This window comes from Bufo bufo, chromosome 1 (assembly GCF_905171765.1).
Source record: "Bufo bufo chromosome 1, aBufBuf1.1, whole genome shotgun sequence".
Taxonomy (NCBI): domain Eukaryota; kingdom Metazoa; phylum Chordata; class Amphibia; order Anura; family Bufonidae; genus Bufo; species Bufo bufo.
This window is the reverse complement of record NC_053389.1, coordinates 192,855,674-192,977,048: the sequence shown is the minus strand read 5'-3', so window position 1 is coordinate 192,977,048 and position 121,375 is coordinate 192,855,674. Positions and strand designations below refer to the sequence as shown.

General features: G+C 44.9%; 2 protein-coding genes and 1 long non-coding RNA gene across 4 annotated transcripts; 2 read left to right on the top strand and 1 right to left on the bottom strand.

The window, feature by feature from the left end:
• The first annotated feature begins 55,801 nt into the window (after positions 1-55,801).
• Positions 55,802-56,194, top strand: LOC120999181 (pleckstrin homology-like domain family A member 2). The gene has a single exon (XM_040430077.1). It carries the CDS (start codon positions 55,802-55,804, stop codon positions 56,192-56,194), a length of 393 nt encoding a protein of 130 aa, XP_040286011.1.
• Positions 56,195-81,263: 25,069 nt separating this feature from the next.
• Positions 81,264-82,941, top strand: LOC121002412. The gene is made up of 2 exons (XR_005779292.1): positions 81,264-81,713; positions 81,902-82,941. It is a non-coding gene; the product is annotated as an uncharacterized LOC121002412 (long non-coding RNA).
• Positions 82,942-99,728: 16,787 nt separating this feature from the next.
• AKT1S1 (AKT1 substrate 1) lies at positions 99,729-110,897 on the bottom strand. 2 transcript variants are annotated; one of them, XM_040433860.1, is made up of 5 exons: positions 110,829-110,897; positions 107,680-108,172; positions 102,617-102,697; positions 102,169-102,317; positions 99,729-100,128 (listed from the first exon to the last, which is right to left on the bottom strand). In XM_040433860.1, the coding sequence occupies exons 2-5, from the start codon at positions 108,152-108,154 to the stop codon at positions 99,994-99,996; spliced, it is 840 nt and encodes a 279-aa protein (XP_040289794.1). In that variant the 5' UTR covers positions 108,155-108,172; positions 110,829-110,897; the 3' UTR covers positions 99,729-99,993. The 2 variants fall into 2 exon arrangements, with proteins under 2 accessions (XP_040289794.1, XP_040289800.1); XM_040433866.1 differs by lacking the exon at positions 110,829-110,897 and adding an exon at positions 110,586-110,792.
• Between the last annotated feature and the right edge of the window lie 10,478 nt (positions 110,898-121,375).

The window sequence follows — 121,375 nt, the reverse complement described above, 5'->3', positions numbered from 1 at the left end:
CGGGACCTCTCTCCTCTGCCTGGGTGCCTGGGCCTAAATGTGTGACAGTGGCCTGTTCCAGTGGTGGGTGACGTGAAGCCTGATTCTCTGCTATGACATGAAGACAGATTCTGTGCTGACATAAGGCCAGATTCTCTGTTACGGGACCTCTCTCCTCTGCCTGGTTGCCTGGGCCTAAATGTGTGACAGTGGCCTGTTCCAGTGGTGGGTGACGTGATGCCTGATTCTCTGCTATGACATGAAGACAGATTCTGTGCTGACATAAGGCCAGATTCTCTGTTACAGGACCTCTCTCCTCTGTCTGGGTGCCGGGGCCTAAATGTGTGACAGTGGCCTGTTCCAGTGGTGGGTGACGTGAAGCCTGATTCTCTGCTATGACATGAATACAGATTCTGCGCTGACATAAGGCCAGATTCTCTGTTACGGGACCTCTCTCCTCTGCCTGGGTGCCTGGGCCTAAATGTGTGACAGTGGCCTGTTCCAGTGGTGGGTGACGTGAAGCCTAATTCTCTGCTATGACATGAAGACAGATTCTGCGCTGACATAAGGCCAGATTCTCTGTTACGGGACCTCTCTCCTCTGCCTGGGTGCCTGGGCCTAAATGTGTGACAGTGGCCTGTTCCAGTGGTGGGTGACGTGAAGCCTGATTCTCTGCTATGACATGAATACAGATTCTGCGCTGACATAAGGCCAGATTCTCTGTTACGGGACCTCTCTCCTCTGCCTGGGTGCCTGGGCCTAAATGTGTGACAGTGGCCTGTTCCAGTGGTGGGTGACGTGAAGCCTGATTCTCTGCTATGACATTAAGACAGATTCTGTGCTGACATAAGGCCAGATTCTCTGTTACGGGACCTCTCTCCTCTGCCTGGGTGCCTGGGCCTAAATGTGTGACAGTGGCCTGTTCCAGTGGTGGGTGACGTGAAGCCTGATTCTCTGCTATGACATGAATACAGATTCTGCGCTGACATAAGGCCAGATTCTCTGTTACGGGACCTCTCTCCTCTGCCTGGGTGCCTGGGCCTAAATGTGTGACAGTGGCCTGTTCCAGTGGTGGGTGACGTGAAGCCTGATTCTCTGCTATGACATTAAGACAGATTCTGTGCTGACATAAGGCCAGATTCTCTGTTACGGGACCTCTCTCCTCTGCCTGGGTGCCTGGGCCTAAATGTGTGACAGTGGCCTGTTCCAGTGGTGGGTGACGTGATGCCTGATTCTCTGCTATGACATGAAGACAGATTCTGTGCTGACATAAGGCCAGATTCTCTGTTACAGGACCTCTCTCCTCTGTCTGGGTGCCGGGGCCTAAATGTGTGACAGTGGCCTGTTCCAGTGGTGGGTGACGTGAAGCCTGATTCTCTGCTATGACATGAATACAGATTCTGCGCTGACATAAGGCCAGATTCTCTGTTACAGGACCTCTCTCCTCTGCCTGGGTGCCTGGGCCTAAATGTGTGACAGTGGCCTGTTCCAGTGGTGGGTGACGTGAAGCCTGATTCTCTGCTATGACATGAATACAGATTCTGCGCTGACATAAGGCCAGATTCTCTGTTACGGGACCTCTCTCCTCTGCCTGGGTGCCTGGGCCTAAATGTGTGACAGTGGCCTTTTCCAGTGGTGGGTGACGTGAAGCCTGATTCTCTGCTATGACATTAAGACAGATTCTGTGCTGACATAAGGCCAGATTCTCTGTTACGGGACCTCTCTCCTCTGCCTGGGTGCCTGGGCCTAAATGTGTGACAGTGGCCTGTTCCAGTGGTGGGTGACGTGATGCCTGATTCTCTGCTATGACATGAAGACAGATTCTGTGCTGACATAAGGCCAGATTCTCTGTTACAGGACCTCTCTCCTCTGTCTGGGTGCCGGGGCCTAAATGTGTGACAGTGGCCTGTTCCAGTGGTGGGTGACGTGAAGCCTGATTCTCTGCTATGACATGAATACAGATTCTGCGCTGACATAAGGCCAGATTCTCTGTTACGGGACCTCTCTCCTCTGCCTGGGTGCCTGGGCCTAAATGTGTGACAGTGGCCTGTTCCAGTGGTGGCTGACGTGAAGCCTGATTCTCTGCTATGACATGAAGACAGATTCTGCGCTGACATAAGGCCAGATTCTCTGTTACGGGACCGCTCTCCTCTGTCTGGGTGCCGGGGCCTAAATGTGTGACAGTGGCCTTTTCCAGTGGTGGGTGACGTGAAGCCTGATTCTCTGCTATGACATGAATACAGATTCTGTGCTGACATAAGGCCAGATTCTCTGTTACAGGACCTCTCTCCTCTGCCTGGGTGCCTGGGCCTAAATGTGTGACAGTGGCCTGTTCCAGTGGTGGGTGACGTGATGCCTGATTCTCTGCTATGACATGAAGACAGATTCTGTGCTGACATAAGGCCAGATTCTCTGTTACGGGACCTCTCTCCTCTGCCTGGGTGCCTGGGCCTAAATGTGTGACAGTGGCCTGTTCCAGTGGTGGGTGACGTGATGCCTGATTCTCTGCTATGACATGAAGACAGATTCTGTGCTGACATAAGGCCAGATTCTCTGTTACAGGACCTCTCTCCTCTGTCTGGGTGCCGGGGCCTAAATGTGTGACAGTGGCCTGTTCCAGTGGTGGGTGACGTGAAGCCTGATTCTCTGCTATGACATGAATACAGATTCTGCGCTGACATAAGGCCAGATTCTCTGTTACAGGACCTCTCTCCTCTGCCTGGGTGCCTGGGCCTAAATGTGTGACAGTGGCCTGTTCCAGTGGTGGGTGACGTGAAGCCTGATTCTCTGCTATGACATGAATACAGATTCTGCGCTGACATAAGGCCAGATTCTCTGTTACGGGACCTCTCTCCTCTGCCTGGGTGCCTGGGCCTAAATGTGTGACAGTGGCCTGTTCCAGTGGTGGGTGACGTGAAGCCTGATTCTCTGCTATGACATTAAGACAGATTCTGTGCTGACATAAGGCCAGATTCTCTGTTACGGGACCTCTCTCCTCTGCCTGGGTGCCTGGGCCTAAATGTGTGACAGTGGCCTGTTCCAGTGGTGGGTGATGTGATGCCTGATTCTCTGCTATGACATGAAGACAGATTCTGTGCTGACATAAGGCCAGATTCTCTGTTACAGGACCTCTCTCCTCTGTCTGGGTGCCGGGGCCTAAATGTGTGACAGTGGCCTGTTCCAGTGGTGGGTGACGTGAAGCCTGATTCTCTGCTATGACATGAATACAGATTCTGCGCTGACATAAGGCCAGATTCTCTGTTACGGGACCTCTCTCCTCTGCCTGGGTGCCTGGGCCTAAATGTGTGACAGTGGCCTGTTCCAGTGGTGGCTGACGTGAAGCCTGATTCTCTGCTATGACATGAAGACAGATTCTGCGCTGACATAAGGCCAGATTCTCTGTTACGGGACCGCTCTCCTCTGTCTGGGTGCCGGGGCCTAAATGTGTGACAGTGGCCTGTTCCAGTGGTGGGTGACGTGAAGCCTGATTCTCTGCTATGACATGAATACAGATTCTGCGCTGACATAAGGCCAGATTCTCTGTTACGGGACCTCTCTCCTCTGCCTGGGTGCCTGGGCCTAAATGTGTGACAGTGGCCTGTTCCAGTGGTGGGTGACGTGATGCCTGATTCTCTGCTATGACATGAAGACAGATTCTGCGCTGACATAAGGCCAGATTCTCTGTTACGGGACCGCTCTCCTCTGTCTGGGTGCCGGGGCCTAAATGTGTGACAGTGGCCTGTTCCAGTGGTGGGTGACGTGAAGCCTGATTCTCTGCTATGACATGAAGACTGATTCTGCGCTGACATGAAGCCAGATTCTCTGCTATGGCATGAAGAGACTGATTCTCTGCTGACATGAAGCCAGATTCTTTGCTATGGCATGAAGAGACTGATTCTCTGCTGACGTGAAGCCAGATTCTCTGCTATGGGACCTCTGTCCAATTGATATTGGTTCATTTTTATTTTTTTAATTTTTATTTTAATTCATTTCCCTATCCACGTTTGTTTGCAGGGGATTTACCTACATGTTGCTGCCTTTTGCAGCCCTCTAGCTCTTTCCTGGGCTGTTTTACAGCCTTTTTAATGCCCAAAAGTTCGGGTCCCCATTGACTTCAATGGGGTTCGGGTTCGGGACGAAGTTCGGATCGGGTTCGGATCCCGAACCCGAACATTTCCGGGAAGTTCGGCCGAACTTCTCGAACCCGAACATCCAGGTGTTCGCTCAACTCTATTTGTGAAGCCACAACACGCACAACCTTGAGGCGGATGGGCTACAACAGCAGAAGACCCCACCGGGTACCACTCATCTCCACTACAAATAGGAAAAAGAGGCTACAATTTGCACGAGCTCACCAAAATTGGACTGTTGAAGACTGGAAAAATGTTGCCTGGTCTGATGAGTCTCGATTTCTGTTGAGACATTCAAATGGTAGAGTCCGAATTTGGCGTAAACAGAATGAGAACATGTATCCATCCTCTGATGGCTACTTCCAGCAGGATAATGCACCATGTCACAAAGCTCGAATCATTTCAAATTGGTTTCTTGAACATGACAATGAGTTCACTGTACTAAAATGGCCCCCACAGTCACCAGATCTCAACCCAATAGAGCATCTTTGGGATGTGGTGGAACGGGAGCTTCGTGCCCTGGATGTGCATCCCTCAAATCTCCATCAACTGCAAGATGCTATCCTATCAATATGGGCCAACATTTCTAAAGAATGCTATCAGCACCTTGTTGAATCAATGCCACATAGAATTAAGGCAGTTCTGAAGGCAAAAGGGGGTCCAACACCGTATTAGTATGGTGTTCCTAATAATTCTTTAGGCGAGTGTAAATATATATATATATATATATATATATATAGTAGAAAAAATGGTGGCACCAATAAACAAACAATATGGTGGGTGCTATGTCCAGGAGCATAGCTCCTTACCCAATAAAATAATCCAAGAAACGGACAGCACAACCAGTAGAAACGGACAGCACAACCAGTAGAAACGGACAGCACAACCAGTAGAAACGACGCGGTGGTTTATTCTCTATGTGGTACAGTGAGGCAACGTTTTGGCTCATACACAGAGCCTTTCTCAAGCAAAGAACACAAGTGAAGTGCAAAATATAAATAGCTTAAACAATTCATAAATGTGATAATTACATAATTAAAAGGTGGAGCAAACAGTACATAATAATGTAAAAAAAATCGCCATAATACATGATAAAATCAAGTGAAAAAAAAAGAAATGTGATACATAATTACAATCTCAAATACATGATTGCAGATGAATTACTTTATCAGTGAATATTACTGCAAAAACAGATAAAATAGATAAGTGATGCCAATTAAGCACAGGTGCTATATATTATAATAATAGTGATAAGATGACAGGGGGTGAGAATAAAACATAATCATACCCATCAGGTGTATTGCGAACCACATGCGATCGGCCGCCACACTAGGCATGTGATGAATAACAATGCGCAGGCGCCAGGTTGCGTCAAGAGTGTATGACTCAATGCCGTCAGTGGAGCATGCATGCTACATGCCTCCCACTACTACGGCCATTGCGCAGTAAGTCTCAAAAGCAAAATCCCAGAGCGCATGTGGCCGTAGGAGTGGGAGGCATGTAGTGTGGCGGCCGATCGCATGTGATTCGCAATACAATTGATGGGTATGATTATGTATTGCTTGCTCCACCTTTTAATCATGTAATTATCACTTTTATGAATTGTTTGAGCTATTTATATTTTGCACTTCACTTGTGTTCTTTGCTTGAGAAAGGCTCTGTGTATGAGCCGAAACGTTGCCTCACTGTACCACATGGGTGAATAAACCACCGTGTATTTTCTATTGGTTGGGCTGTCCGTTTCTTGGAATATATATATATATATATATATACAGTACAGACCAAAAGTTTGGACACACCTTCTCATTCAAAGAGTTTTCTTTATTTTCATGATTATGAAAATTGTAGATTCACACTGAAGGCATCAAAACTATGAATTAACACATGTGGAATTATATACATAGCAAACAAGTGTGAAACAACTGAAAATATGCCATATTCTAGGTTCTTCAAAGTAGCCACCTTTTGCTTTGATTACTGTTTTGCACACTCTTGGCATTCTCTTGATGAGCTTCAAGAGGTAGTCCCCTGAAATGTTTTTCACTTCACAGGTGTGCCCTGTCAGGTTTAATAAGTGGGATTTCTCGCCTTATAAATGGGGTTGGGACCATCAGTTGCGTTGAGGAGAAGTCAGGTGGATACACAGCTGATAGTCCTATTGAATAGACTGTTAGAATTTGTATTATGGCAAGAAAAAAGCAGCTAAGTAAAGAAAAACGAGTGGCCATCATTACTTTAAGAAATGAAGATCAGTCAGTCAGCCAAAAAATTGGGAAAACTTTGAAAGTAAGGGCTATTTGACCATGAAGGAGAGTGATGGGGTGCTGCGCCAGATGACCTGGCCTCCACAGTCACCGGACCTGAACCCAATCGAGATGGTTTGGGGTGAGCTGGACCGCAGAGTGAAGGCAAAAGGGCCAACAAGTGCTAAGCATCTCTGGGAACTCCTTCAACACTGTTGAAAGACCATTTCAGGGGACTACCTCTTGAAGCTCATCAAGAGAATGCCAAGAGTGTGCAAAGCAGTAATCAAAGCAAAAGGTGGCTACTTTGAAGAACCTAGAATATGACATATTTTCAGTTGTTTCACACTTGTTTGTTATGTATATAATTCCACATGTGTTAATTCATAGTTTTGATGCCTTAATAGTCATGAAAATAAAGAAAACTCTTTGAATGAGAAGGTGTGTCCAAACTTTTGGTCTGTACTGTATATATATATATATATATATATATATATATAATTTGTGGTCAGGGCCACGGTACACAGAGTTAACTTATCGACACATACAAACCCCTGGAGTACTCAAACGGTCTGAAATGTGCCATGACCGCCTCGTCGAGAGTATACCTGAAAGAGGGCAAAGATACAGCATGATATCCAGAAAACTTTATTAACAAATCACAAAACCAAATTCTGAAAAGCACATGAAATCTCTCGTTCAGGATTGGGAATATATCTATGAAAACAAGATGAGCGCCACCGGCCTAATTTGCGTATTATGTGAGCAGGTACTTTGTTTTTGCTAGCTGCCGAAGCTGCGCCTATTCTAAAGGAATGCCTGGATATGGAGGCTGGTTCGATACCTAAACTGGTGGCCAATAGACGCACATGGGACACAAACTGAGACGTGGACAGCGGTACTGAGGGAAACGGTAACAATGGACTATCTAGACTACGGTCTGGCAGAGAAGTGGTTAACTGATGTAACACCTGAACTGGACACCAGCGGTGGGTCGTACGGAAATATCTGACGTGCGTAGGTGGACTGACCTGAGAAGTTTTGGTGACAGGTAAAACCAGAGTGTACCCTTCAGAGTCAGGAACTAGCTGTTTGACAGTGGGGAAATAACTGCTGAGTGTTGTGCATGTGAACTCCCCTGGTCTAAGGAAACCATAAAACGCTAGGTAAATGGACGCTTTAATAACCAGACTATGAAGTACTCCAAAGGGGTTCTTATCCAGCAAGTCAGACATCTGTCTGAAAACTTCTCCTGAAATAGGTAACCTACGACAGTTATCACTAACACGGCTATTTCGTAACCCTCGTAACGCGGCTTTAATCACATGCACAGAGAACAATGAACCCCTTTCGGGATGCGAAACAGAAGAAAAATGCTGAGCACCCGCTAGGTAAGATCTGACGGTACTATGACTCAGATGTACCTCCGTGTGACAGTATCCAATGAACGCGAGAATATGATTAATGAAAGGCATATTGCCCTGGGGATGTATATGCTGAAACTTAAGAAACAATTGCCACCCAGTGTTATAAGCTCTAATGGTATTGGGTGAAAGGGATTTAGCTATTAACTGGCGGGCAGTGTCCAGGTGTCTATTCAAACCAGCGTTAATTCCAAATGAGGAGGGCTCGGTGTTGGCCCAACATCTGCTTCGGTCATGACCTGTGAAAAAAGGTAGAAATGAGCCCTGGACAAGGCGTCGGCTGCAGTATTAGTCGTAGCGGCTATGTAGGAGCAGCTGAAATAGAAATTAAACTGTAGAGAAAGCCGTACTAGGCGGCGCATCAATGACATTACGTATGCCGATTTTGACTTGCCACTAATAACAATATCTGCAGTGGCGGGACTGTCGGAACTGAACATTACCATCCGGTTAGATCAGGAACTACCCCAAACATATGCTGCGGCCACTATGGGGTATAAGACACAAAAGGCCGAGGACTGAATGAAACCTGTACGTGCTGCTACTTCAACTGGCCATGTCTCCGCTAACCAATGCGTATCAAAAATAGCTGCAAAACCATTACTAGTAGCTGCTACAAAGACTACCAATGAACTCCTTGAAATCACCGGAATGAACATGGAGATACAGTTCCACTGATCCAAAAAATGTTGCCACATCACGAGGTCCGCCTCAGCTTCTCTGTCCAAATAGACTGGACTGTCCTGACAAGGGGCTGTCGCTAAGAGGGCTAACAACAGTGCAATAAAGGATCTACCTTGCGGAATTACACACATGGCAAAATTCAACATACCTAACAACGATTGTAACTCAACCTTACAAGTTACCTTACTGACGGTAAATTTGTGTATAACTTCCCTAATCCTAGATAATTTCTCTTCGGGCTAGCCTGCCCGAAGAGAAGTTATCTAGGATTAGGGAAGGCTAGCCGTCATGCTTTGCGTATCTAACGTAATACCCAAAAAAGTAAGGACCGAGGATGGTCCCTCAATCTTGTTTAGGGCTACTGGAACACCCAACTGAGCAAAGCAAGCTAACAGTTTTTGCAAGTTACTTGAGTGACCCCCTGGTGGTTCGATCAAGAGAAAGTCGTCCAAATAATGGATGACATTCTGGTAAAGACATGTATGCTCTAAGATCCAATGCAACGCTTTTGCCAGTTGATCAAACAACCAAGGACTACTCCGGGAACCAAAGGTGAGTTTGGTGGCAAAGTAATAGCTATTTCTCCATTTAATCCCATGCCATTGCCAAAGTTCGAGTTTGATCGGGAGTAATTTGAAAGCGTCCGAAATATCAGCTTTAGACAACGCTGTACCTGGACCTAACTGTAAAATGATTGCAATTGCTTGATCGATGGACGCATACTTCATACTGACCTCCTCGGCAGGAATAAGGGAGTTGAGGCTAGGGATATGCGAGCCGTGTGGAGCGGATAAATCATATATCATCCTTTCTTTTTTGCTGAATTTCCCTGTTACCACCCCTATCGGGCTAACTCTCCATCGATCAAACGGAGAAACTGAAAAGGGGCCTATAACGAAGCCTTTGTCTAACTCAATTTGTAAAAGTCTGTCTATTGAAGATGGACTTTTACCCGCGGACTGTAAGTTTTTACACTCAAAAGTAAGTTCAGGTAGGGCCACCAGGCCAGTGTGAAGCCCTGAACTAAGACCAGAAACAAGAAAATCAACAAAACATGGATCTGGATGTTTCAGTAAAAGCGACTGCAAGGAATCCACATTAATAACACTCATGTAATTTTTATCTGCCTTTAATGTACAAGTCACTTTGGGATGCGCTCTGAAACAGTTAAGACAGATATGCAGGAGCCAACATTGACCATAATTTCAATTTGCAAAATTGTAATTATTGCAAATTTGCGATCTACCCAGATACTTGACTGGACGACCGAGCTTATCCACTGAAATTACATTTCTACTGCTGTCTGATGGACCAGCTAACGGAGTAGTCGTACTAAGAGCAGCACGGGTAGCTACATTGTGACACCACTCTGATGAATGGAATATAGATTGGCATGACGAGCAGGCAGGAGCTTTAAGTCCTGCAAAATGCCTGCAGAACAATTCGGTATCTAACATTGCCCAATTGACTGAAAACTGAAATTTTGGAGGAGAACGAGCAATAGTAGTCATAAAACGCACATCCTGCATATTTGTAACTCTAAACATGTAGAGATCCAATTCCTCTCTTCTCTTGGGTCGGGTAGAGCACACAACATCCCTGAATAAGCTGAAAGCCAATACAAATTCGGGGATGGTCAATTTCCTATTCAATCTATGATCCAGACTCTTGAGAATAACAGACACATCACCACACGCAATGACTCTATTCTCAGACAAATCACGAGTGGCGATTAACAGAGACGCCAGATTCACATCCCTACCCTGCAAGATATCTTTCTTGATATTGGGAGGGATAAAATGTGCCGGAGTGACATTAGGTGAACTAGCAATACCACCAAACGTACTTGCTACAGGTACAATTGCGGTTGACACCTCTGGAGATGAGCTGGACATAGTCGTCACCCTAGACTCCACTGACTCCAACCTTGCTTGCATATTTGTTAAGGAAGTTGTGACATTATTTAACATAGCATGCAGCTGGGATAACGAAGTCTGGACCGTGACCATAGACACCTCCTCCTGATTTAACAGAGCAGGGGCCGTCACTAAAAGACGATAAAGTTCCGCCTTTCGTGCAGTAGCCGGGAAAGGAATACCCCTCCTAGTTAACTCTGATATGAGTCTTGGGATAGTCCAGTTCCGTAGTGAAGGAACGCTGCCAGATTCCGACATCCTAGAACCATTTTCTTCCACAGAAGCATCCACAATGTCAGACCCGTGAGACATAATAGCTGTAGAACAAAATACGTGTTTAATGGTATCTGGGAACAGTGACTGATACCATCACCGTACCTCTGTGACCAAATAAAACACACCCAGACTGAAACGTAATGTGAACCACACATCTAGAAGCTCCGAAAAAGACCCGTGATCAGAGAAAGTTTGTAACTAGAAGGCTTACCAATGTCGTCCGAAAAGAGACTCTGAGAAATCCAAAACAGACCAACCGAAAAAACCTGCCCACATTAAAACATATATTTTCTTACCCTGAGGAACATACTGAAACATACGAGATTGTGCATAAGCCTAATGAACGTATGACATAATACATTTATCGAAAGCACATTGATCCCTGCCAAGCTAGAAGCACAGCGGCCCGTGCCAGACATTTTAAGGAAGAATAAAACGTATAAATAAACCCTTTTTTTTATTTTTTTGCACCCCACCTCTCTCTCTTACCCACCCCCCCCCCCCCCCCCCCCCCACAGTACAAGTAGGTCATGCGGCTCTGGTACATTATAGGCCTAAAACAATTGTGCGCCTGAAATTCCCCAACAAAGCCAGCGCAGCCTGGGGCCCCCAGAGATGACCCAGGCTCATAAGCTGTACTCTGAGTTACCTTCATTCCTCCCCCCCCTCCCTCTTCCTAAACTTAGACACGGAGTCTCGCTGACTCCTGCACCCTAACGTGCCGGTCACGTGGGAATCTGAACGAGACTTCCAGACCGGCCGCTCCGGTGCAGTGATGCTCCACTTTACCATATGAGCCAACACTGCCGGCTGGACTAGGGGAACGAGGGATGTTACACACCGGCTACTTACCTCCAAGGCTGCTCACCGCCGAACGTGCACCACACCGCTACTCACAAGCACGTGACCGGAAGTACAGACGAACAGGCGAACGCTTGAAACGAAGCGCTGGCCCCCCATGGTAAGATGCCGGTTTATAAGGGCAATAGGCCCCTCCCACAAATACAGGCCAACATATTGGCCTTAAAACGTATATATATATATATATATACAGTATATATATATATATATTGTGACACAGTGAGAGGTTTGGTCTGGGAAAACAGGTATTTTCCTCCCAGCATGTGCTGCTGGGCTGATTTACAGCCAGGTGAGGTCAAATACCGGACCGGATTTTAAATGCCGGTCCAGGTTTTGGCAGCGGCAAGAATCGCAGCTCTTTCTCCAGCGAGAACTTGAGCTCCTTCTCCCTGGCTAAGAGTGGGGCGCTCTGATTGGATGCGCTCGCAGCCAGGGAGAAGATAACCACTCCCAGGGAAAATACAAGTCCACGCCTAGTATAACCGAGTCGCCTCATATGCTAAAGATACGGGGACCACAGCAGACGAACGGGGGGTTCTTTAGAGAAAATAAAAGTGCCAAGACATCAGTGGGGGCCGCACTATATAGTAGGATAATAATTAGATTAAGGATATCCAGGTGAAAGGTCCTCTTTAATCTATATATTAGATAGGCACATGGATAAAGATGGACAGATCCACAGATAATCATTTTATCACAAAAAACTAAAGGCCATGTAGAATAATGTCATTTTCACACTAGGTGGCGCTGATCTCAAGGTAACATATTTCAGGCCTTTAAAAGGAATTTCTCACCAGTTTTATGGTGTCCTAACTAAGGGCAACATAAACTATTGACAGATCTTATTAGCAAAATGCTGGGTCACTTGACCCAACCATTTTGCCAAAATGTTGTACTGAACAGCTCCAGCAAATAATGATGAGTCCCGAATATTCACGAGCTTCTAGTTTTTCCCACGTCCCCCTTCTGCTGATTCAGGTAGGTGGAAGAGCCATAAGCTCATTAATATGGGTATTGGCATGTGCTGGAGATGTTAGAAATTAAAAGTGAGGGCAGCAGAAAACTGGTGACAGATTCCCCCTAAGGCCATTTGCATGTACGGTACAGTCTGTATTCACATGAATTGTCTGAAGGTTTATGGGAAGCAACAAAATGTTTGAATTAAAAAATTTGCATAAATCTCCAGACCTACATGTCACATTTACATAATTTCTAATTTATGAAATAAGGATGATTACCAATGTCGCTAGGGTCAATGAAGATATAGGTCTCCCCCTCCCTCCCCCACACACAAAAAATAATAATACCATTTCCTACAGTGCCAGTGTCTTTTTTTTCGTATTTAACCCCTTAAGGACTCAGCCCTATTTCACCTTAAGGACTTGGCCAGTTTTTGCAAATCTGACCAGTGTCACTTTAAGTGCTGATAACTTTAAAACGCTTTGCCTTATCCAGGCCATTCTGAGATTGTTTTTTTTGTCACATATTGTACTTCATGACACTGGTAAAATGAAGTTAAAAAAATCATTTTTATTTATAAAAAAAATACCAAATTTACCAAAAATTTGTAAAGAAAATTGAAAATTTCCAAGTTTCAATTTCTCTACTTCTAGAATACATAGTAATACCTCCAAAAATAGTTATTACTTTACATTCCCCATATGTCTACTTCATGTTTGGATCATTTTGGGAATGATATTTTATTTTTTGGGGATGTTACAAGGCTTAGAAGTTTAGAAGCAAATCTTGAAATTTTTCAGAAATTTTCAAAGACCCAATTTGTAGGGACCAGTTCAGGTCTGAAGTCACTTTGCGAGGCTTACATATTAGAAACCACCCAAAAATGACCCCATTCTAGAAACTACACCCCTCAAGGTATTCAAAACTGATTTTACAAACTTTGTTAACCCTTTAGGTGTTCCACAAGAATTAATGGAAAATAGAGATACAATTTCAAAATTTTACTTTTTTGGCAGATTTTCCATTTTAATAAATTTTTTCCAGTTACAAAGCAAGGGTTAACAGCCAAACCAAACTCAATATTTATGGCCCTGATCCTGTAGTTTACAGAAACACCCCATATGTGGTCGTAAACCGCTGTACGGGCACACGGCAGGGCGCAGAAGGAAAGGAATGCCATACGATTTTTGGAAGGCAGGTTTTGCTGGACTGTTTTTTTTTTACACCAAGTCCTATTTGAAGCCCCCTTGATGCACCCCTAGAGTAGAAACTCCATAAAAGTGACCCCCATCTAAGAAACTACACTCCTCAAGGTATTCAAAACAGATTTTACAAACATCATTAACCCTTTAGGTGTTTCAAAAGAGTTATTGGCAAATGGAGATTCAATTTCAGAATTTCAATTTTTTGGCAAATTTTCCATTTTTTTCCATTTTTCCCAGTAACAAAGCAAGGGTTAACAGCCAAACCAAACTCAATATTTATGGCCCTGATTCTGTAGTTTACAGAAACACCCCATATGTGGTCGTAAACTGCTGTACGGGCACACGGCAGGGCGCAGAAGGAAAGGAATGCCATACGGTTTTTGGAAGGCAGGTTTTGCTGGACTGTTTTTTTTTTTGACACCATGTCCCATTTGAAGCCCCCCTGATGCACCCCTAGAGTAGAAACTCCAAAAAAGTGACCCCATTTTAGAAACTACGGGATAGGGTGGCAGTATTGTTGGTACTAGTTTAGGGTACATATGATTTTTGGTTGCTCTATATTACACTTTTTGTGAGGCAAGGTAACAAGAAATAGCTATTTTGGCACCGTTTTTATTTTTTGTTATTTACAACATTCATCTGACAGGTTAGATCATGTGATATTTTTATAGACCAGGTTGTCACGGATGCGGCGATATCTAATATGTATACTTTTTTTTTTATTTATGTAAGTTTTACACAATGATTTCTTTTTTGAAACAAAAAAAATCATGTTTTAGTGTTTCCATAGTCTGAGAGGCATAATTTTTTCAGTTTTGGGGCGATTACCTTGGGTAGGGTATGATTTTTGCGGGATGAGATGACGGTTTTATTGGCACTATTTTGGGGTGCGTGTGACTCTTTGATCGCTTGCTATTACACTTTTTGTGATGTAAGGTGACAAAAAATGGCTTTTTTTTACACCATTTTTATTTTTTTATGGTATTCACCTGAGGGCTTAGGTCATGTGATATTTTTATAGAGCAAGTTATTACGGACGCTGCGATACCTAATATGTATACTTTTTTATTTATTTATGTACAGTCGTGGCCAAAAGTTTTGAGAATGACACAAATATTAGTTTTCACAAAGTTTGCTGCTAAACTGCTTTTAGATCTTTGTTTCAGTTGTTTCTGTGATGGAGTGAAATATAATTACACGCACTTCATACGTTTCAAAGCCTTTTATCGACAATTACATGACATTTATGCAAAGAGTCAGTATTTGCAGTGTTGGCTCTTCTTTTTCAGGACCTCTGCAATTCGACTGGGCATGCTCTCAATCAACTTCTGGGCCAATTCCTGACTGATAGCAACCCATTCTTTCATAATCACTTTTTGGAGTTTGTCAGAATTAGTGGGTTTTTGTTTGTCCACCTGCCTCTTGAGGATTGACCACAAGTTCTCAATGGGATTAAGATCTGGTGAGTTTCCAGGCCATGGACCCAAAATGTCAACGTTTTGGTCCCCGAGCCACTTAGTTATCACTTTTGCCTTATGGCACGGTGCTCCATCATGCTGGAAAATGCATTGTTCTTCACCAAACTGTTGTTGGATTGTTGGAAGAAGTTGCTGTTGGAGGGTGTTTTGGTACCATTCTTTATTCATGGCTGTGTTTTTGGGCAAAATTGTGAGTGAGCCCACTCCCTTGGATGAGAAGCAACCCCACACATGAATGGTCTCAGGATGCTTTACTGTTGGCATGACACAGGACTGATGGTAGCGCTCACCTTTTCTTCTCCGGACAAGCCTTTTTCCAGATGCCCCAAACAATCGGAAAGAGGCTTCATCAGAGAATATGACTTTGCCCCAGTCCTCAGCAGTCCATTCACCATACTTTCTGCAGAAGATCAATCTGTCCCTGATGTTTTTTTTTGGAGAGAAGTGGCTTCTTTGCTGCCCTTCTTGACACCAGGCCATCTTCCAAAAGTCTTCGCCTCACTGTGCTTGCAGATGCGCTCACACCTGCCTTCTGCCATTCCTGAGCAAGCTCTGCACTGGTGGCACTCCGATCCCGCAGCTGAATCCTCTTTAGGAGACGATCCTGGCGCTTGCTGGACTTTCTTGGGCGCCCTGAAGCCTTCTTTCCTCTTTCCTTGAAGTTCTTGATGATCCTATAAATTGTTGATTGAGGTGCAATCTTAGTAGCCACAATAACCTTGCCTGTGAAGCCATTTTTATGCAACGCAATGATGGCTGCACGCGTTTCTTTGCAGGTCACCATAGTTAACAATGGAAGAACAATGATTTTAAGCATCACCCTCCTTTTAACATGTCAAGTCTGCCATTTTAACCCAATCAGCCTGACATAATGATCTCCAGCCTTGTGCTCATCAACATTCTCACCTGAGTTAACAAGACGATTACTGAAATGATCTCAGCAGGTCCTTTAATGACAGCAATGAAATGCAGTGGAAAGGTTTTTTTGGGATTAAGTTAATTTTCATGGCAAAGAAGGACTATGCAATTCATCTGATCACTCTTCATAACATTCTGGAGTATATGCAAATTGCTATTATAAAACCTTAAAGGGCTTCTGTCACCCCACTAAAGTGATTTTTTTTTTTTGGGCTAGTTAAATTAGTTATATTGCGATATATGAAAATATAATGGTGTTACTTACTTTGATCCAGCAGTTTCTTCCAAAAACGAAGTTTTATAATATGTAAATTCGGTCTCTACCAGCAAGTAGGGCGGCTACTTGCTGGTAGCTGCTGCAGAAAACCGCCCCCTCGTCGTGTTGATTGACAGGGCCAGCCAGGATCTCCTCCTCCGGCCGACCCTGTCGGCATTTCAAAAATCGCGCACCTGTGTTCATTCGGCGCAGGCGCTCTGAGATGAGGAGGCTCGTCTCCTCAGAACTCCCTCAGTGCGCCTGCGCCGATGACATCACCGAAATAGAAGACGTCATCGGCGCAGGCGCACTGAGGGAGTTCTGAGGAGACGAGCCTCCTCATCTCAGAGCGCCTGCGCCGAATGAACACAGGCGCGCGATTTTTGAAATGCCGACAGGGCTGGCCGGAGAAGGAGATCCCGGCTGGCCCTGTCAATCAACACGACGAGGGGGCGGTTTTCTGCAGCAGCTACCAGCAAGTAGCTGCCCTACTTGCTGGTAGAGACCGAATTTACATATTATAAAACTTCGTTTTTGGAAGAAACTGCTGGATCAAAGTAAGTAACACCATTATATTTTCATATATCGCAATATAACTAATTTAACTAGCCCAAAAAAAAAAATCACTTTAGTGGGGTGACAGAAGCCCTTTAAGCAGCAACTTTTCCAATATTTATGTAATTCTCAAACTTTTGGCCACGACTGTAAGTTTTACACAATGATTTCATTTTTTAAGCAAAAAAAAAATCATGTTTTAGTGTTTCTATAGTCTGAGAGCCATAGTTTTTTCAGTTTTTGGGTGATTTTTTGCGGGATGAGATGACGGTTTTATTGGCACTATTTTGGGGTGCATATGACTTTTTGATCGCTTGCTATAACACTTTTTGTGATGTAAGGTGACAAAAAATGGTTTATTTAGCACAGTTTTTTTTTTGTTTGTTTTTTTACGGTGTTTATCTGAGGGGTTAGATCATGTGATATTTTTATAGAGCCGGTCTATACGGACGCGGCGATACCCAATATGTATACCGTATTTATCGGCGTATAACACGCACTTTTTCCCCCTGAAAATAGGGGGCAAATCATGTATGCGCGTTATACGCCGATATTCATTGCGCTGTATGAGCCGGGAGAGAGGAGGGGCTGGAGTCCGTAACTAGGGGCGGGGCCCGGTGTAAGAGTACAGTGACTGTACTCTTACACCGGGCCCCGCCGCTCACCAAAGTATTTATAAATGTGAATCCTTATCCTGTTATTAAGCTGCCCTTTACCATGTTCCCATGTCCCCCCTGTATCCCCATAGCACTTACTTAAGCTTCAATAGCAGGCAGAGCGGACGGCAGCAGTAACGTCACTCACTGACGTTGAGCGTCTGCTCCGCCCCCTTTATGAATGAAGCAGGCGGAGCAGACGCGCGACGTCAGTGAGTGACGTTACTGCTGCCGTCCGCTCTGCCTGCTATGGAAGCGTGTGAATCGTAAGTGCTGTGGGGATACAGGGGGGACATGGGAACATGGGAGAGGGCAGCTTAATAACAGGATAAGGATTCACGTTTATAAATACTTCGGTGAGCGGCGGGGCCCGGTGTATTGGGGGACACTGTTATGAGGGGGATCTGTGGATGACATATAGCAGTGTCATCCACAGATCCCCCCCATAACAGTTCCATCCACAGATCCCCCCACCCCATAGCAGTACAATTTGAAATGGACACTGTTATGAGGGGGATCTGTGGATGACATATAGCAGTGTCATCCACAGATCCCCCCCATAACAGTTCCATCCACAGATCCCCCCACCCCATAGCAGTACAATTTTAAATTTAATTTTTTTTCCTGAAATTTCCCTTAAAATGAAGGGTGCGTGTTATACGCCAGTGCGTGTTATACGCCGATAAATACGGTACTTTTTTTTATTTATGTATGTTTTACACAATAATATAAAATTATGTTTTAGTGTCTCCATATTCTGAGCCATAGTTTTTTTTATTTTTTGGGCGATTGTCTCAGGTAGGGGCTCATTTTTTGCGGGATGAGGTGACGGTTAGATTGGTACTATTTTGGTGGGCAAACGCCTTTTTGATTGCTTGCTGTCACTTTTTGTGATGTAAGGTGACAAAAAAATGGTTTATTTAACACAGTTTTTTTTTTTCTTTTTACGGTGTTCATCTGAGGGGTTAGGTCATGTGATATGTTTATAGAGCCAGTCGATTCGGATGCAGCGATACCTAATATGTCTACTTTTGTTTTTTTCCCTATTTTTTAACAATTTTTTTATACTTTATTTGGGGAAAATGACGTTTTTGTTTATTGTTACTTGAAACTTTTAATTTTTGGGGGGGGAAACTTTATTTTTTCATCTTTTTTTTACTTTATTTTTTGTCCCACTTTGGGACTTCAACTTTTGGGGGTCTAATCCCTTTTACAATGCATTCCAATACTTCTGTATTGGAATGCATTGGCTGTATGAGTAATACTGTGAGTATTACTCATACAGCTTCCGGCCTGTGAGATCCAGGGGGCTGGATCTCACAGGCTCGTCACCGGAAGACAGCGCAGATACCTAAGGAAGGCATCGCGCTGCCTTCCATGCCATTGGGTCCCCCCTACAGCCACATGGGGACCCGATGGCACCTCCGATCGCCGCCGCCGCATAAGGTAAAAGCCGCAAACCGCAGGTCTGAATTGACCTGCGGTTTGCGGTGACCCGGCGTTGTGACAGGATGCCCGCTGAATGATTTCAGTGGACATCCTGTTTCGATCACCGCCCGCAGCGCCACAATCTTGTACCGGTACGCCCTGAGTCCTTAAGGACTCGGCAAACATGGCGTACCGGTACGTCCTAAGTCCTTAAGGGGTTAACTTTAATGTTTTGTTAATCTGAATTTTATGTGATGGATCAGAACACAATAGTCTAAGTTGGTGAAGTAAAATGAGAAAAATATATAAATATAACTATTGTTTAGAAATAGAAAACAGAAAATTGGCATGTGCGTATGTATTCACCCCCTTTGTTAGGAAGTCCATAAAAAGCTCTGGTGCAACCAATTACCTTCAGAAGTCACATAATTAGTGAAATGATGTCCACCTGTGTGCAATCTAAGTGTCACATGATCTGTCATTACATATACACACCTTTTTTGAAAGGCCCCAGAGACTGCAACACCTAAGCAAGAGGCATCACTAACCAAACACTGCCATGAAGACCAAGGAACTCTCCAAACAAGTAAGGGACAATGTTGTTGAGAAGTACAAGTCAGGGTTAGGTTATAAAAAAATATCCAAATCTTTGATGATCCCCAGGAGCACCATCAAATCTATCATAACCAAATGGCACAACAGCAAACCTGCCAAGAGACGGCTGCCCACCAAAACGCATGGACCGGGAAAGGAGGGCATTAATCAGAGAGGCAGCACAAAGACCTAAGCTAACCCTGGAGGAGCTGCTTAGTTCCACAGCAGAGACTGGAGTATCTGTACATAGGATGACAATAAGCCGTACGCTCCATAGAGTTGGGCTGTATGGCAGAGTGGCCAGAAGAAAGCCATTACTTTCAGCAAAAAACAAAAAGGCACGTTGTGAGTTTGCGAAAAGGCATGTGGGAGACTCCCAAAATGTATGGAGGAAGGTGCTCTGGTCTGATGAGACTAAAATTTTACTTTTCAGCCATCAAAGAAAACGCTATGTCTGGCTCAAACCCAACACTTCACATCACCCAAAGAACACCATCCCCACAGTGAAACATGGTGGTGGCAGCATCATGCTGTGGGGATGTTTTTCAGCAGCCGGGACAGAGAAACTGGTCAGAGTTGAGGGAAAGATGGATGGTGTTAAATACAGGGATATTCTTAAGCAAAACCTGCACCACTCTGTGCGTGATTTGAGGCTAGGACGGAGGTTCACCTTCCAGCAGGACAATGACCCCAAACACACTGCTAAAGCAACACTTGAGTGGTTTAAGGGGAAACATGTAAATGTGTTGGAATGGCCTAGTCAAAGCCCAGATCTCAATCCAATAGAAAATATGTGGCCAGACTTAAAGATTGCTGTGCAAACCATCCAACTTGAAGGAGCTGGAGCAGTTTTCCAAGGAGGAATGGGCAAAAATCCCAGTGGTAAGATGTGGCAAGCTCATAGAGACTTGGAGCGAATTGGAGCTGTGATTGCCGCAAAAGGTGGCTCTTCAAAGTATTGACTTTAGGGGGGTGAATAGTTATGCACATTGACTTTTCTGTTATTTTGTCCTTCAAAGTTGTGGGCATGTTCTGTAAATGAAATGATGCAGGTTGTGAGCCACCAAAACACGAAAAAAGACAAGTGGTTTTATACTTTTGCAAGGGACTGTATATACAACTCAGTAAATCAAGACTAATACTGTATAATAACATCAGGAAAAAGTACTGCCAGACTGTAAACACAAATTACCACCGAGTGTCTGAATACTAATACTAGAAACCACTGTACTAAGACCAAACTAACCGACATACAATGACCATAGAGTAGTAGTACCGTATTTTTCGCTTTATAAGACGCACCTGATGATAAGAGGCATCTAGGTTTTTGAGGAGGAAAATAATTTAAAAAAAAATTTAACCAAAAGGTGTGCTTTTGGTAGGTTTTCAACTAATGGTGGTCTGTGGATGCCGCACTGTTATGAGGGATCTGTGGATGACACTACTATTGGGGATCTGTGGATGACACTATTATTGGGGATCTGTGGATGACACACTGTTATGGGGGATCTGTGGATGACGCACTGTTATGGGGGGGATCTGTGGATGACACTGATGGGGGATCTGTGGATGACACTGATGGGGGATCTGTGGATGATGCACTGTTATGGGGGATCTGTGGATGACACTGATGGGGGATCTGTGGATTACATTTATGGGGGATCTGTGGATTACACTGATGGGGGATCTGTAGATTACACTGATGGGGGATCTGTGGATTACACTGATGGGGGATCTGTGGATTACACTGATGGGGAATCTGTGGATTACACTGATGGGGGATCTGTGGATTACACTTATGGGGCTCTGTGGGTGACACTTATGTCATCCACAGATCCCCATAAGTGTCATCTACAGATCCCCCATCAGATGCATCAGTGTGGAGGGAGGAGGCGGAGACACTCATGGCGGGGCCCGATGCAGTGATTTTACTCTAATACACCGGGCCCCGCAACTGTTAAGTACATTCAATCCGATCCATATCTTAATGTATACCGCACTGTTCTGTACTTACTGTAGTACCGTATGTATAGCATTAAGACGGCGCAGACCGGCAGCTCCCTCGGTCATGTGCCGCCTGCCCTGCCTGCCGCAGCTCCCTCCTTATGCTCCGCCTGCCCGCCTGCCTGCTTATCTCACTTTATGAATGAACAGGCAGGCGGGGCAGGCGCCTCCTCCCTCCACACTGATACTTTGCTGGCCGCACTGTGCAGCATAGCGGCCAGAGAAGTATCCGCTTTATAAGACGCACAGCCATTTCCCCCCCACTTTTGGAGGGGGGGAAAGTGCGTCTTCTAAAGCGAAAAATACGATAACTAGTTGTACACATACGTAAGTGAATACAGTACAGCTGTAATGACAGGGAATGCCCCACAGGATTGGCGCATGGCAAATGTGGTGCCAATATTCAAAAAGGGTCCAAAAACAGAGCCTGGAAACTATAGGCCGGTAAGTTTAACATCTGTTGTGGGTAAACTGTTTGAAGGTTTTCTGAGAGATGCTATCTTAGAGCATCTCAACGGAAATAAGCAAATAAGCATGGCTTCATGAGGGATCGGTCATGCCAAACTAATTTAATCAGTTTCTATGAGGAGGTAAGTTCTAGACTTGACAGCGGCGAATCAATGGATGTCGTATATCTGGACTTCTCCAAAGCATTTGACACTGTACCACATAAAAGGTTAGTATATAAAATGAGAATGCTCGGACTGGGAGAAAACGTCTGTAAGTGGGTAAGTAACTGGCTGAGTGATAGAAAACAGAGGGTGGTTATTAACGGTACACACTCAGATTGGGTCACTGTCACTAGTGGAGAACCTCAGGGGTCAGTATTGGGCCGTATTCTCTTCAATATATTTATTAATGATCTTGTAGAAGGCTTGCATAGTAAAGTATCAATTTTCGCAGATGACACTAAACTGTGTAAAGCATGGGTGTCAAACATGCGGCCCGCGGGCCGCATGCGGCCCGCAATGAATATCTTTGCGGCCCGGCAGTCTAGTATCTCTGAACATGAGCGCGCTGCTATGGGCGCGCTCATGTTCTCTCAGCAGCACGGGGAGAAGCTGTCCTCCCTCCCCCCTGTGCTGCTGCCGCTGCCACCAATGAGAAGAGAGGGGGGGAGGAGGGGCGGGCGCACTGCGCCACCAATGAGGAGAGAGGGGCGGAGGAGGGGCGGGCGCACTGAGCCACCAATGATAGGACTATTCCCATTTCCCACACAGAGCGGCGCCCAGCGATGTCTCAGCACTCACCATTAGTCCTGGGCGCCGCTCCGTTCGCCCGCAGTGCCCCATTACTGTCTCCTCTCCTGCTCCACATGCTGCTGATTACTATCGGAGCGATGGGAGGAGACATCAGCTTCACTAGTGGGCGTTCCTTCTCCCTGCGCTGCGATTGGACAGCGCTACAGCCAGGAAGAAGGAACGCCCACTAGTGAAGCTGATGTCTCCTCCCATCGCTCCGATAGTAATCAGCAGCATGTGGAGCAGGAGAGGAGACAGTAATGGAGCACTGCAGGCGAACGGAGCGGCGAACAGAACTAATGGTGAGTGCTGAGACATCGCTGGGCGCAGCTCTGTGTGGCCTGATAGTAAGAGTCAGTCTTTAACACAATACAGGAGGCGGGTGCCGGCAGCAGAATCGCATTGCCGGCACCCTGCCGCTGACAGGGAGCTGCGATCAGAGGCAGTTAACCCCTTAGGTGCCGCACCTGAGGGGTTAACTGCTGATCTGCCAGTACCAGCCTCCTGTATAAAGGGGAAATTTATCGTTGGTGGTGCAGTGTGCCCCCCTCAACCCCCCATCCCATTAAAATCATTGGTGGCACAGTGCGCCAGCCCCTCTCAACCCCCCCAGTATTAAAATCATTGGTGGCAGTGGCCACAGGGACCTCTCCCCTCCCCCTCATTGGTGGTGCAGTGGCAGCTTCTGATCGGAGCCCCAGCTGTGTAAGCCTGGGGCTCCGATCAGTTACCATGGCAGCCAGGACCTACAGAAGCCCTGGTTGCCATGGTAACATCCCTGATGCTGTGTGCACAAGGCACAGAGCAGCAGGGACAGTGTGAAGTCCTATTCACCCTAATAGAGCTGAATAGGACAAGGGATGAAAGATCCCAGGTTCTCGCCCCTAAGGCTACTTTCACACTTGCGTTCAGAGCGGATCCGTCTGAGACGGATCCGCTCATATAATGCAGACGGTGGATCCGTTCAGAACGGATCCGTCTGCATTATATTGTAAAAAATTTTTTTTTTTTTTTGATGCGGCCCACATAAACTTAAATATTTTTTTTTTTGGCCCATGTTAGCCTTTGAGTTTGACATGCTTGGTGTAAAGTAATTAACACTGAAGGGGACAGTATACTACTACAGAGGGATCTGGATATATTGGAGGCTTGGGCAGATAAGTGGCAGATGAGGTTTAACACTGACAAATGTAAAGTTATGCACATGGGAAGGAATAATGCAAGTCACCCGTACATACTAAATGGTAAAACACTTGGTAACACTGACATGGAAAAGGATCTAGGAACTTTAATAAACAGCAAACTAAGCTGCAAAAACCAGTGTCAGGCAGCTGCTGCCAAGGCCAATAAGATAATGGGTTGCATCAAAAGGGGCATAGATGCCCGTGATGAGAACATAGTCCTACCACTTTACAAATCATTAGTCAGACCACACATGGAGTACTGTGTACAGTTCTGGGCTCCGTTGAACAAGGCAGACATAGCAGAGCTGGAGAGGGTCCAGAGGAGGGTAACTAAAGTAATAACTGGAATGGGGCAACTACAGTACCCTGAAAGATTATCAAAATTAGGGTTATTCACTTTAGAAAAAAGACGACTGAGGGGAGATCTAATTACTATGTATAAATATCAGGGGTCAGTACAGAGATCTATCCCATCATCTATTTATCCCCAGGACTGTGACTGTGACATGGGGACATCCTCTGCGTTTGGAGGAAAGAAGGTTTGTACACAAACATAGAGGAGGATTCTTTACGGTAAGAACAGTGCGACTATGGAACTCTCTGCCTGAGGAGGTGGTGATGGTGAGTACAATAAAGGAATTCAAGAGGGGCCTGGATGTATTTCTGGAGTGTAATAATATTACAGGATATAGCTTCTAGAGAGGGGTCGTTGATCCAGGGAGTTATTCTGATTGCCTGATTGGAGTCGGGAAGGAATTTTTTATTCCCCTAAAGTGGGGAAAATTGTCTTCTACCTCACAGGGTTTTTTTGCCTTCCTCTGGATCAACTTGCTGGATAACAGGCCGAACTGGATGGACAAATGTCTTTTTTCGGCCTTATGTACTATGTTACTATGTTGCTATATAAAGTGATTTACAGGAAACATCTTCTCAGATTGGATTTGTTCAATTTCCATTTTCTTGTTTATCTGGCCCAGGCCACCATTCTTTCTCTAGCCATGACTCATGTCTTCAGTGTGTTACGTAAAGACATCTTTGGCTCCTCACTTTTCCAGCACCCCGTTAATTATGTCTCTGTTGATGCTCCTACACAATGCTAATGTACCCCTATGTGTCCCTTACAATAGTAATGGCTACCTCAGCGCCCCCTTAGAGACCCTTGCATCAGTAATATTCCCTTTAGTGCTTCCTTTATGTCCCCCTCAGTGCCCCTGAGCATATTAATGTCTCCCTTGGTGTACCTCAGAACACTAAAGATCTCCTTTCAAGCTCAAAAGTAGTTAATAGCATCTGCACCAATACAAAATAAAAAAAAACATGAAGCCCACCTAGTCTCATTCCCAAGAGGAGCAGTCCACTTCCAACCGCTCTATGTGATGTGACTGGTGCAGGCAGCGTGATGGGAGTGACATCATTGCGCTGTCTGATGTCTTCTGTATGCTCCTTACCTCCTGGGCTCCACCTCTGGATCTCTAGTTGGTCCCAGGCCTAAAGCAGCCTGTGACTTACCAGAGTAAGGCCCCTTTCACACGAGCGAGTTTTCCGCGCGGATGCAATGCGTGACGTGAGCGCATTGCATCCGCACTGAATCCGGACCCATTCATTTCTATGGAGATGTGCACACGAGCAGTGATTTTCACGCATCAATTGTGCGTTGCGTGAAAATTGCAGCATGTTCTATATTCTGCGTTTTTCACGCAACGCAGGCCCCATAGAAGTGAATGGGGCTACGTGAAAATCGCAAGCATCCACAAGCAAGTGCGGATGCGGTGCGATTTTCACGCACGGTTGCTAGGAGACGATCGGGATGGGGACCCGATCATTATTATTTTCCCTTATAACATGGTTATAAGGGGAAATAATAGCATTCTAATAATATAATATAGAATGCATAGTACAATAGGGCTGGAGGGGTTAAAAAAAATATAATATTAATATAACTTACCTGAATCCACTTGATCGCGCAGCCCGGCTTCTCTTCTGTCTTCTTCTTTGCTGTGCACAGGACAAGGACCTTTTATGACGTCACTGCGCTCATCACATGGTCAGTCACATGATCCATCACCATGGTAAAAGATCATGTGATGGACCATGTGATGAGCGCAGTGACGTCATCAAAGGTCCTATTCCTCAAAGAACAAGACAGAAGAGAAGCCGGGCTGCGCGATCAAGTGGATTAAGGTGAGTTAAATTATTTTTTAACCCCTCCAGCCCTATTGTACTATGCATTCTGTATTAAGAATGCTATTATTTTCCCTTATAACCATATAATAAAGTCTACACAACACCTAACCCAAACCCGAACTTCTGTGAAGAAGTCCGGGTTCGGGTCTGGGTACCAAACATGCCGATTTTTCTCACGCGCGTGCAAAACACATTACAATGTTTTGCACCTGCGCGGAAAAAACGCAGTGAAAACTGACTTGTTTTAGTGTCAAAATCGCACCATTTTCCCTGAACACATCCGGCCCCAATCCGCAACGCCCGTGTGAAAGGGGCCTAAGTGGCAGTGCCAGAAGGCAGAGGCTCTCTGCTCCACCATAGCTAATAAAACTGGATCTGCATCCTGAGGATGCGAGTGCAGTTGAAAATACTGCTTGCCGGGGGTTCGGGATGGGCCTGGTTGTGGTCGCACCCTTTGTGACTGCTATGGTTACATGCCTGGAGGGAAGCTTGTAAACCAGAATTAGCAGAAGGTGCCTTGGTGCAAACTGTGAGGCTCCCATAATCCTTGCGGGCACAGATATTAGGTGGCTTTCACTTCAGAGCCCAGGACATCAGAGCTATGTCTCAGCTGGGAACAAATCACATTTTTTATTTATTTTATTTATTTAGTTTGCATTTTTTTAAACCTACCAAATATGTTTTAATATTGATATTTTATGTGTACGGTATAGTTCACTTTATGTTCTACTACAGTGCATATAATGAAATTCAGCAATATGCCTCCATGTTTGTCATCTGTGGATGCTGAGATGAAACTTAGATTATCATTCTCCTTTATAGACCTGGTGCTGGCGCAGAAATAGTCCATAATATTTGATTAAACAGGGTAGCCAATATGTTCGGCTGCCAAACTACAGTCATAAGTCTTCTGAACTGCCGCTCTTATCAGGGAGAGATTATACGGTTTACCCTGCCGCTTTATAATGGTGTCGTTATATACAGTCCTGGTAAACATTAAAGTCCTACATGTGTATTTAATCGGGTGAAGCTGCTGGCACGCCGCCCCAAATCTTCTGCCAATGCTATTTTTAGCAAAATTAATCTTTTTTATATGTGGTATATCTGTGATATGAGCCAGCCTTTATTCCTTTATTTTTAATACCGAGAGGCTCCGGCTCCAATAAATCAACTGTAATTGAAACTTCCCCATTAAGTCAATGTATTTTCTTAAAATAAGTACAATAAAGAAGGTCATAATCCAGTGAACGTACGTGAGCTAAAGCCATTAGATGTTCACATGATGAGGTCTCGTGACCATAGTATCCGACGTGACTATACAAATCAGGATTTCTGGAAAACGCATTTAAAGATCTGTCAGCAGGATCAACCCTATCAAATCAGACATAATGCTTGGTAGGGTTGATCCTGTCGAGTAAAACGATATCTGTCTTATGATTTCTGTCTAGGAGACAATTTACTGCTCCTCCGCCCTCATTGACAGCTACTCCCCCTATCCCCTTGATTATTAGGGCCCTTTCACACGGGGCGAGTATTCAGCGCGGATGCGATGCGTGAGTTTGCAGACTTCCTGCTTGATATAAATCCAGCAGAGCAATGAATTGGGGAGGATCTCTGGATCCTTGGGAGGTACAGGGCTGGTTCCAGCTTTGTTAGAAAGAGATTGTCATGTACTATATGATGTCTGATTTTCATTTTTTACATCAATCATAGAATAAAACATCTAGCCACAGGGGCTTAATACCAAACTTGACCCAGATAATCGATTGCTACTGTGATAAAATATAACTTTTAATAATGAATAAAAGCAACTGGAGTGAGCAAAAGAAAAAAGTGTTTTAAAAATAGACTGTTCCCTGAATTCAGTATCTGATAATTGTGTTTCTTTTGCCTGTAGTGGGGATGTGCACTCTCCCCACCGCACAACACCGATACTGCTAGCCCTTCACTAATGATCACTGACTCACTAGGAGATCTGGACTTTTTGGAATAAACGGATTTGCATGTTTGCATTGAGGACTGAAAACAGGTGAACATTGCAATGCGTTTTGCACGCGCGTGAGAAAAATTGGCATGTTTGGTACCCAAACCTGAACTTCTTCACAGAAGTTCGGGTTTGGGTTAGATGCTGTGTAGATTGTATTTTTTTCCCTTATAACATGGTTATAAGGGAAAATAATAGCATTGTTAATACAGAATGCTAAAGGGGTTAAAAAAAAACCAGAAAAAACATTTAACTCACCTTAATCCACTTATTCGCGCAGCCCGGCTTCTCTTCTGTCTTCTTTGAAGTATAGGACCTTTGATGACGTCACTGCGCTCATCACATGGTCCATCACATGATCTTTTACCACGGTGATGGGTCATGTGACGGACCATGTGATAAGTGACGTCACCACAGGTCCTTTTCCTGTGCACAGCAAAGATGAAGACAGAAGAGAAGCCGGGCTGCGCGAACAAGTGGATTAAGGTGAGTTAAATTATTATTATTATATTTTTTTAACCCCTCCAGCCCTAATTTACTTAGCATTCTAAGTAAATAAAGATCTCCATCCCGATCGTCTCCTAGCAACCGTGTGTGAAAATCGCACCGCATCCGTACTTGCTTGCGGATGCTTGCGATTTTCACGCAGCCCCATTCACTTCTATGGGGCCTGCGTTGCGTGGAAAACGCACAATATAGAGCATGCTGCGATTTTCACGCAACGCACAAGTGATGCGTGAAAATCACCGCTCATGTGCACAGCCCCATTGAAGTGAATGGGTCCGGATTCAGTGCGGGTGCAATGCATTCACCTCACGCATTGCACCCGCGCGGAAATCTCGCCCGTGTGAAAGAGGCCTAAAGCTGCCCCCCAACATGTTTGGCCAGAGAACCGGCTTCCTCAGGAGTAATGTGCAGAATTTTATCACAGTAGCAATCGATTATCTGGGTCAAGTTTGGTATTAAGCCCCTGTGGCTAGATGTTTGATTCTGTTAATATACCTTTACCCAGATAGGGTCCCTTTTCTGCCATTTACATCAATCATAGCATAACTACCTTTAAGGGATGTGGCTCGTACAATGACGGAACAATTTAAAATATAAAGGCGCTTATTATTGCTGCTACTATTGGGGCATGGGCGACCTGATGGCAGTACGCTTGTACACTGGACCTTATATGCAGACCTTATCTTCCATCCTTGTGGATGCTTTGTGTGCTAGATCCATGCATATATGAGAGGAGACCCATAGCAAAGATCAAAATAAGCCCCTATTATAATGCCAGGTTTAGCTACCCAGAAAAGAAGGGTTGGTGCTGGTTGCCCCCTCCATGTTATTTTTTTTTAGGTGCATTCGTCACTAAAATGTTGTTCCTCTGGAGGGGAGAGTCTTGCACAAGTTCTCACCATCCAATAGCAAATATATGGGACCAGCTAGGGTTCTTTCCCCAAGGGCCCAATAAAAACTACATGATCTGTTCCAAGGTTTATATGTCTATGAAGAATTTTGGGTAATTTCCATTTTGTCCTTTGTTAAATAGAAACTATTAGTTTTCAGGAAATCCTGGAGGCCGGCACCAAGCGCACATGACAGCTGGTTACTGCGTCCACAGAAACACAATCTGCTCCCGGTGCATGACTAAGTAATCAGGGAGTTGTTCACAAGGCTTTGAGGTTTTCGGATAACACTCATATTATCTCAGGAAAGGTAAATGGCATGAGATGGAATGTCTCCTCCGCCCCTCTGGGCAGGGCGCAGGCTACCCTGGGCCAATCAGCGGCCTGTTTCTGGGCCTTCCAACAATTGTCACTGGTTGGCAACATCTCAACATACAGTATCTGAGCTTCTGTAAAAGCCCATTCATTAAACTTTATTCACATGATAGCCTCAATTACTGGGCAGAACAAAGCGAAATAGTTACCCGGTGCCAAAACTAATAGTAAGACGGAAGTAAGGTGTAAAGGGGAGAAGTGGATACAGAACAATCAGGCGCAGCACTATACGGCGTGCTATGCCAATATTACTTACAGGGTGAAACCTGGATGCTTCAATTGATCTTGTGATTGAAATGAATGCCAGGAATGCCTCTCTGCTTGCACTTAAAGGGGAAATGCAGTGAAAGTAAGCTTCAGATATGTCATCGATACATGTGAGAAGAGAACATCAGAGAAGTCTGTGATCTCGGAGAACCACTGATTTCCAGGGCTTAAGGGTTTTACAGAGAGATGAAACCCCATTGGGACTTAAAAGATAGCAATGTAGCGCCCATGTGAGTTTAGCGCCCATGTGAGTTCATGCAGTTGCCTAGCAACAGGCCTGGTCTGCCGAGGTGACCACGCTTTATTTCTATGCTTAATAAATGTGGGGAGGAAACAAAATGACAGGAAAAATGTATCAAAATTAAAAGGGTTTTCCAATACTTAAAGGGGTTGTCCGGGTACAGAGCTGAACCCGGACATACCTAAATTTTCACTCAGGCAGCCCCACTGACTTGATCATCGGAGCAGTTCATGCTCCGATGCTCTCCTTTGTCCTGCGCTAAATCAGGCAGGGCAAAGGCATTTTCAAGAGTTCCGGTGACGTACCGGGCTCTCCATGGGGCTGCCAGGAAGCCCGGTGATGTCACTGGCACTGATGGGCGGGCTCATCTGAGCCGGTGATGTCACCGAACACACTACCAGGCGGAAGCTGCCGCCCAGCAGTGTGTTATTGTAAACAAAAGAGCCCGTGCCCTGCGCGATCAGTGCAGGGAAAGGGAGCGCATTGGAGCATGAGATGCTCCGATGCCAACATCAGGGCTGCTGCCTGGCTGAAAATAAGGGTATGTCCGGGTTCAGCTCTGAACCCAAACAACACCTTTAAATATTGATGGCCTAGCCTGAGGATAGGTTATCAAAATCAAGTTAGTGGGGGTTCTGACAATTTGTACCCCATTGTTCAGCTGCTTCGAGCAGCCACTGGCACTGGAAACTGTACAGTGGACGGAAAGGACAGGTTCTGGCGCCAGCATACTGTAGCTTGGCTCCCTATCACTTGAATGGGAGGCGAGCTGCCGCAGCCCCACGCGGTCACTACACAGTGGAAGAACAAAATTGGAAGTTTCATAAAATCCTGCAAATAGGAATATAAAGCTTGTGAACCATGGAGATGACAATAAATACCATGTCACACATGGCATCATCATCACTTGATGTCCTGGGAGGGAGGACAATGGTGCAGCTCTACCTCCTGCTTTACCCATTTTATTCCATAATGATTCTGATTTATACGGTCTATTATTCAGAGCTTTAAGATATCTTCCGTGGCCCGAGAGCAGAAGATGGGAGTGGTAGTGTCTGGCTGCAACAATTATTCGTCTAAATCACAGTGGCTTTCCTCACACTGATGCTCCCTAGGGTCAGGCAGTGGTAGGAGGATGCACCCTTTCTTCCCTCGGGGGACACCCTGATGAAGGGGGGCTCTTCATGTTATCAGTTTGGTATGGGTGCAGTTTGGCAGGATATATAGGTGCTGAGGCCGGCAAATGGTGCTGGAGTCAGTAACCAGGCCAATTGTAGAAAACAGACAAGTCTCTCTTTGCTAAAGTGCAAAATGGGAGTTGTATCACACATAGTTCCAAACAATTCACAGTGCAAATCGTCCCCGATATCAATGTATGGATATGAGCAATGATGGGGGTTGTACTACTCCTTCTCTCTATCTTTCCAAAGTCTCTCTCAGAATCTAAGGCTGGTAATAAGGTTCTTGCAAACATGTCTGTCATTCCCAGGCTGAGGGTTACAGGATCAAGATAGGGCTTTCCAGGAATGTGCCTAAGGCCCCTTTCACACGGGCGAGTATTCCGCGCGGATGCAATGCGTGAGTTGAACGCATTGCACCCGCACTGAATCCCGACCCATTAATTTCTATGGGGGCTGTGCACACGAGCGGGGATTTTCACACATCACTTGTGCGTTGCGTGAAAATCGCAGCAAGCTCTATTTTGTGCGTTTTCCACGCAACGCAGGCCCCATAGAAGTGAATGGGGCTGCGTGAAAGTCGCAAGCAATTGCGGATGCGGTGCGATTTTCACGCACGGTTGCTAGGAGACGATCGGGATGGGGACCCGATCATTATTATTTTCCCTTATAACATGGTTATAAGGGAAAATAATAGCATTCTGAATACAGAATGCTAAGTAAATAGGGCTGGAGGGGTTAAAAAAAATGTAAAAAAAATAAAAAAAAAATGTAACTCACCTTAATCCACTTGTTCACGCAGCCGGCATCTCTTCTGTCTTCACCTGTGAGGAAAAGGACCTTTGATGACGTCACAACGCTCATCACATGGTCCATCACATGATCCATCACCATGGTGATTGATCATGTGAGGGACCATGTGATGAACGCAGTGACGTCATCAAAGGTCCTTTTCCTCACAGATGAAGACAGAAGAGATGCCGGCTGCGCGAACAAGTGGATTAAGGTGAGTTAAATTAAAATTATTTTTTTTAACCCCTCCAGCCCTATTTTACTTAGCATTCTGTATTCAGAATGCTATTATTTCCCCTTATAACCATGTTATAAGGGAAAATAATACAATCTGCACAACCTTGAACCCAAACCTGAACTTCTGTGAAGAAGTTCGGGTCTTGGTACCACAGTCAGTTTTTTATCACGCGCGTGCAAAACGCATTGCACGGGTTTGCCGCAACGCATCCGGACCTTATCCGGACACGCTCGTGTGAAAGAGGTCTAAGGGTCCATTCACACGTCCGCAATTCTGTTCCGCATTTTGCGGAACGGAATTGCGGACCCATTCATTTCTATGGGGCTGCACGATGTGCTGCCCGGATCTGGAATTGCAGATCTGCACTTCCGGGTCCGCAATTCCGTTTCCGAAAAAAATAGAACATGTCCTATTCTTGTCCGCAATTGCGGACAAGAATAGGCATTTTCTATTAAGTGCTGCCGATGTCCGTTTTTTGCGGATCTGTGGATGTGTGAATGGACCCTAAGTGTGGAAGGGTGTATTGGCAATGTCCATCTCACTGCAGTTAAGTCTCTGTCAGCGTTAGGCCTATTGCACACGACCGTATGGCTTTTTCAGTGTTTTGCGGTCCATTTTTCACGGATCCATTGTTCAGTTTTTTTTTCCGTTATGTTTCCGTTTCTGTTACGTTTTTCCATTCCGTTTTTTCCGTATGGCATATACAGTATACAGTAATTGCATAGAAAAAATTGGGCTGGGCATAACATTTTTAATAGATGGTTCCGCAAAAACGGAAAGGATACGGAAGACATACGGATGCATTTCCGTATGTGTTCCGTTTATTTTGCAGACCCATTGACTTGAATGGAGACACGGAACGTGATTTGCAGGCAATAATAGGACATGTTCTATCTTTCAATGGAACGGAAAAACGGAAACGGAATGCATTCGGAGTACATTCGGGTTTTTTTTGCGGACCCATTGAAATGAATGGTTCCGTATACAGACCGAATACGGAACACAAAAAACGGCTCTACAAGCAAGCAGGAGACTCAGAAAAGTTGGAATCAGTTGAATAGATTATTTTAAAGGAGTTGTACAGGAATGGAAAAACATTGCTGCTTTTTCAAAAACAGCACCACTCTTGTTTGTAGGTTGTGTGTGGTATTACAGCTCACCCCATTCACTTCAACAGAGCTGAACGGCAATACCAGACACAACCCATAAACAAATGTGGCACTGTTTTTTAAAGAAATCAGGCATGTTTTTCTAAGGCCTCTTGCACACGACCGTATGGCTTTTTTCTGTATTTTGCGGTCCGCAAAAAACGGATCCGCAAAAAATACGGATGACGGCAGTGTGCATTCCGTTTTTTGCGGAACGGAACAACTGGCCCCTGATAGAACAGTATTATCCTTGTCCATTATGCGGACAATAACAGGACATGTTCTATCTTTGAACGGAAAAACGGAAATACGGAAACGGAAGGCATACAGAGTACCTTCAGGTTTTTTTGCAGATCCATTGAAATTAATGGTTCCGTCTACGGAACGTAAAAAACGGAACGTTAACGGAAAAAAAAAGTTTGAGTGCAAGAGGCCTAACCCTGTACAATCCCTTTAAGGATTCACACAAGTGGATGACTACTAAATGTGGTGTAACGTATTATTAAGGCATGAGGCATACTTCCTTGAGAACTGATAGGCTGCCTTATAATAAATACTGGTCCAACATATAAAATGGCCACCTCTGTCATATGCGTAGGCAACAGACGCAGTTTAAGTTGGTGTTTAAATGTAATTTGGATTACATTGTTTTCTTTTTACGACTGTGTTAAGATATAAAAAGGATTGTAAAATTTTTAATAATCGTTTCCCTTTAAGCCAGGGAGATTAATGTCTGTATGCGCTGTGCCAGATGTATATGACTGAGCCTCTTTCCTCAGTAATCCTGTTTCCAGGCATGCCACTGTATGAACCCTGCTGTTATGTGCAATGCAATGTCACCGCTTTCTTTTTCTAAATGTTGATGACGGAAGAGATGAAAGAAAGTAATCGCCTTGTACTCCAGCTCTTACCAACCAGAAAATACTATTACAGTGCCGTCCAGTATATCCGTTAAGAGGTATTTTCTGTGTTTTTAATAATGGTAAGGGTACTTTCACACTAGCATTTAAGTTTACCGGTATTGAGTTCCGTCATAGGGGCTTAATACCGGGAAAAAACGCTTTAGTTTTGCCCCCATTCATCTTCAATGGAGACAAAACTGAACAGAACAGAATGTTCCAAAATGCATTCCGTTCCGTTTAGTTGCGTTCCCAGACCGGAGAGCAAACCGCAACATGTTGTATTTTGCTTTCCGTCCTGGGATGCAGATCAAGACTGATCCGTCATGACCCACAATGCAAGTCAATGGTGACAGATCCGTTTTGTCTGCCACAATCTGACACAATAGAAAATGGATCCGTCCCCCATTGACTTTCAATAGAGTTAATGACGGATCCGTTTTGGCAATGTTAAAGATAATACAACCGGATCCGTTCATAACAGAAGCAGATGGTTGTATTATCAGTAACGGAAGCGTTTTTGCTGGACCCTTCTGGATCCAGCAAAAACGCTAGTGTGAAAGTAGTCTAAGGGCTCTTTCACACTTGCGTTATTGTCTTCCGGCATAGAGTTCCGTCGTCGGGGCTCTATGCCGGAAGAATACTGATCAGGATTATCCTAATGCATTCTGAATGGAGAGTAATCCGTTCAGGATGCATCAGGATGTCTTCAGTTCCGGTACGGAACGTTTTTTGGCCGGAGAAAATACCGCAGCATGCTGCGCTTTTTGCTCCGGCCAAAAATCCTGAAGACTTGCCGCAAGGCCGGATCCGGGATCAATGCCCATTGAAAGGCATTGATCCGGATCCGGCCTTAAGCTAAACGTAGTTTCGGCGCATTGCCGGACCCGACGTTTAGCTTTTTCTGAATAGTTACCATGGCTGCCGGGACGCTAAAGTCCTGACAGCCATGGTAAGTGTAGCGGGGAGCGGGGGAGCAGCATACTTACCGTCCGTGCGGCTCCCCGGGCGCTCCAGAGTGACGTCAGGGCGCCCCAAGCGCATGGATCACGTGATCACATGGATCACGTCATCCATGCGCATGGGGCGCTCTGACGTCACTCTGGAGCGCCCCGGGAGCCGCACGGACTGTAAGTATACCGCTCCCCCGCTCCCCGCTCCTACTATGGCAGCCAGGACTTTAATAGCGTCCTGGGTGCCATAGTAACACTGAAAGCATTTGGAAGACGGTTCCGTCTTCAAATGCTTTCAGTACACTTGCGTTGTTACGGATCCGGCAGGCACCTCCGGCAACGGAAGTGCATGCCGGATCCCAACAACGCAAGTGTGAAAGAGGCCTAAGACTGGCCTTATGCTGAATCATGCCCTGTGTGGTACAGTGTACAGATAATTACCAATGTCATTTAATAACATCATACAGTGCACAAATAATACTAACATACAGTGACCAAATAAAAACTCCATATATAAAGAAATATAATACTAAAATAAGGGGCTTATCTGTAATTTTTTTCATTTTTTAAAGGTCTTATCTGGTTTTATCCAGAGGATAGATCATCAGTTTAAACAAACTGCCGAACCCCTTTAAGTAATGAAGAAGAAGACCAGCAAAAAAAGAGGGTTAGTCAGCACCTCCCAGTGCGCAGGTGCACGCCGCCATGGCAAAGACCTAGAGGAAAAAAAGGGAAACAATGCGGTAGCACTCTGCAAATCAGACAAAGTACAACAATGCTTACAAAAATTGTGGTGCTAATACTACGCTTAAAAAGCGAGATGCTTGGTCAATGCATTTTGTACAAAACCATCTAAGCCCGTATGCCAAACGTCAAGGCGATCTCTGTTACACGGGTCCTAACACTAAATACTACCTGTTATGCGCCATAAAGACAGCCATAAAATTCAGGGAGTGTTGGACCTACATGCATGTTGGATCCACTCTGCCTTTTTCCGTTTTTTGTGCCAAAATGGCCTCCATTACAAGGGATGCAGGTACCAACATGCATGCTGAGCCCACTCTATACCCTTCCTGGTGCTAAACAGCTTCCAATGAATGTAGTGAGAGCAGGCTACAGCTTTATACTGAAAATAGTTAAAATCAGACTATGGGGCAGACAGGCTAATCAGGAGTGCACGACTCGCTGGAGTGCCACATCTCCAGCATTGTAAATCTGCAAAAAAAGAGGGTTAGTCAGCACCTCCCAGTGCGCAGGTGCACGCTGCCATGGCAAAGACCTAGAGGAAAAAAAGGGAAACAATGCGGCAGCACTCTGCAAATCAGACAAAGTACAACAATGCTTACAAAAATTGTGGTGCTAATACTACGCTTAAAAAGCGAGATGCTTGGTCAATGCATTTTGTACAAAACCATCTAAGCCCGTCTGCCGAACGTCAAGGCGATCTCTGTTACACGGGTCCTAACACTAAATACTACCTGTTATGTGCCATAAAGACAGCCATAAAATTCAGGGAGTGTTGGACCTACATGCATGTTGGATCCACTCTGCCTTTTTCCGTTTTTTGTGCCAAAATGGCCTCCATTACAAGGGATGCAGGTACCAACATGCATGCTGAGCCCACTCTATACCCTGGATCCAACATGCATGTAGGTCCAACACTCCCTGAATTTTATGGCTGTCTTTATGGCGCATAACAGGTAGTATTTAGTGTTAGGACCCGTGTAACAGAGATCGCCTTGACGTTTGGCATACGGGCTTAGATGGTTTTGTACAAAATGCATTGACCAAGCATCTCGCTTTTTAAGCGTAGTATTAGCACCACAATTTTTGTAAGCATTGTTGTACTTTGTCTGATTTGCAGAGTGCTGCCGCATTGTTTCCCTTTTTTTCCTCTAGGTCTTTGCCATGGCGGCGTGCACCTGCGCACTGGGAGGTGCTGACTAACCCTCTTTTTTTGCAGATTTACAATGCTGGAGATGTGGCACTCCAGCGAGTCGTGCACTCCTGATTAGCCTGTCTGCCCCATAGGCTGATTTTAATTATTTTCAGTATAAAGCTGTGGCCTGCTCTCACTACATTCATTGGAAGCTGTTTAGCACCAGGAAGGGTATAGAGTGGGCTCAGCATGCATGTTGGTACCTGCATCCCTTGTAATGGAGGCCATTTTGGCACAAAAAACGGAAAAAGGCAGAGTGGATCCAGCATGCATGTAGGTCCAACACTCCCTGAATTTTATGGCGCATAACAGGTAGTATTTAGTGTTAGGACCCGTGTAACAGAGATCGCCTTGACGTTTGGCATACGGGCTTAGATGGTTTTGTACAAAATGCATTGACCAAGCATCTCGCTTTTTAAGCGTAGTATTAGCACCACAATTTTTGTAAGCATTGTTGTACTTTGTCTGATTTGCAGAGTGCTGCCGCATTGTTTCCCTTTTTTTCCTCGAAGAAGAAGACCAGTGATGCATGGGAAGAAGTGAAGGACTCAATGTAAGTGCCAGGGAAGTGCTGGGAGTTGTAGTACTCTCCTCTTATACCTCCTGTTATCTAATATTAGAGTACATTACAAGATGAGGTATGAGGAGAAGACTAAAACTCCCAGCATGTCCAGCTTGTTATGTAATATCAGAGGAGGTAAAACAGGAGATGACTACAACTCTCAGCATGTCCAGGCCATTATTATATAATATCAGGGTACATTACAACACCCTGGATATGCTGGGAGTTGTAGTCCTCTTATACTTCCTTTTATAATGTACTCTGATATTACATAATAACGGCTTGGACATGCTGGGAGTTGTAGTCCCATCCTCTTATACTTCCCCCTGTAATGTGCTCTGATATTAAATAATAGACATGATAGGAGTTATTGTCCTCTCCATTTATACCTCCTGCGGTAATGTGCTCTGAATTAGGGCTGGGACGATGCATAGGCGAGGGTAGTCATCCGCCTAGGGTGCCACTTCGCTACCCATAAAGGGGGGCGCACTCATGGCGGTCCAACTTCACAAGCCTCAGGCTGCTAGGCCTCAAGCCTGTGAGGCATTAGAATAGCGCAAGAAGCCGCAATGACATCAATGCGACCTCCTGCGCTGAGTCTCGCATGATGACGTCATTACGTGAGACCTGGTGCAGGAGCAGTGATGTCATTGGGACCGCATGCATCAGGACGCAGCAACACAAGCCACAGATAAAACTGTGATCTGCATCGCAGACAGCGGCGGGGGGATGGGAGGGAGGTGTTTTTTTTTTTTTTTAATACTAAATGTCCACACTGCTGGGGGCACCAGGGAGGGGGGGGAAGGATATCATTATATATATATATATATATATATATATATATATAATCTTAGTTTTTTCTGTGATTTTTTTGTCTATGTAGTAATTGCTTCAGGGAGTGGCACCTTCAAGTGTGAATGCGCACCTATTTTGTCTTGGGAGCGGCATTCCTTCCTATCCAATAGAGCGCCTTGATTAGGTGGTACATATAGGTGTGCTTGCTCCTCCTCCCATTGGTTGCTTGATGCACATGGAGGTGACTAGGAGCAGCACACCATATGTGCAGCGTCTGCGCTCCTGAACATAGAAGCCCAATGGCTTAGGTAGGTTTAGCGTAGGACCCGCCTGACCTGAGACCACCTTGGCGCTTGGTAGGCGGGCTTAGATGTGTTTTGATCAAAATATATTGAATAAGTGTCTCAGATATTATCATATCAGAGTGAGGACTTTGTCCATATATAATGCTTGCATCTACTTTACTAAGTGCATTATTATTTTATTTCTGTGGTTTTCTTCAATAATATGGCCAGTGACATCCGCACATTTGTATATCATACTGTGCAGGATGTTTTTATCTTAATTTTTTCTGTGATTTTTTTGTCTATGTAGTAATTGCTTGAGGGAGTGGCACCTTCAAGTGTGAATGCGCACCTATTTTGTCTTGGGAGCGGCATTCCTCTGCACTTTTGCCCTTCCTATCCAATAGAGTGCCTTGATTAGGTGGTACATATAGGTGTGCTTGCTCCTCCTCCCATTGGTTGCTTGATGCACATGGAGGTGACTAGGCGCAGCACACCATATGTGCGGCGTCTGCGCTCCTGAACATAGAAGCCCAATGGCTTAGGGTTTAGCGTAGGACCCGCCTGACCTGAGACCACCTTGGCGCTTGGTAGGCGGGCTTAGATGTGTTTTGATCAAAATATATTGACTAAGTGCCTCAGATATTATCATATCAGAGTGAGGACTTTGTCCATATACAAACCGGATTCCAAAAAAGTTGGGACACTATACAAATCGTGAATAAAAACTGAATGCAATGATGTGGAGGTGCCAACTTCTAATATTTTATTCAGAATAGAACATAAATCACGGAACAAAAGTTTAAACTGAGAAAATGTACCATTTTAAGGGAAAAATATGTTGAATCAGAATTTCATGGTGTCAACAAATCCCCAAAAAGTTGGGACAAGGCCATTTTCCCCACTGTGTGGCATCTCCCCTTCTTCTTACAACACTCAACAGACGTCTGGGGACCGAGGAGACCAGTTTCTCAAGTTTAGAAATAGGAATGCTCTCCCATTCTTGTCTAATACAGGCCTCTAACTGTTCAATCATCTTGGGCCTTCTTTGTTGCACCTTCCTCTTTATGATGCGCCAAATGTTCTCTATAGGTGAAAGATCTGGACTGCAGACTGGCCATTTCAGTACCCGGATCCTTCTCCTACGCAGCCATGATGTTGTGATTGATGCAGAATGTGGTCTGGCATTATCTTGTTGAAAAATGCAGGGTCATCCCTGAAAGAGATGACGTCTGGATGGGAGCATATGTTGTTCTAGAACCTGAATATATTTTTCTGCATTGATGGTGCCTTTCCAGACATGCAAGCTGTCCATGCCACACGCACTCATGCAACCCCATACCATCAGAGATGCAGGCTTCTGAACTGAGCGTTGATAACAACTTGGGTTGTCCTTGTCCTCTTTGGTCCGGATGACATGGCGTCCCAGATTTCCAAAAAGAACTTCGAATCGTGACTCGTCTGACCACAGAACAGTCTTCCATTTTGCCACACTCCATTTTAAATGATCCCTGGCCCAGTGAAAACGCCTGAGCTTGTGGATCTTGCTTAGAAATGGCTTCTTCTTTGCACTGTAGAGTTTCAGCTGGCAACGGCGGATGGCACAGTGGATTGTGTTCACTGACAATGGTTTCTGGAAGTATTCCTGAGCCCATTCTGTGATTTCCTTTACAGTAGCATTCCTGTTTGTGGTGCAGTGTCGTTTAAGGGCCCGGAGATCATCCAGTATGGTTTTACGGCCTTGACCCTTACGCACAGAGATTGTTCCAGATTCTCTGAATCTTCGGATGATGTTTTGCACAGTTGATGATGATAGATGCAAAGTCTTTGCAATTTTTCGCTGGGTAACACCTTTCTGATATTGCTCCACTATCATTCTGCGCAACATTGTGGGAATTGGTGATCCTCTACCCATCTTGGCTTCTGAGAGACACTGCCACTCTGAGAAGCTCTTTTTATACCCAATCATGTTGCCAATTGACCTAATTAATGTTAATTGGTCTTCTAGCTCTTCGTTATGCTCAAATTTACTTTTTCCAGCCTCTTATTGCTACTTGTCCCAACTTTTTGGGGATTTGTTGACACTGTGAAAATTGGAATCAACGTATTTTTCCTTTAAAATGATACATTTACTCGGATTAAACGTTTGATCTGTCATCTACGTTCTATTACAAATAAAATATTGACATTTGCCATCTCCACATCATTGCATTCAGTTTTTATTCACAATTTGTTTAGTGTCCCAACTTTTTTGGAATCCGGTTTGTATAATGCTTGCATCTACTTTACTAAGTGCATTATTATCTTATTTCTGTGGATTATATCATTATATATACCTGGCACTACTGGGGGGAATAGAGGAGCATTATAAACTGTCACTATGGTGGAACATTATAAATATACTGGCACTATGGGGGGAAGCATTATATATTGGAAATAGTGGGGGGCACTACAGGGGACATTAGAGCCACTGGGAGCATTATGGTTATATTATTACTATTAGGGTACTGTAGAGGCACCCGGCACCCCTGCCAATCAGCTGTTTGAGGAGATGGAGTGCGCTGTGCTCACGTGCCGTCTCCTTTCTCTCTTCCTGCTCACTGCTGTATGTCTATGGGACAGCAGCAGTGGACAGCATGCGCCGTCTCCTCAAACAGCAGATCAGTGGGGTGCTGGACGTCAGACTGTGTTTTTAGCACATTATTACAAGATTTGGGGCCCCATTTTTGATTTTGCCCAGGGCCACATTTTGTCTAAAACCGGCCCTGGGTACGTGATCCTGAAAGTGCCCACAACCTAATTACAATGGGGAGCACAAGGAGCGCAGCGCTGGCATGGTAGGAATGTTTTCAACATTATCACTACAAAAATTTGCAGATAACCCCTTTAAGATTTGTGGTGGTCACATGCCTTGGACACAAAGCTATCTATGTCTTCCCCCATTACCAGTGGCTGCCATTATGTCTAAATTTGCTTTAAAAGAGTTAATCTATAAGGACAACCCCTGTCACTGATTTATGCATACGGGTGTCATATAGGGCTCAGGACCTCTCCTTCCCATCATTGAGGCAGATCCAACCTACACAGACAAGCAGAACATTTATCTGAATAGCTGTCATGTAATACTGGACAATTCTCTCTGATAACACATATTACAAAATTCTTGTAATCGCTTGTACTATTGATTTATGCAAAGTTGTGTTAAAAGTTAGTGACCATTTTAATACTTGTGCAATGCGCCCAGAAAGCGAGTAGGGTGGAGGACAGGAGTGGTGGTAGCAATGATTGTGGTAGTACCTATTCATGGTGGTGGCCTTCACCCTGATGCTCCCTCCCATGCAGTGATGGGAAGGGCACACCTTTTCTTCCCTTCAGGGCACTCCCAGGCTTTGGGGCTCCTGCCTGGTGTAGGGTGCCCTTGGTGTAGATGCGTTTTGAGGTGCAAGGCATGGGACCTGAAAGGTGGGCAGACGCATAATACAGTGAGGTAGCAGTACATGTGTTGGTGCAAACAGTTCACTGTACTTTACTGATACATCCATGCAGGGCCGCTGATAGAAATCATGGGGCCCCGTACAGCATACATGACGGGGCCCCCTTCAGCTCCACCCCCTGATCCCTCCTTCAGCCACACCCCTGGCCCCGCCCTTGGCCCCTCCCCAGACGCCGCCTTGAAACAACATGCAGATTTGTCTACAAGTGATATTTATGGCGCTGGGGGGTCGTCTGTGAATGGCGCTGTTATGGAGGGGATCTGTGAATGGCACTGTTATGGAGGGGATCTGTGAATGGCACTTTTATGGAGGGGATCTGTGGATGGCACTGTTATGGAGGGGATCTGTGGATGGCACTGTTATGGAGGGGATCTGTGGATGGCACTGTTATGGAGGGGATCTGTGGATGGCACTGTTATGGAGGGGATCTGTGGATGGCACTGTTATGGAGGGGATCTGTGGATGGCACTGTTATGGAGAGGATCTGTGGATGGCACTGTTATGGAGGGGATCTGTGGATGGCACTGTTATGGGGGGATCTGTGGATGGCACTGTTATGGGGGGATCTGTGGATGGCACTGTTATAGAGGGGGATCTGTGGATGACACATACCGTATATAGCATCTTATGCTATGTGTCATCCACAGATACCCCTCCATAACAGTGCCATTCACAGATACCCTCCATAACAGTGCCATCCACAGATCCCCCCCATAACAGTCATCCACAGATCCCCCCATAACAGTGTCATCCACAGATCCCCCCCATAACAGTGTCATCCACAGATCCCCCTCCATAATGGTGCCATCCACAGATCCCCCATAAGTGTCATCCACAGACCCCCGGCCCCCCCATAAGTGTCATCCACATGACAGACCCCCCCCCCCCCATAACAGTGCCATCCACGGATCCCCCGCCCTCCCTATAACAGTGCCGTCATGACGTCATCCATATAGATCCCCCCCCGCCACTCACAGTAGTATACATTAATAAATCGGTGCAGCCGTGCAGGCTGCAGACAGTAACTTTAATTTTAGCACAGGCACAGCGCTCATCTCTTTACTAAAATACTACCTTACATTCAGCTCCTGCCTCCTCCCTCCACCCTCCAGCCTCCAGTAACAAGTGCGGGCGGCAGCGCTCACTCACTGACGTCACGCGCCTGCGCCGCCTAGTGGGAGGAGCAGGCGTGTGACGTCAGTGAGTGAGCGCCGCCCCCACACTGCCTGCTGTTACTGGAGCCAGCCCACTGACAGCAAAAAAATTAAAATGGCTCGGGAGTCGGCAGCCCGGGCCCCCCTGCCAGCCGGGCCCGGTACAACTGGGCCAGCTGTACTGGCCTATCAGCGGCCCTGACCTCAGCCCCCAGTGCCTAAACACCCTGAAAGACCAGGCCACTTTTTACACTTCTGACCTACACTACTTTCACGGTTTATTGCTCGGTCATGCAACTTACCACCCAAATGAATTTTAGGAACTCGCCATGCCCCTCACGGAATACCTTGGGGTGTCTTCTTTCCAAAATGGGGTCACTTGTGGGGTAGTTATACTGCCCTGGCATTTTCCAGGGGCCCTAATGTGTGGTAAGTAGGTAAATGACCAGTGAAATCCGAAAGGTGCTCTTTGGAATGTGGGCCCCTTTGCCCACCTAGGCTGCAAAAAAGTGTCACACATGTGGTATCGCCGTATTCAGGAGAAGTTGGGGAATGTGTATTGGGGTGTCTTTTTACATATACCCATGCTGGGTGAGAGAAATATCTTGGCAAAAGACAACTTTTCCCATTTTTTTATACAAAGTTGGCATTTGACCAAGATATTTATCTCACGCAGCATGGGTAAATGTAAAATGACACCCCAAAACATATTCCCCAACTTCTGCTGAATACGGAGATACCAGATGTGTGACACTTTTTTGCAGCCTAGGTGGGCAAAGGGGCCCAAATTCCTTTTAGGAGGGCATTTTTAGACATTTGGATACCAGACTTCTTCTCACGCTTTGGGGCCCCTAGAATGCCAGGGCAGTATAAATACCCCACATGTGACCCCATTTTGTAAAGAAGACACCCCAAGGTATTCAATGAGGGGCATGGCGAGTTCATAGAATTTTTTTTTTTTTGGCACAAGTTAGCGGAAATTGATATTTTTTATTTTTTTCTCACAAAGTCTCCCGTTCCGCTAACTTGGGACAAAAATTTCAATCTTTCATGGACTCAATATGCCCCTCACGGAATACCTGGGGGTGTCTTCTTTCCGAAATGGGGTCACATGTGGGGTATTTATACTGCCCTGGCATTCTAGGGGCCCTAAAGCGTGAGAAGAAGTCTGGAATATAAATGTCTAAAAAATTTTACGCATTTGGATTCCGTGAGGGGTATGGTGACTTCATGTGAGATTTTATTTTTTGTCACAAGTTAGTGGAATATGTGACTTTGTAAGAAAAAAAAATAATAATTCCGCTAACTTGGGCCAAAAAAATGTCTGAATGGAGCCTTACAGAGGGTGATCAATGACAGGGGGGTGATCAATGACAGGGGGGTGATCAATGACAGGGGGGGTGATCAGGGAGTCTATATGGGGTGATCACCACAGTCATTGATCATGCCCCTGTAAGGCTTCATTCAGACGTCCGGATGCGTTTTCAGATCCGATCCATCTATCAGTGGATCCGTAAAAATCATGCGGACGTCTGAATGGAGCTTTATAGGCGGTTGATCAATGACAGGGGGGTAATCAATGACAGGGGGGTGATCAGGGAGTCTATATGGGGTGATCACCACAGTCATTGATCACGCCCCTGTAAGGCTTCATTCAGACGTCCGGATGCGTTTTGCGGATCCGATCCATCTATCAGTGGATCCGTAAAAATCATGCGGACATCTGAATGGAGCTTTACAGGGGGGTGATCAATGACAGGGGGGTAATCAAAGACGGAGGGGTGATCAGGGAGTCTATATGGGGTGATCAGGGGTGATCAGGGGCTAATAAGGGGTTAATAAGTGACGGGGGGGAGGGGGTGTAGTGTAGTGTAGTGGTGCTTGGTGCTACTTTACAGAGCTACCTGTGTCCTCTGGTGGTCGATCCAAACAAAGGGGACCACCAGAGGACCAGGTAGCAGGTATATTAGACGCTGTTATCAAAACAGCGTCTAATATACCTGTTAGGGGTTAAAAAAAACACATCTCCAGCCTGCCAGCGAACGATCGCCGCTGGCAGGCTGGAGATCAACTCTCTTACCTTCCGTTCCTGTGAGCGCGCCCGCCTGTGTGCGCGCGTTCACAGGAAATCCCGGCTCACGCGAGATGACGCGTATATGCGTCGCTGAGCGCAGGGCTGCCACCTCCGGAACGCGAATCTGCGTACAGCGGTCCGGAGGTGGTTAATTGGTTATGTCGAGGCTGCCCGGGCCCCCCTGCCAGCCGGGCCCGGTACAACTGGGCCAGCTGTACTGGCCTATCAGCGGCCCTGCATCCATGCAATTGATACATCCATCTACTTGCAAAAGTCAGTATAGTCTTTACATATTCACAGAAATCTGTTTTCCTAAGGCTGTGTATATGGGATGCAAGAAGTTTAAAGTTCCCCTCTGAGTCTCTTTACAGATGAACAATGCAGCCTCTTTCATCTGGCCAAAAATGGCGCAATTTTTATCTTTATTAATATTTCTGTTTCTCTCTCCTCACAAATGTGGTATTTCAATGCCCAGCTCTATATTCTCTTGTTCGGTCATTATTACTGCAGTACCCTCTGCGGGGAAGTTTTGTAATACATGGCCAGTCTGTATGACAGGGTATCTGAAACTTCTAATCCCATCAAATTGCAGTAAAGTCCAAAACAGGCATATATGTGTTACCTTTCATTAGCTTACATTTTCCATCACTCTCCCTTATGCTCAATACTTCATTTTCTCAGTGGTTGTCTCACAGGGCTGGAGGATCTTGGTCGGCTGCTATCGCCTCTCACACTCAGACTACTTTAGCAAGCTCCAGACACAACAGGAAAAAGGTGGGGGCCAGTCAACACCGTTGTTAGCAAGGGGGTGGATTATTAATTAACTTCCTGCTCCCCATATACACAACCTTTAGTGATGCAAGTGCATTCAAAGATGTATTAACCCCTATGGGATACGGCACTTGCATTCCCCCTGCAATAACAATTTGCAAGTATATTTTCGCATAATCTACATTGTACGGTTCCTCTATTATTCTTCCTAGAAAATTAGGAAAATTGACAACTGGGTGTTACCATTCCCCTTGTCAAAGAGGTGTATCCCTGCAAAGTCTGACACTGGCAGCACTGATTGGACATTGTGAGAGAATGTATGGATACAACCCCAACTGGTGACACCGAGATATCAATTTATTTATACATTTCTAATATAAGCAATATAGGAATGGCAGCACAGATTTACAAAAAAAATATTTGTTATATCATGGGAAATACAATTATTTACCAAGCAGACATGTCCAAAGTAGTGACAGGCCCTCTTTAAAGAGAACCTGTCACCTCAAAAACGCATATAAAACGGCCAGCATTACCTCATAGTAGCCCCCAGTCTGTTAATAATCATATGTTTAATCGGTTAGTCTAATGCTCCATAGATTCAAAAAACAATGTTTTAAGTGCCATCAGCGCTATCTTGCCGTTCAGCTTGAATTCAAGGGGGCAGCGGCTTCCTTGCGTCAAGTCAAGGTAAGCAAGCCCCCTAACTGTCCCCTCTCTTGTTAGATTGACAGCCTGCAGTGCGGCCAGGATCGCATAAGTCTCGCGCATGCGCGGTGCGCTCCTTGGTAAGGTGAGGATTATTAACAGACTGGGGGCTACTATGAGGTAATGCTGGCCGTTTTATATGCGTTTTTGAGGTGACAGGTTCCCTTTAAGATTTCAAAGCTCATACTAATTCCAGGCTCTCCAGGTCTCCGGTCACAGGAGATAGACCATTAGTATCTACTGGGCGCTGTCTTCTTTGTTCTCAATGGCTAGTTAATTTAGACATCATAGGTAGAGCATTGGTAAATATTTAAACTCTTCTTGTGGTGACAGAACCCTGCTTCTCCGAAAGTCTTCAGGGCTTGAATCGTGCTGTTTTGTAGGCCAAAACATTAGACTCATTTCCATGTAGGTGGTAATTTACGAAATGTCACTGGAAATGAAGTGGTTTCTTCAAATAACAAACTGTTCAGCTCTTTGATGTGGGATTACGTGGGAAGCCTGGGAACAAATCTATTATTTTTAGAGGGTTAACCATAGAAGGAAGTTAAGATGTTCACTAGTGTCCTACACACTTGTTAAATTAGACTATATGACACCACACCCAATGAGTGCTCTTCCCAAGGATAAGTTGATGTATTTTTAATTAGTCCTTTTCAGGTTACGAAGTAATAGGGTCCCCTCGTTTATCAAAATTGTTGGGACTCTCACAGCAGAGTAGCGCCCTACTTCCTGTTTCTGCCGGGGGCAGGAACCACCTGTGTACTTGCCTTTAGGAGCACGCTGCCGATAGCATATGTCAACCCCCTCCCCCAAAGGTCTCCCCAGTGCACCAAACAATCTGTAATATATCACATATGCTGCGGATAATCAGGGTTTTGCTTAGCTGCTGACAGTGATTTGTAGTTCAGCAGCTCAGGGTTACTGTGCACGCCCTGGAGCTGTTGCACACAAGTGAGTGGGGATCAGGGGCATACTGGGACCTTAAAGTGGCCCTGGAAAAAAACTAAAAGAGCCCCTATTTTGTAGCGGGGCCCAAATTGACAGAAGGCACGGTCAACACAAGTGGGCGGGGCCAGCGATGCCATATTGCAGCACGTTATACCACCCAAGCAGAGCTGAATCCCACAGTGCATAACAAAATACTGCCCCATCAGCACAAAATACCTCCCCAAAAATTCCCCCTAAGTTGTTGCCAGCGCCAGCTGCCACGTTCTGTCCTCCTACTCCAGGAGGTGAGCTTCAAATCATTATTACCATGGCTGGAGGCCATGAGGAGGGCTCAGGTGCCCCCCTGGGCATCAGTCCACAGGGAAATTTCCCTGTACGGTCTATGGCCACCCAGTCTGCCCCCCTGGGGATGCAGAGAAGGGGAGGCCAGGGGCTGCTGTTTATGTGCAAGTATGTGCGCTCCTGGCCACCAGAATGAAGGCATGAAGACAACGTATTGAGCAAGCTAAGCCACCATTGTTAGATCCCAGCGGTGGCCATAACCCCTGGCAATGAGCAGTAAACCAAGCTGATATAAAACGCATCATTCTCAGACAACGAGGATCTTTGAAACAGCATTCCAATAGGTAAGCGCATTATTTGGACATTATGCATCAAATGAGGCCATGTATGTTTAGATGGGACAACCCCTTTAAAGTGACTGTCCACCTTTTCTCATTGTGTCATTTTTGGTCCAAAATTATTGGCTGATTAAATTTTAAATATAGATTTATCCTGTATGGAGAAAGCACACAAGAGAGCGCTCTGAGTGCAGGATCACTGGGGCTAGACGAGCGTACGGAGGTGGGATAGGACAGAGGATTACGTTCAGTGGTCGTGCCAGCCAGAGATGTAGCTGCAGAAAGTAGAGAAGGCAGTTGCCAGCTTCACGATGGTAGGGATGAGCTCCTCCGTACGTTGATAAAGCAAAATGAAGTATGGACGCTTGCCAGGCAAAGAATAAGGATGAATGGTGCATCCAGAGTGTGAAGTTCGATCATAGGTACTTTATTGGCAACGAGTTTCATCACTGGAATAGTGACTTTGTCGGGCCATAAAGAGTTACGCAATATTTGTATTTAGGCTACTTTCACACTTACATTTTTGCCTGATCTGGATCTGAAAAAACACTTCCGTCTAGAAGATAATACAACCGTCTGTATTATCTTTAAAATAGCTTTGATGGATCTGCCATTAATACCATTGTAAGTCAATCCATCCGGGTGCATTTTTCTCTCCGGCCAAAAATCCTGAACACTTGCCGGAATGCTGGATCCGTCATTAATTTTCATTGAAATATATTAGTGCCGGATTAAATTAATATTGCTGCATTGCCGGATCCGTTCTTTCGGTCCGCGCATGCGCAGACATTTAAATCTGTAAAAAAATAAATAAATACCGGATCCATTTTTCCGGATGACACGGAAGAGACGGATCCGGTATTTCAATGCATTTGTCAGATGGATCCGCATCTGGATCCATCTGACAGATGCATCCATTTGCATCTGGATTGCCGGATGCGGCAGTCAGTTCCGGAATCCTCCGACGCAAGTGTGAAAGTAGCCTAAAAGATCCAAAGAGCCTCACGCTGGAGCCTACTGATGTCTACAGAAATTGAAACTGCGTGAACTTCGAGTGTGTGATTCGCCCCAGAATTGGATAATATTCCACCTGATAATCTATCTCTGAGATGAGATAAATCATTCAGTAGTTCAGTAGCTGCAGCCGTGCCTGGTCTCTGCCTCAGCAGTTCATCCTCCTCCCTCCCCTCTCCATATACTTAAATGGGCTGTGTATAGACTTCTGTGTACAGATTTGGTCAGTCAATTCAGAGACACTGAACGGAGCAGGAATGGGAAGAGAAATAAATGCAGAAATAGGCACATTTTTAATAAAATATAGTACACAGTTCTCTATTTTAACCTATGCTATTGAATTATTAAAAAATAGAAGGTATGCTTTACCCCATATAGCTCTATGTCTGTGCAGGGGATATGGGGCTTGTATCAGAAAACAGAGCTGTGATCAGGGGGGGACTGGGAACTTAAAGTGTCCTGGAAAAAATACTAAGTGTCCCTGTTTTGTAGTCGGGTCCAAATTAATGGAAGGCAGGGCCAGCAATACCATATTGTGGCACATTATACCACCCCAAAAGAGCCAAATACCACACTCCATCACAAAATACATCCCCAAAAAACTGCCAATGACCGGCAGTGAGGGGACTCAGTCGGAAATTTCCTTTTAAGGTCTATGGCCAATCCTCCCCCGGCTGTGATTGATATAAAGATATATGAAGAATTAGTTAGGGGAGAATTTTTGACCCATTTAAATTTAAAAAAGATCTACAATGGTGGATTTCGGGGGCGTGGGTTCGAATCCCACTGCTGCCACCAATGTAACGGAACGCCTAGCACCCCGACCGGGTACCTCCATTGATAGAGGCTCCTAGTGCTTCCAGAGGACTCCAAGCACTCCACTTGACACCGTCAGCACTGCAGACCCCACGAACCGCCGTAGCTTGGTGGAGGTCTCGCCGTCTCCTACTCACCCTGGACTTACGACAAGGCTCCAGGCTCCAGTGGGTGAACCTCTCCTTAATCCAGAGAGCAGGAACAGCTATTACAAGAGCTAGTAGTTATGCCAGGGGAGTATAGCAAATCTTCAGCGTATAGCAATCCCCCAGTGTCGATCAGTTACCCAAACACCAGCCTCAACTTGGTAAAGGGTAAAAACAAGAACTCTTTATTGAGGGCTACCCGCCCGTATTTATGCAGGTCCCCATCTGGTGGACACTCCCCTAGAGGACCAGATGGAAGACTGTGACACAGGACAGATATGCAGCAATTCAGGATACACAGACACAATACATCCCCACAATGCATCATGGTTTTCTCCTCTCTGCCCTGGAGACACCCGAGGAGTAATCCAATTATCTCTCAGGACAAAGGGAAATCGCCAATACACATGTGGGGACAACCGGACAGAAATCACCATTTAAACATACAATGTCACAACCCTTACAGTAAACACAGACATTTAACATATCCCCAGATAGCTCAAGTCTGAGTGCATATTATTAGGTGAATGGCACTCAGGCTACACAAATACAATAAAATTAGCTATCTGGGTACCCTCACATAACATACAATACAATTCCAAAGACAGATATGTCTGTCACACAACTCAAAACCCCACATATCCCCATAATGTATACATCCATGGATAGCTCTGATCTGGGTGAACAACATATCCAAAAATCACCCAGATCCGAGCAGTGGTTCCCGAATTCCATGGAAGTCACATTTGGCCGATCGCAAGCATGGCTTTCTTGCCCAAAACAGTTCCACAGATTTAAGCTGTGCGGCCGGTCTGTCTTCTCCTTTACAGTTAGTATGGGCCATAATCCTGAGGCAAGAGGCTGGTAGCCAGGCCCCTCCAAAACCCAGTGGCGAGGTTGGTTTTGCCACAGTGGACATTTACTTTAAGTGTGAATTAAGCATCAGGGCCACCTGATCTTTTTGCTCAAATAGATCAAGGCTCTAAAAAAAAAAGTAAAAGTACCCTAACTGCTGCAGTAAAGTAATATAACAGATGACCTCTTCTGTGCATCCTCTTCCTTCATCTCAATTTTAGGAATGTGCCCTTATGAGCAGAGCTCACATGATAGGAAATGTTTGTTTCCGTGGCAACCCCAGTGCAAGCAAAATGTTTATATTGTTGCAGCAGTTAGTAGATTGTTAAAAGACAAGTCATATACCATATAATGTATGTTGGTAAATATTATTTTCAGTTAAAATAAATTACATTTTTTAGAAGTGCAATATCCCTTTGAGGAAATGTTGGCATTCCAAAATCATGGTACCCTACTAGGAAAGTGTGCACCATTCCTCTGTGTACAATAATCTCACCTACCTCTTTAGGTTTTTATTCGGGGAAGAATTTTTCATTAAAAAAGTCACCCTTTTTGGCCATTTTACCAGATTAATTTGTCAGAAAAAAGCAGAACCAGTGCTTTACAAATACGGCGCTCAGTCTAAAATTCATTTCTATGGACAGTGCTCATTGAGCGCTGTGTAAAGATCCACGGAGGAAAGGCAGGGACGGTAAAAAAACATCCCTGCTTTCTCTATGGGGAGCCCAGCTGTCACTGCTGCACGATTATCTAGATCATCTAGAGATATATGGCGACTGCCCAAACTTATATAGTCAAATAGGTGGTTGGCAAATGGTTGATGGTTTCAGGGAGCTCAGAACAAAGAGATTTCAGTATTGAAGGGCCGGCTCCAGGTACATGTGGGCCCTTGGGCGATAAAGTCTCAGTGGGCCCCCTTGTGGCATTTTGCACGGCGCTTACAACAATGAAACTGCATGTATTAGAGATTAAATACCTTACACAGAGCATGCTACAGAGCGGATATATGTGAATCAGTCCTTATGCGCCTACTTTTTCCTACCCAGTGTTTCAGTCCCTCAGGTCTACTCACGGTATTCTGTTTTTAACTGTACATCCTCTAAAGACAAACTACATACATTGAATACACTGCAGACTGGCAGAGGGTTGCTGAGCTGAAGGCACTTTACCACACAGACTGCCCCACTTTATGCTTATGATGCCTCCTATTCCACCCTGGCACCTAGCCTGTTGGGCTTTCCTGTGGGTTCATTACAGATCACATCACAGAGCCGCCAGCTACTATTGGCTGAGAGCCGAGGTGTAATTATTCCCCCTTTGTGCAAGCACACAGTAGTAATGCCCAGATGTGCCCCTTCACAGTAATTATTCCCACACTGTGTCCCCATCACAGTAGTAATGCCCACACGTGCCCCCTTCACAAAACTTATGGCCGGATATGTGCCCCCTTCACAGTTGCTATGCCCACATATGCCCCCTCACAGCAGTTATGCCCAGGTATGTGCCCCTCACAGTAGTTATGCCCATATATGTTCCACCTCACAGTAAATATGCTAAGATATGTGCAACCTCACAGATATGCCAAAATATGTGATCCCTCACAGTTGATATGCCAAGATATGTTCCACCTCACAGTAAATATGCTATTATATGTGCCACCTCACAGATATGCCAATATATATGCCCCCTCACAATTGATATGCCAAGATGTGTGTCCCCTTCACAGTAGATATGCCAAGATATGTTCCCCTTCACAGTAGATATGCCAATATATGTGCCCCCTCACAGTATATATGTCAAGATGAGTGACCCCCTCACAGTAGTTATGCCAAGATGTGTACCCCCCCTTACAGCAGATATTCCAAGATATGTGTCCCCGTACAGTAGATATGCCAAGATATGTGCCCCCTTGTAGTTGATATGCCAAGATATGTGCCCTCTCACAGTACATATGCCAAGATATGTGCCCCCTTTACAGTAGATATGCCCAGATATGCGCCATCTTCACAGTAGCTATTCTCAGATGTGCCCCCTTTATAGGAAGTGAAAAAAAACGTAAATACTCCTCACCTGTCTCCTCCTATGATCTGCGCTCCCAGCAGCAGGATATTGTGACACATGGCGCTGCTGTGTAGGAGGAGCAGAGGCTGATTCCAAGCCTTCCCTGCTCCTCCTCCTATACAGATCAGCAGGACGATGTGTGAGGACATCATGCTGCTGCTGTGGAGCGCCGGTGGCTCAATGGTGGAGCGGGGAGCGAATGGTTCCCTGCTTCACCATTACAATCAGCTGTGCTGTGGCCCCCCTAGGAGAAGTGGGCCCGGCACTTGCTAGGGTATGCCGGGTGCTGACACCAGCCCCGCCAGCATGGACCTCTAGGTCTCATCACTTACTCATAGGGGGGATTTATCATAAGGAAACTACTTGACGTCAGTGTTACTTTAGTCTGCGTTGGAGTACATTGCACTAGATTTATCAAATGTCAAGCTTTGTTTGTTAAAATTGGAGCATCTTTAAACCCAACACTTTTGTCTAGAAATGCTACTCGTTTTCTTATCCCACCCCTTTACTGGAGTGAGTTTTGAATTTTTGGGGATTTAAAAAAAAAAGTCCCTGATGATAAATTTGGAGTGACACTCATGAACATATCTAACCACACCCACTTCTTAAAACTGGAATGAGTGGTGTAAAATACAAAATGTCACAACATTTTTGCACAAGTGACCCCAAAAAGTCACAAAGCCCCTATTTTGCAACTTTTTGAAGACCAAATTGTGGAGTGTAGTGCTTGATAAATCACCCCTGTAGACTTCTTTTACCGAAACAACCTCTCCAGGCAGCACTGATACACCAAGTGTAAGTTCTGAGGAGGCGGAACATGACACAGGGGTTGTTCTATCAATCCATGTGTCATGCACCGCCCCCTTAGACCCTGCTGTAGTCATAAATAGTGTATACCTTTGCAATGTTTGTTGAAGCTGAGTAATCCCAACTACACATTCACATAATAACTTTCCCTTTACAACCATCAGTGATCACACCATTAGTACCAGAGATGACTGTTTCATTTTACAAGAGCTCCAATAAACTTCTGCTGGGGCATGACTGTACATCTATCAACTTACACTAATCCTGATGCACAGAGTCATTGAAAAGAATTTAGACTCATTAGATGCCTGTGCTCCTTTTCTACATCGCTGCCATCCCCTCCACTTAGAATTGATTGAATGCTGACCTATTTCACTAGCCTGTGTTCAGACCGCCCGCCAATAGCATGTAATAGAGTTAATCCATTCTGTATTTGTCTGCAGTGTGTTTAGCTGCCTTCCAGCAAGGAGGAGCCAACTACATCTCACAATCAGTGAATAACTACAGTCATCCTATTAGGCTGGGCAGTGTTTCTTGCAGCTGCATTTGTGTGACCAGGAAGAACTTACAGCGTCTACCTAGCATTCAGTCCCACCCAGAAGCCTGGGGCATGAATGAGGAGGAGAGTCATAGATCCATCCTACAAGCACAAAGCTGTCTCCCTCTGAAAACAGTTCCTTAGTGTGCACTGCTCTAATCACCAAAAGAAGAGCTGGATATTACATTTTCTGCAGTTCTGAGCTGTCACGTTGCTCCTGCCCCATGATATTGTCCAAGGAAGACTTTGTATGCAATCTACCACTGTAGCCGGCGAAGAAGGTTTGGAAAAGCGTGGTGTTATCCGCAGTGAAGTTATTATTCCTATGGAAGTCTGCAAATATCAGCTGTCATGCCCTAAAGAAGTTCTGCATTGAGAAAGAAGACTTCACTAAAAGAAAGCCTCCTGCTCGTTGCAACACGATTCCAGCTCGTAGATAAAATTATGCCAGACTAAGTTATGGCTAAGAGATCTAACCATTAGAAGGTCTAAAACTGGCCCAATTCATTCTTAAGTTCACCGGCGAAGACCACACAAAATTAGCAACTAATAAACCACGCCGCCATGGCATCTCCTGTAGCTATTAAGGAAGGGGACCTGGAAAAGAGGAGTGACAGCTTCCTTCAGCTATGGAAGAAACGAAGATGTATCCTGACTGCTGATGGTCTACATTTGTACACAGACTCTAGAAAGAAAGGCAAAGCCAAAATTCTACGATTCGATTCTTTGGCCAAGTTAGAGTGTGTGGAAAGAAAAGGGGAACGTGTCTACTTTACCTTGGTCACCATGGAAGGACAGGAGATAGATTTTCGCTGCAGGGAACGCAGCCGATGGAACGCAGAAATCACCCTGGCCTTGGTAGGCTTCCAAAACAGAAGAGCCGTGCAAGAACTAAGAGCACGAAAAGAGCTTCAGGCCAGGGATTCAGGGGACCGTTTAAGAAGCTGGGGACCATGATTGTTACATCTATGGTAAGAGACAGATTGTTTTTGAACTTTTGAAATAGTTTTTCTGACTTGCATCATGCTTAAGAATACTGTTGCCCGAACTTGTGGTTTTCAAGTTCGGCGTACAAGTTTCGGGTTATCTAAGAATTGCGTTATGGATTCCACTACCATGGATCTATGGTCCATGGTAGCGGAATCCAAAATGGAATACTTAGATAACCCGAACCTTGTACGCCGAACTTGAAACCACAAGTTCGCTCAACACTACTTAAGATAGTTGCAAAAATCAGAATATTCCAAGGAACTAGTAATAAGTGCTTTCATGTGTTGATCACAGTAGAACATTTGGCTCTTGATGGCAACTACTAGATTTAGAACTGCAACCAAAAGGTAAAAACATTCATCTCATCAGGTAAAAGCCAATTTTCAAAAAAGGTTACTTGGAAAAGGAATCCAGTGGATTTACGCATTAGCTGCTGGGCACTACAGAGGCAGGGGTATAGTAAAATGAGATACAAGTTTGGCATATTCCTAACATTGGAGAGTTTAGGGTCACCGTTGACCTACAGATATTAGCTTTGCAGGGTTAATGGCTCAACCATTGCTTTTTTGACCCTTTTAGCCACTATTCTTATTGTTGTTGTTCATTGAATTAACTTTACGAGGGACCAAAAATGGCTAATAGATCTTTAGCGTGAGGGCTGTACATACAACCCTTCATGTCTCAGTTCTCTGAACTATTAACCCCTCAAAGACCACTGGTTCATTTTCTTTTTTGAATTTTTTGTTTTTTAATCCCCACATTCCAAGAGAAATAACTTTTTCAATTTTCCGTTCACATAGCCATATGAGGAGGGCTTATTTTTTGCAGAACGTAGTTGTATGTTTTAATGGCACCATTACATTCATCATGTCTTGTATTGGAAACTGGGGAAAAAATTATTTGAAATTTTTTATATTCTGGTGTTCACTGAGCGCTAAAAATGATATGACATCCTTATTCTGCGGATCAATACAATAATGGCAATATCAAATTTGTATCGTTTTTATTTTGTTTGACTACTTAAAAAAAATAAAAACAGTTGAAAAAAAAATACTATTTTATATGCATCTCCATTTTCCGACAAACATAACTTTTTTCATATTTCCATCTACTGAGCTGTAAAAATGGCTTATTTTTTGTGGGGAAAATTGAAGTTTTTATTGGTACCATTATTTTTTATTGGTACCATTTTTGGAGTAAATACAGGTCTTTTTTGTAAACCATATATTTTTTTATTTTTTGTCATATAAAAGTATACAATTATACAAAACTATTTTTTCATACAATATAACATCAAACATAACATAACCCTCTAAATCCCTCCCTCCACCCTCCTCATCCCTCCACATCCCCCTACATCTCAGATGTAGTGGAATTACAATAAATACTTTGATCACTTTTATTTAATATTTTTGAGGGGACAAAGTAAACAAAAATGGTGAATTGCAAACTTTTTTTTTGTTACAGCATTCACCACGTAGTTTTTATTATTTATTTTATATGGTAAACTGGTGAAAGCAGCTTATTTTTTATTTTCAATGTTATCTTGTTTTTTTTACTTTCTCTGCGATCTTCTAATCGCTTGTCCCATACATCGCAATAGAATACTATTGCAGTTTATGGGATTCTGACACACAGCCTGCTGAGCTGTGCCTCGCGCATGGCTTTATAGGCAGTTAAAGAGGTCGTCCAGTTTCCGATATTGATTACCTACCGGTATTCTCAGGATAAGTCATCAATATCAGATACATAGGGGTCTCACTCCCGGTACACCCCCCACCACCATCACCATCATTCTCTTCATTGTTTAATTACAGCTCCTTCATCCCATTCACCTGAATGGGAAGCAGCAGTTGTAGGTACACTCTGTCCCATTCATGTGAATGGGACAGAGGCGTTATAATTACACTGCTCGTTGCTGCAAAGTCGACGGTGAGCAGGTACACGGTGAAGAGAATTCATCACACATCAGGAGTGCTGCATTCTCTTCAAACAGATGATTGGTGTGGCTTCTTGGAGTCGGACCCTCGCCGATCTGATATTGATGACCTATCTTGAGAATAAATCATCAATATCAGAAACTGGACAACCCCTAACCATGACAAGCCTGAGAACCTTCAAAAGGTCCCAGGCTGTCATGGTAATTGATCAGAGCCCCACAATTTTGCTACAGGGGCTGTGATCGTAAGGCAGAGGGAGCGTCCCTCCTTCTGCCTAACTTCACAGATGCCACGATCGATATTGACCACGGCATCTGAAAGGTTAAATGACCAATCCCGTCAATTGCGGATTTACGTATGCTGCATTATACATCTAGCACCCATTATACAGCCAGCACCAGCCACGTATGGAGCAGGCTCAGCACGGCAGCCTGCTCCACACAAACCCATAAAGGGGTTGTCTCACTTCAGCAAGTGTCCTAAAGGTCCATTCACACGTCAGTATGGGATGCATCCGTTCCGCAATTTCAATGGCGCCACATGCAGACAGCACACCGTAGTTCCATTCCGCGGCCCCGCAAAAAAGATAGAGCATGTCTTATTCCTGTCCACAGCCATGAACAAGAATAGGCAATTCTATCACAGGACCGACCATGTGTGGTCAGCAAAATGCGGAATGCACATGGCCGGTGTCTGTGTTTTGCGGATCCGCAATTTGTGGACCGCAAAACGCTTGCGGACGTGTGAATGGACCCTTATGATGTAGATAAAGTTAATACAAACCACTTACTAATGTATTGTTATTCTCCATATAGTTTCCTTTGCTGGCTTCATTCATAAACATTGATAGGGACCTTAGATTGTGAGCCCCAATGGGGACAGAGTGATGCTAATGTCTGTAAAGCGCTGCGGAATATGTCAATGCTATATAAGTGTGTATAATTATTAATAAATAAATAATAAATACATTTTTCCATCACACGCCTCGTGTCCATGGTTATGACCACCCTGCAATCCATCAGCAGTGGTAGTGGTTGCACACTATATGAAAAAGGGCCAGGACCGAGGTAGCGCACACAGGCTAGTGCTTTTTTCTATAGTGTACAAGCATGGCCGCCGCTGATAGATTGCAGGGTGGTCGTAACCATGGAAAAGAGCAGTGTATAATGTGATGTAAGCATAATGACATGCATGTATGCGATTATGCATTCAGGGGTTGTCCAATATTTTGATATTGATGACCCATCCCCATGCTAAGTCATCAATATAAGATTGGTGGGGGCTGACTCCTGGATGTTTGAAAAGGCCACGTTGCATTGCTGAGCGCTGCAGCCCCTTCCTAGGGCAGTGCCGTCTCATATAGAAACCAGGCGCAGTTCAGTCCCATTGAAATAAAAGGGGCTGAGCTGCCCTACCGATCACAGCGCTATGCTTGGTAAGCTCACAGGAGCACCGCGGCCTCCTCAAACAGCTGATCAGTGTCGGTTCAGGGTGTCGGACCCCCACCATCAGATACTGAGGACCTATCCTGAGGATATGTCATTAATATGAAACACATGGAAACCCCATTTAAGTACCACACGGAGGAAATTGTTTTACGTTTCGATATAATGGATTGCATAGTGGTTTTCAATATGACCATAAGGTCAGTCGAATGTTGAAGTTTGTGCTTTTGGGGTTTCTTATAGGCCCTTGTCCACCATTGAGACTAACCCAAGTGTGCACACACCCATATCTGCTAAGAATTAGATTGTAAGCTCTTCTGTTCAATAAATAGTAAGTGTGAGTGCACAATTGTTAGGTTGAAGTCCTTGCCATTGAGGTCTTAGCTTGAGAAACCCGATAATCCGTTTTAATCCCTGGTGCGGTTTATCCGTGTCAGAGGGTTTAGCAGTACAAGGCTTTGTTGTGCGGGATTAATATGCTCAGTCAGCTAAAGGGCAGCATCTTCCTTTCATTGCCTTTGAATCATTTTCCATCTCACATGCGATGTCCCAATTACAGCAGAAGCCGCGGAGATTCATTTTACATAATTGATTGGGAACAGAGAGTCAGGCCAAACCGGATCACAAGGCTACACAAGAGTTCCAGTGTGTTTCTCATCATAAGGCTTGAAAATCCTGCAAAGCGTTTCATCTACTTTGTTTTTCTGTTTTTTCAAGGTTTTTCTCAAATTCTGTCAACCTCGGTTGCCAAGGTGACTAAAACTAGTGGCTTCTGGGTATTGTTTCATGCTATTATGCCATTCTCTACGATCTTGTAGGCACTTAGTCATTCATGTAAAATTAACTGTGTTTTGTAATGAGTTATTTTAGGGTTTCGCCAATTTTAATTCTATCATATAGCTAGCACACGAAAGGTTAGAAAACCAAGGCGGCTTTCTTCCCGAAACAGCGCCACTCATGACCATGGGCAGTAGTGCAGCTCAGTAATCTGTGGTCATGGGGCGCTAAAGGGTCTGTTAGGCTACTTTCACACTTGCGTTTAGCATTTCCGGCATTGAGATCCAGCAAAGGATCTCAATACCCGAGAAAAATGCTTCCGTTTTTTCCCCATTTATTGTCAACTGGGACAAAACGTAACTGAACAGAACGCTCCAAAATGCATTCCGTTCCGTTTGGTTGCGTTCCCGTACAGGAGAGCAAACTGCAGCATGCTGCGATTTTCTTTCCGGCATGCGATGCGGAGAAAAATGGATCCGGCATGACCCACAATGCAAGTCAATGGGGAGGGATCCGTTTTTTCTGACACAATAGAAAACGGATCAGTCCCCTATTGACTTACAATGGTATTAATGCCGGATCCGTTTTCTTGCAGATTCTGAAAAAGCTCAACCACTCTGCTGCTACTGCAATACACTGTGGAGTTTGCACTTCCAAAATCTGAATAAAATTCTGCAGCGTATCCGCTCTGTGTGAACATACCCTACTGGTAAAGTCACACAGTCTCAGTACCACTTGTAGCTGAATGTGACATGTAATGAACCAAACTTCGGATTACTAAGAGACCAATATTTAGGTATCTCAGTTGATCACTTAGTCAAGTGGACCCCTATCATTTAGGATGCCTGCAGTGGTTATTGGAACCAGATATACTGGCTTGATTGGAGATTATGAAAATGTTAGGCCTATTGCACACGACCGTATGGCTTTTTCAGTGTTTTGCGATCCGTTTTTCACGGATCCGTTGTTCCGTTTTTTGTTTCCGTTGTGTTTCCGTTTCTGTTCTGTTTTTCCGTTCCGTTTTTCCGTATGGCATATACAGTATACAGTAATTACATAGATAAAATTGGGCTGGGCATAACATTTTCAATAGATGGTTCAGCAAAAAACGGAACGGAAACGGATGCATTTCCGTATGTGTTCCGTTTTTTTGCGGACCCATCGACTTGAATGGAGCCACGGACTGTGATTTGCGGGCAATAATAGGACATGTTCTATGTTAAAACGGAACGGAATAACGGAAATACGGAAACGGAATGCATACGGAGTACATTCCATTTTTTTTGCGGAACCATTGAAATGAATGGTTCCGTATACGGACCGTATACGGAACGCAAAAAACGGCCAGTAAACGGGAAAAAAAAACGGCCGTGTGCAGGAGGCCTTAGGCTCAGTTCACAGCTGAAGCCATGACGCTATGCCAAATTAGTCATCGATCTGAATGGTGTCACATGGATTCAATTAACTTCAATTAAGGGGTTATCCCATGATTAATGGAAAAAAATAAGGCTATACCAAATTATTTATTACTTACAATTACAAAAAAATTCTGATCCAGGTGCTGGTTTGAAAATTGTAGAATATATTTTGTGGGACAACCACTTTAAAAAGGGGTTATCAGGGTTCTGTTGTGGTATCTGTGATTTTGATGGTAAAAACAGTGCTGCATGCTGTGTTATTTGTGCTGCCAAATGTGAAGGCTGAAGGATGTTCTGGTGGCAATGTTAACAGAGCTCTAGTGCAAATGGAACGACGGGGGGAAAAACGTAAAGGGTTTGTGTCACTTCAGCAAGTGATATTTATTATGTAGAGAAAATTAATACAAGACACTTACTAATGTATTGAGATTGTCCATATTGCTTCCTTTGCTGGCTTGATTCATTTTTCCATCACATTATACACTGCTTGTTTCCATGCTTATGACCACCCTGCAATCCATTACTGGTGGTCGTGCTTGCCCAATTTGGGAAAATGTATTGGCCTCTCTGGTGGTAGGGACCGTGGGAGCTGCTGAATTGCAGGGTGGTCGTAACCATGGAATGGAGCAGTGTATAATGTGATGGAAACATGAATCCAGCCAGCAAAGGAGGCAACATGGATAATAATAATACATTAGTAAGTGCCTTATATTAACTTTCTCAACATAATAAATACTATTTCCTGAAGTGAGATAGCTCCTTAGTTGAAGCACCTTTGGCAGTGATTACAGCCTCCAGTCTTCTTGGGTATGATACCACAAGGTTTACACACCTGGATTTGGAGCTTTTCTGCCTTTCTTCTCTGCAGATTCCCTCAAGCTCTGTTAGGTTGGACCATCGGTGGACAGCCATTTTCAGGTCTCTCCAAAGATGTTGGTTTGGGTCAGGACTCTGGCTGGGCCACTCAAGGACATTAACAGAGTTGTTCCTAAGCCATTTCTATCTTGGCAGTGTGCTTATGGTCACTGTCTTGTCAGAAGGAGAACCTTTAGCTCAGGGCACTCAGATTTTAATTAAGAATATCCCTGTACTGTGCTCCATTCAGCTTTCAATCAACTCTGACCAGTCTCTCTGCTCCAGCTTCTGAAAAACACCCCCGTGGCATGATGCTGCCACCGCCAGGCTTCACTATAGGTATGCTATTGGACAGTGCCTGGTTTCCTTCCAAATATGACGCTTAGAATTGAGGCCAAAATTATTGATCTTGGTTTCATCACAACAGACAATCTTTTTTTCTCACAGTCTGATTGTCATTTAGGTGCTTTTTTTGCAGTGATGGTTGATCTTCTGGAAACTCTAGGAAAGTTAGGCAAGCCCTAGAAAGAGTCCTGGTTGTTTCAAACGTCTTCCATTTAAGAATTAAGGAGGCCACTGCACTCTTGTAAACTTTCAGTGGAGCAGAATATTTTTTTGCACCCTTCTCCACATATGTGCCTCAAACACAATCATGTCTCTGTTCTCTACAGTCAGTTTTTCCCTCCTCTTTGCTTGGTTTTTGCTCAGATATGCATTGTCAGCTGTGAGACCTTATATAGACAGTGGTTCGTCTTTCCAAATGATGTCCAATCAACTGAATTTACCACAGGTGGACTCCAATCAAAGTGTAGAAACATCTCAAAGATGATAAAGAGAAATGGGAGGCCCCAGAGGAAAAATTCTAATGTCATAGTAAAGGGTCTGAACACTTATATACCTGCGAAATTTTAGTTTTTCCTTTTTAATACATTTTCAAACATTTCTAAAATTCTGTTTTCACTTTCTGATTATGGGGTATTAAGTGCAAATTGATGGGAAAAACTTTTTTTTTTTTTACTTTAGCACAAGGCCAGAACATAACTAAATATGAAAAAAAGTGAAAGAGTCTGAAGACTTTCCGAATGCATTGTAGTCTTTCGTGGTAGCATATCATTAGTTTACCACTGAGAAATCACAATTAGTTCCACATAAACCAGATATCTCACAACAAAATTAGATATTTTTACCTAATGGCTCAAAGTTTTAAAGCTGGGTACTAGGCATTTTTTTTATTACCTAAATAGCAATAAAACATGTCTATAACATGTGCTATGAAATGTGCCCAGGGGAAGTAATTGCCCACTTTATGCCAAAGACCACAAAAATGCTGCTTATTGATGCAGGCATCAAGGCTTGATTGGTATAAATACGTGCTCTTTGAGATCAATTTGTCGAGGCTCTTCAATGCTTTTAATTTGCAAGTCATGGGGTTTTATTGTGCAGGACAGTAAACCTGCAGTCTGATTAAAAGGTTTATTATTCCTTAATGGAGAATGGCTTCAGTGGGGACTTTTTAATTTGTGAGTAAAATACTTAGAAGTGAACCATTTAGATTAGGGCGAGAAGGGCTGTAGAGGAAAAAAGCCTTTCACTAAAAATAAATTATGGTAATAGACGTCATAAAAAACAAGGCGCTCTGTTCGCACATCAATGCTGAAAAAATAGCATTGACTCACAATATCTCATTTAGGCCTCTTGCACACGAACGTGTTTTTTTCCATTTACGTTCCATTTTTTGCGTTCCGTATATGGAACCATTCATTTCAATGGATCCGCAAAAAGAACGGAAGGTACTCCGCATGCCTTGCGTTTCCGTATTTCCATTCCATTCAAAGATAGAACATGTCCTATTATTGTCCGCATAACGGACAAGGATAGTACTATTCTATCAGGGGCCAGCTGTTCCGTTCTGCAAAAAACGGAATGCACGCGGACGTCATCATTTTTTTTTTGCGGATCTGTTTTTTGTGGACCGCAAAATACTGAAAAAGCCATACGGTCGTGTGCAAGAGGCCTTAATCCTCAATTAAAGAATTTGGGTACAGTCATTGAAATAACTCCTTCCAAGTCATTTTGGCAAATTATATATGTATACCATAGGTATAAAATAATAGGATATAATAGCACAGATACACCCAGATATGCAGAACCATATAGCCAATTGTATCGAAATTTATCAGACCCACCTCATCTAAACAATCCAGAAAAATTATCTTGAGCAACAAAGGAGCAGTGACCTCCCAGTACAAAGTAAAAATGGGACCCACCTTCATGCTAAAGGTTCATGTTATCTCCACTTTTCTCTTTCCTCCAGATATACTCCTATTTTACTTGCTAACATTGCAATACCTGAGAACACTTTATTTAAAGGGACTTTAACAATAATGGCCGACCCCTTGGAAAAAGCCATTAGTGTTTAAATGGTGGAAGTCAGACTTCTGTGATCAATCAGAACTATTAAGGGACTGTAGCCTAGTAATGCAGCTTGGCCCTGTGGCTTCTCCGTTCAAGCGCCTGTACCTAGTACGGCAGTTATTCCTATTCAAGTGAATGGGACGAGCTGCAGACAGTATCAGGTACCGGTGCTCCAGGAGGGCACACCCCACCAATCAAATATTGATAGTCTACCCTAGGGATCAGGGGTGGACCTAGCCTTTCTGCTGCCTGAGGCAAAAAATGAAACGGCGCCCCACCCCCAGTGCCAATTTCTTAACCTAACCCCTTTGCCACAATGAAAGCGCTCATTGCCTATGGCCCTTCCGCTGCCCCCCTCTTGCCCCTACCTGGTGCTGCCTGAGGCGATCACTGCCTCACCTGGCCTCATTGGTGGTGCACCCCTGCTAGGGATATCCCATCAATTTTAAAGTTCAGAAAATCCCTTTAACACTCATGAGGAAGTCAAACAGAGAAAGAAAGATGTCCGACACTTTGGTAGATTTCTAGATTCTGATCTCAGTCAGACTGGTTGCTAAGAATGCTTTGGTTCACATCCTTATTGTTTCTATAGCATCCGGTTTGTCTCATTGGCACTGTGCTGACAAAAGAGAAGGGAATAGCAGTAAAACTATAACAATTTTCATCTCAGCATGCACTATTAGGCCTCATGCACATGACCGTATGTATTTTGCGGTCCGCAAAAAAAGGATCCGCCAAAAATACAGGTGATGTCCGTGTGCATTCCCTATTTTGCGGAACGGAACAGCTGGCCCCTAATAGAACAGTCCTATCCTTGTCTGTAATGCGGACAATAATAGGACATGTTCTATTTTTTTGCGGAACAGAAATACGATCATACGGAAACGGAATGCCCACGGAGTAACTTCCTTTTTTTGCGGACCAATAGAAATGAATGGCTCCGTATAAGGTCTGCCAAAAAAGCGGAACGGAGACAGAAAGAAAATACTTTTGTGTGCATGAGGCCTCAGGCTTCTTGCACACGACCGTGGTTTGGTTCCGCATCCGAGCCACAATTTTTGCGGCTCGGGTGTGGACCCATTCACTTCGATGGCACAGAGTGCTGTCCACATCAGTTGCTCCGTTTCGTGGCCCGGCAAAAATTATAGATCATGTCCTATTCTTGTCCATTTTGCCGACAAGTATAGGCATTTCTATAATGGGCCGTCTTTTTCGTTCCACAAATTGTGGAAGGCACACTGGAGGCATCCGTGTTTTGCAGATCCACAAGAGGCCTTAAAGGGAACCTGTTACCAGTTTTATGGTGTCCTAACTAAGGGCAACATAAATAAGTGACTGATTCTCTTAGCACAATGCTGGGTCACTTTCTTTAATTGACCCAGTCAATCTGCCAACATCTTGTATTGAAAAGCTCCAGCTGATAATGATGAGTCCTGAATATTCATGAGCTCCTGACTCTCCCCGCCCACCTGCTGCTGATTGACAGTTTGTTTCCATAGGAATCAGCAGCAGGTGGGCAGGGGAGTGGCTATAGCTCTGAAATAAACATATACGCTAGACTCAATGACATCACGCTGGACTCAAATCAGCTCATTAGCATGCGGCATCTTTGTGTGTATATTATGAGGTAACCATCTGTCACACCAGTAAGTGAATACATCTAAGGCACTTTAGTAGTTAATGATTGTATATAATTAGTTAGATTATAATCAAATATCCACATGACCGGTTCCCTTTAATGGTGTGCAAGAGGCCTTAATCAGATTTTTATATAAATTAAAAAATGAAATGAAAAGGTGGCCAATGACCTTTCAGACACATACAGTAGTGTGTGATTATTTTGTGTCATAGTCGTCCTTTATTTGCTCCGTTCACATGAATAATCCCTATAAATGTGTCAAGTAAAGTTCCTAGATAAGTTGAAAGAAGAACAATGGCTTCCTGTGTTTAATGGCGTGGCAATACTGTCTCCATAGCAACAGAATCCTCCCTGTACCTTTCAGCAATACAGATGGTTGGTGAGAGCCGTCTCTGGTTTTCATCTTCTCCTTGGCCGCATAACACCTGCTTCAGAAACACAATGTAATCATTTTATTATGGTGCCATAAAGGGGCACTAAATCACCAGCTGCACCGCCATAAAGACATAGATATGCGTTATTATGGTCATTACATGTGTGCTATGTTAGCACAGTTGGATTGCTATGCTGATCATGAGTTTTAGAATTGATTTGTCATATGTAGTTTTAATTCCTCAGAATCTAGTGAAAAAGAACATGGCAGCACCCAATGGACGGCAGGGAGCTGAAATGATGAGAGTTTCCTCTTAAAATAGAAAGAAAATCACATTTTAAGTACAAGTTGTCCTTTTGTGTAACATTTTAGGAAATTCCAGTTAGCCGCTCTTAGTTATAGCTGTTTCGGGAAAACTGTATGACAACCAATATGGCCGCTATTAAAGGGAGTCCGTCACCTAATTTTCACCAATATACTGTAACTAAGAGCACTGCCCCATACACATCCCAGACATACCTGTGTGCACTATGTGTCTGTATTCCATGTCCAGGAAAAGCACTTTTATTCTGCTGGAAAACAGCTCCCAAGTGCCCAGCTGGAAGTGAAAGTAAAACAGCTTTCACTCCTGACTCCATCTCTAACGGCCATATCTTCTGATATAGTGGATATAATGCTGTGATTCTGGTATCGTTTGAAAGGTTGGAGTGCCAGCTTTCAAACAAGGACAGATCCGTTGTGCAGGCCACAGACTTCTATTATGCCTCTAAAGGCATTCCGTTATGCATTCCGTCATGGAATTGCGTTATGGTAACACAATTCAGCACATACCCTAACCCGAACACAAACTCGAACTTCAAAATATGAAGTTCTCTCATCCCTAATTATGGCAAACAGTTTTGGTCCTGGCATTTTTTGGGGGTAAAAAAAAAATACCTACGAATACACTTAAGTTGATCAGCATTTTTTCTAGCATCTTTAAGGCTGGGTTCACACTTGAGCGTTTTACAGCGCGTTCAAACGCGCTGTAAAACACTCAACACATGAAAACCAATGTTTCCCTATGGCCCTGGTTCTCACTTGAGCGTTTTACAGCGCGTTTGAACGCGCTGAAAAACGCCCTACGCTCAAACAAGTTCTTGAGCTTCTTTGGGGCGTTTTGACGGCCATAGGACACTGCTGTCAATCACACAAACGCGCGTCAAACGCGCGTTTACTATTGCAAAAAACGCGCGACAAAAACGCGCGTTAAACGCGCATATCAAATACGCTCAGGTCTGAACCCAGCCTAAGGTGTTTTTGCCCATAAAGTTTGTTTTAGCATCTGTCATTTTTTTCATGGTGTTTTTTTTCCGTATTATAAGGCTACATGCACACGACCGTATGTGTTTTGCGGTCCACAAATTGCAGATCCGCAAAAAAAAAGGATGCCATCCGTTTTTTGGGCGGATCCATTGTAACAATGCCTAAGGGCTCGTTCACACGAACGTGTGCTGCCCGTTACCGTATTGCAGACTGCATTTGCAGATCCGCAATACACGGGCACCATTCCGTGTGCATTCCGCATCACGGATGCGGACCCATTCACTTCAATGGGTCCGCAAATCTGGAGATGAGGAACAGAAGCACGGAACGGAACACTATGAAAGCACTACGGGCTTCCTGGGGTTCCGTTCCGTGCCTTCCCATCGCAAAAAGATAGAACATGCTCTATCTTTTTGCAGTACGGAGGGATTGTAGACCCATTCAAGTGAATGGGTCCACGATCCCCATGCGGCTGCCCCATGGATGGTGCCGGTGCATTACGGACCGCAATTAGCGGTCCACAGCATGGGCGCGGGCTTCACACGTTCTTGTGAACGAGCCTTAAAACGGACAAGAATAGGACATGTTCTATTTTTTTTGCGGGGCTACGGAACAGACATACTGATGCGGACAGCACACGGTCCTATCCGCAAAAAAAACGGAATGGACTCGGAAACAAACAACGTTCGTGTGCACAGTTGTGTACTCCAGCACTGAATGATATGCTGAAAAAAGGCTCCTTTGCACAGCCAATTTTGCAGGCGATTGTCAGGAGGGAAGCTTTCCTAACTGACAAGTGCCTGCTCCTCATTGGAAGAGACTGCTGCATTTACATGCAGCAATCCCCTCCACAGTATAAGGAGGAGCGATCGGTAATTCTATCGCTTGTTCCCATACTGAATCGTTGTTTGCTAGCAGCAGAGGCTGTTTACACAGCACGATTTGCCGCTGACAAACAACTATTTAGTAGAAAAAGGAATGAAAGCAGCACACACGGTCTCATCGGGTCACCAAAATGCATCAGCCGCCAAAAAAAACGCGGATCCACAGCGGTCATACAGAAGGTTGAAGTAGAAGAGTCACAGCAGCATCTCCGTTTTTTTTCTTTTTTATTGCAAAAGCTTCACAACATGTATACAAATAAAGTGCGACGTTTCGGCCGTAAACCAGCCTTGATGCTTGATAAAGGCTGGTTACAGCCGAAAAACGTCGCACTTTATTTGTATACATGTTGTGAAGCTTTTGCAATAAATAATAAAAAACGGAGATGCTGCTGTGACTCTAATACTTCAAACAACTATTTAGGTGACCGCACAAACGATACAATTCAATCGCTGAGCACCAATCGCTCAATCGCTCATCAATGCCACCTTTACACCATCAGATAATCACTAACGAGTGTTCCTATGAATTATCTGATGGATTCTCAGCCCATGTAAAGGACCCCTAAGGCTACATGCACACGACCGTATGTGTTTTGAGGTCCGCAAAAAAAAAACGGATGACATCCGTACGCCATCCATTTTTATTTGCAAATTCGTTGTAACAATGCCTAAAACGGAAAAGAATAGTACATGTTCTATTTTTTTCGTAGGTCTACGGAACGGACATACTGATGCACACAAGGTGTGCTGTCCGCATTTTTTGCGGACCCATTGAAATAAATGGGTCCACATCCTGTCTACAAAAAAACGGAACGGACACAGAAACAAACAACGTTCGTGTGCATGTAGCCTAAAGGCAGACTCGTCACGGATCCACCGTGTGTTCACACCCAAAAAGACTTTCCAGAAACCAGAGAAAGACATTAAAGAGGACCTTTCACTACAATAAAAAATATAAACTAAGCATACAGACATGGAGAGCGGCGCCCAGGGATCTCCCTGCACTTACTATTATCCCGGGGCGCCGCTCCGTTCTCCCGGTATAGGCTCCGGTATCTTCATATGTTCGGCTCAACTGGGTGGAGCCTGCCGGCTGTAGCGCTGGCCAATCACAGCGCTCAGCTCATAGCCTGAGAGTTTTTTTTTCTCTCTCAGGCTATGAGCTGAGCGCTGTGATTGGCCAGCGCTACAGCCTGAGAGAGGGGACCCCGGCAGGCCCCACCCAGTTGAGCCGAACATATGAAGATACCGGAGCCTATACCGGGAGAACGGAGCGGTTGCCCAGGTATAATAGTAAGTGCAATTTTCAATGGGGCCAGAATGTGCTGTCCGAATCTGCATTTGCGTATCCGCACTTCCGCATCCGTGCTTCCATTTCCGCAAAAAAATAGAACATGTCCTATTATTGTCCGCAATTGCAGACAAGATTAGGCATTTTCTATTATAGTGCCGGCGATGTGCGGTCTGCAAATTGTGGAATGCACATTGCCAGTGTCCGTGTTTTGCGGATCCGCAATTTGCGGATCCGCAGAACACTTACGGACGTGTGAATGGACCCTAAGAAGCACACAGCTTCATGTCCACTAACCAAATTATTGGTCTTAGGGCTCGTTCACACGACCGTATGGCAAGAATAGGCAGCTCTATGGGGGTGCAGGCCGGGTGTACTGCGGATCCGCAATAGATTACGGACGTGTGAATGGACCCTAAGGCCTATTTTAATACGGGCGTGTCCGGATTAGGTCCGGATGCGTCCCGGTGTATTGCGGCAAACCCGCGCGAGTAGGAACGCAATTGCAGTCAGTTTTGACTGCGATTGCGTTCCGATGTTCAGTTTTTATTGCGCGGGTGCAATGTGTTTTGCACGCGCGTGATAAAAAACCGATTGTGGTACCCAGACCCGAACTTCTTCACAGAAGTTCAGGTTTGGGTTAGTTGTAGTGTAGATTGTATTATTTCCCCTTATAACATGGTTATAAGGGAAAATAATAGCATTCTGAATACAGAATGCATAGTACAATAGGGCTGGAGGGGTTAAAAAAAATAAAAAAATGATTTAACTCACCTAATCACTTGTTCGCGCAGCCCACATCTCTTCTGTCTTCATCTGTGAGCAATAGGACCTTTGATGACGTCACTGCGTTCATCACATGGTCCATCACATGATCCATCACCATGGTGATGGATCATGTGATGAGCGTAGTGACGTCACCAAAGGTCCTATTGCTCACAGATAAAGACAGAAGAGATGTGGGCTGCGCGAACAAGTGGATTAAGGTGAGTTAAATTATTTATTTATTTATTTTAACCCCTCCAGCCCTATTGTACTATGCATTCTGTATTCAGAATGCTATTATTTTCCCTTATAACCATGTTATAAGGGGAAATAATAATGATCGGGTCCCCATCCCGATCGTCACCTACCAACCGTGCGTGAAAATCGCACCACATCCGCACTTGCTTGCGGATGCTTGCGATTTTCACGCAACCCCATTCACTTCTATAGGGTCTGTGTTACGTGAAAAACGCACAAAGAGGAGCATGCTGCGATCTTCACGCAACGCACAAGTGATGCGTGAAAATCACCGCTCGTGTGCACAGCCCCATAGAAATGAATGGGTCAGAATTCAGTGTGGGTGCAATGCGTTCAACTCACGCATCGCATCCGCGCGGAATACTCGCCCGTGTGAAAGGGGCCTAACTCATAGACTAAAATACATAGATATCACGGTCACCTATAAGGGAAGGTCAAACCAATCAAATTTCTCAGATAATAAACCGCACTTGTTGCATAATTAGACCTGAGGGATGGACACTCCCCTTATATAAGTGATAGACATACAACACGTGGCTTTGTTGGGGGGTAAAAAAAAACACCTAAAATACGCCTGATTCGATCAGCATTTTTTTGCTGGCTTCTTATAGAAAAGTATGTGGTCCCATCCGCAATGTCACTTCCTCTGTAGAGCTGTATGGAGAAAAAAGCATTGGTAAAAAATATAAAAAATCGCCATGCAAAAATACCAACATACTTTGCACATGCGTTTTTTGAAGCTGCAAAAAAACACTAATGGTGGTCTAGGAGAGAAAAACGCCATACACCCAAAAATGCACCTCAAGGGCGAAAAAAACACCACTCCAAAAAAAGAGTTTGGCTAAGTCTACACGGCAACATTTTGTTGCACCAATGTCGCGCGACAATTTTTATGATGGTAGTCTATGGTGTCGAACTGCGACATGCTACATGCTGCGACTGCGACGCGACAGTCGCCAAAATCATTCGAGATGATTTTTCTGCGACTGTCGCGTTGCAGTCGCAGCATGTCGCATGCCGCAGTGCGACACCGTAGACTACCATTATAAAAACTGTTGCGCGAAATTGGTGCAACAAAATGTCACGCGACAAATGTTGCATGTGTAGTTGCGCCCTATCTGTCGCGCAACTTATGTCGTCGTGTAGACCTCGCTTTGTCTAGCATTTAATATTTCCCATAGACTTCCTGGAGCTAATGGCTCCATATAAAACTGAGCTGTAAACCTGCCTCAGTGTTTATTGTGGGAAGTAGCCGCAAAATAGTACTAGCTGGCTCAGGTGGAGCATAGCAACCTGGCATGGGATTGACGTGGATACAGAAGCATCTACTCAGGAATGTTGCTTAATCAGCAGTTGCAGATTTCCTCACTAGCTGAGAGGAGGCTTCTTAGCCGGAGGCAGGACAGGCCTGGACATGCCGCCGACTGGTGCCAGTGCACCCACAACAGATACAATCAGTCTGCTCAGTGTTTCCGAGGATATTTGTCATTCTCATCCATTGTTGAAGTAATGTAATTCAGTGTACAGTTTAGGCCGGTGACAGCCACTTCATAGCTGCGGGATGTGTAAAACCACAATGTAGCATCGCTCTGTAATCAAGCCGTGTAGAGGGTGGGAGGCGTGGTGGTAGATAACATGAGGAATGAAACATGGATGAAATATTAAAGGGCATCTGTCATCATGATTAACCCTATTAAACCCTATTAAACCTCCTTTCTTTCTGCTATCGGATGTTCTGTTGCATAGAAATTCTAACTTTTATTATATATGCTAATGAAGCTCGGAGCACCGAAGGGTAGGCCTAGCCCCTCAGGGCGCCGCTTCAACTCCTCCCCTCCCCTGCTGCCATTCTCCTTCCTCCACTGATTGACTGGGCCAGACATCCTCACTGCCCCAGTGCCTGACCCTGAAATCTCATGCATGCGCTAGCAACATTACAATCGGCGCATGCACAGTTTGGATCTCAGATAGGGGCTACTGAACAAGATCAACTGAACATGCATCAATTGTAATCTCACCGCCACATGAGCAAGGTTTCAGGGCCAGGCATCGGAGATGAGGATGCCTGGTGCTGTCAATCAGTGCATGACATGGAATAGTGATGGGGAAGAAGAGGAGGTGAAAGGGTGCTCCGAGCTCCTCCATCCTCTGTGCTCATTAGCATATTCGTAAAAGTTATGATTTATCTGTAATGGAACATCCAATTTCAGAAAGGAAGGTAGCATTGAACAATAAACCCTACCAGGCACTATGCCTAGTTTGGTAGGGTTTATCATGGTGACAGATGCTTTTTAAATATTGGGGTACAGTTTGCTATGGAATTTTCCGTAAAAAACTGTTATCAAATCATTTTCAGGAACTGTTTGAGAAAATACTGTGTGTTACACCTCATTTACATGACTTGCACAATATGGTGCACAAAACGGAACTTACTGTTTTGGTCTATGTTTTTGGGGCATATATTATTATTATTTTATTATTATTTATTATTAAAGCGCCATTCATTCCATAGCGCTGTACATATGATAAGCGGTGCACACACATAATACAGACAAGTGCACTAAGCAGGAACAAGACGAGTTACAGACTGGTACAGAAGGAGAGAAGTATCAGAGATACAACATGTATACAACATTTGCTGTCATGTGGACCCATGACCCCATCGAGATGTATGATGGCAGGATGTATCTATAGAAGGTACAATCCTAGCTGGACCCTGGTTTCAGAAGGAGGGGGTCCAAGGGCCCATTTACATTCACATAAGAAGGCACCATTATAAATTTGGAGGGGAGGAGACCCTGTTACAGATTATGCAGTGGGTCCCAGGAGCTTGTGCGGTAATCAGCACAAGCAAGTCCTCTCAAACGTTCCCTATTATCTTGCCTGTGGACCACCATGCCTCCTATTTTCTCCTAAGTGGACATTTTAGTTGATGCCCCAACGCTCCCGTCTTAGACCTTATTCATACGTCTGTCAGTGAAGGCATCAGTATTTCATCCGTGAAGATTTCTGGCAAGGGTCCGTTGTTGGTCCGTGTGTCTGAGTGTTTCCTACCAATGGCCAGTGAAAATCACTGACAGAACATTGATGGCATCAGTGATCTATCAGTGGTTTTCATGGACCCATAGATCTGAATGGGTGTGTTTGGTCTGCATCATGGACCAAAGTAGTACATGCCTCCATGTTTTTTCCACTGACCCACAGGGAATACACAAATTAAAGTGGTTGCACGTCTGCGTTCAGCTATTTTCGGAAATCCCATAGGAAAGGAATGGGGAAAGTGCACCGTACAAGCGCGGCCACCACTCATTAACTTCTATGGGGCTGATGCGCTTGGCTATTTTCGGCAGTCCCATAGAAATGAATGGAGGTTGGCCAAGCATGTATGGTGCGCTCTCCTTCTCATTCCAGAGGTGGGTACCGCACCTATCAGACTTTGGGAGCATATTCTCGGGATATGTCCCCAATGTATGAGATGGGCCAATTCCTTTAAAGACAATGGATCCGTATGCAGTCCGTGGAGAACATAGACATTGCACATCTGTGATTCAGTGACATGTGAACAAGCTCTTATAGTGGAATGTCAGTGCAAAAAATTATTGGTGCGACTATGAAATAAATGGTAACCCGATAAGCGCTATTACATTGGCTGCTGTAAAGACAATGGCAAAATTCATCAAGAAGCTTACAAATTCCATGCTTACTTTCTTACTGCTTGGTACATTAGGCCCACCGTGTGGTCTCTGGTAACGGCAGGTCTCCTGCTTGCAGTATTGACCCTATGGGGTTAATGATCCGCAAGATCCTTTTGTTGGCAGCTTGTTTAGATCTCAGCTTTGACTTTCAAACACTAATCCAGATGTAATACATTCTTCACAAGGCTCAGTATAATCATCTCTGCTCAGACAAGAGTAGTAGGGGGCAGAGAGGGGGGCTTTTGGGTTTGTGTGTTTATATATGAACCCCAGATAATGACCGGACAATCAAACTGAGGAAGAGCAGATACTGAGTGAGGCCAGAACTCCTCAGATGGATGATTTGGGCCTACATATATCACAGATTTAATTGAGAAAGCTGCTGATTAAAAAAGGTTAAAGGCTGGTGTCACACTACGCAGACCTTCCAAGTGTCCCTCTTTTGAAAGAACAGTCCCTACTTTTACGCCAAGTCCCTGTGTCCCTCTTTGATCCTTAAATGTCCCTCTTTTTGATCTCAGGTATAGATTTGAATGATTATATTTACAAAATTGATCCAGAAAGTGTTTGTCCGGTTCCCATCTGTATATTAGTGCTCGCCTTGATGCAATTAGGATTGTAGAAATATCTATATTCAAATAATTTTTGCACTATTGTGTAAAAGAAAACTATTAAAGCGTATAAATATGTAGAAAAAATTGCTCTTTCACACAATGAACCATGTGTCCCTCTTTGACCGTCCAAAAAGTTGGGAGGTATTCACTACGTTTTGCTTGTAATTTTTAAAGTTTTTTTGTGGCATTTTGTATTGCTTTTTGACCTCATGCACTCGACCGTTGTGTGCATCCGTGTCCGTTGTTCTGTTTTCCGTGATTTTCTGCGGACCCATTGACTTTCAATGGGTCTGTTGAAAACTTGGAAAATGCACCGTTTTTCATCCGCATCCATGATCCGTGTTTCCTGTCCGTCAAAAAAATAGGACCTGTCCTATTTTTTTGACGGACAACGGTTCACGGACCCATTCAAGTCAATGAGTCCGTGAAAAAACACGGATGCACACAAGATTGTCATCCGCGTCCGTCATCCGTGTCCGTAGGCTACTTTTACACAGACGGATCCGCTGATCCGTCTGCATAAAAGCTTTTTTTAGATCTGAGTTTTCACTTTGTGAAAACTCAGATCCGACAGTATATTCTAACACAGAGGCGTTCCCATGGTGATGGGGTCGCTTCAAGTTAGAATATACTAAGAACTGTGTACATAACTGCCCCCTGCTGCCTGGCAGCCCCTGATCTCTTATAGGGGGCTATGATATGCACAATTAACCCCTCAGGTGCCGCACCTTAGGGGTTAATTGTGCGGATCAAAGCTCCCTGTAAGAGATCGGTGCTGCCAGGCAGCAGGGGGCAGTCATGTACACAGTTCTTAGTATATTCTAACTTGAAGCGACCCCATCACCATGGGAACGCCTCTGTGTTAGAATATACTGTCGGATCTGAGTTTTCACGATATAACTCAAATCCGATGGTATATTTTAACATAGAGGCGTTCCCATGGTAATGGGGACGCTTCAAGTTAAAATATACCATCGGATTGGAGAAAACTCAGATCCGATGGTATAATAGGGACTCCTGACTTTACATTGAAAGTCAATGGGGGACGGATCCGTTTGCAATTGCACCATATTGTGTCAACGGGGATTGTCACACACAGTGACGCTAAGGAGGAACTGGCCATGTGTGGTGAAAATCTTTCTGAATTTTAACGGTACTGATTTTCTGGCTTCTCTCACACTAACATTTTTTCATGGTAAAAAGATCCCATAAAGGGGTTGGTCCATATCATACATTGGGACATATTGCTAGGATATGCCCCCAATATCTGATAGATGAAGGTCCCAGACGTGGGATCAGCATCTATCTCTAGAACAGAGCCTGCAAAGTGAAGGAGAGCAGACCGCGCATGCACAGTCACCTTCCATTTATTTCTATGGGACTAAAATAGTATGTGTGCGATCCATTATACTTCACTTTGTGGGCTTCGTTTTAGAGATAGGTGCGGGTCCCACCTCTGGGATCCACACCTATCAGACATTATAGGCATGTCCTAGAGATATGCCCCCAATGTATGAGATGGGCCAACCCGTTTAAAGGGTTTTTTGTGGGGGGCTGACTCTCGATCAGCTGTGTGAAGAGGCTGCGGCGCTTGGGTGAGTCCTGCAGCCTCTTCCTAGGCCAGTGACATCTTGTCCTTTGCTCACACTGCCTACGAGCAGCTCAGTGTCAGTCAAGTGAATGGGCCTGGGCTGCAATACCAAGCACAGCCACCACACTACGGCGCTGTGCTTGGTAAGCGCTCACCAGAAAACTGCAGCCTCTTCAAACAGCTGATCGGTGACGGGTTATCTTTAAGGAAAAATGGCCAGAAAAATCTTTTCTTCTATTTCTTCTTGTTCTGTTTTAAGGTACTGTGTTCAATGAATCATATTTAAATTGAACATCAATTTTTGAATTCTCCAGTACATGCACAGATTACATAATGTATGATGTTACAATAGCAGTGAGAACAAGGACATGAGGTACAGAGAAAACGGACAGGACAGTCCGCGGTAATGTGGGGCTGAGGTAATGGAGACTGCCTACAAGAGCTGCTGCTCATTACCCCCTCCTCCTCTCTGTACTTCATGTCTCCTCATGAACTCTATTCCTACAGAGATTCAGCTGAAGATCTTATCATCTGTATTCAGGATCATAATCCCTGACAAGTAGAGCAGAGAGGAGGAGGCAGCCTTTTACCTCAGCGTTCTGTAGTACCTTGTCCTTCTGTGTGATTAGGACAGGTCTTTTGAGTACTAATAGGACAGCGGCCATTTTATTTCTTCTAATGATTGCTTCCCAGACAAAATGAGCCATTATAACTAATGAAAGGTATTTGGTAATATACCTATAACAAAGTAATATTTAAGTATTTTAATATTCTTAATTTTTGGAGAACCCCTTTAAAGTGGCAATGAAAAAAAAATAAAAAGTGGCCCCATGTTTTAGGCGGGTCCAAATTGACAGAGGGCAAGGCAACACAAGAAGGCAGAGCCAGCAAAATATGGCCCGAGCAAAACGAGATAAAAAAAAGTGCAGCAGAAGACACTGCAGCCCACATTGCTGCATTCAAATTGTACCACCGTCCCGAGCATGGCAATACACTTGAATACAGGAGGGCACTTTCTTCTGCCAGCCAGGTACATTATTACTTGATGCTCCTAGCATTTATTAATGCTGAGAGCATCAGATCATTAAGTACCCAGCCGGCGGCCATGAGGAGGAGTCAGGTGGCCCCAAGGTTGTTGGCCCACCGGGAAATTTCCCTGTAGGGTCTATGGCCAGTATGCCCCTGGCTAGGGTATGCCATCAATGTCAGATAGAGCGGGACCCGCTCCTATCTCCAGAACAGGAGCAGATGTGCAGCCACACCCACCCTCTGACATTCATGGCATATCATAGCAATATTCTATCAGGCTCTGAGATGAGCCAACCCCTTTATTATATATGCAAATGCTCAACTGTTTTTTTGCGTTAGTTTTGATCTCTCCAAAGAGATGGCTCGTATGTGCCCCCTACTGTAAACATACATTGGATTCGTCAGGGGCGGATTGACCATAGAACCTACAGGGAAATTTCCCAGCGGGCCGATGTCTAGAGGGCCACTCAAGCCCTCTTGATGGCTGCAGGCCAAGTACATAATGATCTCATGCTCAACGGCCAAAGGTGCCCTCCTGAACTCAACTGTATTACCGTTCTCATGATGGTGATACAGTTGAATACTGTGGTTGGGGTGGCAGGATTTTGTGCTGCCCTGTGTTATTTTAGTTCTGCTGGGGCGGTATTCTGTGCTGCACTATGGTATTGCAGGCCCCGCCTACTTCAGTTGTCCCTGCCTACTTGTTTAGGCCCAACTTCTATTTGGACCCGTTGACAACATGAGGCCACTTTTAGTTTTTTTTCCTGGGCTACTTTCCTGGGCTACTTTCTGCCCCTGGGATTCATGTTATACACGGGTTTTATTTGCTCCATGCTCTGTATGTTTTCGTAGGGCCTGTAAAGGGACAGAGAGACAGCTGCTGGGCTGCTGTCATCTGGGATGAAAGGTGAAGCTACGCTGGAAAGATACAACGGCTGATAACACAAATGCGCATTCATTTCAGATAACACTACTGGAGTCGGCACTTTATGGACACGCCAATCTGTTTACACACAGCTTATTCACACTAGTGATTTGGCTTGCTTTGTTAGTAATTAACTGACGGTAAAAGTTTTGTGTGCATATTAAAATTTTAGGCAAACACATTATAGTCTTATAATGTACAGCGTAATTAAATATACTATATAAACAGTAGAATACTGAATGCAGGATAGATGAATCTGGTTGTTTTATTAGTCAGCAAATGTAATATTAACATCATGTCTTCATTATATTTTAGGGTACTTTCACACTAGCGTTTTTTCTTTTCCGGCATAGAGTTCCGTCACAGGGGCTCTATACCGGAAAATAACTGATCAGGTATATCCCCATGCATTCTGAAAGGAGAGTAATCCGTTCAGAATGCATCAGGATGTCTTCAGTTCAGTCGTTTTGACTGATCAGGCGAAAGATAAAACCGTAGCGTGCTACGGTTTTATCTCCGGCGAAAAAAAAACGAAGACTTGCCGGAATGCCTGATCCTGCATTTTTCCCCATAAGAATGTATTAGTGCCGGAATGCCGGATCCGTCCTTCCGGCCTGCGCAGACCGGTAAAAATGTGAAAAAAGATACATGACGGATCCGTTTTTGCAATGCATTTGTGAGACGGATCCGCATCCAGATGCGTCTCACAAATGCTTTCAGTCACATGCAGATCGGCGTATCTGGCGGGCAGTTCCGACGACGGAACTGCCCGCCGGATCACACTGCCGCAAGTGTGAAAGTAGCCTTAAAAGGGTTTTCCAAGATTTTTTCATGGATGATCTATTCTCAGGATAGGTCATTAGTATCTGATCGGTGGGGGTCCAACACCTGGGACCCCTGCTGATCAGCTGTTTTGAGCGTCGCTGCCTTCTCACAACTCAGGCTACTTTCACACTGGCGTTTTGGTTTCCGTTTGTGAGGGCCCTCACAAGCGGTCCAAAACGGATCAGTTTGCCCTTAATGCATTCTGAATGGATAAGGATCCGCTCAGAATGCATCAGTTTGCCTCCGTTCCGTCTCCATTCCGCTTTGGAGGCGGATACCAAAACGCTGCTTGCAGAGTTTTGGTGTCCGTCTGACGAAACTAAGCCAAAAGGATGTGTTCTGACACACAATGTAAGTCAATGGGGGCGGATCCGTTTTCACTGACACAATCTGGCACAATAGAAAACTGATCCGTCCTCCATTGACTTTCAGTGGAGTTCATGACAGATCCGTCTTGGCTATGTTAAAGATAATACAAACGGATCCGTTCTGAACGGATGCATGGGGTTGTATTATTGGTGCAGATCTGTCTGTGCAGATCCATGACGGATCTGCACCAAACGCGAGTGTGAAAGTAGCCTTACCAAGCAGAACGCCGCACATCGTATAGCGGCTGTGCTTGGTATTGCAGCTCAGCCCCATTCACCTAAATGAGCTACTCCTAGGCCACGTGATCAATGAATGTGTTGTCACTCAGCCTAGGAAAAGCAGAGAGAAGGCGGCCACCAATCAGATACTGATGACCTATCCAGAGATTTTTTTTTTATGTCAAATGTACCTAGAACTGTAGAAATTTTAAATATCTATTTTGTGTCCACAGCTCTTATACAGACCTATGAGTCTCCATGGTACCAAACTACAAACTTATCCTGCTTCTACTCTGATCCTGCACTTGTGTGTGGTGTAGTTTAAGAACCAATGTCCCAGATTTGTATGGCTGTATGCCACACGTCTGACATTAACACATCATTTTGTTGTCTTTTGCAGATTTTTGACTTTCCTTTGATGGTATACAGACCAAACGGCTATTTGTCTTATGGCTTTTCCTTAAATTTTTGGGAGGATCCTTAGGAATCGGTCAGCCAACAAGAGACTGAAGCTACAGCTGACCACACTGGCTGACAACTGAACATCTTGAATCTTAGCTCTTGAGCTTTACTATGCAGAAGAAGAAAAAACCTAAACGCTAAGACCTGGAACTCTCAACAATAAGGAATAAGATGCCTTGACCACTTTCTTTTACTGCTATGTGAGAAATTAGTTAGAAGCAAGGTACATCTACAGCCAACATGGCCAGAAGATGGGGAGGGCCTAATTGCTATTTCGTTCTTTTTCATTCGGAAAGCGGTATTCTTCAGGGTAACAGAGTTGGTGGAGGTGCATTATGGAAACTCTGACAACATAGTTATTCCACTGCAGATAGTTATTCCACTGCAGTGTAGGTGCAGATGTATTACTGGAGCTCCAGCCACCTAGTAACTTCCCTGCCAAGTAGAAGATTGTGTATTAAGGGAGCCCTGACAACCTAGTAACTTCCTGCAGAGTTGGTGCATTATGGAAACTCTGACAACATAGTTATTCCACTGCAGATAGTTATTCCACTGCAGATAGTTATTCCACTGCAGTGTAGGTGCAGATGTATTACTGGAGCTCCAGCCACCTAGTAACTTCCCTGCCAAGTAGAAGATTGTGTATTAAGGGAGTCCTGACAACCTAGTAACTTCCTGCAGAGTTGGTGCATTATGGAAACTCTGACAACATAGTTATTCCACTGCAGATAGTTATTCCACTGCAGATAGTTATTCCACTGCAGTGTAGGTGCAGATGTATTACAGGAGCTCCAGCCACCTAGTAACTTCCCTGCCAAGTAGAAGATTGTGTATTAAGGGAGTCCTGACAACCTAGTAACTTCCTGCAGAGTTGGTGCATTATGGAAACTCTGACAACATAGTTATTCCACTGCAGATAGTTATTCCACTGCAGATAGTTATTCCACTGCAGTGTAGGTGCAGATGTATTACAGGAGCTCCAGCCACCTAGTAACTTCCCTGCCAAGTAGAAGATTGTGTATTAAGGGAGTCCTGACAACCTAGTAACTTCCTGCAGAGTTGGTGCATTATGGAAACTCTGACAACCTAGTTTCTTTACTGTGGTTGTTTTTATTTTAATTTTTTATTTACCTCAGATGTTGAGTGAAACATAGATTTTTGTGGACATAAAACAAAATAATATTCGAACTACCATTAAAAATGGTAAATTGTTTTGTTTTCCAGTCAAATACATATTGGTTGAGAATGAAACAAGTCCTTATAGTAATGGCTGGCAGCAAATTATCTCTCCAGAGAAGTACTAGACCAGAAGATGTTCTGTGGTGGTCTGATGTCGCAGGGATATTGGGCGAGATTTATCAAAACTAGTGTAAAGTAGAACTGGTTTAGTTGCCACAACCAATCAGATTTCACCTTTCATTTTTCACAGCTCCTTTAGAAAATGAAAGGCGGAATCTGATTAGTTGCTATGGGCAGCTAAGCCAGTTTTCCTTTACACCAGTTTTGATAAATCTCTCCAAATAACTATATATATATATATATAGCCACTATTCAACATGTAGACATTGATGTGGATGGTTTTCACATTTTACTGTACAATAAACTGGCTTTTCCAACTTTGCTTCTTTAAAGTGGCTGTCTTTGTTCAGGACGAGAACATAAAATAAGTGTATGATTTTTCTCCCTAAAACAGTGCCATGCTTGTCCTTGGACAGTGTCTGGTATAGCAGCTCAATACCAATCTGCAAAACCGGGTCACGGACAAGTATGGTGAAAAAATGCTGACCTTTCATTCTAGGCCTCATGCCCACGACTGAGGTGTATTTTGGTCCTCAAACAGGAGATGCACAAACTACAGGTACCTTACATGTACATTCTGTATTTTCTAACCCATCAATAGAAAGGGCTATTCTTCTCCACAATATAATTTGCTGAATGGCCACACGGATCTGCAAAAAATACGGATGTGTGCATGGCTCCATAGAAATGAATGGCTCAGTGTGCTATCTGCAAAAAAAAAAAAAAAATGCAGAAAACACATGGAGGAAAAATACAGTTATGTGCATGAGGCTTTAAAAATGGGTTGTCACTTCAGCAAATAGCATTTATCATGTAGACAAAGTTAAGGTGTAACTGTCATATTTTTTTTTATTTGCTAGTTTATTAGAGCTAGGCATGTTAGTCTGCCAATGATTGCCAAAAGATCTGTAATTACCTTATAATAACAGTTTTCATTAATGTCCCCCGTCCCTTTCCACTGCTCCCTTAAAAGACAGTTGCTATGGCTTGTCTGTCTCTGGCTGCTACAGCTAGTGTGTATGGAAGTGAGGGAAAGCAGTTTTGGCCTCAGAGAACTGGCAGAGGAGCCATCTTGAGAAGGTCCTCATATTGTAAATGTTTGAACAGGCGTAACTAAGGGAAAAACTCAAGGAAAACAGTGGTATGTGAAGAAATTAAAGATTGCTTTATGCATAATGCTGCTGCAGCAGTAACATATGCTAAAATGGATTTTTTGATGAAAACAGTTACCCTTTAATGCAAGGCGCTTACTAATGTATTGTTATTATCCATATTGCTTCCTTTGCTGGCTTGATGCATTTTTCCATTACATTATACACTGCTGGTTTCCATGGTTACGACCACTCTGCAATTCATCCGTGGTGGTCGTGCTTGCACATTATAGGAAAAAGCACCGGACTCTCTGGTGGCCGAGACCGTAGGAGCCAACATAGGCTGGTACTTTTTCCTATAGTGAGCAAGCATGGCCACCGCTGCTCGATTGCAGAGTGGTCGTAACCATGGAAACGAGCAGCGTATAATGTGATTGAAAAATAAATCAAGCCAGCAAAGGAGGCAATATTGACATTCACAATACATTAGTAAGTGGCTTGTATTAGCTTCCCCTACATGATAAATGCTATTTTCTGAAGTGATGCAGTTCAAAGTGAATTCAGACCTTTCCAAATGGCGCTGATGCAGAAAGACTCCGGACCACGATATTACCTGGGAAGGAATAAAAGATTACCTTCCCAGGTAATATCGTGGTCCGGAGTCTTTCTGCATCAGCGCCATTTGGAAAGGTCTGAATTCACTTTGAACCGCATCCTTCCTCATCCCATAAACCGTTATCCACGGAAAAGGGCACAGACCTGGGCAGCAGACGCAGACTTCCCTGGACGCTGGACGGGACTAATCCAGCAAGGCGATTCATAGGCGTTGTGACTTATCACAACCCCATCTGGTAAGCACAATCAGTGTACCTTTATTACCAATATCCTTAAGGTTCTACACACGAGGCGCTGCCTCCTTTCTTTTTTCTTTTGCCTTTATTTTCTCAAGTGAGACAACCCCTTTAAGGTTCCCTTAATGCCTCATTCACACGTCAGTGTTTGGTCAGTGATTTCCATCAGTGATTTTTGAGCCAAAACCAGGTGTGGGTCTAAACACAGAACAGCTGCAGATCTTTCCCTTATATCTTATGTCTGTGGAGGCTCCACACCTGGTTTTGGCTCACAATCACTGATGGAAATCACTGACCAAAACACTGACGTGTGAATGAGGCTTAAGGCTTCATGAACACAGTTCTATTAGCCTTTAGGCTCTTTTCACACTAGCATCATGGCCTGTGAATTCGGACATATAACACAGACTTACGGGATCTGTGGACGTTTTGGTATTTTTTGAGTGCAAAAGGCAATGCAGACGAAAACCCCATTTGAACCAATTCCACTAATTTCAAAACAGCCTTGTATGGGCCTATAGTGTACTCCAAGGCACCTCTGATTTTACACACATGCACATGGAGGAGTTTTCTCACTAATTCCATTGCATGCAGTAGTATGGAGATATTTTAGCTGTAGAAGAGGGTACAAAGCCTGATAGAGGCAACATATGGCAGTAGTTGTTGTATGTAATGGTCAGTAATCCACAGTGCATTGCCATGTGCATGGACCCAAAAATAAATGCTGTGTGATCTGATCAGTGATAAACACATTCATAAAAAATCTGATCAATCCTATATACACTGCCTGTCCAAAAAAAAAGTTGCCACCAAAAAAAATAAAAAAATTCTCAATGGGGTTAAGGTCTGGACTCTGTGGTGGCCAATCCATGTGTGAAAATGATGTCTCATGCTCCCTGAACCACTCTTTCACAATTTGAGCCCGATGAATCCTGGCATTGTCATCTTGGAATATGCCCGTGCCATCAGGGAAGAAAAAATCCATTGATGGAATAACCTGGTCATTCAGTATGGACAGGTAGTCAGCTGACCTCATTCTTGGAGCACATACTGTTGCTGAACCTAGACCTGACCAACTGCAGCAACCCCAGATAATAGCACTGCCCCCACAGGCTTGTACAGTAGGCACTAGGCATGATGGGTGCATCACTTCATCTGCCTCTCTTCTTACCCTGATGCGCCCATCACTCTAGAACAGGGTAAATCTGGACTCATCAGACTACATGACCTTCTTCCACTGCTCCAGAGTCCAATCTTTATGCTCCCTAGCAAATTGAAGTCTTTTTTTCTGGTTTGTCTCACTGATTAGTGGTTTTCTTACGGCTACACAGCTGTTCAGTCCCAATCCCTTGAGTTCCCTTCGCATTGTGCGTGTGGAAATGCTCTTACTTTCACTATTAAAGATAGCCCTGAGTTCTACTGTTGTTTTACTTCGATTTGATTTCACCAAACGTTTAAGTGATCGACGATCATTCAGGATTTTTTCCCCGCCACATTTCTTCCTTGAATACGATGGGTCCCCACTATCCTTCCAGTTTTTAGTAATGTGTTGGACAGTTCTTAACCCAATTTTAGTAGTTTCTGCAATCTCCTTAGATGTTTTCTCTGCTTGTTGCATGCCAATGATTTGACCCTTCTCAAACAGACTAACATCTTTTCCACGACCACGAGATGTGTCTTTCGACATGGTTGTTTAAGAAATGAGAAGCAACTTATTGCACCAGTTGAGGTTAAATAACTTATTGCCAGCTGAAAGATAATTGCCCATGCAGTAATTATCCAATAGGAGGCTCATAACTATTTGCTTAGTTAAATCCAGGTGGCAACTTTTTTTTTGGACAGGCAGTGTATACTGTATACTCCTGGTCAAAAAATAGTGCACCAAGAAAGAGTTGTTGGAATCGAATGAAACTATGTGTGAATGTCCTGATGATATATGTAAGTGATTACAATATTACAGCGAAAGGAGAAGTTTATTGGGGAAAACCTTACAACTGAAAGGAGGCAGTCCATGTCCAACCGTATCCCACTTAGTACAAGATGAGATATGGTTGGACATGAAGGCATACAGGTTCCCTAAGCTATCCTGTGGCACATTTGCCCACAGATATTGGCTGCACACTCATAGGTTGCCAAAGTTGGTGTCCTATAAATGCTCGATTGGCAATAAATCTCATGACTGGGCAAGGCCAAGGAAGTGTTGCAATCTGGCGGAGACATTCCAGGGAAACCCTTGGTCTGTGGGCAAGCATTATCCTGCCGAAAATGCCACCTGGGTGCCCTACCATGAGAGGCAACACAAGTGGCCACAGGATGTCCTGCACAAATCGCTGAGCTGTTAGTGTGTCTCGTATCACTACTAGGGGTGACCGACTGTCATGTGCAATTGCTGCCCAGATCATTACACCAGCAGTTGGGTCAGTATGTTGCCCCACAGCAAAAGAAGAATTGAAGCGCTCACCACGAAGCCTCCATACTCAAACCTGACCGTCATCAAATGCTAGACAGAACCTGGATTTGTTGCTATATGGTCCCAGTCTGTCGCAGTCCAGGGTTCTTGTTCACGACACCTCTGCAAACAAAGGTGATGGTGACTGGTTGCCAATGACAAGACAAGTAATGGCAGCCATAACATCAAATTTCCTTCTGCTAAGTGCCTGGAAATACACCAGGCAGAGATGGCGGTGTGTCTGGATGCTGGACAACAAAACTTTTGGAGCTGCTCGTGCTAGTTGGTGGATCAAATGTTCCTCTCTAGGTGTGGTCTGTCTAAGCCATCTGGAGCCTGTTTGCCATGTGCCCGCTTGTAACCACTGCTCCCAACACCACCTAACAGCTAGGTCAGAATGGCCTAGATTGCGGGCAGTTCGTGGAAATTATCAATGTCTCCGAGTGCATCACAGAGGCATGTCTAGCAGTAAACGATCTCTCACCAGGAGGTACACTACCCAAAAGTAGCCTTTGAGAGTTTTTTTAATGGGGCCGCGGGGGAAGCACTTTTACATCCTCTTGTGGCATGATCCAGTGTGTAATCAGACCCCACCTGCAATCATTTACATATCTGCCTTAAATATAACTACATGCTGAGTTTTGCAGCAATGTGACATTTTTCTCTGGGTGCGTATTTTTTTGGTCAGAGCATGTTACTCTCTTCCCAGGTTTTACTTCATAATCTCTGCAATAAATAGATAAAGCTGCCAGATTTCAGCCAGGTGCATGACAGCCACTGTGCTGTGTCAGCACTACAGATAACAGGCTGGCAAGCGGACAAGCTAGAGCGCAATTTGTTAGAGGTATGCCAGAGCAGTAAAAATATCTGCCTACAAGAATTTCTCATCTACAGTAGGTTACAGAACCTAGGTTCTTACTAATCATAACAGAATACAATGCATACAGTACAGACCAAAAGTTTGGACACACCTTCTCATTCAAAGAGTTTTTTTTATTTTCATGATTATGAAAATTGTAGATTCACACTGAAGGCATCAAAACTATGAATTAAAACATGTGGAATTACCGTATTTTTCGCTTTATAAGACGCACCTGATGATAAGACACACCTAGGTTTTTGAGGAGGAAAATAAGTAAAAAAAAAAATTGAACCAAAAGATGTGCTTTTGGTGGGTTTGAACTACCTGCAATGGTGGTCTGTTGATGACACTGGTATGGGGGATCTGTGGATGACACTGTTATGGGGGATCTGTGGATGACACACTGTTATGTGATTATAACCCCCATCACCCTAAAGAATTCACTGATGTACTGTACATTTGTGTATTCTCAAGGATGAGGGGAGTTATAGTCATATTTAATATAAACACTGTCCAGGGACTGTTCTGTAATTGGTATGTGTTTATATTAAATATGACTATAACCTCCTTCATCCATAGGAATACAGCCATGTACTGCACATAGCCCCTGAGCTCGACTCACTCAGGGACTAGATCCACAAAACCGCCGTACACAGCAGGAGCAGAGCTGGTACAGCGGGAGATAGGAAGGAGGCTGATTGGTGGAGATGTGGGTAGCAGGATGCACTCACCACCAATCAGCTGAACTAATGAAGAGCGGGCTGGCAGTAGCAGAGCCCAGTAAGTGAAGTCGCCAGCCCGCCCAACGGTGGCCTCATGAGCTCCTTGTGACAGACAGGGTCAAGGGGTCGAGGCCCCAATTCCTATGTCGCAGACAGGGTCAAAGGGTGGGGAGCTCCCATTCATACGTTGCAGACAGGGTCAAGGGGTGAGGAGTCCCCCATCCATATGTCACGTACATGGTCAAGGGACAGAATGAACACAGGGTCAAGGAACAGGGAGCCCACTTCCATAATCCCACACAGGGTAAAGGAACGGTTCATCATGTTCTATATGTAGTGGGCAGGGTAAAGGGATGGAGTGCACACAGGGTCAAGGGGTGGGGAGCCCACATCCATATGTCACCCACAGGGTCAAGGGGGAGCAAGCTTTTCATTGTACCTATGAAGGACTCACTGACAAGGCAACTAGGTACATCATCACTGGCATGGGCAGCCCCGGCAGAGAATGGCATCCAGGGACTGTCTGGCATACCACCCGGGCCTCCCAAAGACAGCACTGCAGGCCCTACTAGCAGTGCAGTGATGACAGGCGACACCCCACAAGTCCCCGGTGCGGCCACCCTGCACGCCTCCCGCACTATAATGCTGTACGGCACCTGTGCGTGTCTCCTGGAATCCATATCCGAGGCCTCGGCCCACTCTCCTCCCGCGTCACACAACACAGCGCCGCCTGTTGACAGACTGTACCAGACTGCACAGCGGGCTAAGTGAAGCCATCAGCCCGCTCATAGTGTGGACTTACGGGAGTGCGGGCTGGCGGCAGAAGCCTTCAGTGAAGCCTCCAGCCCGCCCAGCAGTTTAATGGCAGGCTCAGGAGCTGTTAGTGAGAGCTCCTGAGCCACCTAATTTGCATCACGTTCGCTTTATAAGACGCAGTGACTTTTCCCCCCCACTTTGGAGGGGAAAAAAGTGCGTCTTATAAAACGGAAAATACGGTATATACATAACAAACAAGTGTGAAACAACTGAAAATATGTCATATTCTAGGGGGTAGGGGACTACCTCGAAGCTCATCAAGAGAATGCCAAGAGTGTACAAAACAGTAATCAAAGCAAAAGGTGGCTACTTTGAAGAACCTAGAATATGACATATTTTCAGTTGTTTCACACTTGTTTGTTATGTATATAATTCCACATGTGTTAATTCATAGTTTTGATGCCTTCATAGTCATGAAAATAAAGAAAACTCTTTGAATGAGAAGGTGTGTCCAAACTTTTGGTCTGTACTGTATGTTGTATACACTACATGGTGAAAGCTCCTAATATGGATATGTCCATGGAACCTAAAACTCTATGCAGACCATGCAGCAGGGTCCCCCTGTTAGCAGCACCTATTTGTACTGCATCCGTGTCCTCAGCCACCATTCACCCTGCAACCGGCGGTGTGGTACTGGCAGGCATGAAAAAATGATGCCATTGTGCCTAGCTGTCAGACAGACTGAAGCGGATCTGCAAAGATCTGCTATGTTCGCTGTGGGAATATGGCTAGGTAAGTATTCATTTACTAAAAAAGCACTATATTGTGCTGGAGGGCACAGAGGACCTTTCATATGGCAAAAAATTGTGAACTAAGTGTCATGATCTGTACAGCGGCGCCCAGGAATCTCACTGCACTTACTATTATCCCTGGGTGCCGTTACGTTCTGCCGCTATGTCCTCCGGTATGTTCGGTCATTTGGTTATAGTAGGTGGAGACTTAGGGGACTTGGTTATAGTAGGCGGAGTCTGCCCTTGTTCTCCTGGTGTCGCCTTCTCCCAGGCTGTAGCGCTGGCCAATCGCAGAGCAGAGCTCAAAGCCTGGGAGGTTTTTTTCTCCCAGGCTGTGAGCTCTGCGCTGCGATTGGCCAGCGCTACAGCCTGGGAGAAGGAGACGCCCAGGAAAACAAGGGCAGTCTCCTCCTACTATAACCAAGTGGCCGAACATACCGGAGGGCATAGCGAGAGAACGGAGCGGCAACCAGGGATAATAGTAAGTGCAGTGAGATCCCAATTTTTTGCCAGATGAAAGGTCCTCTTTAAGGAGGCATCATAATGTTTTGGGAGGTACATTATTCTGTGTTGGGTGTTCTGTTTTCCGTCCTTCTGATCAGTCACAATTCTGTGTTGGGGCCACTATTTTGTGTTGTGGCACATTGGTCCATGTCTGATCTGCATTTTTTGCGGACCTCACACAGACTCATTAATTTTCTATGGGTCAGCAAAAAAATAAAAATCTGCATCCATGCGGTAGGGCCGCAAATGATAGAACCTGTCCTACTGTTGTCCATTTTGCGTTGAAGAATAGGCTTGCTTACAGTGTGTCCTCAAAAATGTAGGTGTACAGGAGTTCAAAAAGTCCAAAACGGGGCAGTACGACTTTTTTCATGACAGAAACTGGTGTAGGGAGTCATACTAAATGACCCCTTATGAATTCTCAGCAAGCAAGGAGCAATTTGCTTAGCAGGTGTGAGCTGGCATTATGTCGCTTTGCCAATGTTCATTCTCTGAGAAAGTGCTACACCCAAGCTTAAAGGGCTGCTCCTCATTTAATCCTATGTATTGGACATAACACTCAGGTTGCGGGGCATCTATGAAGTTTGTACATGCTACAGATTCCAATGCTGTCTTCATTTTGTAATACAGTTGAATGATGAGATGATGATGATGAGATGATGTGGGTCCCAGCAAAAAACGCGGATCAGATGTGAACAAAAACCACGGTCATGTGCATGAGCCCTTAACTGTAGGAAAACCTCCCTAGCATCGCGGGTGACGCTAGGGAGGTTCGTTCCTGTCGCGGCCTGCTAGTGAATGACCTGCCCCCATGGTCGCCGGATGTTTTGATAAGCGCGACGGAGAGATGCAGTGGTGGCCAGGTGGGCATCAGGAGCGACGCGAGTGCCGGGGAGCGGTAAGTATTACCTGTATGCGGTGTCCAGGAATTTTTGGGGGCATTATAGGGGTTGGATAACCCATTTAAATCAGTCAACAGGAGTCAAAATACTAAATGGACTTGCTCTTGAACATTTACCTCATAGGACAAAAACTACATTGTCCATGCAATAATATTTAAATGACACATCATGGCTCCCGCAGACATTGTCACAAGCTCCTAAATGGTAAATCTGCCTACCCATGGGGTGATGAGGTGCAGAGGATCTAGTAAAGACAATGCAAGTGTGAAAGTTAAAGAAAAAAAACAAGACTCGGTGACCTTGTTGATCTGGTCGCCTCAAGACTAATGATGTAGGATGTCTATCCAACAGTAGTCTGACAATGGGGCCTAAAAGCTCCACAATAGATACAAACAACCATATGTTCACTGCAGACACAATGGTATTTTAAGAAAGCCACAAGCTTTCTTAAAATAGGGTTTCCATTCAGTAGCGAGATGCACACCTCACAACCCAGACCCTGATGGAAGATCTTAGTAACCAAGACTGTCTCAAAACAAGAGCAAAGGTGGTTGAGAAGACGCTGCAGGGTTCGTGTTTCACAAGTAGTGTCAGTGATGGGACAGGTGAAGTCACCTTTAGAGAAGATACCTAAGACTTTCAGTGTCAAATACTACCCCTGAATAGGGATGAGCGAACTTGTATTTTCAAGTTCGGCATACAAGGTTTGGGTTATCTAAGAATTCCGTTATGGATTCCGCTACCACAGAGCATAAGCTATGGTGGTCTGTGGTAGCAAAATTCATGACGGAATTCTTAGATAACCCGAACCTTGCATGCGGAACTTGAAACACAAGTTCCCTCATCGCTACTCCTGATTGTATTGGTGGCACTGAGAAAGCCCATTCCCACTAGAACTGATTTGCGTAAACCCCATTTACAGAGGCTGATGATGAAGGGTTAGTCAGCAGCACATCTCCCTGTGTAAACCAGAATGTACTACCAGCAATAAGGGAGCTGTATGTACACGAATGATCGCACTAGTGATTGGTTCAGCATGACCAGATTGCTCAGTGCACCCGGAGCTAAAAACATGCCGCTCAACATGCTTCATCGATTGGTGTTTATTTTCGGCAAAAAAAAGCGCCCTTGTAAAGATGACCCTTATTGACGACAGTTGTAGTCAAATCAGGAAAGTCTCCCATATACGGTATATGGCTGCCATTGACACAGATTATAAAAGCACATTCTACAGCACAACAGCAGATAGAGGTTAAAGGGGTAGTCCCTTCTTGCCGTGTCCAGTGCCCAAGGTGCCCAGGCTTATGGAAACAGTTGAGCGGGCCGACCCTCCACTGTTTACGTAGCTCACAGTGTAGTGAATAGAGGCTACGCTGTTTGCATAGCCCCCATTTACTACAATGGGAGTTTACAGAAACAGTGGAGGGCCAGTCCGCTTGGCTGTTTATGTAATTCCGGCCACCTTGGGTCAGTACTTAGTCACGCCTCACTGTGAAAACAGTGAGATGGGACAACCCCTTTAATGGTCTCATGTATACTTACAGTACGTAAAAAGGTGTCATGTTGCATAAGAAATAGCTACCATATAGGATAATACATTTGAAGGGGAAGTACAGTAAAGATACCTTGCCTTAATCAATGAGTACACAGGAGCCATTTTTGTCAGAAATTTGTGGATGAACAGATGATGTTTTTTTATCAGTACGTCTTAAAGGGACACTAAAACAAAAATGTCAGATGAGCAGATAGGTCCTCTTAAAGGGACAGTACCATTAATTTTTATCACATATTAAACAGCCTACAGTGCTGCCCATAATTATTCATACCCCTGGCAAATTTTGACTTAAAGTTACTTTTATTCAACCAGCAAGTAATTTTTTGACGGGAAATGACATAGGTGTCTCCCAAAAGATAATAAGACGATGTACAAGAGGCATTATTGTGGGAAAAAAACATTTCTCAGCTTTTATTTACATTTGAGCAAAAAGTGTCCAGTCCAAAATTATTCCTACCCTTCTCAATAATCAATAGAAAAGCCTTTATTACAGCAATCAAACGCTTCATATAATTTCAGACCAGCTTTTTGCAGGTCTCCACAGGTATTTTTGCCCATTCATCTTTAGCAATGAGCTCCAAATCTTTCAGGTTGGAGGGTCTTCTTGCCATCACCCTGATCTTTAGCTCCCCCCACAGATTCTCAATTGGATTCAAGTCTGGACTCTGGCTGGGCCACTCCAAAACGTTAATGTTGTTGTCTGCTAACCATTTCTTCACCACTTTTGCTGTGTGTTTTGGGCCATTGTCATGCTGAAATGTCCACTGGTGCCCAAGGCCAAGTTTCTCTGCAGACTGCCTAATGTTGTCATTGAGAATCCTCATGTATTGCTCTTTTTTCATGGTTCCGTTTACTGTGATTAGGTTCCCAGGTCCATTGGCTGAAAAACACCCCCAAAGCATTAGGTTCCCACCACCATGTTTGACAGTGGGGATGGTGTTCTTTGGGTTGAAGGCTTCTCCTTTTTTACGCCAAATGAGGGAAACATCATTGTGACCAAACAATTACATTTTTTTTTCATCTGACCATAACACAGAAGACAAGAAGTCTTCTTCTTTGTCCAGATGAGCTTTTGCAAAGGCCAAGCAAGCTTTTGTGTGCCTTATTACTTGCTGGTTGAATAAAAGTAACTTTAAGTCAAAATTTGTCAGGGGTATGAATAATTATGGGCAGCACTGTATATAAGACTAATCTATGTCATTTCAAAAACAAAACGGGTAGATGATTTTTTGGATAGAATTTCTTGAAGTCACATTTTCTTCTCCGTGTCCTGACTAATGTCCTCTGTGTTTGGACTTTTAGCACAGCAAACAGTTTGACTTACCCTTTTCAGTCAGATCTTCACTTTAACGCTGTAGTGATCTGTCATACTGTTATCCCAATTCTACACTATTATTATTATAAGGATTTCTCATCTGATAGCATCTTCTAACAGCAGCTGTAAACTCATTATGGATTACATATCAATAAATGAGGTCATATTTGTCTTGACTGCTACAGAAGGACAATATTTTGTATCTAAAGCGTACCTAATCTTTCAAATAACTTTGCATTAATCAATAATACAGTGTGTACATGAGCAATGACACTATTTCTGGCCATTATATGACTTGGATCTAGAGGTTTTTTAGCAGTTTTCCTCTGTGCATGGTGTATCTTTAGTTTGCAGTTCTCCCGGATCTAGTGGATGAAAACTAGCTCCCATCCACTGCACACAGAATATGATAATTATGTTTAATGGTAATTTAATCTTCCAGAACCCATGACAGCACCATAGAGATGGAGCAAATTAAAAAGGGAATGCCCACTTGTCCTCCTTCAGTGTCGATTCCAGAGTAGATCAGTAGGAGCTGTACAGATGCTACTCTTCTAATCTTTTGTTTTATGAAATATGAAAGAAAGAGATTCTCATCAACTACAAACTCAAAGGAGGGAATTAGAGGGGTACTGTCATGGGTTCTGCAAAATCAAATTACCAGTAAGTATAATTAACATATTCCCTTCACCCATGACACCACCATAATGAGGATAGTTTCGGAAAAAAAAAAAACTTTGGGAGGAACAACGCTTGAAAGTTCTTAAACTAAGTAGACCCCAAATGACCTGAAAGAAAGCAGATGAAACCCAAAACCAAAGAGAGGCCCGAACTACAGGAGTCTGATTAAGACAAATACCCCCAAGGCTGAGATAAGAACCCTGGGACTTTATACCAGAAATGATCCTTGTGAGAATCTCATATGGATTACTCGTCATGTTCTTATAAAAATAATCAGAAGAGACTTAGGGGGTCATTTATTAACCTGAAATACGCCTATATAAGGGGTATTTCAGACGTATATTGCGGCTCAATGGTTAGTTACGCTGCAATCTGTGACTTTTCCCCGCTCACGCCAGGTCTAAAATAGTGGGCGTGGGCAGGCCCGTCTCATATATCATGCAGGCATACAAAATGGTCCAAATTTAAGACAAGTAAGCTGTCTTACAATTAGAAGCGTCGCTGGATATGCTGAAATTATGTAGAGGCCGGCGCCTCTACATAAGTTCGGCTATCCACCGACAGATTAGGGGCGCCTAAAATACCGGTCTTATTAAATGACCACCTTTTTATTATTTTCAGAAAGTTACTTATCTTGAACCAGGATGACCAAAACTGAAGTTGCCTGTTGGGCCATCACTTAACCCTTCAGTGCAGACAAATTACAGGACCGAAGCTCAGATCCAAGGTCTGATGGAGGTCCTTTCTCTTTCCTTTCCGTCGCACCTACCAGAAGTAGGTCAGATGCCAAATTCTCCAATCTTCCTTGTGATTTCACAACTGTGCCGGAACCCTACACATGGCAATTCATACACCGGAGGAGCCATGGATCTGCTGCAAAAGGTCCAAAACGCTTGAGGACTCTTTAAACCTCTTAGGCCCCTTTCACACGAGCGAGTATTCCGCGCGGATGCGATGCGGGAGGTGAACGCATTGCACCCGCACTGAATACTGACCCATTCATTTCTATGGGGCTGTGCACACGAGTGGTGATTTTCACGCATCACTTTTGCGTTGCGTGAAAATCGCAGCATGCTCCTCTTTGTGCGTTTTTCACATAACGCAGGCCCCATAGAAATGAATGGGGTTGCGTGAAAGAGAGCATTAACTATGGTAAAAGATCATGTGACATACCATGTGATGACCAGAGTGACGTCATCCCAGGTCCTTAAACTATAGTTAATGCTCTCCACAGTTCCTATACAGTAAAAGAGTCAGACGGAGATGCCCGCATCACGAGCAAGTGGATTAAGGTGAGTTAAATGATTTTTTATTTTTTTTAACCCCCTCCAGCCCTGTTTTACTTAGCATTCTGTATTCAGAATGCTATTATTTTCCCTTATAACCATGTTATAAGGGAAAATAATACTATTTACAGAACACCGATCCCAAGCCCGAACTTCTGTGAAGAAGTTCGGGTTTGGGTACCAAACACGCGCCATTTTTCTCACGCGAGTGCAAAACGCATTACAATGTTTTGCACTCGCGCGGAAAAATCGCGGGTGTTCCCGCAACGCACCCGGACATTTTTCCGCAACGCCCGTGTGAAAGAGGCCTTAGGGTACACACCACCAGAAAATACCACACAAGCAGTCCACAGCAGACAACTGCCAACCCTTCAGGGACTCCCAGATCGCCGGAAAGGATTATTTATAGGGCTTTGCTGGTGCACCATACCTCCTGTAGGCCATTCAGACTAAATATACAGTCTGGCCCATCTTCTCATTCCCAACAAGGAGCATCATAGGGCCTTTCTGACGTGCCATACCTTCTGCAGGCCATCCAGACTTAAAGGGGTTGGCCACTTTTTTATATTTATAAATTACAGGTTTTCTGCGCCTGCTTCTGTTCTCTTGAGTGCATTTTCAACATAGTGTTTCTACCCTGCTGTTGTTGGATGAGGTTGCTGCTTTTGGCAGCACTGGCCCCTCTAAATGACATCAGCCAAAATAGTTCCAGTGCAAAACCCCGTCCAGCCGGCTGTGCACGCTCCCCTTGTGTGTTATACTACACAGACTCCCCGTCCTAAGTGATGTGTCTGCGCAGTAGCAAATATTCATGCCTCTAGTGTTCCATCCTCAATGCTGCCTACAGACTACAGCATGCGCACTGCCACGTGAGCAGAAAATACCCATGCACATGCTCCAGTCGTTGGCAGCAGCGAGGATGGAACGCCATAGGAATGATAATTTGAATTCATGACTGTGTGAAAGCAGCTTTAGGGCTGTATTACACCAGGCAATCAGGCAGATGACTGTCAGGAAGGAAGCGTTCCTTCTCAGCAATCGCCTGTGTGTCAGCGGAGGAGACCACTGCCATTACATGCAGCAATCTCCTCCACTGTATGGGGAGGTGAGAGCGCTTGTCCCCATACTGAATAATTATTTGCCGGCAGCAGATCATGATTAGACAGCATAATCTGCTGCCGGCAAGTGATGAGTTTTAAACCTGCTGAAAGCTTGTGAATGCCCGTCTGCTCGTTCATTGGCGGCAGTATTACACAGGCAGATCATCAATACCGAGCATTCATACGAACACTTGTCAGCGATGATCTGCCCAACAATTGGCTGGTGTAATACAGCCCTTAGTTTAGAAAGCAGGGAGGGGGAGAACCGCTGATAGATAAGGGTCTTGCTCTCCTGCCAAGATATGACAGTTTATCTGCCTGTACTGTCAATTTATGCAAGGTTGTGTGTTAGTGACCACTTACAATGGTAAAATACTCAAAACAAAGAAAAAGTATGCAAACCAAACCAGAAATGGATGTATGACTTTACTGGTATTCATGTGCATATTTCATTGAGAAACTATGACCAGGGCTGGATCTAAGGCCTTATTCACTCAGTGATTCAGATGTGTTCTCAGAAAGCACACGTACCAATTTCTTTTTAGGTGTGTATTCACACATCCGTGCTTTAGCACTGTCCATTGTTTTGATCATCTTTTGCCTAGACTACTGCAACACTCTGCTCTGTGGCCTTCCATCTAGCACCCCTCCAATCTATCCTCAACTCTGCTGCCCAACTAATCCACCTCTCACCTCTGCCAATCCCTTCACTGGCTCCCCATTGCCCAGCGAATTCAGTTCAAAATACTAACAAATACAGGTGCAACTCGAAAAATTTGAATATCGTGCAATAGTCCATTTCTTTCAGTAATGCAAATTAAAAGGAATTGCATTAATGCAGCTTAAAATTAGAATTGTGAAAAGGTTTAATATTCTAGGCTCAAAGTGTCACACTCTAGCCAGCTAATTAATCCATACCCCCTGAGCAAAGGGTACCTCAAAATTGTGACTTTGGGGGTTACATAAACTGTAAGCCATAATCATCCAAATTATAACAAATAAAAGCTTGAAATATCTCGCTGTGCATGTAATGAGTCTCTCTCATATGTTAGTTTAACCTTTTAAGTTGCATTACTGAAATAAATGAACTTTGCACGATATTCTCATTTTTCAAGTTTCACCGGTACATACAAAGCCATCCACAACCTCCATACATCTGAGCTACTTTCCCGATACATCCCTACACAACCTCCAACAGTCTGAACATGGCAGCACTGATTGATAGTCAGTCTGTGCAGGTACACCCCCCCAACTGGTTACCTCCTCTATACCCCCATACTTGCTAATAGCAATTTAATTCATAACTTCTAGTGGAAATAAAGGACTGGCACAACATTGAGCCATGAGAATAGATGCTCCAGAATTAAATGGAGAACGCATGAAGCCATTAAAACAGACATGTCAGGAGAGGGGACAGGTCCTCTTTCAGTTTAACAAAGTATTTGAGGGGGAAGAAAAAAAAAAAAAAAAAAAAAGTCTCCATTTTCTGAAAGCTATATTCTTTTTTTCCCTGCAGATTGTCTCGTGTAGGGTCTTGTTTTTTGCAGGAAGAGTTGGTACTATTTTTGGGTACATATGATTTTTTGATTGTTCCATTAACTGGGGCAAGGTAACTAAAAAAGAAACAATTTTGGCAATTTTTTGCATAAAATTTTTCATGGAAAGGGGCACTTTACTGACTTTTTTTTAAAATAAAACTTATCACTTGATTTGGTCTCAGTACAGGGACTTGAACATTTCAGGGTCTGATCCCTGTATCAATGTAGTACAACATATGCTGTATTGTACTACACCGACAGTGTGCTCGTGAGACCCACAGGGGCTGGATCTAACAGGCTTCCATGCATGGCATTCCCCAAGGCCTTTGCCAGGATTAGGGTTGCTATGGCAGCCGTCAGTCCCCTGTCACCACAGCACGGAGGCTGATGAGAGGCAGAGCCCTCCCTCTGCAATCCCCTTATATGCTGTGGTCAGTATTGATTGTGGCATAAGGGGTTAATCTGCTGGCATCAGCTTTTACAGTGATGCCAGCAGATACTGGCAGCCAGGCCCTGGCATTGAATGGGCATATACAGCTCCTGTGCCCACCTGATCATGACGTACTAGTACTTCAATTTGCGGGAAGTCAATTCCTGCTGGCGTACTGGTACGTCATGTTGGGAAGCGGACTATGTAGGAGCCGATTACATATGGTATTCATTTACTGTAGCTTTAAGGATATGATAAAGAAAAGACAAACACGACTCACTGGTTTCCTCTTTTTTATTGAGGTATAAAAAAAGTGGGGGTAAAATTTTTTTTTGCAAATAACGAAAAGAAATCTGACCACTCTGGGCACAGAAAAAAAAAATTTAAAAGGACATTTTAAAACTCAGTTTCCCACATTAGGTAGGGATGGATTCGGCCTCCTAATGGGTGGGCAGTTGCAACGTATGGAGCTCCACCTGCTGGCTGGTATTCTGAAGGAAGAGTCCTTAGTGTTCAGACCAGTGGTCAGATGAACCACTTGTTAATACTTTCTGTACTTTGCCTGGAAGTCGCCGGTGTTCAGTCGAGGACGAGGAAGGTCACCAAACGGTTGTGTGGTGTCATGAGCCAAGGCTCTCATGCTAGCAGCAATTCTGTCCAGGTCTGGTGAAGGAAACTGCAGATAGAGGGTTAGTTTTAGTATATGGCAAAGGGAAAGACTTCTATAATACTGACATTTCATTTGCTCTCAGCATTGTGCTGTTCCTCTATTCTACCTGGAAGTTGATGATGAACAAACAAGTGGGCGTTACCATTTCCCTTGTCAAAAGGGAGTGTCCACACAGTCCGCCACTGTCAGCACAAGGCCAGACTGCAGGGACGCAACCCTAGGGCCTCTTTCACTCGGGCATCATGTTTTTGGCCCAGATAAGATGCGGGTGCGTTGTGGGAAAAAGCGATTTTTCTGTGCGAGTGCAAAACATTGTAATGTGTTTTGCACGCACGTGAGAAAATAAAAGGCATGTTTGGTACCCAGACCTGAACTTCACAGAAGTTTGGTGTCGTGTAGATTTTATTTTCCCTTATAACATTGTTATAAGAGAAAATAGCATTCTTAATACATAATGCATAGTACAATAGGGCTGGAGGGGTTAAATAAATAATTTAACTCACCTTAATCCACTTGTTCACACAGCCCGGCTTCTCTTCGGTCTTCATCTTTGCTGTGCACAGGAAAAGGACCTTTGATGACGTCACTGCGCTCATCACATGGTCCTTCACCATGATCATGTGATGAGCGCAGTGACATCACCACAGGTCCTTTTCCTGTGCACAGCAAAGATGAAGCCGGGCTGTGTGGATTAAAAGGAGTTAAAAAAATAAAAAAAAATTGTCCCCTCCAGCCCTATTGTACTATGCATTCTGTATTAAGAATACAATTTTCCCTTATAACCATGTTATAAGGGAAATAATGATCAGATACCGATAGTCTCCTAGCAACCATGCGTGAAAATAGCACCGCATCTGCACTTGCTTGTGGATGCTTGCGATTTTCATGTAGCCCCATTCACTTCTATGGGGCCTGCGTTGCGTGAAAAACGCACAAAATAGAGCATGCTGCGATTTTCACACAATGCACAAGTGATGCGTGAAAATCACCGCTCATGTGCACAGCTCCATAGAAATGAATGGGTCTGGATTCAGTGCAATGCGTTCCTCACGCATTGCACCCATGCGGAAATCTCGCCTGTGTGAAAGGGGCCTAACTGGTAAAGGTTAGTTTCACATCTGTGGCACAGCTTGGGTCAATAATCACAGGACCCCATTGACTAATATGATCTGGCAGTTCTCCAGCAACTATACTAAGGTTCTGCTAGACAAAAACTGCAGTAGTTTGTATGGTGCTGGAGAGCTGTGCCGCAGATGTGAAGCCATTCTAAATCCCAGTTAGTTTAAAGGGGGCATCCAATAGTAGAATGACGGTGACCATCCTCCCTAGCATCATGGGTGACACTAAGGAGGCTGGCCACAATGGTGACCCGCTATTGGTTGCTCCCCCAGTTTCTGGATGTTTTGAGCTGCGAGACAGGGAGATGCAACAGCCGAGCAGGGATCTGGGGGGACGTGGGTGCTGGGGACCAGGTAAATATTGTCTATAGGAGGGGCCCAGACATTTTTTGGGGTGGTTCCACTATTGGATAACCCCTTTAATCACTTTCAGGAGAAAGAGGTATAACGCAGAGCTCCAAGATACTCTAGAATTATGGGGTATACAAGCATTTACTAAAGCCAACATGTCAGGAGAGCAGACAGGTGACCACTCTTGGTCTCCAGCACCATGCCCGATCACTTCTGACTCTTGTAAGTATCCTAGTAAGAAAGGATCAGAATAAATACATAGCTCTGTATTCTACAGTTACTGCCCGCTTCCTATAGACGACTAGCTGGCAGTGGCCTTATATCATGCCCGTCCCCCTGCAATGGGCTGAAGTTTGCACACTACCCATAACATGTACTTAGAATAACCTACTCAAAATATAGCTTCTGCAAGAGGAGCAGGCCACAGCCATGGCTGATGCCTCAGTAACCAATTGAGAGGACCGACCGAGGTTAGATAATTCTTACCGAAATCCAAGATGGGAGTGGAGGGATTACATATGAAGACATTAGTTAAAAAAATCCCTCAAGCTACTAGGCAAGCTCTCCTGACCCTCACCTTGCCACCTTCATCATCCGACGATTTGTTGGTCTGTCTCTTTTCCTTGAAGCCCCACACGGGCACAGTGACTGGGAGAGATTTGGCGTACTGCTGGAGGTTGCGCTGGGAAGCAGGATGCCCTGGAGCTTCTTCAGTGAGGCTGCCATCTGTCAGACGAGAGACTTTGTTGGATCAAGTACATAGGGAATACATACTTGAGATAGCCAATTAGGTCTTAAAATGGACCGCCACATATCACAAGTCATTAACCTTCAGTTCCCTCATCCCAACAAATCCCCCCCTGCCATGGCGTTCCTGTGCTCTAATAGGACAGCCCCATATACTGCTATATAGCTTTACACCAAAGCCACATCCCTTCAGAAGACTTGGGGACTACTTTCAGATTTGAAGGTGGGTCTGAGATCCAGCAGGTAATGGAATATAAAAGCTAATGGAGAACTCTCACCATCTGTACTCTCTTCTGGATCAGATTCAAAGAAAGGTTCACAGTCTTGGCTATTCGAGTCTTCATCCATCACAAACAGTCCTAAAGGGGAAACACAAAACATCGCTATAATATGTACCAATCCAATAGCGCCACCTAGAGGACCACTGCAGCCAAGCACATTCCTTACATTGAGCAGTCTGAGATATGAACAAGGTCAGATGTTACCCGTTCAGGTGCCCAGGATAATCCAGCTCTACCTGGATGAGGACGGCATCTACCCGAAGCGCTGGACATATAACTAAACAGCAATGTGAATAGGTCATGTCCGCCAACTCTGGCTTTATGTTGCCTCAGGATCCCAGTATGATGTGTGGAGGGATGAAGAAAACTGGTCTGGGTGCAGACTGGAAAACCCATACAATAAATATACTAATGTCAAAGCTGCCGCCCCCTCATGCTAGATACATGCCGCATCCATGTGTAGATGCCCAATAGGTCTACTACCAAAGTAGATTATTTTTTTTTTGACATACTGCAGATTTTAAAAACTGCATGGCAGATTAATCTCTGCACAGAAGCAGCAGAGAACATGAGACTTGTCCAACCGCACTTTGCTGGTTCTGTTTATTCCCCTGCAGGAAATCTATGGAAAAACCACGTAATCCGCACCCTAATGTCATGCTTGCACTGAAGTCTATATGCTGCATTGCATCACCAGGCAGACAGTGCCCGCACAGCGCCACCCCATGTAGATAACAGGTAAGGGCATTTTCTGGTTTTCCATTGAGGGATATGGAGGCCTTCAAGAATCAAATTACACGTTAAGCCTTGAAGAGCAAGGTTTAAACAGTGTTAGAGGGACCCTTCCCCTCATGTCCATTTTATTAGAGTATTCCACACGACAATCCGGGAGCAAAGGCTCATAACTCTGCATGGTGCTCTTCCTCTATTATTCCTACTATACGTTTATAAAAAGGTACAACTGGGTGTTAGCAGTGCGGCGTGTCCCATCTGACAGCACCGATTGGGCAGTGTCCCCCTCGATTGGTAACAGGTCAGGAGAGGCGACAGGCCCTCTTTAAGCTGTCTGGCTGTTTGTGGTTCTCACTAAGGCTACCTTCACACTCGCAGCAGTGTGATCTGGCGGGCAGTTATTTAGTCTGACCTGCCGGATCCGCTGATCTGGATGTGACTGAAAGCATTTGTGAGATGCATCCGTCTCACCGCTTGTCATGCGGACAGATGGATCCGTCTTGTATCTGTTTTCCCATTTTTACTGGTCTGCGCAGAAGGACAGATCCGGCATTTTGAATGCACTATATCCCATAATAGCAAACCCACATTTGCCATGTGTTGCTACCTGCCACAGACTGGGCAAAAAAGGGCATAGCTGCTCTAGAACATTGCCGCCTGGTCAGACTGGAGATTGCAGGAGGTTCCTTTACTTGAAGGAAATGCATCCAATCGTTTCTGGCAGTTAAACCAGATAGCGACATCTTATTCCAATCCGCTTTTATTTTCTGATTGCAGATTTATGTATTCCATCTCGTGAACATGATTATGGGGGCGGCCATCTTGCTTGAGCCGTTCTTAATTTAGAAAGCAGTAATAAAATTGCTTTGACAGCCCCATGGGCCATAGACACAATGGTTAGGAGGGGACCCTATTGGCTTCTATGGGAGAGAATAGAAGGCATGCTCTGATCTGTGCAGAGGTCCTTGTACAAGGTAAGAATAGATAGGACAGGATCCACCATTCACAATTAGTGATTGTCAGAGCTTATGTATACACCGAGGTGATCTCATTACAGGCGGGATTAGAATGACAGATAAGCAGGTAACTGCAGTAAAGTGATCTGTTGGGCTGAGTGGTTAGTGTGAAAACTGCAGGGATTTATGGTTTTTGTTTAGCTAGACAGACATGAAATATATCAATTCTTAATATTGTAAACATGAAATGTGATGAATAGGTCATTTTCTGACGACAAGTTCCCTTTAAGATGCACTGGAGTTTCCAATTAATAGAACTGGTCCAGCCAGTATGGACTAGCTCATACAGCAGCCACTGATCAGCACATGGTTCACAGGATCTCCAGGGATGACCCAAGTTCACCAACGTGTAAGGACTATGCTGTCCAGGAATTTCCATGGCGGGCAGCAGCTCAAGCCGGTTGTGGGCACTGCAATGGTCTTTATTTTCTATTAATGGAAATAGCACAAGCTTGAACTTTCCTTCCCTTTACCATGAGCAGCTTCCTGTCTACTTTCACAGCAAAATCACAACAGGAACCAGGGAAGCCAAATATCACATTAAGGAATGGTTAGTTGTGCACTATACTGGACACCGCTTTCTGCTGACGAGTTATTCAATAACCAATTACTCTCCAAATACCAGCGACTTCACCGGCCAAGGGATAAGGACAGATAAAGGGCAAGGACTAAATTTGGAGTCAGAGGATGACAATGCAAAATCCTGTAACCCTAAGAATTGTCAGACAACCCCCCCTCCCCCTTCCCAAATCAAGCGGAAGCACAGGTTAAGGGGCATCAATTGACAGGAAACACATACTATTACTAATAGTGATTGTTTATCTGTAACGCCCCATTTTCCTGCACTCCATTGTGGTCACGTGACTGTTCGTTCCTTATCCAGATGACATCACTTCTACATCGGTGGGAGGAGTTATGCTCTCTTCTGGACCCTGCCCTGTAGATGTGATGTCAGCCATGATGCTGTGTCTTAGGGTGGGGTTTTCCCCAGCAGGGCTTCAAGCAGGCTTGGATCTGTGATATTCAAGCTGGAAAGAGTCTTGTGTAGGGATGTGAACACAGGGTGCGCGTCACAGATCACAATTATACTGGGAGGGGGGCAGAATGTCATCTGGGTGTTACCGATAAACCATTAGTAAGTGATTAGGTTTCCTATCAATTGATGCTCAAAATAGCAGAACTAGATAGAACCCCTATAAATTTCCCAGAACCCACAAACTATGGACAGTTGGCTATGATAAAGCATATGCACTAAAGGGGGTTGTACAGGATTTTGATATTTATGGCCTATCCTGAGGAAAGTCCTGCAATATCAGGTGTGGGGGTCCTACCCCCTGTACCCCCACCATTCAGCTGTTCCCTTGTAGCTCCAAAACTACAGATTTGTGCAGAGACAGGGCTGTAGTTCCGGCATTGGAATAACAATTGAATGATGGGATGCAGAGCATTAGATCACCTCAAATCTGATAGCTAAGCTACCCAGAGGCTAGGCCATCAGTACCAAAATCCCAGACAACCCACTCAAGGTCCTATATATGAAGGGGGGGGGGGGGGAAGAAGTTGCCCAGGAGTAGATCATTCTCTCCCCTTCCCGCCCCCCCCCCCCCCCCCGTCCCCCGACCCAGATTCCCACAGCCTGCCTCCACTAGGGAGAGAATACTAATCTGCCCTGACCACCCCCCCGAACCTGTGCACTGGCTCCCACATCTTCTGGTCTGCGTCTGACTTCCTCCATGTCATGGGCACCTGCTGCATGACAACCAACTACTGGCTTCAGTGGTGACATCTTGTGGGCAGTGTGTGCCAGACAAGAGGAGGGGGAGCCACGGGGAGGGAAAACACACACACGAAAATCTTAAATTAGTTTGCCAGTAGCACATGACACCATATAAACAGTGTCTGTATGGGGACCAACCATTGTAGTAGTGATCGTTCATCTCCATCCATAGTACATTGCTGCATGTAAATGCAGAGATTGGAAATGAACAGTTAAGGCTACTTTCACACTAGCATTTTTGGCGGATCCATCATGGATCTGCAAAACCGCTTCCGTTACAATAATACAACCGCATGCATCCATCATGAACGGATCTGTTTGTATTATGTCTTCTATAGCCATGATGGATCCATCTTGAACACCACTGAAAGTCAATGGGAAACGGATGAGTTTTCTATTGTGTCAGAAAACGGATCCATCCCCATTGACTTACATTGTGTGCCAGGACAGATCCGTTTGGCTCAGTTTCATCAAGCGGACAGCAAAATGCTGCAGGCAATGTTTTGGTGTCCGCCTCCAGAGCGGAATGGTGACTGAACAGAGGCAAACTGATGCATTCTGAGCGGATCCTTATCCATTCAGAATGCATTAGGGCTAAACTGATCCGTTTTGGGCCGATTGTGAGAACCCTAAACGGAACTTAAACGGAAAGACAAAATGCTAGTGTGAAAGTAACCCAATTCCCTAGCACAGGCCTTTATAGTCACACAAGTGGGCCCCCATGCTTCCAGGCACCACTTGACAATTCTGTTTTCCTATGAAACAATCCTGGAGAGTCTGACAACTCAGCATTGTGCCATCCCTCCATTAGGCCACTTTCATACAGAGTGCTGCATCTAGAATGAAGCTGCGACATGCGGCAACAACCTCAGCGTTTGGTCAGTGATGGTGAGCCAAATCTAGGTGCAGGTCAAAGACACAGAAGAGGGGCAAATCTTCTCATTATACCTCATCTCTGTCAGCCAAAGCCAGAAGCAGAGTCTACAAGCAACACCAGAGATCACTGAACAAACACCGACATGAAAGTGGCCTTAGGCTACTTTCACACTCGTGTTGTGCGGATTCGTCATAGACTGATCTGTTCAGAACGGATCCGTTTGTATTATCTTTAAACATAGCCAAGACAAATCCATCTTGAACACTATTGAAAGTCAATGGAGGACGGATCCTTATCCATTCAGAACGCATTAGGGCAAAACTGATCCGTTTTGGACCGCTTGTGAGAGCCCTGAACGGATCTCAAACGGAAAGCCAAAACGCCAGTGTGAAAGTAGACTTATTGTGCCTGGAAATGGGTGACCAAGTTGAGAACTGGGAGCTACAATTCCTTGCCGACAGGGCATGTCATTACACAGGCCAACGTCAGACTAGGATACACACCACTGACACGAGGAATAGGAACGTCTAGTATTCATTGTATACGTTTCCAGGAACAATAAGGAGTTCAGCATTGAGAACAGAAGTATTTACCAGGACCGGCGAGATCCTGTAATCAGATTACCGCCATTTACACTGCTCCCGGGTGCAGCCCTCACCTGTTGCATCGCTAGGAACATTGTCAGCCTTAAGCAGTTGGCTATCCTTGTAGTCATAGTCGTCTTCATCAGGGGCATCGAGATGTGGAAGCTGGTCAGGCATCTGGCTCTGAGACCCCAGCTTGGCCCTTTCATTGTCCTCAAGCACAGAAAAGCCTTCTTTGCCGTATATAGAAGGGTAGCTCTTGGAGTAAGAGTCCTGTCTGCCCCCAGCAGTCTCTTTGGTGGCCTTGTTGATGGGCATGGGGCTGGTGTAAGCAGTGGTTTTGTGCACTACAGCAATGTCATCGAGGTATCTCTGGGTGGCCTCCAGGAGCACGCCGCTGCCATGAACGGTGTACGCGTAGTTGGTCAACATCTTCGACTTGTACGCAGTGATTAGCACAATGTCATTTCCAGTCTGTCTGCGATATTTCTCTGCAGCATTGATGAGGGCCTCCCAGGCCTCCTTGTGGTTGTCAGCCATGTCAGTCATGATTGAGAGGTTTTCACCCTGGAAGGAAAATAGAGTCACCTGTAAGTACAGTCAAAGACATCCTTCCTACTAGGGAAAGGGATTTCCAGGAGTACAATATTGATGACCATCAATATCTGATCAGTGCCCTCCACAGGTGAGCTGTTAGAAGCATACCAGAAACAGTGCCATATGTTGTACAGTGGCTGTACTTAGTACTGCAACCCAGGCTCATTCACTTGAATGGGACTGAAATGTAAATTGGCCATGTGACTGATAAATACGATATCACTGACCTAAGAACATGCCAGACCCCAGCCAAGCACCATGGCCTCTTTAAACTGATCAGCAGTGATGCCAGGAGTCAAACCCCCACCGATCAGAAGTCAATATGTCACCCAAAAAACAAAAAAAAAAAAAAACACACACCGGAGTTGTCCAAGATTAGAAAACATGGATGCTTTACTTCAGAAACTGCCCCTCACTTGTCCATGGGTCTTATCCAGTACAGCAGCTGTAAGACCACACAACCTGTGGACCAGGGTGGTGCCGTTTACGGAATAAGCGGCCATGTTCTTCTAATCCTGGAAGATCTTCAATTCCCTAGACAGGGCTCAAATTTAAAATAAAGTCTCAGCAATTCCTCCATCTCTAACTACATCCCATTTGTCCCAGCTTCCTGATCTGCAGGAAAAGTCTGCCTAGTCAATAACCCCTTAAAAGAAGGGGTCCGACGCCACACTGGTTACTGGCCATACTGGTTACTGCAGCTGAGCTCCTGTTCATTTCAGTGGGAGCTAGGCTGCAATAACAGAGCATGACCACTACTCTGAGCAGCGCTTCCTGCTCCATCCAGTGCCAATTCCAGCTCCAGAGTCTGCAAGGAACCACTGATGGACCTGTTATGAGGAAAGGTCAATGTCAGGAGCCCGGAGACCCCTTTAATGGCATCTGTAAGATACTGGAACCTCCACCTACAAGAACACTGTTCATACGGCTGCCATTGTAGGTGGAGTACGCTGAAGATCTCCCCATAATATTCTGTAGCAGTCAGGATGGGTTCTTTTCAGCCATTATCTAGTTGTCTCTGGGAAAGCTGGGTGAGACCCAGTCCTTGCACACTCCTGTAGCCATACGAGGCAGACCTGCCCCTCAGGACTCGCACTTGTTCACACCATATCCCCTTTACAAGCAGCAGTATGCCGAAAAGGCTAGAGCGCCAAGAAGTCACCTACAGGTTGTGGAAGTCCTGGGATTTCACTGCAACACCTAGCCAAACGCCATATAGCTGTAGACCCCTGGCCTTATGGAGAAGGCAGGTGAAACCAGCCATTTTACGACCCCCTGTAACCGCAGCTCCATGGGCAGAATATAGTCCTGAAAAGTACAGCCTGTACAAGTGCGTTAACTGGGGCTGTCCTCAACCAGCTTTATTGACAGCTCATTCAAGGTTTTAACTTTATTGACTGAAACAAAACAAACCTGCTTGAAGCAGCACATGGTAGTCCAGTGCCGCGAGCGCGCGCATCTTCTAGACGTTACAGGGTCTGCAGAAAGGGAGGCTACTTTTACAGCTGCGTTCTTGCTGGATCCAGCAGAGGATCAGCAAAAACGCATTCGTTCAGAACTGATCTGGTCGTACCATCTCCAAAATGAACAAGACCGATCCGGCACTAAAACCATTGCAAGTCAATGGGCGCCGGATCAGATTTTTTTCTGTATCTGAAAAAAATGGATCCAGCACCATTGACTTGCATTGTGTTTCATGCGAGTCACGGGAACACAACAAAGTACTTTCTGATGCACTCGTCAGTTTTGTCCCCTTTGAAAATAGGGAGAAAACAAGCATTTTGCTGCAGTTTTGAGATCCTGTGAAGGATCTAAAAACCGTACAGCAAAACCGATGTAAAAGTGGCCTTAGAAATGGCTGCAGCACTCTCCCAGGAGATCACATCCAGCTCTACTGTGGGGGGTTCATTACATGGACCCCCTTATGTTTAGGATATCCCAGGAAACTTAGCCGAGTTCACAGATCTGCTTGCTGTCAGTGAACAGAGGCCATCTTATACAAATCAACCACTTCATAGTTATATTACACTCACATCAGATTGCCCACAGCCCCCTTGGCGGAATCACATCAACCCCTTTAAGTCTTGCATTCACAGAACACAGGCTGTCATAAACCTAACAGGCTAGCTTCCTGCAGGGAGCTAGTGGCTAGCCGTGCACATAAAATTCCAAATATTGCCTGGATTACATCCGACTCCTCATAGATGAGAGCACCATGAAGCCCCAGTCTGCTGCTCCCTGTTATCAGCCAGGACAATCCCTCCCATCTTCCTCATGCAGAGGTGTGGATGGTGGCAGAAACTACAGGCTGCACTGCTAGAAGCTGTTGACTTCAGGGGCCCTTCAGCACAAACTTCTAGCTGCGGGAATAGACAGAACTTACCAGTCGCTAAGCAGAACTACAAGTCCCAGCATGCCCGCTATTACCAGCGAACAGCAGGGAATACTGGGAGATGTAGTCCTGTTTATGCAGCAGAAGAACAAACGACTAGAAAGTGGTAACGAGCCGTTGACAACACGGGATGCGTGCAGGAGACGGCCGGTCCCGGTTTGTGAAGCTCTACAAGGGATCAGGTATAGGAGCCGGGGATGCATATGGGGACAACCCGCAGCCCATACTAGTTACCTGCAGCCGATCCAAACCCAGAACCCCCAGGGTCGCACAGCCACAAGCGTCACCACCCGCCCACCTCCTTTTATAGCTCATAGCCACGCCCCTTTACAGCAGGTCCACGCCCATCGCCTTACGTGCCAGTGACAAAAATGGTTTCTGTCTTCCTGGACTTTTCATAGGGAGTCCTGCAGCGTTTTGTTTTTTTTAAAAAAAAGAGCTAATACACACGAGAAATCGCTCTATGCCGTTGTAAGCATCCTCGCCTAGTCGTGCCGGTAAAATGGCTTGGGAAAAGCCGTTCACGAAGATAGTCACTTGCCCTTAGTCAAAATGGCGGATGGCTGCGTGCGGTTCCCCACAGTGGGAGGCGTGTGCCAGAGGCCACGCCCCTCAGGTTGTTTATTTCATAGCGCAGTTTGCTAATGCAAGTCCAGACGGTCCCATAGGACACGTGTTATGAACCTGGTGGATTATAATCCAGTGTATTGTCCCGGGACTGACAGGAATGATCACACAGCCGAGCTTTACCGATCAACAAAGATGGAAGAACACATCTGAGGGGAGCTACAAGTTCACCAATACATAAGAGGCTTTGTGCACCCCAACATGTATGTGTTACTTCATTACAGTCATACATAATTTAAATATCACAGGCAAAAACTCGCCGCATTCGCCATCCTAGGCTGTATACTGGACCAAGTTCTGCCCTAACCTGTCAGAACCATCCATGAAACAAAACCTTCAATATGATGAGCCGCACATAATGCATTACAGGCCCAATTTCCAGAGCTTGTATTCATACTGAATACCTGTCGAATGGCTTTTGAGTTTCCGTGAGAATTTCCGGTACTGCTTCCAGTGATGGAAATAAAGAAAATGGCGAAAGAGGTCGGACAGTGTGCACAAGTTCACGGAGTGGCGCGCTGCTATGCCGGGGTTAAGGCTCATGCACACCCGGCCGTAGCCGTTTTTGCATTGAACGTCCGGCCCATGATAGAACTGTCCTATCCTTGTCAGTAATGTGGACAAGATTAGGACATGTTCTATTTTTATGCGGGTGCCGCAGAACGGACATACGGTGTGCTGTCCGTATCTTTTGTGGTCCCTAGTGAATGAGTCTGAATCCAAAAATTGCGGACTAAAACAACGCTTGTGTGCATGAGCCCTTATTAGGGTGTATCTGGGCCCCTGAAGACGGCTTATGGGGTGAGGGACCTAAAACTCCTCACTGCCCCTCCTGTAATAAACATGTATGATGCTCCACTCCAGGTGGTCATGGTGGAGTCAGGCAGGAGAGCGGCTGGCAAAAACCGGATGACCTTGTAAACCTGGTCAGAGAGATAAGTGGGCATAACGGGCTGCAAGAAAGAGGATAAGCGGCTGCCTGCCCCCACTTTTCTCCGGGAATATAGAGACCATTTAACATTCAGGTGACCAACGACACTCGCTGATCAGTAGAACGAGGAGAGAGAAGTGCTCACATATCGAGCTCTGACCTCACTGCAGGAGATGGAATCGGGACAAGCCCATAGACTATTCAGTGCGTCTCCTGTAGCGCGGAGAGAGAGGGCAATATATAAGCTCTTCTCTCTCTGTTCTAATGATCAGACCTCCACTGTCGCTATTACATGTGAAAAAAGGTTTTCAAAGTTTAGTGACTCTTTTTAACATGTCACTGAATGACAGAGAGCATGCATAGCCATTGATTTTTACGGGGGTCATTTATGAACACAAAGCTGCTATGAAAATGTCACCAGACCCCTTTTTGTGACTTTTAAAACGCTCATGTGACAATATTTTGTCACTTCTACTACTCTGGTCTGGTGCTTCTACGATTTCCTCGCCACCTAGAAATGGCAGGGGCTGGTATATCGGCCCCGGCAAAATTACCATTTAATCCTGGAAACAGCGTAAATGTTGTAGAAAAAGTACTCTTCTCAGCGGGGAGTAGTGTTTCACTCCAGGCGCACAGACTGCTATAGATGCGCCTAATTTATGACGGCGCGCATGGCAATACATGGCATATTATGCCTAACCTATAACACCATAATACATGCATACCTTTTAATAAGAAAAGACACTGACTAGAGAGTGGAGGTAAAACGGCCAAGGCCTGATTTATTAAACAATTAACCAATACAACTTTAACTGAAACCTTTAAGAGTCTAGTCATAAACTCCAATACCATAAACATATCAGAGTCCATCCCATCATGGGATGACTATCCTTACCTCACCCAACCGGGCCGGACCGACCCGCCTTAACAAGGCGGCGCGGGCCCCACCCCACCAACCGCTATTTCAACCATAGCCTGAAGGTTGAGGTTGAAGATATCACATCCAATCACAGATAAATGAACACCATCACGAAAATATAGGCCTGCCTCTCCACTCTCTAAATCGACATGTCTGAACGAAAAACCACCCAACAAAGGCATAAATTTACACATCGCCCGATTGATCCTCTTCCGCACTTTCTCCTTGAACTTCAATTCCGGGGACATTAACCAACACCGCCTGCAAATGATTTCTGAAAAGATCAGCCGAGTGCCCGGAAACAGACGGTGAAGATCCGAAAATGTCCTCTTCATCCGGAAAATTAACTCCATAGTGTCCTCACAACCTATATCATTACCTCCTAAATGAACAATGATAATATCTGGGTTAGGGAAAACATCATGTAAATGCAAAACAAGGTCAACCAAACGGCCCAGTAGATCTTGACGGCCTCTGCAGACAAGGATAGGTTTGTTCCATAGCAACTCTCTGCAGCCCTCCTTCTCGCCCAGTGGACAAAAGAGTGGCCCAGAATCCAGACTGTGTTTCCTGTAACTAATAAATCAAATGATTAACAAATGAGGCCTTACATATAACCGATACCTGTTAGAAGACCACCTGCCAATTCTCCTTATCACCGACTCATTCAAACCTGCTTGTGCAGCCGCAGTCGCAGCTCCTATTCGGAACGAATGAGAAGAAAATAACTTTGCACTTAGACCCAATAAGCCCAAGCATTTAGCTAGCACCGCTCTAAACTGAAACTGCGACAGGGGGGACAAGTCATCGTGAACAAGAAAACAATCCACATTCCCCTCAGGGCGAATAGCCAAATAATGCACCACTGCTGCCACCGGACAGATCCTCTTATCCTCAATAGCCCCCACTCTTATAAAACAGCCTTTACCCGCCTGGTCCGTTTTAGATTTCTCAATAAACAATGACACCCATGACTCCTGAACTACCACATGCTTCAAGGCCAAACCCTCTTTCGCCCAACGAGAACGAGGTAATAACTCACCAATCCGCAAAGCCCCAAAAAATAACACAATAAAAGCTGTACAAAATAAGGACGCCTCAAACTGCGAAAAACAAACTGACTTCGTAATCCCACACAACCTCACTAGCAACTCTGGGGAAATGGGACACCTCCCATCAGGCAAATGACCCACCGACCTATAACCTTTCAGTAATTGTTTAATCAGGAAGTAATCTGAAAATGACCCGGTCCCAAACAATTTAAGAAAAAATGACACCCCTGCCAATCTCTCCTCAAACAACTGCAAACAAAACGACAACGCCAGCGACTCATTCATCACCCACGGTGATACCGATAGACCCACCGTAAACAGTTCCCAACGCAGCCACCCGGACAGGTAACCTTGCCATGTGGACACCGCCACTGAACAACTCAGCAGGTTCAGAGTTAAAACTCCAGATCAGCCCCCACAGGTGCTCCGGACAAGGAGTCCCGAAAGCGTCGGCCGATGGCACCAAACTGCGAAAACGATCCATCTGCAAACGGGACAAAGCATCAGCCACATCATTATTGATCCCTGGGATATGAACAGCCTTGATCAAAACATTCCTACTCAAGCACAACAATACTAAATGCCTCAATAACTTCACTACCAACGGACACCTGGAAGATAAACAGTTAACAGCCTTTGTTATCCGTATGCAAGCGAATACGTCTATTCTGAAAAGACTGCCCCCAAAGCACCAATGCTACCGCTACAGGAAAAAGTTCTACCAAAACTAAACTAGACAACACCGAATTCTCAACCCATGACTCATGCCACCTCTCAGCACACCACTGACCGTCCCAGAATGCGCCAAAACCCACACTCCCTGCCGAGTCCGTAAATAGATTCAACTGGGCTGCATCCACAAACTCCTCCTGCCACAGCGACCTACCATTAAACTCCCGCAAGAAACTCAACCAAACCAACAAGTCATCCTTTAACCCCCTGTCCAAAGATACGTGTAAACAAGGATTCCGCAATCCGGCCACCTTCAAAGCCAACTGCCTACAAAAAATCCTACCCATGGGCATAATCCTACAACAAAACGCTGACTGAATCTCCTTAACCTTAACACTCTGACGCAACAACAAACCCTTAATCAACAAAACCGCTTTCTTAACCTTATCTACCGGTAACCTAAACTCGCCAACTTCCGAATCTATCACTATTCCTAAAAACTCAATACAACTAGAGGGCAATACAGTCTTCTCCGCCGCCAGGGGAACACCAAACTCTGCACAAACTGCTACAAATAAAGACAGAACTTCAGCACAAACCAACGAACCAGCCGGACCAACAAACAAAAATCATCCAAATAATGAACTATGCCCCCCTTCATAGCCCGTACAGCAACCACCCACTCAATAAATGTTGAAAAAGCCTCAAAATAAAAACAAGAAATAAAACAGCCCATCGGAAGGCACCTGTCAAAATAAAAGAAACCCTGAAAATGAAAACCCAAAGAATTAAACGCAGCCGGATGAATGTGGAGGACCCGAAATGCCGATTTCACATCCGCCTTCGCCATTAAGGCTCCCCTACCAAACATCCTCACCACTGAAACCGCTGAATCAAAAGTAGTATAACAAACCTTGGTCAAAGACGTATCAATCTCATCATTCAGAGACTGACCAAAAGGATAGGATAAATGATGAATAATCCTAAACGCACCTGGTTCCTTTTTCGGCACCACCCCCAGAGGAGATAAACGAAAATCCTCAAAAGGCGGCGCCGCAAAAGGGCCAGAAATCCTTCCAGCAGCAATCTCCTTCTGCAACTTCTCCGCCACCACCAATGGAAACTGCTGAACTGAAGGCAAATTCTGGACCATCACGCATCCCTGTCCAAAGAAAGGAGGCAACACAAAACCCTCAGCGAAACCCTTGGTTACCAAATCAGCTATCTGCCGATTTGGAAACATGTTTAGCCAGGGCAGCATTCTCACCAGTTTTACCGGCGTCGATGCTTTTAAGAAGAAAATCTTTTGCCAACGGCTGTGATGGCAAATTGGCTCTTTTAAAACACCTGGACATCGGGTGACTTGCTCCGCAAAACCCACATTCATGCTTGTACTTACAGATGGTAGGCCATTTGCACTGCGACTCGTTATAAGCAAAGCAGAGACCCCTTTTCATGACACCACCAGCCGGAGGTACTCTTTGACTGATACATTCAGCCACAAGCCAACATCCTTGGTGCCCCATTGTAACTGCGGATAAACCGCCAACTTCTGCCTAAAGTTCTCGTCATACTGAAACCAGCCTAAGCCTCCAAAATTCCTATACGCCTCTAACACAATATCCACATGCTGAAACAGCCCCGAGCATTTTTCAGGACAACGTTCCCCCAAAACACCTGCAAAAATACAGAATGCTTGCAACCAGTTATTAAAAGAGCGAGGAATCGGACGGCGCCTATCCTCCTCTAATCTCTCATCCTTGCGCTCCAATTTTGAAACAAATTCCTTAGAGGCCGGGAGGAGAGATAAAATATCAACATAATCGCCATTCCAAATTTTATCTTTGACTGCTGTGGATAAATAAAACCCTAAAGGAGATACGGCACAAGGCAGAACTTCTTTAAAACAATTTTCAGCAATACCTTTCCCTTTGTCTAAAACTGGTAAACGCTGAACTGAAAGCGGCTCAACAATACTGTCAGCCTCTCCACCCCCAGCCCCCTCAGCTGCGAGCCAAGCAGAAGCAACATTATTCAGGACAGGCTTGGAAGCAGGGATCTGAGGAGGGGGGGGGGGGGTAGCCGAGGACCGAGGAATCAGACACTCAAGAGAGGACAACACTTTAGACAAGGAAGACATTACAGGGGCAAGCTGTGCAGCCGACCACTCACCCGACATAGGAACCGATCCAGGCTGAGGCGCTGCAGCAGCATTAGAAACTCCAACTTGCGATCCGGACGAGAAATCCTGCTGTCCTTGAAGAAGGCTCCCCTCATGATCCGCCGGTCCCCCCAGACCCTGCGGCCTGATACCACAGGTCTGCAGAGAGGGGTCAGAAACCGGCATGCAGCTCTTCCTGCTGTCCCCTGACGCTGCCGAACCTTGACCCGATGTTCCCGGCGTCCTCTCGCGGCGTCCTCTTGCAAGATCAGCGCCAGCACATCTCCGATCCTGCTGCCGCGGCAGCGCATGCTCAGAAGTGGCTGGGGAGAACTTCCTCTTCTGGGTCCTCTGCCTTCGGCTCTTCTCGCGGGATCCCGGAGCCACCGCCTCCCCTCGCAACTCCCATAGCTGTACCGGACCATCGCTCCGCACCACTCCGACCGGGACGTCACCAGCAGCTTCTCCACCATCCTGGAAAAACCCGACAGCCGTAAAAGATGCCTCCTCCACTGGCTGGAACAAGGGGGCCCGAAGCTGAAGCAGGCATTCTTGAATCCACGCCGGGGCACCCGCTTCGGAAGCACGAGAGGAGAGCTCCTCCATCAGGAAATCCATTGTAAGGTAACAGCGAAACCAGGCACAAAGAATCCGGCTCCACAGGCAGGTGCAGATCAAAGGCAAGCCCAGCCTGCGGAGCTCGGACACTTATAGCCCCGAAACCTCCCACCACACCAATCAAAAACTGTCTCCAGGGCTCCGCTAACCTACCCCGAAACCCTGGGACATCATAGGCTACTAGCCCAAAACAACTGATTATTTTGGTGTCATTTTGCGTATTTAAAGAAAAAAGAGCTGTAGTTTAAAAAAAAATATAGAATTAAAAAAAAAAATAATTTCTCCCACAGTTTCCCCCTAAAAAGGGTTCAGCTACATGTCGATCTTGGTCACACAACAGCTGTCATGCCCAAGGATGGCAGTGTAGCGGTGATAGCATAAAAATCAATGGGGTCGCAGCGCGAGTTGCGGTTCTGGGGTCACGTCACACGTGCGAGTCGCGCTGCAACCCCATAAATTTTTATGGTAGCACCGCTAAACTGCGATCCTTGGGTGATCACAGCTGTCACGCGACAAAGATCACTCTGTATCCAAACCCTTTAAAGGGATTCTGTCACCTAGTTTTACCCTATAGAGCTGCGGACATGCACGGATAGATCTCCGCTAGCATATCCGCAATATACCTGTCCTATAGCTCTGTGTGGCTTTATTTCGCTTAAAAAATTATATTATAGATATGTAAATTAGCCAAGTAAGGTGCCCGAGGCGTGGTTACTTATGGTTAAGGAGCTCCGCCACGCCCCCTGTGAAGGAGCCCAGCGCCTGCATCCAGGAATCTCCTCCTTGCTCACAAAGTTACAGTGCCGTAATCTCGCGATGCACGAGCTAGCGCATGCACAGTGCCAGAAAAGTGTTTGTTCCCTTTGCTGGCATCAGCCTCAGTGAACGAACTGCGCATGCGTTATCTCACGCATCGCGAGATTACGGCACTGTAACTTTGTGAGCAAGGAGGAGATTCCTGGATGCAGGTGGTGCTGGGCTCCTTCACAGGGGGCGTGGCTGGGTTCCTAACCGTAAGTAACCACGCCTTGGGCACCTTACTTGGCTAATTTACATATCTATAAAATCTTTTTTTAATTGAAATAAAAGCACACAGCGCTATAGGACAGGTATATTTCGGACATGCTAGCGGAGATCTAGCCGTGCATGTCCGCATTTCTATAGGGTAAAATTAGGTGACAGAATCCCTTTAAAGTAAAAAAAGAAAAAAAAAATGCTAAAAAACATAATAAAAAGCCCAATGTGTCATGTAAATAAACATTGCAAAAATTATTTTGGGGGTCCAACAAATAAAAAAGTTACAACCGTTAAATCACGTGCGCTAAATCACAAAGGGGTTCTCCGGGAATTGAGAAAATAAAATTAGTGACATTAAAATATTACTTTATTATTAATACAGTATATCCCCAAATACCTTTAATTAGTGTAACATCCTGAAGTATGTCACTAAACTTCTGTTTCCCTGCTACATCATGTCAGGTGCATATGCGTATTGTCACTTTGTGTAATTTAACTTTGCATTTGCCATTATACGGTATGTATTTTTAGGCCTGTATTATATATTTGCTGTAATTTCAATGTACACCAGCAGGTGGCAGCAATGTGTAGCAGACCATAGTCAGTTAGTATCTAGCCTGGAATAGTTCATTCCAGCCTAGTCTCCCCTGTGTGAGCAGAAGTGGGCTGGTCCCATGTCCTGTCTCATGAGGAGGAGAAGGAAGTTAGTTAGTGTGTACCAGCCCCCCGACTGGGGAAGGCTGTGTTAGCAGGAGCTCCCAGAAACAGGGATCCCAACCTAGGATCCAAACAACGGCTGAGGTTAAAGATCACTCTTCCCAGCCTGAGTCATCTACCTCAGCTGGTGACAAGCAAGCAGCTATCTACAGAACTATAGATCTCCAGGAAGAAACCACCATACCCTGCGAGCAGTCCTGTGAGTACTTATCCAAAGACCAGGAGAAGCTAAGTACCTCCTCAGCTAGTCAGGCCCAAACCAAGCAGACTACAGACAGAGCAGAAGATAGATACCTGCCAGATCTACTAGGCGTATGACAAGAAGCAGAATATATATATTAATTCCTGCCACATATTGCCAATACCTGCTGGGACCCAAGACTATTGCTGTATCTTGCATGGATCAAAGCTGCCATTCAGTAAAGACAAGTTGGATCATATAACCTGTTTGGATCTCATTTACTGCTATCAAAGTTCCTCAATTACTCCTAATGACCACATTCAATTTTATTGCAAGTGAGCCAGGATACAGGAGTCCAGCCGTATCAAGGTAGGAGACACCGTTGACACTACCATATTTGCTATACAGAGACATTATCCCCCTCTGGCATTCCTCACCTGGTACGTGAGCTTTAACATCTTAAAGGGCCCTGCTACAGTACCTGCGCAAGCTGCAATTGGCGTCACGAACTACAATACATATATCCCGACCCACTGCATAGCTGACCCACTGACCCAGTGTCCTGCTCGTTGCATTAGTAATGGCTCTTTTTGTCTGGGGAGCAATCATTAGGAGAAATAAAATGGCCGCCGTCCTATTATTACACTCAAAACCTGTCCTAATCACACAGCAGGACAAGTTACTTCACAACACTTGAGGTAAAGCGCTGCCTCATCCTCCTCTCTGCTCTACCTGTCAGGGATTATGATCCTGAATACAGATGATAAGATCTTCAGCTGAATCTCTGTAGGAATGGAGTTCATGAGGAGACATGAAGTACAGAGAGGAGGTGGGGGTGAGGATAATGTACAGTCTCCATTTCCACAGTTTGTCCTGCCCGTCCTCTCTGTACTTCATGAGTGGGCCTATTCTCTCTCACTCTTCCAGTCGAGCAGGGCATGGCACTTTGGGTGTACTCACCGAGGCACCACGGGCTCTGCTCACTTCATAAAGCCAGGGCCATGAGGTGTGATTGTTTACCCAGCATCCTCAGCCTTCTATTCACTGTGTGTTACCATACAGACGTCCCACCTGACAATTGTGGTGGTTTTTGCCCCAGATTTGCAGCAGATTTCACCCTGTGCCTGTGGGGATCCACAGCATGAATGTATGCTGCAGATTTTTTTCGCAGAGCGGGAATGAGATTTCCTAAAATGTCCTCCGCATTGCTTGTACCGTAAAAACACGTATTGCTGTGTTCACATCCACTAGGGGGTTCACATCCCTTAAAGGGGTATTCTTAAGGCATATACACTGGATATGCCATAAGGGACTAACAGCTGTGGGCCCCACCTCTAGTAGGGGGTACCGTGACCCGCTCCCACCTGTGGCCGCCACATCCAGGCCATGAAAGTGGCCCGGCTTTATGGGAACAGGCGAGCTCCCTGTGCTACGTTGTTCCGTCACCCCCATTCACTTCTGTGGGAGGTGGTCTCATATGGACCACCAGTTTTCGTATCTCAGGGGGGGTCACTTGGACAGGACCTCTCTCTATTAGCTACAGCAGAGAGCGGCAAACAAAGAGCGGTTCATATTGCTGGCATGTAACATACATTACAGATGCCACTTCCATATCAGCCATTTATGGGGGGATTTCTATGGAGAAATGTGGTTGTCTTGATTGGAAGACCCCATAAGGTCTCAGGCTCACGCAAACTGCAGATCCATAAAATACAGACACTGTATCGTCTGCATGTTTTTCCATATCAATTGACTTTAATGGGTCCGTGGACCGGATCCGCAAGAAGATAGACTATGTCCGTAAAAGGCAGATCTTGGATGGGTAAGTGAAAAAATGCTGATGGCACGCGGACGGTATCCGTATATTGGGAATCCGGGAATATGCA

Bases quoted from the DNA above. Each gene is read 5' to 3' on its own strand.
- LOC120999181 (XM_040430077.1), top strand. From the start codon at position 55,802: ATGGCATCTCCTGTAGCTATTAAGGAAGGGGACCTGGAAAAGAGGAGT.
- AKT1S1 (XM_040433860.1), bottom strand. From the start codon at position 108,154: ATGACTGACATGGCTGACAACCACAAGGAGGCCTGGGAGGCCCTCATC. The intron at 102,318-102,616 runs GTGAGAGTTCTC...CTCGTCTGACAG, and splicing joins TCCAGAAGAGAGTACAGATG to ATGGCAGCCTCACTGAAGAA. The intron at 100,129-102,168 runs GTGAGGGTCAGG...CTCTATCTGCAG, and splicing joins CGGATGATGAAGGTGGCAAG to TTTCCTTCACCAGACCTGGA.